Source organism: Microcebus murinus, chromosome 19 (genome assembly GCF_040939455.1).
Source record: "Microcebus murinus isolate Inina chromosome 19, M.murinus_Inina_mat1.0, whole genome shotgun sequence".
Lineage (NCBI taxonomy): Eukaryota > Metazoa > Chordata > Mammalia > Primates > Cheirogaleidae > Microcebus > Microcebus murinus.
The window spans coordinates 2,299,127-2,435,774 of record NC_134122.1 but is presented as its reverse complement, the minus strand read 5'-3'; the positions used below and the strand labels follow the sequence as shown (position 1 = coordinate 2,435,774).

The following is a 136,648-nucleotide window of genomic DNA, read 5'->3' as shown; positions in this document are numbered from 1 at the left end:
GTTCTAACTACAGGAAGGCTCTTCTTAGCTATCCCTTTACTCACTTCTCTTTGGTAAACTAGCTGGCCTATGGCTTAGCTTTTTGCTCTGATATAAGTACCAGCCTCCTCTTCATTATTCATCACCAGGACCCCGATTGATTTTCTTCCTTCCTTCCTTTTTCTTTATTTTTTGTTTTTGTTTTTTTGAGACAGGATCCTGTTCTGTTGCCCAGGATAAAGTGCTGTAGTGTCATCATAGCTGTCTGCAACATGGGCTCAAGTGATCCTCCTGCCTCAGCCTCCCACCTCCTTTGATTTTGATAGCACCTGTAGGCTCGAACTTCCCCACACTCTGTTTCAGACAAAGTCAATTATTCAAGAAGAGAGCTTCAGAGCTCTCTGTTTTACAACCTGCTTCTCTCCCTGAGCAAAATCTCTGAGCCCATGCTATGAGCTGGGAGCAGGACATTGGTGCGCTTCTCTGAGTAAACTGCCTTAGAAGCAGGTCATGGGGGGTGGGTCAGGGGCAGTAGCTTCTGGCCTTCTTGGTTTGCCTCTCCCAGTGTGGATCTTCCTTCCTACAAATGAGCTGGGGCTTGGGTGATTGGGGGTCCGTGTTCCCAGCCTGCTGGACCCCGAGGTAGAGCCTCCCCTCTGCGAGTGGGGGCAGGTGGAAGAAGGGAGCCCCTAACCTAGATGCCACATGCAGCTCAAATGTAGTCTCTGCCATGTGGAACTAGGAGGGGAGAGAAATGCTGAGAGCCTGGCCCTCCCGGGCAGATACCCTCACCCCAGACTGGGAGCTGGGGGGGAGGGGCCCATCTTCTTGGCCACACCTGCCCCCAGTGCTAGGGTGGTGGTGCTTGGGGGGGAGGGGAGGAATGTCATGGCCCAGGTGCCAACATGCTCCATGTTCTTATCAAGATTTGGCAGATTTTCTTATATACGTGTTTCTTCATTTTCTATATATTCTTAGTACCACACCCAGAGACTTTACATGCTTGATTTGGAATAATTATTGGAGGGAAGGTCCGCAGGGCTCCTCATGCTGCCATCTGGATGTGGAATCCACTAAATGAGTTTTGGTACCATAACTATGGAAAAGAAAGAAACTTGGAATTCAGAGGTTTATTTACTTTGGAATTGGAGTTAAGGAATGATTGGCCTGTGTGAATATTTCCATCGTACGGTCTTGGAAGAAGCTGCACAGCTCAGGGACAGTAGAGATGACGTGGGGACGGACATGCAGGTGGTCTGACTCCGGAACCCACCTCAGTTTTAACCTCTCTACTGGACTACCGGGAGACCCTCAAGGACCCGGCCCCGTGGATTTCATTTTATACTTCTAGAATCTCCAAAATACAAACAGCCCAGTATACAGGTATGTATATATCTGTCCTCTGTTTTTTCCTGGTAGGTGCTCATCACCCTCACGGCCTTCATGTTTAAGGCAGAACTTGTGTGTGGTGTAGACGCGGCTCTCTTCCACAGCGTCTTTGGGGTCACAGGACCAGGCGCTGTTTGAGTGGACTCAGCCTCTGTCTCTGCCCCCAAGCCTCCTGCGCTAGCCATGCCTGTGCCCACGGAGGGCACCCCGCCACCCCTGAGCGGCACTCCTGTCCCAGTCCCAGCCTACTTCCGCCATGCAGAACCTGGCTTCTCTCTCAAGAGGCCTGGAGGGCTCAGCCGGAGCCTCCCGCCCCGGCCTCCTGCCAAGGGCAGCATCCCCATCAGCCGCCTCTTCCCTCCTCGGACCCCAGGCTGGCACCAGTCCCAGCCCCGGAGGGTGTCGTTCCGGGGTGAGGCTTCAGAGACCCTGCAGAGCCCCGGGTATGACCCAAGGAGGCCAGAGTCCTTCTTCCAGCAGAATTTCCAGAGGCTCAGCCGCCTGGGCCATGGCTCCTACGGAGAGGTCTTCAAGGTGAGTGTGGGGGCTGGGGGGCAGCTTCCCAGGCCCATCAGGGGCCCCTTTGCCTCCCTACCCCTCCCTGGCCAGGACAGTGCCCTCAGCAGCCTGCGCCCCTTGTCCCCCTGACGGCCCGCACCCGCCACCAGGCTTTGCTTTGGCTGCTCTCGCAGCCCCCACGCAGGCCCCCTGAGGGTCAGTGCACACTGCGCCCTTGTCTGCAGCCTGGCACAGCCGCAGCAGCTCTGGCTGCCATCTCCTCCTGCCCTGGCGCCAGCTGTGCTGGGGTCCTTGGCGAGTTCTGCCTGCCTGGGCCTGGCAGGCTCTAAGGGTACTCCCTGCCTACCACTTTATATTTTCTTAAAATATAGTTTCCAATCATTTACATTTTCTTTAAAATGGTAGTTTTCCCTTGCATAAGTATTGTATGAAGACAATTTGTTAAAAAGTATAAACAGGCCTAGTGTGGTGGCTCATGCCTGTAATCCTAGCACTCAGGGAGGCTGAGGCAGAAGGATCGCTTGAGGCCAGGAGTTCGAGACCAGCCTGAGCAAGAGTGAGTCCCCATCTCTATAAAAAAGAAAGAAAGAAAAATTAGCTGGGTGTGATGATATGCGCCAGTAGTCCCAGCTACTCGGGAGGCTGAGGCAGCAGGATCGCGTGAGCCCGGGAGTTTGAGGTTGCTGTGAGGTATGGTGATGCCACGGCACTCTAGCCTGGCAAAAGAGCAAGACCCTGTCTCAAAATATAAATAAATAAATAAGTAAATAAAAAAGTGCCAACGACACAGGCCTCTGGATCAGCTCTTATTCCCAGAGGAAACTGCTCTCCCACAGCAGGGCAGCCTGCCCGTGGTGTTCCGGGGCAGCCTTTTCGCTTCTCAGCATGTCCGAGAGACTTTTCTGGGTCAGCGCTAGTAGGTCTGCCCCATCTCTCCCATCGCTGGGTCTCTAGCCAGCCAGGCCCCGTGGATGGAGGGGTGTCCAGTTCTGCCATTGCAGTGGGCAGAACTGGAGTCTCTGAGACACACGCAGCTGTTCTGCCTCCCTACACGTGTGACACCTTAATGGAATCTGCTGGGTTACCCCCCAACTGGTGCACTCGCTGGGAGCCTGCCCTCCACCCTGCCTGCGCCTGCCACCTCCCTTCCAGGTGCGCTCCAAGGAAGACGGCCGGCTCTATGCTGTAAAGCGCTCCATGTCACCATTCCGGGGTCCCAAGGACCGTGCCCGAAAGTTGGCAGAGGTAGGCGGCCACGAGAAGGTGGGGCAGCACCCTCGATGCGTGCGGCTGGAGCGCGCCTGGGAGGAGAGCGGCATCCTGTACCTGCAGACGGAGCTGTGCGGGCCCAGCCTGCAGCAGCACTGTGAGGCCTGGGGCGCCAGCCTGCCCGAAGCCCAGGTCTGGGGCTACCTGCGGGACGCTCTGCTCGCCCTGGCCCACCTGCACGGCCAAGGCCTGGTCCACCTTGATGTCAAGCCCGCCAACATCTTCCTGGGGCCCCGGGGCCGCTGCAAGCTGGGTGACTTCGGGCTGCTGGTGGAGCTGGGTACAACGGGGGCCAGCGACGCCCAGGAGGGAGACCCTCGCTACATGGCCCCTGAGCTGCTGCAGGGCTCCTATGGGACAGCGTCGGACGTATTCAGGTGAGGACTGGGATGCACAAGGGTCCCAGGCTGTGGAAGGCCTTCCTAGGGGCAGTTGGCAGAGAAAGGGACTCCTCAGAGGGACTCCTTCCCTCGCCTTAGACGTGCAGACTCAGGTGCAGGGGCGCTGCCCCTGCCCTTCGGTCAAGGGCTCTCCGGAGTCAGGCTGTCCATACGCAGCCAGTCCTCGCAGCTGCTTAACAGACACTGACCTGCCTCCTCCTCACAGCTCTATAGGAGGAGCCATTATTGCTCCATCCACAGGAGGACATGGCACAGGGGGCTAAGGGACTTGCCCGAGGCCCACAGTTAACAGGTGGTACCGCCGGGACCCACCCAGGCCCTGATCGTCAGGATGAGAGTAACACTGGTCAACGGTGACCAGCAGCCACGGTGCCTGTCCAGCGGGGCGCCGGAGCGTGTGGCTGCACGGGGCGCGGGGCCACCTTGGGGCTCCCTCAGCCCTGCCTCACCTCCCTGGCTAATGGCAGAAGAAACCGGCCCTTTTCCACCCTCCTCCAAGGGGCAGCCCAGGCCTGGGTCTGTGTCCCTAGGCCAACCCTGCGACCACTGCCCCCATCCTGTCCCTCCCAGTCTGGGTCTCACCATCCTGGAAGTGGCATGCAACATGGAGCTGCCCCATGGTGGGGAAGGCTGGCAGCAGCTGCGCCAGGGCTACCTGCCCCCCGAGTTCACTGCCGGTGAGTGCAGGGCAAAGGTGGGAGGGGCATGTGGCCCTGGGCTCCAAGGGACAGAGTGGCCGGTGGTGGGGGCACTCCTAGGCTCAGGGCCCAGTCAGTGTCCAGGGACCCCTGATGTAGCCCTGCTTCATGGGCAGGTCTGTCTGCTGAGCTGCGCTCTGTCCTCGTCATGATGTTGGAGCCAGACCCCAAGCTGCGGGCCACAGCCGAGGCCCTGCTGGCCCTGCCCGTGCTCAGGCAGCCGCGGCCCTGGAGCGTCCTGTGGTACATGGCTGCTGAGGCCTTGAGTCGAGGCTGGGCCCTGTGGCAGGTAAGTGCCTGGTGGTGATGGGCTGCCCGGCCTGCTTCCCAGCCCCAAGCTCCGCCCGGCCTCCTGAGGCCCCTCTCCCCACAGGCCCTGCTCACCCTGCTGTGCTGGCTCTGGCATGGGCTGGCTCACCCTGCCAGCTGGCTGCAGCCACCGGGCCCGCCAGCCACGCCGCCTGGCTCCCCGCCCGGCTCCCCGCCCTCCAGCCTCCTCCTGGACAGCAGCCTTTCCAGCAACTGGGACGACAGCAGCACAGGGTGGGTGATAACACAGGACACGTGGTGGGGTGGGGATGGACATCACGGTGGCCAAACTCCATGCCAGAGGAGGCCCAGGCCTCAGCCCCATGGAGATTAGTGGTGAATGGGAACCCCTCCCACAAACCTGGCCCCCATCACAACCCCAGGAAAAGAACGGGGGTGGGGGGCGGAGTGGCTTGGCCGCCTGTGAATACAGCTCGGGCAGACCCACGGCTGCACACAGCACAGCTCCCATGCAGGGCGCCATCTCGCCAGGGGTGGCGGGCACTTCAGCCCCCTTCCCAGTGGAGACTGCCAGTTCCCAGACACAAGGCACTGTCCCTTCTCTGGGAGGAGAAACCCTCTTGGAGCCTGGTGAGCCCCTGCCTGGGGAGGATTCCTTAGTCCCAGGTGCCTGGTGGACAGTGGCAGGCTGTAATTAAGAAACTGGAGCAAAGGAAAACCACATGCTCGGGGCCACAGCTCTCAGGAGGAACACTGCTGCCAGCCTCGTCCTCACAAAAATGTCACCCCGTCGCTCAGGGGGCACTTTCTTCATTTACTAAAAGTTCACTTCTAACCCGCTTCGGTTGAAGCCCTTAGGTTCTGAAAAGGGACAGAGGGGGGCCCTTGAGTGTGGTCAGGTGGAAGGACTTTGAAAGCTGTCAGTGCTTCTTTCAAAGTACACCAAGTTTTTGTCCCCAGCTGTGGCTCCCTGCCCCTGTTAGGAGGGGGCCTGGGACCTGTGTAGGGACAGAGCTGGTCTCATCCTGCCGCCCACCCCTGACACCCTGCCTGTCTCACCCACCCCCCTGCAGGCCCTCACTCTCCCCGGAGGCCATCCTGGCACGGGCAGGGAGCACCTCCACGCCCCGGAGCAGGTACACACCCAGGTGAGCAGGCCCAGGGGACGGGCAGGCAGGGTTGGCTTTTGGATCCAGAGTGTCATGCCTTTCCTCCCTCCTCCCAGGGTTGCCCTGGACCTCAGTGACATCGACTCAGAGCCTCCCCGGGGCTCCTTCCCCTCCTTTGAGCCTCGGAACCTCCTCAGCCTCTTTGAGGACTCCCTAGACCCAACCTGAGCCCAGGCTCGGCCTCTGCACTTTTAGCCTTTTATCCTGTTTCCCTCCCATCCCTCTGGAAGCTGGATCCCTCTGGAAGCTCCATGGCCCCTTTTGCCTGGTTGTGTCTAATAAAAGATATCTGAATTTGGGGAACACCCACGCTTTCTTGTGTGGCAACACAGCCCTTGCTGTCCCTTTATTGGTGTTGCCCAGGATCTCAGGTCCCTGGATGGGCCGTGAGGCTGAGCCCTGCTGAGAACCCAGGACCTCAGGCCTTGGGCTGTCAGACGGAGCCACACACTGTGTGGAGCACAGACTTCCTGAGCGAGCACATCCCCTGTGGGCAGGTCGAGCCATTGGCACTCAAGGTGGAGGGAAGGCCCAAAGCCCAGCGCCAGTTGCCTGGAAAAAGCAGTGGCAGAAGTCCTCATGCCTCTTGGCCAGCTGGTACAAGAAGTGTCAATGCCCACTTGGTCCTGCTGCCCCAAATGCCTTACTCCAGTCTCTGGACAGAGGGAGAAGGGTCGGGCAGCATCTGGCTGCTAGGAGGCCAGAAGTATGGGCTGGCCAGGGACCCAAGAGGGGCCCAGTGGGAAGGCCCAGTGGGAAGGGCCAGAGGGGAAGGAAGGGTGACAGCTCTGTGCTGGTGCAGACCTGCTCAGTTGCCAGGACTCCAACTGTCAGAGCAAGATGTGACCCCACAGTCCCTCACAGGTCACAGGGGACACACAGGCCCAGAGGGAAAGGCTTCCTTCCAGCTGGCACGGTAGAACAGTAGCCTGGGGGGAGAAGGCAGGAAGAGGAAGCTGGAGCTCCGAGGCATGGGTGGAAGAAGAGATTAGTCTGTAGGGGAGAACGGCTGAGCAGACGCGGGCTCCCAGCTGAGGTGTCCCGTCCACTGGAAGCATCCGGGGAGCCAGCCCCTTGCAGACCAGCAGGAGGAAGTAGGAGGCCATGGGCAAGCCGGCATGGGGACAGCCTCCAGTCAGTCCAGGGGACAGGCGTGGTGGGCGGCCCAGAGTAGGTCAGGCACGACGCCGGCGTGTAGCTGGAGGATGGAGCCCACGCTGAGCAGGTGCATGATCTGGTGGGAGTTGCCCCAGTAGTCGAAGCGGCCTGGTCCCCAGCGCTCTGGCAGGCGGGCCACGTTCACGAGGCCCCCAAGCAGCGCCAGCGCATCCATGCGCAGGTAGCAGGGCAGAGAGCCCGGGGCCCCTGAGCCCAGCCCCATTCCCCGGGCCCCAAACACCAGCAGGCGGGCACCAGCCTGCCAGCCAAAGGCCCGGAGCCGGGCGCTGGTGGAGGGGGCGGTGAGGGCCCGCCAGCCAGCCACGCCTGATAGCACGGTGTAGCCCACCAGCGCAGCCGGGCGCAGCCAGGGCCTGCAGGCCAGGGTGCAGTGGATGATGGGCAGGGCCCCTGCACGGGAGAAAGCAGGAGAGGGCACATCAGTCTGAGGGTCCACCTGCCCTTGCCTACCCAGGGCTCATATGAGTGCCCCCGACCCCGTCCCTCAGGGCCCTGACTCACCGAGCGTATTGACAAGGCAGACCCCACACATATCCAGCGCGAGGAGCCGGGCATACACAGGGCTGCCCCCTTGGTGGCACATGAAAAGGTGATACAGCACAGAGCCTGCAGGTGGTGCCAGGCAGGCCACACAGTGAGTGCCCCCCAGCCAGCCATCCTTTCCCAGCTGACCCCAAGGCATGGTCATCGGTACCAGCACCAGGAAACCCAGCAGGGCCAGCCCTAGGGGAGGGAGACAGTTATTCATCAGACAGTCCCAGCATGAGGGACAGGAGTAAGACAGAGGTCATGAGAATGCTGCTGTCCAGCGGCAGCCAGCAGGCCTTGGCCTGAGGCAGGCCCTGGGCTAAAGGCTTTTCAAAACTTCAGTTGCTTAGGGCTCATGACAGTGTTTGGAAGTGGGGAGCATCATCCCCACTTTGCAGGGAGGAAACTGAGGCTCAGACAGGCTGAGTGACCTGCCCCAGGTCAGCCCAGCAAGTAAGCAATAGATACGAGGACGGCGGCTGGACAGGCCAGCTCTCACCCTGCTCCCACCCAGGCAGGAGGCCCCTAAGTGCTGAAGAGGTCCTAGGGCAGTGAAACCAGCTCCGGGCTACCTAGCTTGCCCTTCTCAACCTGAGTCCTCCCCTCTCCATAAGTGTCCAGGCAAACAGGCCATGACCCTTTTTGTCTTCCAGAAAGGGCCAGACCAGGCAGGGGATGGCAAGTCCACAGGAGGGGAAGGGGCCCAAAAGGAGCTTGTCCCATCTCCTTGCCAACTCCATTCCAGCTCCATTCGTCCCAGTCCAGCCCTCCCCGCAGGCACTCTGGCCTGGCCCTCACACGGGCCACCGGCTGCCCACTCTCGGTGGGATCTGGCCAGGCAATAGCTTGGGAAATGTGCTGAGGTTGGGTCCGGCCAGCCCAGGGCCCCTCTCCCTGCTGGGGCAGCTCAAGGACGGGCAGGGCTGTGTCAGCAGAGCCCTGGCCGGGGAGGAGGGGCTGGGTTCCTGCGGAGGGGGGGAGGAAAGAGCAGCCACCAGGCGGAGCCCAAGACAGCTGCTGGGGCAGGGGCGTCAGGGTGGCTGCACGGGGAGTGGCTGGGGCCGGCTTCTCGTCCGGGGCAGTCAACACCCCTCTCCGGGATGGGTGCTGGCGGGGGAGGATGCCCAAGGCTCTGGGATTACAAAGGGCCGGACCTCAATCTCCCTGCCGCTGGGGCTCAGAGGAGTTAAGTTAAGCAGGTTCAGTCCCCCACGCTGCTCCCCTCTCCTGACCCCGGGCCGCGCTGGGAAGGCGGAAGCTGGTACCGCGGCCTGGACAATGGCAGCTTTGTCACCGCGGCTACTGGTCGTGCCAGGGCTGGGGCAGCCCAGGACTTGGGTTTTCCCTGGCCTTAGAGCCCCCGGCCCGGCACGGACAGGGCGGCAGTGCGTGTGGGACGCGCGCTGCGGGACGCGGCTCACCGTGCGTGTAGATGTTGCCCAGTTCGTTGTGCAGGTAGAAGAGGCTGCGCAGGCAGCCAGAGCCGCTGCTGGCCGGCCGGTAGCCGGTCAGCACGAACTTATTGAACTGCAGGTGTGGCGGCGAGCTGGCCCAGTCCAACAGCCGCGGCCCGGCCAGGAACGCCATGGCCCCGCACGGCGTGGGCGGCCCGCGCTCCTCCTGCCTGCGGGCCGCCGCCTCAGTGGGGCTGCCGCGCCCGGAGGCTCATCCCGGCCCGCGCCCGATCGGCGCACGCGCTAGCTGGGGGCTGGGGGTCCCGACCCGCGCCCCTCCGCGCTGCGCACGCGCGAGTCTGACGCCCCCGCGCCGAGGCGGAGGCTGGGCCTCGCCCGGCTCCCGAGCGCCGGGGCAGGAGCGCCGCAGGGACAGCTGGCGGCGGCAGCGGCCAGCAGTGTCGCCGCAGTCCGGAGGTCGGGCGCGGCCGGACGCGGGAGGGGACGCCAGGCTCCGCCCCAGCTCCTAGCCTCCGCCGCCCTGCCCGCGTTTCGCGCGCTGAGTTCCCGACGTCTGCGCGGCAGGGCCAATGGGCGCGGCCCCCGGGGAAGCGCCGCCCCGAGGCCGCCCAGGCTCTCGTTACGTAGGCTTAAAGTGTGGGGTCCCAGCCTCATTTGCATGGGGAGGCTATTGGCGTAGGGCTTGACGTTCTGGGTCCTGCGGGCTCTGCTGGAGTGACCCTGGCACCTCTGGTCCCTCAGCATTGCGCGCCCTGACTTTCCGCGTGACCCCCAGGTTTCTGCACCTCTGGGCACCCACCCTAGAAGACACAGCCGCGCCACTCGGTTCCACCCTGCAGACTGGGCTCTGTCCAAGGTGCTGCCGGACGGGTCGAGTCTAGAGCCGCAGTGCCCCTACTCCGGGGGTGATCTCTCCGCTGGCTGGACTCCTCCGGAGCGCAGAAAGCTGCGCCAAGGTTCCCAGGCCTCTGAGGGTGTACCTGACGCGCCCGCGGCCCTCGGGTGAGGCCCTGCCCTTCGGGTCAGGCTCCCCGGAACTTGGGCTCAGCCCAACTTGCTCCCTGTTATCACCCACAGGGTGCACCCTCGGCCCCGCACAGGACAGGCTGAAAACAGAGGAGGCAGGAGGCGAGGGGAGAAAGGCTGGCCTCCACCCAGTCCGGGCAGAGCAGGGAGCAGGAAGGCTCCCCTTTGGCATAATTCTGCCCAGTTCTCCTTCTCCCTCCTCCGCGGCCCCCCTCTTACAGGACCTCGCCCACCCATCTTTCCGTGCTCTCGGTTATTCATCCTCTGCATTCCAGGCGGCCCCACAGAACTCCTTGCACAGAACACCCTTCATTTACATGGGCACAGGCGCCGCTCCTGCACCCTCCTTAATATGCTCCTCCCACCGCGTAAGAACTTGTGAAGGCCCACACCAAAATGGACCCTTTATTCAAAGTCTTTGGTGGATCTTTCTGACCATTTTTTTAATCTCTGACCTCTCACTGAGGCAGAAGTCCAGGGCCACCCCAAAATGGGCTTAAAGAACCCTAAAACCACATCAAGGTCCATGGAGGGGGTGCCTGGATTCCTCTTGCCCTTTGCCCTCGCCCACCTGAACACCGAGGGAGGGTCAGTTCAAGTCCCCGATAATAGCACCAGATGCTTCCTGTCCAACTTCTGAGGATCAGAGGCCGAGCTGCCCTTAAGAGGCAGAAGGCCGAGGTAGGGTGTGGCGTAGCGTCTCAGGGGTCCATCTTGCTGGTAGAGGGTCCAGCGGACCCTGGAGGTCCGGATCAGAGGGCAGAGATGAGCGAGCGCAAGGAGCTCTGGCTGGAGGCGCTCAGTGTCCGGTAGCTTGAGGCAGGACTCTCAGCTTGGGAGTCCCCGGTGGGGCAGGGCAGGGCCATCCCTCGGGGCCGACGGTACCACACAGCCCAGCTTCTCCGGGATCCCCGGGAAGGACCCAACGCTGGGGGCCCTTTTCCCGGAGCCAGCAGACAGCTCCTGGAGAGGGAGCAGAGGTCAGCCGGACCCGGATACACCCCTGCCTCCAGCATCCTGCAGTCTCAGTACTATTCTCTGTGTGGACCCCAAACTCGGCCCCCTCGGGAACCCCGGAGTTCCTTCCTAGCCCTATTCCTCTCTTGGGCCCCAGCTCCCCACCAGGGGTGTCCCACGCGCCCCAGGGCACTGAGGCGTCAGGTACCGGCGCGGATCTGCCCTCAGGCCCTGCCCCAGCGCCCGCACCGTCGGCGCAGAAGACGCAGCAGCGACAGCAGCAGCAGCAGCAGCACGGAGACAGCCGTCGCCGTCGAGAAGACGCGGGCTGTGGGCACACCGGTGCAGTGAGGACAGAGCTCGGGAGGGGCCGCTCCCTGACTCCCTCCCACCGCGCACACCCGCCTCACCCCCCATTGCAGCCTGCGGAGTCCCAGGCCTGGGGCTGCAGCTCGCGTTGGCCCCGTCGGGGGACGCTGCGGTGGTCTGGGCCGAGCCCTTGGCGGGCGCCGGGTCCTCCACGGCGTCCTGCAGCCCTGCGGAGAGGGGTGTGAGGCGGGGAAGGGGGAACCGGCCGGGGACGGGGTCGGGGCGGAGCTCACCGCGGTAGGTGAGCGCGAAGCCCTGCGCGTGCCCGCGGGCGTCGCTGCGGAAGGTGAGCAGCAGCGCGGCGGCGCGCAGGCGCAGCGGCCCGGGCGGCGGCGGGCGGGCACCGTCGAAGGCGCGGAGCAGGCTGCCGGAGGCCGCGTCGCGCAGCTCCAGTCGGTCGCGCGGGTCGGCCAGCTCGAAGAGGCGGAAGGTGAGCTCCAGCGCGGCGCCCGGCGGGCCCAGTGCCCAGCTGCAGTTCCTGTCCGGCCCGTACTCGTCGGGGAAGTCCGGGGAGTAGAGGACGCCCTGCGGCGCCGTCCAGTTCCCCTGGCAGGAGCCCACGGACACTGCGGGCGGCGCTGGCGGTCAGGGCGGGGCGGCCGGGCTCTTTGCCGCGCAGAGCTCCGGGTCAAAGCGGCCCCCCGCCCTGCTGGGCCCCACCCGCAGGCCAACCCAGGTCCTCAGCCTCGCCCTCTCCTCACCTTCGTAGATGCCCAGCCTCCCGTCGCCGCCGCAAAGCTGGCCCGGGTGGCCGAAACAGATCTGGTCGCAGTCGGTGGCTGGGGCCAGGCGTCCCCGGGCCAGGTCGCTCTCGGACCCACAGAAGCAGGCGTAACCAGCCTCCACGCCCGCCAGCTGGGAGCACAGAATGGGTGACCCCGGAGGTAGGGGCGGGGGTAGGGGCGGAGTGGTGGGGGCCTAGGGTTGGGCCGGAAGTAAGAATCCGGCTGGATGTTCAGAAATTAGATTCTAGGTTTGGCATCCGAGTGTTGGGAGTTGAGCAGGGTCCTGAGATCAAGGTCAGGGGTCACTGGTCTGGGCCTGTGAGCAGTACCTGGTAGCCCTTCATGCGGCAGAAGCGAAGGCACACCTGGACCGTGAGCTTTGTGGAAGTGCCGCTGGGGCCGCTGAGGGCTGGGGGCGCCCCCGAGTCCACGAAGCAGCCCAGGTAGCCGGGCACTGAGGGGGCAGCGGAGTCAGGGTCCCACACCTCCGAAAGGGACCCTCCACCCGGGCACGGCAGCATTCCCCGTTGTCCAGCGGGACCACTCACTGTGACACGTGGGAATGTCGCAATAGCGCCAGTAGATGCCCTCCTCCGTTTCGGCCACGTAGCACCACGGCTGCACGTCGCCGTCTGGGTTACTGCGGGTGGGAGGGAGGTGGTCAAGGCCCCACCGCCCGGGAGCAGCAAACCCAGGCCGCCAAGGCTCCGCGCGTGTCAGGCGCCATGCCCTCTCCATCCTCCCAAACTCCAGTTTTCTCCACGTGCTTCCGAGCGGACGGTGGGAAGTCATTAAAGGGGCCTTGAGGGCTGTTTTAGGTCTTCAGCTGTTGGGAGGGCTTGACCTCATGTGTGGGGAGTTTGGGGCCATCTGCAGTCCTCGCCCCCACCCAGCCATACGACCCCGCTTAAAAGCAGAAGTGGTGAACACTAAGCTTTGCGGTTCGGCAAGAACCTTCTGGGTTCCTGCCACTCCAGACAGCGGTTGTAGCTCTGAGCCCTAATCCTTCATCGCCCTTCAAGGTGTATGGCGAGAGCCCATCCCCTCACTTCGGGGCCCCCTTCTGACCAGGCCTTGCTTGCACGGGCCCCTTGAGTGTCAGGTCTGGTCCTTGTCTCCCGGCCCTGACCTCTGGCTCTGCGGATGTTCTGCACCTATGGCCAACCCCTTTGGCCAAAAATTCTGCGCGGCTCGCCCCGCCCCCAGCGCAAGATAGGCCCGCCCCCAGAGTCTCCTGGCGAACTGTGTACCCGCCCACTCGGAGGCCCCGCCCCAGGCCGTCCCGGGCAGCGACGCGCCCGCCCCGCGGTAGCCCAGGCCCCGCCCCTCACCGGCAGAAGTTGTGCGCGCCCAGCCCCCAGCGGCCCTGGGGGTCGCTGGCGCTGCTGTAGCTGTGCTGCTGCGTCTGGTCCCAGAACAGGCACGGGCGGCCGGCGCCGCGCGGGCCGGTGTGGTTCTGGTGGCCGCGGTAGTCGGCGCCATTCACCTGGAAACACTCGGACAGGCCTGCACGGCCACGGCGGGGTCTGGGGAGGTCCGGACCCACGCCGGGCATCCTAACTCGCGCCTGGGTCCCCAGCCAGCGCCCCGTACCTGCCCCCGCGGGGGCCCTCGGGCTGCTCAGCTGCTCCAGCCACCTGCTCTGCCTCCTCCCCGGCCTCGAGGTGCCCGGCTCTAGACGCAGAGGCCGAGGAGGGGGTGGTGACCACCGCCGGCCGCGATGCCCAGACTCACCTGGACTGTGCAGACTCCCCGCAGAGGCCCCGCGCGGCTGCAGCAGCGGGAAGAGAAGGAGGAAGCCCTGTAGGACCCGTGTCCCCATCGCCCCCAACCAAGGAGAGGTCGCCCTCGCCCAGACACGGCCCGGGCTGTCCCCGGGGTCGCTCTGGGGTCTCCCAGGCGACCTGGGGGGTGTTGTCCTCTGGCCGTCTGTCTTCGTTCCACTCTGGGTGACGCTCTCTGTCTGGGACGGGGCACTATCTCCTGGGGGGTCTTTGCCTCCCAGGGGCTCTGCCCCTGGAGGCGTCTCTCTGCCCCCGTCCCTACCCGGGGTCTCTCCGGGGGGTGTCTGGCCAGGGGCGTTCTCAGTCTTTGCCTCTCAGTGCTCAGGGTGGTGTCTCGGCCTCCACACAGCCTCTTCACTCTCGCCTCGCTCTGAGTCTTCCTCGCCCAGGTCTCTAACGCGCTGGCTCTTGCCCCCCTCGCGTCCCTCCGCGGGTCCCTCCCCGCTGGGTCCCTCCCTCCCCACGAGGGAGGCCGGGAAGCCCCGCCTCGGACTGGAGTGAAGGCAGCAGGTCCAGACGCCTCCCACACCCGTCCCCCAGACCCCCGGCATCCCAGCGCGCGCCGCCCCGCCCCTCTCCCTCGGGGTCGGTGCGGGTTCAAGTGGGAGGGTGCGGAGGAGGACAGGCCAGGCAAGCGGAGAGAAGGACCTTAAAGGGGTGACACAGAACCCGCTCCCACGGCCTCACGTGCCCGGGACATCCCGAAGTCTCCGGGCCATAAGCACTCTCATTCAAGTGCACGCACGCGGCTCCACTCAGTCTCCGTTCGTTATCAAGCGCTCAGGCGCACTTTCTCCGGGTCCTCGCGCTCCTCCCTCCTCAGGTCCAGACGCCACTGGCCTGAAGGAGGAAGTGCCACTCCCTGGCCCAGCACCCGAGAGACGGGCGGGAATCGTGGACGCTCAGTCCGGGACAGGCAGGGGCAGCTGGTGTCTGGGGAGGAAGGCAGCTGTGCCCCTGGTCCCAGCCCACCCCCTCCTCCCTTCCCCCTTCCTTCCCCCCCTGGGACCCCCAGCCCTGGCTCTCCCAGCCTTGCCGTGCGGTGGAATTCCCCCAGTGGTGCCCCCCACCTGGCAGGGGAGGGGGAGGGGAGCAGGCCCAGGCAGGCGTGGGGGGAAATTCCCCGCCCCCTCCCCCTGGGCCTGGCTCCTCCGAGTCCTCTGATCTCCCAGCGCCACCCGCCCGCTGCCCCCGGGGCTTGGGGGTAGGCCAGCGCAGGTGCGTGGGAGGGCGGAGGCGGGGGCTGGGGCAGGAGCTGGTGGGGCTCAGAACGGGCCGCCCCGCCCAGCCCCCTTGCCCCTAGGTCCCCGCCAGCCTGTCGCGCCCGGGCGGACCTGTCCCCGCCTTCCAGCCCCCACGACCCACTCCGTCTTGGGGCTGATGGAGAAGCAAGATGGGGGCGCAGGGAGGATTCTGACAGGCCGGGCGCCACGGCAGGGATCGACCCGCGGGGATCCTGCAGTTACACCTCCCGCAGGTCGCGCGGGATGGAGGCATTTGAAGGAGAGGGACCTGCGGAGACGCTAGGCCAGCCTCTGGGTCCCCTCCCCAGGGACCCTTCTCAGTCTCCAGCGCGCGCTGGCCCCAAGCTGGAACCCGCCTACGCCCCCCTGACAAGGGACCAGCCTGCGGCCAAGTGTCCACTGGGTCTCTTTTCTCCCTTCTGGCCCATGAGGGCAGCGCGGCGGGGGTCTTGGTGGCGTGGTCCCAAGCTCTGACTCACGGAGCGTGTCAGCAGGGTGGGCCTGGGAGATGGCAGAGCTTCACCACCGAGGGCACAGCCACCTGCGGAAGGGGCAGGATCCCACCTGCAGAACGGGGATCAGGTGGAGGAGGAGTTGGCGGAGGAGCTGCCGTCCTTCCTGGGGCCCAAGAGCACTGTCCCTCGTCTCAGGGCCACTGTGACACCCGCCCAGTCCGCCCAGGCCTGTCTCCTACAAGGGGGCCCGGATGAGAGGAAGGGGGCTCTCAGTTCCAAGCTGGCAGCACCAACATGGGGGTGTCCTTGCCATAAGCTCATCTCAGGTCCCTCATGGAAATTTCGAGAACTAAGAAAGGCCTCAGCCCTCCGCCCTCCCCCGCCCACTTCCCGAGCATTTGGCACTCAGCAATCCGCAAGCAGAGGCGTGTTGGCCCTCCCGCAGCCCTGGTGGGGGGGGGGGGCCTGGGGCGGGGGAGAGGTCCCATCTCCCCATTCTGCAGATGGGCCCACCGGGGCTCAGAGGCCACTACTGACCCGTGGGCAGTCACCAGCTCTGAAGTGTCAGAGCGGGGATTCAAACTCACTCAGTCTGATCCAAGAGCTGGGCTCTGAGGCCTGCCCCCAGCCCACACTGCTGGGGTCTTCTGGGTGCAGAGGAGCCAGCTCCGTCTTGCCTGCACGCCCGTGGCCCTGCCGTGAGCCGACACCTCCAGAGTGGGATCTCAGCGTCCCACTTCACAGACGGGAGGCTGGGGGGGGGGCAGGTGGCGGGCAGCCGAGGGTCAGCAGGGCCTGACACCGGGAAGGTGGTGAACCTTAGGCGCCGGCTTGGCTTGTCGCCTGGGAGGGCGGCGGAGTCACGGCGCAGACCGGCCGCGTGGGGGCGGCAGAGAGAAAGGAGCGGAGGACTTGGGCGTGGGTGGCGGAGGAGTAACCCTGGCGTGGGTCGGCCTTGCACTTGCCCCCTTTGGGGCATGGGCCAGTGAATCGCCTTGTCCCCGTCTGCTGGTGGAGATAAGTTCCATTTGGGGCCCATCCTTCACAGCAGGGGCACGGCAGGGCCACCAAGGCAAAAGTGGCAGTGGAACTGTTCTGTGTGCATCGAGCTCCCGGGGTGTTTCTGGGCAGGCCCAGGGAGAGGTGACCAGGCCAGGCCTCCCTCCCAGCTCGGCCCCTCTCCCCCTCTGAGGCCCTGAGGGCAGCCCTGGGAGCTCTGGGGTTAGAGGAGGGGACTTTGGGGAAGTCAGAAAGAGGCCCCCTGCTGAGGGGCCCTAAGGCCCTAGGCATGACCTGCCCCAGGCCCTCTGCCCTGTCCCTCCTCTGGGAGAGCTGTGTCCCTCCTGTCTCCACCTGTTCCCAGCTGTGTTTCCTGCCGCCAGTTCCTCCAGCTCCTGCAGGGACCTCGGGACCCCACTCCCTGCCTCTCACACGGGGTGTGAGTCCAGGGCAATGGCAGGGCCACAGCCTGGTACTCAAAGTTCGGGCCTTGGTCCCAGCACCGTCATTGTCACCAGGCAGTTTATTAGAAATACAGATTCTCAGACCCCACCCAGGGCTCCTTCAGCTCCTGTATTTCACAAGATCCTGGGTGTTAAGTGTGGAAAGCCCCGGCCCGCTCTGGCCGGCAACTGCCTCAGTTTCTCTCTTCTCCATTCACCAACGAATGGCAGGGGTGGCGGGGCCTAGAGGAGGGTGGAGGGACCTAGATCCCGGGGCCACCCACCTTGTGGAGGGTGCCCGCTCACCAAGGGTCTCTGAATGAGAAATTAACATCTATGTGCTGAGCGCGGAGATGGGGGCTTGCTGGTGACCGCAGCTGGCGCCACTGCCTTAACTGCCCTCCCCGCCTTGTCCAGCCAGCTCTTTCCTTCTGTGTAGCTCTGGGAGCTGCTGAAACAAAGGGCCACCGACTAGGGGCTTGAACGGCAGAAATTCATCCTCTCTCAGTTCTGGAGGCTGGAAGCTGGGATCCAGGTGCTGAGAGAGCTGGTCACTGCACAGGCTCCGAGGGACTGTCTGTTCCAGGTCTCTCTCGGTTTCTGGGGGTTCGCTGGCAATCTTGGCATTCCTTGGCCTGTGGAAGCATCCCTCCAGCCTGCCTTATCCCCACACGTGTTCTCCCTGTGCACGTGTCTGTGTCCAACTTCCCCTTTTTATGTGACCTCATCTTAACCAATCACATCTGCAATGACCCTATTTCCAAATAAGGTCACAGTCTGAGGGTCAGGGCCTCAGTGCATGTATTTTCTCAGTGCATGTATTTAAGGAGGACGTAACACGCAGCATCTTTTTTTTTTTTTTTTTTTTTTTTGAGACAGAGTCTCACTTTGTTGCCCAGGCTAGAGTGAGTGCCGTGGCATCAGCCTCGCTCACAGCAACCTCAAACTCCTGGGCTCAAGCAATCCTCCTGCCTCAGCCTCCCAAGTAGCTGGGACTACAGGCATGCGCCACCATGCCCGGCTAATTTTTTCTAAATATTAGTTGGCCAATTAATTTCTTTCTAATTTTATAGTAGAGATGGGGTCTCGCTCTTGCGCAGGCTGGTCTCGAACTCCTGACCTCGAGTGATCCGCCCACCTCGGCCTCCCAGAGTGCTAGGATTACAGGTGTGAGCCACCGCGCCCGGCCAACACGCAGCATCTTAATCATCTCTTATCTCTTTTCCATCCTTCTGCCACCTCCATCTCTTGCCTGGACAACTGTCCCGACCGGTATCCAACTCCCCATTCACACCCGCTCCAGCAGCCAGAGTCATTTATCTGGTAATTAAACATTAAACGATCAGATACGTGGCCAGTAAAGTCATTAAACATTAAATCAGATTGGATCGCCGGTCAGATGGAGCCCTCTGACAGCACTCAGAGCCGCAAGCTGTGGCCTGCACTGGCGTGTGCCTCCCTCCCCAACCTCAGCTCCCCACCCCACCCTGGTGTCTGAGCTCCCTGCTCTCCAGGCCTGTGTCTCTTCTCCCCTCTGGGCCTCTGACCCTGCAGTCCCCCCGCATCGACACGCTTCTCTCCTACCTCCTCACTAGGCCGATTCCTGCCATGGACCTTAGAGCCGCCTCCTCCGAGAAGCCTTCTTTGACTACCATCCCTCCAGCCTGCTCTCTGCGCCCGCTGCCTCCTGGAGCTGCCTGGTTCCTCTGTGCCTCCCTCACCACCTGGGGAACTGGGTGAAGGGGACACAGCAGGTGACATGTGCTGAAACAGTGAGCCGGGAAGGCTCACTTTGGAGGGATGGGTTGACCTGTTGTCCTGGATGCTCCAGTCTCCAGCCCAGGCAGAGCCAGGGAGGGGTCCAGATTTGGAAACTCACTTCGACTCTGTCCTTGACTTACTGGGTGGATTTGGACAAGTTTCTTGAGCTCTCAAGGCCTCAGTTTACCCATGGGGCGCCACCAAGGGCCAGGGACACTGGATGGCTGGCAATCACCTCAGCAGCTTGGTCTGCAGGCCCCGGCTGCCCTTCTCAGATGGGGACACGGTGGCCAGCAGGGCCTGGGAGCACCAGGGCTCGCTGGGCTGGGCTGGGCGCCGGGCTGGGCAGACTCAGTGAGGGCTCCCGGGGGTCCTGCAGACTCTGCCTCCAGGGGCTGCAGGTGACTTGCTGGAAGGGCTGTGCCCTGGCTGGGCTGGGGGCTCTGCCTGTCGTCTGTCTATGCAGCCCCCGGCGTGTCTGTGCGGGGCCAGGGGGTTTCTTCCCGGCCTGCCTGTCAGCATGAGGCCCCTCCTGCACCCTGCCTGGGGAGGGGCTGCGGGGAGGGCCGGCTCGTCACTGGCAGGCTGGGCCTGGTCTGTGGTCTCTGGCGAGTGTGGCCTGGGGGCTGGTGCTGGGGGTGGCAGGGCCAGCGTGGGGGGCCCTGACCTGGTTCCTGACAACTGGTGCAAACAGTGGGTGAGAGCTTCTGCCCCCTCCCCTGGTGGCGAGGGGCTGCATGTGCCCCTCGGGATCCCCATCACCTTCGTGGCCTTGGCCTGTCACTGTCTCAAAGAGGGGCCTGCACCCCCACCCCTGTCCCCCGACTCTGCCCCCAGGCTCACTGCCAGCGCACAGGACCCCTCGCTGGGGAAGGCCTGCAGCTGCCACCCCACAGCCCGGCTGAGGTGCAGCCAGGAAGCCCCTTGGTGGCCCCAGTGCCTCCAGTTCCCTGCCCCACTGTCCCCTGAGGGCGCTGGGGCACTGAAGGGGCCCTCCCCACTTGGGAGGGGGCGGGGTATTTACTTAGCGCATAATAGTTGCTCAGAAACTATCTGTTAGTGTTGACTGAATGCCTGAACTGGGGGCGGGAGGTGGGGGCAGCATGGACTGGGGTGGGTGGGGGTGGGAGGTCATTTCTGTGTCCTGCAGGTGTCAGGCATGAGGGAACCCTAGGTCAGCCCTGGCCTGAGGCTGCGACCTTTTCCCTAAAGCTACCTTGAGGTAGCAGGGGCTCCGTCACCCCACCCTGGGGCTAGGGTTGGGACAGCCACTCTTGGTGGCCCCCTCTCCTGCAGGGCTGGGTGGGTGGGGTGACCCAAAGGGGCAGTGCTGATGCTCCGGCCTCGGGGGGGGGCGCAGGGGGCGCTGGAGAAGGTCAGAGTGGGCGAGGAGGGGGCGGGGCACTGCCGAGCAGGTGGAGGGTGCTGGGTCCTGGCACCCCAGGCTGTCCCCCTCAAGCCTCCCACAAGGCCCAGCTCTGTCCCTGGCCTACCCCCTCTGCCTCTCCAGCAGAGCTCTTGGGCTCTGAGGCCCAGGCGCACCTGGTCCCAGGACCCCAGCAAGGGCCCTCTGGCCCCCCACGCAGCCCCCGACCTCCTGCCTTAGGCTGGGCAGTGCAGGGAGCGGGGCCCACAGGGATTTGTCTGGGATCACGGAGCTGGCAGGTGCACAGCCTTTTGGGTCCCCTCTGGCCAGGGCAGCTCGCCCCCCCCCATCTGTTCCAGACCTGGGGACTGAGGTTCCTGGGCCCTGCCTGGGCTGCCGAGGCCTGGCCCCTCCTGGGCCAGGAAGGGCAAACTAGGCAGGGATGTGGGTTAGCAGTTGTGCCAGGCGGGATCCTGAGATGGCCCAAGAGTCTGCCCTTCCCCTGGAGTGTGGACCAGGCAGTGAGCATGGGACGTCTCTCGTGATGAGGTTGTCACATGGCAACGGTGACGGGGTTCTCGCAGGTGCAGCTGAGGCCTCTACCCGGTTGACTTTGAGTTAGTCAAAGGGCAGATTCACCTGGGCACCGGCCTGAGCAGGTGAGCCCGTTGAGAGTTGGAATCAGCAGAGACGTCCCCTCCTGCTGGCCACGCAGCAAGCAGCGTGAGGTCTGCAGGTGCAGGGAAGTGAATTCTGCCCACAGCACGTGGGAGCGCCCGGCCTTGGCCAAGACGCCGCCCTGCCTGACACCGTGGCTGGCCTTAGCGAGGGCCCAGTGCAGCCGCTCCCAGAGTCCGGACCGCGGAAATGGTGAGACGATAGGTGGGTGTTGTTTCACCGCTAATTTTGGGTGGTTTGTTTCGCAGTAATCGTGGGCGCTGGAGAGGGGCGGCTGGCAGGGCTGGAGGGTGGGGAGGGGTCCCCAGGGGCTGCAAGGACAGCCTGCTCAGCCCTTCTGGTCAGCAGGGGCCCAGCAGGCACCGTGCACAACGTGCCCCCACCCCCATGGTTACGTGGGCCAACCTGGGCCGGTTAGAGTCCCTTCCCGGGGACACCAGGATTTGGACGGGGAGTTTGGTCTCCCCTTGGCCATGCAGGCTGGGAAGCAGGGGCGGCGGCTGGAGGAAGCAGAGAGGCAGACGAGCAGGCGTTTAGTGGGCAGCCGTGGCTGGTGCCTGGCGCTGGTGGCTGCCCTGCCCTTGGTCAGGTTCCAGGGAGCCCCTCGGGCACGTCTGGCTTCTGGTCCTCGAACCAGGTCATCGTATCTTATACAGAAGCCAGGGAGAGCGCACCTGGGCAGGTGTTGGGTGCTAAGGTTTGCGTTTTAGAAAGCGCCCCCTTCTCCCCCAGCTATCGCTGCCGCCGGGACAGACTGTTGGGAAGGGACCCCGTAGGCAGATGGATTTGTAGGCGGCTGCACAAGTGGCTGGGGCCCTATGAGTCGGGGCTAAGGGGGACGGGATGTTTGTTAACATAGGGACGGATGAAAGGGCGTTCTTTGCTGTGGAGGCGCCCTGCTGGATCTTCCAAACCCTGCTGCTCGAACCCGCCGGGGGAGGGGCCGGGCGAGGACAGGGACCCCGCTGGGGATGGGCTGCTTGTTGGGCGATGATATGTCCTGGAACTAGAGAGTGGGGTGCAGCTCTGGGAGTACACTGAAAGCCACTGCATGGCGCACTGAATGGGCGAATCGTGTGGCATGCGGATTGTGTCTCAATAAAGCTGTCATTCGAATAGAAAGGAAAGAGCAGGCAGGCGGCAGACGCTGACAACAGATCAGACACAGACGGGCAAGTGGCATCGAGGGCGACTCCAGGTTTCTGCTCGTGTGGTGGTGCCAGCAGACGAGAGCGGGGACAGTCCCCTTTGCCACCTGCACGCTGGTGCCCACGGGAGGTCCCTCGGCAGGGCGCAGGAGGCAGCTGCACACCCAGGGTTTGTTTGTAGAAGGGAGGTCAGGCTGGGGCCGCAGGCTGACAAACCGTGAACCCCAAAAGTGGATGAAGGCAAAGCCCCCGTCTCCAACCGCCACTCTGAGGGTGGGCGGGACAGAGAAGTTGGGGAGCCACCTTCGGGAGGGGCGGGCAGTGCCCAGTGCCACCTGCCCATCTCGACTCAGAAGCATCTGCTGGCCTCAGTGACAGTGAATTTGTGCCACTTGCGCCAGCTGTCTTGACAGGGTAGATGGAACAGGAGGCTGGCTGGGGCCAGTGGGGTTGAGGCCCACCTTGTAACCACAAGGACAGGGGGAGGCCAGGGCTTCTACAAGCAGGCCACTGCCCGCCGTTTCAGATTTCAGTTCCTTGTTGACACCCTTGCTGCTCAGGAATTCTTGCTTATTTATTTATTTTATTTCAGCATATTATGGGGGTACAAACGTTTAGGTTACCTTTGCCCTACCTGAGTCAGAGCTTCGGAGTGTCCATCCCCCAGACAGTGCGCGCTGCACCCATTAGGTGTGATTACGCCCCTCCCCTCCGCCGCCACGGCACCTGATGGATGTTACTTCCAAGTGTGGATCAGTTAGTACCAATTTGATGGTGAGTACATGTGGTGCTTGTTTTTCCACGGTTGTGATGCTTCACTTAGTAGAATGGGCTCCAGCTCCATCCAGGATAATACAAGAGGGGACATAGCACCATTGTTTTTTGTGGCTGAGTAGAACTCCACGGTATACATATAGCACATTTTATTAATCCACTCATGTATTCATGGGCACTTGAGTTGTTTCTCCATCTTTGCAACTGTGAATTGTGCTGCTATAAACATTCAAGTGCAGGTGTCTTTTTGATATAATGTCTTTAGTTCCTTTGGGTAGATGCCCAGTAGTGGGATTGCTGGATCAAATCATAGCTCTTCTACTTGTAGCTCTTTGAGGTATCTCCATATTGCTTTCCACAGAGGTTGAACTACTTTGCAGTCCCACCAGCAGTGCAGTGTAAGAATGTTCCTATCTCTCCGCATCTACGCCAACATTTATTGTTTTAGAACATTTTGATAAAGGCCATTCTCACTGGAGTTAAGTGATATCTCATTGTGGTCTTTTCTTTTCTTTTCTTTTCTTTTCTTTTCTTTTCTTTTTTTTTTTTTTTTTTTTTTTTGAGACAGAGTCTCGCTTTCTTGCCTAGGCTAGAGTGAGTGCCGTGGCGTCAGCCTAGCTCACAGCAACCTCAAACTCCTGGGCTCAAGCTATCCTCCTGCCTCAGCCTCCCGAGTAGCTGGGACTACAGGCACAAGCCACCATGCCCGGCTGATTTTATATATATATTAGTTGGCCAATTAATTTCTTTCTATTTTTATGGTAGAGACGGGGTCTCGCTCAGGCTGGTTTTGAACTCCTGACCTTGAGCAATCCGCCCGCCTCGGCCTCCCAGAGTGCTAGGATTACAGGCGTGAGCCACAGCGCCCGGCCTCTTTTCTTTTTTTGAGACAGAATCTCACTTTGTTGCCCAGGCTAGAGTAAGTGCCGTGGCGTCAGCCTAGCTCACAGCAACCTCAAACTCCTGGGCTCAAGAGATCCTCCTGCCTCAGCCTCCCGAGTAGCTGGGACTACAGGCATGTGCCACCATGCCCGGCTAATTTTTTCTATATATATTAGTTGGCCAATTAATTTCTTTCTATTAATAGTAGAGACGGGTCTCGTTCTTGCTCAGGCTGGTTTCGAACTCCTGACCTGGAGCAATCCACCTGCCTGGGCCTCCCAAAGTGCTAGGATTACAGGTGTGAGCCACCGCGCCCAGCCTGGCCAAGGAATTCTTAATGTTAAATTTCACGAGATGATGTTCTGCACTGTCACACTAAGGGGCACAGAGACACCCCACATGGTGCAGACGTGACAAAATAGGTTCTATTGGAGAAGCTGTCAGCAGAGGGGGGAGGGCAGTAGCAGCCACTCCCCTGGGGCCACACGCTCCATGGCTAGCTTTCATGAGAGGTATTTGCTGTGTGCTTTGCTCTGTGACAAGGATGGGGGCAGGGGACACCCGGGGGACTCTGGAAGCATGGAGAAAGTGGACTTAGGAAGGAGAAGGCTCTGGAGCTCAGTGGCCAGCATCAGCCCCCTGCCCTGGCTGAGCAGGTCCTGGGGCAGAAGTGGGTGGCTGGGAAGCCACCCAAGGCAACAGCAGCATCCAAATTCACGACCATCTGGGCGTCACGGTCCTCTGAGGTCAAAGTGGGCGTGGAGGGAGGGAGGACCGGCCCTCGTCAATCGGCTTGGATGTCCAAAGAGGGAAGCGAACCTGTGTCCTTCCTGGCTCTCCCCTCGCCGCCGACTCTGGGTGCCCAGAGCCCAGCCGAGGTGACGGGCGTGGCAGAGGTCTCCCGCAGCGGCGCAGAGCTGGCAGGTCACAATGGCTGCTGTGACTTGGAGCATTCCTGGGTACCTCAGGCCTGTGTGGAGCTTCCCCTTCCGTGCTGGGCCTGGCCAGAGCTCCGGCTGGTGGCGGCAAGCGGGTCCGGTGCTCCCTAAAGCGCTGTTCCCGGTGCGCACACTCGAGCCATGCGGAGGAGCGGGCTGGGGCTGCCGGGTCTGTTCCCGTGGGGCTGCGTCTTTGTCTTTGGCCGTGGCCGATTTCACTCAGCCTTAGGGCAGGATGCGTCCTGGCTGGGAGCACTGCCTGGAAGGCAGCCACGGTGTTGGGGGTCCCCTGCTAGGGCCATCAGAAGGCAGGGTGGCCTTGCCCTGGAGGCACCGCCACCCAGCGGAGCATCTCCCGGACCTGCAGCAAGTCTGGCAGGTGGCCCCATGGGGCGGCAGTTGGGCCAAGTAATGGGCCAGACTGACAGAAGGGGACAGTGACCTGTCTGGAACGGTAGCCGGGTCTTGGGGAGCAAACTGACTCCTGGGGATACCACTTCCATTTCAAGCTTGCCCCAGCTCGTGCAAACGAGTCCCAGGGAGCCGCAGCCAGGCGGAGGCGCAGCGGCAGAGAATCAAACCTCTCCAGCAACAGGGCCTGCGGGCTGGGGACAGACCCCTCAGCTGCCCCTCTGGAGAGCCCCACTCCGGGTCCCCCCACCGGCTTGTGGTCCAGGGACATCTGGGCCAGGTGACCCCCACTGCCTGGCATTGCCCAACCAAACTCCATCACTTCCTGAGCATGTGGCACAGACAGGTGGAACGTGTGGCTTCATGGTGGCCAACTGTTGTCACAGAGGGGACGTGGACACACACCAGGTCCACGCGGTGAGCTATAAAATAGGCTTTACTGGGGGGCACACGTAAGCAGAGGAATAGCGGGTGTGCCCGAGCTGGGCTGTTACTACCCCACAGCGGATGGCGGCTGCGTGGCCGGCTCGCCAGGACAGGGGAGCCCGCCACCCCTCCACGGCCACAGGGCGAGGGCAGGGACAGCAAGCAGGAGCCCTGAGCTCCCAGCGGGTGTCAGCTTGGCCCTCCTCGACCTGCTAAGCCAGTGGTCCACTAAGCTGCCCGACAGGAGGAGGGGACGTGCCCCCGCTGCCATCTGTCTAACTCTCCTTAGGCTCCAGATGGACACAGGTGCCCTGGGACGCCACTGGCCTCAGCCCGGGCATGTCTGCCCAGCGCCCGCTTTCTTGCTGACATCTGGCTGGCTCCCCCTGCTGGAAATGACAAGAGTCTCATTCTGTTGCCCAGGCTAGAGTGAGTGCCATGGTGTCAGCCTAGCTCACAGCAACCTCAAACTCCTGGACTCAAGCGATCCTTCTGCCTCAGCCTCCCAAGTAGCTGGGACTACAGGTATGCGGCCACCATGCCCGGCTCATTTTTTCTATATATTTTTAGTTGTCTAGCTAATTTTATTTTTATTTTTTAGTAGAGATGGGGTCTCGCTCTTGCTCAGGCTGGTCTTAAACTCCTGACCTTGAGTGATCCTCCTGCCTCAGACTCCCAGAGTGCTAGGATTACAGGCATGAGCCACCGCGCCCGGCCTACAGGGTTTTTGTTTTTTTTTTTTAAAGACTAGTCAAGTGCAGTAGTGAGGAGGGGGGAAAGTAGTAGAACAAGGAGTTCAATCTGTAACTGACTGCGAACAATCAAGTGAGATAACTCACTACCTTCGGACTAGCCTACAGGGTTTAATTTAAGTTGGAAAACGGCACAGGCCGGGGAGTCCAACAGAGGGGATACCGAGGCCTCTGGCTCGGCCAGCTCTGTTAATTGTTGGGGACAGCCACTTGCCAGGAGCAGGCGGCCAAAGGCCAGGAAGGCCCACCAGGCACCTGTCCGGAAAGGACCAGGCGTGGCTCGCACCAGTCCACGGAGGGCAGCTCGGTCCAAAGACACGGGAACTCCAACAAACGTGCTCTAGCTCTAAGACGCCGTTTCACTTTTCACTTTATTGAGCTGAGCAGCGTCACCCCCAGTGGGAAAGTCCCTGGGAGAGCCGAGTGCTCTGAAAATGCACAGGTGATTGTGGCTGGAGCAGCAGGACAGGGAGGAGGTATCTTTGTCCCAAGATGCTTCTTCACATCTTTCTGAGGTCAGGAAGGCGTCAGCGGCCACTGCCCTGTCCCGCCATGGGCGTGACCGCGGGCACCAGCCCCTGGCACTATGCTTTGCCAACACGAGGACGCGGTCCGAGAATTCCTGCTGGGAGACTTAAGGAAATGTGAAGGCCATTGATGCTTTGGAAGAGTGAAAATAAATTTTTTCAAGCAAGATCTAAGTGGATGGGCAATGCCTGCGTGGACGCGAAACCTCAGGGCCGGCGGCTCGGGCGTCCTCGGCCCGCGGGAGGAGACCCGCCTCACGGGGACTCGCCGTCCGCGTTTGTGTCTTCCACGGCCCTGGTCAGGGAGAAACACATCCGTTACATAGGCTCAGACACGGTGGGAACAGGTAATAGAGAAAGTTCAGGACTGCTGGAACCCTTCCTAGAGATAACCATCGGAGAGATCATGTTTACCCGCGCATCGTATCAATTCCTTTAAAGCTTGACGTTGCTCCGTCACCAACGCTCTGGGAACTCCCTGCTTTCTGCTCTAGCATGTTCTGGGGAGACACACCCAACACTTCCGAGAAGTCCCATCTCCTGCCCCGGAAGTCGCCAGGGACTCCCACCCCGGCCTTTTCAAGGCGGTCAAGAAATGCAAAGTTCTCACTTTGGCCGCGATGGGTTTGTTCTCGGGCTTTGTGTTCCTCACTTCCCATGGGGGCGCCCAGCTCCCCTCCCCTGGTGAGTGGGCCGGGGCAGTGGCTGGCACCCAAGGGACAGACTAAGGCAGTAGCGAGGTGGACCCTGGTTACGAAAGTCACTGTGACCTCCTTCCTTTTCGTTGTTTAACAGCTTTACTGAGCTATAATCGATTCCATAAATTTCACCTCTGTAAACAATTCAGCGATTTTCCCTACAGCCAGAGCTCTGCAATCGTCACTCACTGCAGTCACTTCAGAACACCTCCCCAGTCCCCAAATAATGCCCCACACCCTTTACTATCACCCTGATACTCCCCAACCTCCCCGGCCCGAGGCAACCGCTAATCTACTTTCTGTCTCTGTATGAGGCGCCTGGTGCAGACACTTCCCACAGGTGGGACTGCAGATCCTGCTGCTCTTTGTGCCCGGCTGCCCTCCCTGCAGTCGATGTCTTCAAGGCTCATCCAATGTCGCCGTAAGTATCAGCACTTCATTCCTTTGTATGGCCGAACGCTGCTTCCCTGAATGGACAGACCACGTTTTATTTATCCAGAGATGTTTTGGGTTGGTTTCAAGGTTTGGCTATTATGAATAATGTTGATACAAACATTTGTATATATTTTAGTGAGGATATATGTTTTCAGTTTTCTTGGGTATAACCTAGGAGTGGAATTACTGGGTCACAGGCTAGCTCTGTGTGTAACCGTTTGAGGACCTGCTGGACTGTTTTCCAAGGTGGCTGCACCATCTTGCGTTCCCACCCAGAGAACACGAGGGTTCTGATTTCTCCTCATCCTTGCCAGCACTGGGTATATTGTCTGTCTTTCTTAATAGCCACCGCGGTGGAGTGAAGTGGTCTCTCACTGTCACCTGGATTTGCATTTCCCCAAAGCTAAGGATGTTGAGCACCTTTAATTCTACTTATTGGCCATTTGTGTATCTTGGACTTCATCAAAGGGATCAAATCTTCTTTGGAAAACTGCCATTCAGATCCTTTGCTCGTTTAACTAGGTTGTCCACTGTGCTCTAAGAACCCTTTATATGTTCTAGATACAAGCCCCTCATCAGACAGGATTTGCAAATAGTTCTCATTCTGCAGGTTGCCTCTTCACTTTCTTGATGGTGCTGTGTTTTTAACTTTGATAAAGTCCAACTTATCCTTTGGTTGCTTGTGCTTTTGGTGTCCTATATAAAAAGCTTTGTCTAATTCAAGGACACAAAGATTTACTCCTATCTTTTTGTATTTTTACAGCTTTAGCTCTTACGTTTAGGTCTGTAATCCAATTAGTTTTTGTATAAGGCGTGGGAGGGGTCCAACTCCATCCTTTCGTATGTGGATATCCAGGTGTCCCAGCGCCACTTATCGACAATTCGCTCCCCATTGTCCTGGCGCCCGTGTTTGAAAATCAACTGACCATGAGAGGTTTCACCTTCCAGACTCTCGATTCCTGATCTACCTGTCTATCCTTAGGTGCCCCGTCTTGATTACTGTAGCTTTGTGGCAAGTTCTTAAATTGAAAGGTGCGAGTCCTCCAACCTTGCGCTTTTTCCAAGAGTGTTTTGGCGATTCTGGGTTGAGTTTCCACGCAAATTTCAGGTCTTCCAATCCATGAATGTGGGGATGTGTTTCCACATAGTCACACGTCACCCAGTGACAGGGATTGAGAAATGTGTGATTAGGCGATTTTGTCACTGCATGAATGTCATTAGAGTGTACTTAGACAAACCAGGATGGTATAGCCTACGACATACCTAGGCAATATGGTATGGAGGCCTTGGGGCCACACGTGGCCTCCTGGATCCTTGAGTGCGGCCTTTGGCTGAATCCAGACTTTACAGAACAGTTCTGCGAAGCTCTGTTGGACTCGGTTAAGGGGTGACACACGTGGGGGTCTGGAGGCCCCCAGGTGTGGCCTGTTGCTCCTAGGCGACAAATCCGTACAGCACGTTACTGTTCTGAATACCATCAGCAACTGTAACACGATGGTGAGTGTGTATCTAAATACAGCTAAACATAGAAAAGGTATAGTAAAAATATGGTATGAAAGATAAAGGACGGTACCTGTATGGGGCACATACTGGGAACGAAGCTCGGGGGGCTGGAAGTTGCTCTGGGTGAGCGAGTGGTGAGCGAGTGTGAAGGCCTTGGGTGTTCCTGTGCGCCACTGTAGACCGTAAGCGCCGTGCACTCAGCCTACACTACGCTCAAAAAATTTTATTTCTTCAATATTAACTTCAGCTTGCTTTAACATTTTATGTAACCTCTTTTTTTTTTTTTTTGAGACAGAGTCTCGCTTTGTTGGCTAGAGTGAGTGCCATGGCGTCAGCCTAGCTCACAGCAACCTCAAACTCCTGGGCTCAAGCGATCCTCCCGCCTCAGCCTCCCGAATAGCTGGGACTACAGGCATGCGCCACCATGCCCGGCTAATTTTTTCTATATATATTAGTTGGCCAATTAATTTCTTTCTATTTATAGTAGAGACGGAGTCTCGCTCTTGCTCAGGCTGGTTTTGAACTCCTGACCTTGAGCAATCTGCCTGCCTCGGCCTCCCAGAGTGCTAGGATTACAGGCGTGAGCCACCGCGCCCGGCCTATGTAACCATTTTTATCTTATGATGTATTTTTTTCTTGGTTTGATTCTTTTTTTTTTTTCTTTTTTTTTTCTTTTTTGAGAGTATTCAGAAACAGGAATTGGTTTGATTCTTGTAATAACACTCATCTTGAAACACTGTACAGCTGCACACGAATATTTTTTCTTTATATCCTTATTCTATAAGCTGTTTTCTTTAAAATGTTTGTTTTAAAACTTTTTTGTTAAGGACTGAAGACACAAGTACACACATCAGCCTAGTCCCACACAGGGTCAAGATCATCAACATCGCTGGTTCCCACATCTTGTCCTGCCGGAAGGTCTTCAGGGGCAGCCACACACGGGAGCTGTCATCTCCTGTGACAACAGTGCCTCCTTCTGGAAGACCTGAAGGACCTGCCTCGGGCTGATTTACCGTTAACTTTTTTTTTTTTAATAAGTAAAAAGAGTACACTCTAAAACAGTGATACAAAGCATAGTTTAGCACATACACAAACTACAGTAACCCAGTTGTTTATTATCACTATCAAATATTGTGCGCGCTCTGCTTCCCCACGACTGGCAGTGCAGCAGGCTTGTTTTCGGTGGCATCTCCACTAACACGAGAGTGACGCCTTGCACCTCGGCGACGTCAGGACAGCCACGACGGGCAGTGGTCACGAGGCCATAGGAATTTTCATCTTATGGGACCTCCATAGTATATCCAGTCTGTTACTGACCAAAACGCTGTCACACATGCCGTTCAGGGGCAGTGCGGTATCGTCTGTGCAGGGAACTGTCTACCGGCTAAGGGTCACCCTTGCAAGCAGGCTGTCCTAAGGGCACCTGTCAGGCCTGCTATGTTAGGTCTGCTGCATACCGACGGTGCGTCACATTAGTTGAATTTGGGATGTTAAACCAACCTTGCATTGCTGAGATAAATCTCACTGGGTCATGGTGTATAATCCTTTTTTTAGGGTGCCAGATTCTGCTTGCTGGTATTTTGTTGAGGATTTTCCTGAGAGATACTGGTCTGTAAGTTTTCTTTTTCTACTGATGCCTTTGCTTGGTTTCGGTATCAGGATATGAGTTGGGAAGTGGTTGTGAAGGACTGGTGTTAATTCTTCTTTAAATGTTTCACGGAATTCATGGTGGAGACTTCTGGGCTTGCGCTTTTCTTTGTGGGGAAATTTAAGATTATTAATTTGATCTCTTGTTGTATGGCTATGCAGATTCTAATATTTCTTCTTGAGTCAGTTTTAGTAGCTTATGTCTTTCTAGGAATATTCTCATTTCATCTAAGTTATTTGTTGGCATACAAATATTAATATTCCCTTATAATCTTTTTTTTTTAAAAGTAAGTAGTAGTAATGTCTCATGTTTCATTCCTGATGCTAGTAACTTGAGTCTTCTAATTTTTTGGATCAGTCTAGCTAGATTTGACAGTTTTTGTTGTTTCAAAGAGTCAACATCAGGTTTTATTTTCTCTACTATTTTCCTATTCTCTATTTCATTAATTTCTGTTCTAATCTTTATTGTCTTCCTTCTGCTGGCCTTAGGCTTAGTTTGTTCTCTTTCTACTATTTTATTGATTTGAGACCTTTCTTCCTTTTTAATATAAACAAATAGTCCTCACTTTCCCTCTAAGCGGTGCTTTCGTTGCGTCCCCACTGTTTTGTCTCCATTTTCTTTCATTTCAGGAGTGTGTTGTTTGGTTTCCAAGTATTTGTCAGCTTCCCACCATTTCTTCCTGAGTTCTAACTTCATTCCAGGAACACACTTTGTAAGATTTCAATCCTTTTAAATTTCTTAAGTCTTTGTTTTAAGGATTAGACACGTTCTGTCCTGGGAACGGTCCACGTGTGCTTGAGAAGAATATGGATTCCGCTGTTGGCAGCTTCCTCCTCGCTCTGCTCTCCTCCCTGGGATCAGTCACTTCAGGGGAGACACCTGCCACGTTTGAGGACACTCAGGCAGCCCAGGATGACTTCTCTTCAACCTCACGAGAGACCGTGAGTCAGAGCCACGCAGCCCCAACCCCCTCACGATCTTGCCCCACAAAATCGGACAGAGACAGTAAATATTTGTTGTTTGAAGCCATTAAGTTTTGGGGTTAATCTGTGACAAAGCATGAGATAACTATACAATTACCCGTAAGTCTGCTGGCTTTCAGGAGAACAAGTCTTGAAGGACAGTTCAACTTTAGGCAGAAGTTTTATCTTTTCTGAGAAAAAAATTGAAAATGTGAGTTAATTATTCTTGTTGAAGCTGACAGAGGCCAGGTGCAGTGGCTCACATCTGTAATCCTAGCACTCTGGGAGGCCAAGGGGTACGGTCGCTTGAGGACAGGAGTTTAAGACCAGCCTGAGCAAGAGTGAGACCTGTCTCTACCAAAAATAGAAAGAAATTAGCCAGGCATGGTGGCGCATGGCTGTAGTCCCAGCCACTTGGGAGGCTGAGGCAGGAGGATTGCTTGAGCCCAGGAGTTGGAGGTTGCTGTGAGCGAGGCTGATGCCGGCACTCTAGCCCGGGCAACAGAGTGAGACTCTGTCTCAAAAAAAAAGCTGACAGAATCAGTGACACACACCTTGTTGATGGTGACCTCAAAACCCTGATGATAAAGACAACCAGATCGAGTCATTTCTGGTTTTTTTTAAGAGACTGGGTCAAGCAATCCTCTTGAGTTGCTGGCATTACAGGTGTGAGCCACCACACCTGGCTGGAATTCTGGTTTTCTAACACCCAGACTACCTGTACCTAGTAAAACAAGTTACTTGAGATCCTAAGAGTCAGTCTTCAGCCCATCATCAAAAGAAACTAGATATCAAAGATGAGATGCCCTTCACTGGGCCAAAGCCACTCTGTTGCTCAGGCTGGAGTGCCGTGGTGTCATTCGATCACTGTAACCTCAGACTCCTGGGCTCCAGTGAACCTCCCACCTCAGCCTCCTGGCTGGGACTACACGCGTGAGCCACCGCACCCAGCCTACAACTTCTACTTCTTGTTTAAGCCAAATAGTTGCTTTCTCACAGCAATCCTTTTCTTTTGGTGGTTTTATACAACTTGAATTCATTTCTATGTTTTAAACAATGTGGCCTTTATTTTTTTTGAGACAGAGTCTCGCTTTGTTGCCCAGGCTAGAGTGAGTGCCGTGGCGTCAGCCTAGCTCACAGCAACCTCAAACTCCTGGGCTCAAGCAATCCTCCTGCCTCAGCCTCCCGAGTAGCTGGGACTACAGGCATGCGCCACCATGCCTGGCTAATTTTTCTCTATATATTAGTTGGCCAATTAATTTCTTTCTATTTATAGTAGAGACGGGGTCTTGCTCTTGCTCAGGCTGGTTTCGAACTCCTGACCTCGAGCAATCCGCCCGCCTCGGCCTCCCAGAGTGCTAAGATTACAGGCGTGAGCCACCGCGCCCCGCCAACAATGTGGCCTTTAATATTCACATGAATTAATGTGAGACACATGTGCTAAACCTTGTGTGTTTGTGTGCATACACTTGCACCCACGAACGCTGCCTGGGGCGGTCTATGTAAGAGACTGCCAGCTGCGAAAAGATAAGACCTCTTAGAATACAAGGAGAGAGAACTGGGGCAGGTTTGGAGTGGTTTTGGGTTAAAGAGGAAGGAGCTGGTGGAGGGGAGGCTGCAGGCTCTGCAGAGGGTGTCAGTCCCCGGCTGGCAGAGACAGGACAGCGTGGCTCTTTCACACCCCCCCCCCAATACCTGGGTCTTCCTGCCGAGCTGTGCTGGGCAGCCGCTCCCGCTGCCTCAGGGCCTCCAGGCCCACCAGGTCGGGCGCGTGGCAGTGGCTGCGCATCACCATCACCCGCTGGCCCTGGGTGATGGCGCGGCTGCGGCAGCCCAGCCGACCCTGGTCCCGGCACATCCAGTACACCTTGTCCCCGGCGGCCTTCTCCTTCCTGTAGAGGAACGAGTTGTGCACCAGGAACCTGCCCCCGAGGGACGTCCTCAGGAACTCCAGGGGCCGGAGGGCTCCTGAGGGGAATGTGACGCCGTGAGTGGGGCCTGGGGCAGCGATGCCCGTTTCCCCCCGCAGGACCCTCTCGGGGCCAACGCTCAGGCCACAGCCCTGACTGCAGACTGGCTGTCCCTTTCCAAGGGCCCTGCAGCTGCCCGAACCCCGTGCTCTCCTGGAGGCCTCTCCTGACCTCCCCGGGGCAGAGGCTGGGCCGAGCACTGGGGGCACAGCCCAGCTCCTTGTCCACCCACCCGCCAATCAGACTCCCTGACTTTTAGGCTGAACCAAAAGGTCACGCAGCGTTGGGGGTGGCCTGGGGGAAGCGTGCGAGAGCAGCAGCAGCCGGGGGTCACGGGGAGGGGAGACGAGGTGAGCCCAGGGCCCATGGGGTGCCAAGCGTGTCCTGCAGCTGCTGAGGGCACCACCCCAGCCCTCCAGCTCCTCTCTCTAGTGGTCTCCCGACAGCTCAGCCTGCACGGAGCCCTCAGCGCCCAGCCCAGCGGACAGACCGACGCACATGGCACGCACGTCCCCCAGGCAGCCCGCGGGGGCTCAGGCCCCGGGGGCTGCCGGGTAGCAGGGAGACCAGCGCCCACCGCCCCCCCCCTGCACGCACCTGGGCCTTCTTCCCACCGGGCCAGGTTGGGGATCTGCTCCCGCTGCCTCAGGGCCTCCAGGCCCCCCAGGTCGGGCGGGTGGCAGTGGCCACGCATCACCATCACCCGCCGGCCCTGGGTGATGGCGCGGCTGCGGCAGCCCATGCGGGCCTGGTCGCGGCAGGTCCAGTACACCTTGTCCCCGGCGGCCTTCTCCCGCCTGTACAGGAACGACTCGTGCACCAGGAAGCTGCCCCCCAGCGGGGTCCTCAGGAACTCGGGGCCTCCTGGGGGCAGGGGAGAGGTGTCAGGGGAGGAGGCTGGAGCCCAGGCTTGGGGGCGCCGTGTTCAGGAGCAGCATGGCCACTGGAGCGAGTCCCGGCCCTGCGCCTGCACCCCCTCCCCACAGTGAGGTGGCCGAGGAGCCCAGGACACAGGCTTGCCACCCCACACCCAGCTGGCCTGCTGCTGCCAGGGGTGCTTTCCTGAGGGGCAGGGACCCTGCAGGTAGAGGCTGGCGCCACCCCAGGCCTGCAGGGTGGTGGCTGCTATGTCCGCTCAGCTGTCCTCAGCGCCCACAGGGGCCAGCGTGCAGGGCGCACCGCGCCTGCGCAGTCAGAGGGATGCGCCCACGGCCTCGGGGACAAGGCAGCTGAGGCTGTGGCAGTGAGCGCGGCTGCAGCAGGGCCACGTCTCCGTCCCCCACCCCTGCCCGTCTTGTCTTGGACGTGTTGAGGGGGGGACCCAGGGGGCTGGCTGTGCCCTTCTGCCCAGAGGTCTCCCTTTCCCCGCCCGGGCACAGGGGCCGCAGAGGAGAGTGGAGAAGAGGGGGAGTCGTGAGCACATCGGTGGCCGCAGAAGCCCTTAGCGCGAGAACGTCCCCAAGCAGGCGAGGGAAGCAGCTGCAGAGCCACCTTAGAGACAGACAGCGAGGGCTGAGCAGTGGGGGACTGGGGGCGGTCAGGGATGCAGGAGGACTCTGTGGGGTGCAGAATGTGGGGATGGGGGGTCAGAGCCAGCCAGGAGGAGTGGGGACATGTGACCACAGGAAGTGAGCCCGTGACCATGGGGCAGGGTCCACCTCCTTCCACATGCAATTAAAATGTCCATTTAGGAATAAAAAGGCAAAGACCACGAGGCCAGGGATGCAGACAGGACCCAAGGGGGAGGCAGCCGGGGACCCGAGGTCCTTCGGGAGGAGGCGTCGCGGTGAGGGTTACTGGCGTGGGGAGCCAAGGAGAGGCCACGGCAGCCGCCCGCGCCCGGCGAGGCGGAGGCCCGGTGCCGACACCAGGGAAGTGGTGGGCGTCTGCGCCCACGGTGCCAATGCTTCCCGTCCCCTGCCCGAGCCCCAGAAAGCCGGTGACCAGGCCCGTGTGCCCAGGGCAGGAGGTGCCTCCTGTGGGCACTGACCAGCCCAAACCCCCACGGGCAAGGCCCGGGGCCCCACGGTGGAAACGCCACTCGCTACTGCAGCCCCCGTGCCAAGCCCGCGGTCAGCGCCTCGCAGCCGAAGGTCGCCGGACGCCCGGGAGAAGCTGCACCCTGAGGGCAGAGGCCGAAGCAGAGACCAGGCCCCGGAGCACACCGGCTCTGAGACTGGGCGGACTGCGCAGGAGATGGTCAACCTCGAGAGCAAAACTTTGGAAAATGAAATAGAAGGACCGGAAGACCAGACCTAGGCGGCCTCAGTGCCGCGTAAACAATCCCTCATCCCGGCAGGACCAACTTCCGGCTCCCAGGAGCAACAGGGAGACACGACGACGGGGGAGGTCGTGGAAGGACACAGCGCACAGCCAGGGAGCAGGCCCGCGGCCTCGAGCCCAGCCCGGCCACACGCAGGGCGGGAACAGACCTGCCTACCGCCTGGAGCACCACAAACGGCCACGCTGTCTACCCGCGCCAGGGGAGTACGGGCACCTTCGGATGCGTGAGGTCTGAGCGTGCCTGCCGGGACACCCTGGCTCCCAGAGGGGCTTCTCCAAACCACACAACCAAGAAAGAGAAAGGCAAGCCCAGAGCAGGAGTCTGGCAGGGGGAACCCTCGGGAGACTGATGGGCGCCCCCAGGCCAGGCTGGGGCAGGCAGGGCCTTCATCAGCAAAACCCCGAGGTGTCTGCAGACCTGATCGCAGGTGAGGGAAGAAAGCAGCAATGGGCACACAGAAAACCAGGCAGATTCAGCGGCTGCTGCACCGCAGAGAATGGAGCTGCACAGGGAAGGGTGGGCAGGGAATGGCGTGGGTGCCTCCCCCGCGCCGCTGCGAACAGGTTTATGTAACAGAATAAAAACAAAAACCTGCCCTGAGCCGTAGGCCTGTGGATTGGAGCTGAATCCTTAATTTCTCTGACTGTAAGTTAACAGTTGACAAGGAGACTGAGAAAACAATTAATAGAAACACGTTTTAAGAAATAGGGTAACCAGGCGTGGTGGCTCACGCCTGTAATCCCAGCACTTTGGGAGGATCTCAGCGGATCTCAGCCAGGAGCGGTTCCACGGTGACCACAACAGTCCAGACGCCAGGCAAAAAACCAGAGGGGAAGGAGGAGGGAAGGCGTGTGGAGGTGTCCCGAGCTGCTGAGATCTGGGGGCAGGTCAGGCTGGAAAGGGGGGCTGGGCGGGTGGGATCCCCCTGAAAGCAAAACTAGGTGGGCCGAGGAATGGGAGGCGAGGACTGTAACTCCTTCTAGAATGTTCACAGAAGGACGGAAGGAAGACGTCTGCCCGTGGCACACATGAGGTGGAGAGGGAACGGCCGTGGGGTCTGAGGCCTGCTTCCCGGGACCCAGCCCCCCGTCCATCCCATCCCCAGGTACCTGGACTCCCTCTTGGCGACGGGCTGGCGCGTTTCTCCCGCTGCCTCAGGGCCTCCAGGCCCCCCAGGTCGGGCGGGTGGCAGTGGCCACGCATGACGGTCACCCGCCGGCCCTGAGTGATGGCGCGGCTGCGGCAGCCCATGCGGGCCTGGTCGCGGCAGGTCCAGTACACCTTCTGCCCCGCGGCCTTCTCCCGCCTGTACAGGAACGACTCGTGCACCAGGAAGCTGCCCCCCAGTGGGGTCCTCAGGAACTCGGGGCCTCCTGGGGGCAGGGGAGACGTGTCAGGGGAGGGGACAGAGGGGGCCGAGGAGGAGGAGGCAGGGGCCGGGCTGGGCAGGCCTGACCTCCCCCCACCTCCCTGGACCCCGGGAGGCAGGACTAGAGGGCGGCAGGGCAGGCTCGGGCCTCACCGGGCTCTGCGTCCTGGTCCTCCTCGGGGGAGCCCTCCCGGGCGTGGGGCTGGGCCGGAGGCTCGTCTTTGACCTTCGCTCGCTTTCTGGACCGGGGCCTGGTGAGGGTGAGGGTGCCCGGCCCCCTGCGGTAGCACAGACTGTCCACGCCTTGGAGCAGCCTGTCCGCTTGGCCCCCGGGCCCGCCCGGCCTGCCCTGCTGCTTCGCCATGGCCCTCTCCTGCTGCCGCCGGGCCCTCAGCCCCTCCATGTCAGGCGCGTGGCAGTGGTTGCGCATCACGGTCACCCGCTGGCCCTGGGTGATGGCGCGGCTGCGGCAGCCGTGCAGCGTGTGGTCCCGGCAGGTCCAGTACACCTTGTCGCCCACGGCCTTCTCCCGCTTGTACAGGAACGACTGGTGCACCAGGAAGTTGCCCCCGTAGCACGTCCTTAGGAACTCCACGGACCGGGGCTGTCCTGGAGGGGGACCCAGGGCAGTCACAGCCGAGAGGGGAGGGCGTGCCCACGGCACTCTGGGGACTGACATGCGTTTCTCCCGTAGGGCTGGAATTGGCTATGGCTGCGGGGACCCTTCCCACCAACACCCCCACCAGGAGAGCCAGGGAAGCGGCAGGTCCCCTCCCAGTCGTCACCGGGACGCCTCAGCGTCACAGTGGCTGTGAGACTCCGAGTCGGTGTCACCCCGGAAGGAGACTAGATGGACTCCGGCCCCTCCGTTCCCAGTCCACTTTCTCTTAGGCCTTTCACTTTCATCCACTTTGTAACACATACACATAGAACTCAACGCGCCATAAAACTCAAATAGTACCAAAAAATACACCGTGAAAAATAAGCCTCTGCCTGCCCCTCCCAGGCACCCTGGCTTCTCGAACCCACGCCCACAGCCCAGTTACGGGTAACAACGCCACCATAAAACCCTGACGTGCCGGGCGCTTCCCAGGCGCCAGAACTTGCCAGCTCCACCACAACTTGAGTTACCTGCCCGTCTCAGGATAAAGCTCCTGACACTCTAGAAATTAAGCCAATTCTCCGAGGCTACAGGGCAACCACAGGGGGGGCTGGAATTTGAACCTGGGACCCATGCCCCAAACTCTCCTTCTCGGCATCCTTCCTGAACGTAAGGACACCAGCCCTCCTTGGAGCCTGCTAGATCCTGATTTCTGGGCCCCACACCAGACCCTGCTGCATCAGAAAATGCTGGAAGGACCTGGGACCCCTGGAAGGACCTGGGACCCCCAGATCACAGCTGGTTCAGGAGCAATAGTTCTATCTCATGGGCTTCATGGTTGTATACTTTTCAAAGTCATTTTGACTTTAAGCACTTTTTTTTTTTGGAGACAGTTTCACTCTGTTGCCCAGGGTAGAGTGCCGTGGCGTCAGCCTAGCTCACAGCAACCTCAAACTCCTGGGCTCAAGCAATCCTCCTGCCTCAGCCTCCTGAGTAGCTGGGACTACAGGCACAAGCCACCATGCCCGGCTAATTTTTTCTATATATGTTTTTAGTTGGCCAATTAATTTCTATTTTTAGTAGAGACGGGGTCTCACTCTTGCTGAGGTTGGTTTTGAACTCCTGACCTTGAGCAATCCTCCCACCCCGGCCTCCCAGGGTGCTAGGATTACAGGCATGAGCCACCGCGCCTGGCCTAAGCACATTTTTAAAAACCACATTTCTAGGTGGGCTTGGGAAGGGGCCTTCGGGACCCCGCCTGCCCCAGCGTGCACTCACCAACCCTCCGAATTGAGCGTTTCTTGAGGGGCAGACTCAGCAGCGACAGGCTTCCGAGTGCCCCCTCTTCCTCCGGGGCCGGCTTGCTGACCAGCTGCGCAGGGCCCTCGGGATCCCCCAGCGCCAGGCCGGCCAGCTTCTGCTTCTGGCGCTGGGCTTCCAGGCCTTCCTCATCGGGCGGGTGGCAGTGGTCCCGCATCACTGTGGCCCTTAGGCCTCGGGTGATGGCCCGGCCCCGGCAGCTCAGCGATGAGTGCTGGCGGCACTTCCAGTACACCTTGTCCCCCACCGCCTTCTCTTGTTTGTACAGGAACGATTCCAGCACCAGGAGGCGGCCCCCGAACGGGGTCCTCAGGAACTCCAGGGGCATGGGGGCTGCTGGGGGCAAGAGGAGGGCGGGGTCAGCTGACCCAGAGTAGGGCTGGGGGCCAGAGGCGTGGGCAGAGCCGGAGAGGGTGCTGGAGTGGGGCAGCGTCCCTGCAGTGGGAGGAGCCTGCTCCTCCTCCTGGGCCAGACAGGAAGTCCAGACTCTCAAGGTGGCTTTACTGGGGGAGGGGAGTGGATGTCCCAAGCACCTAAAGGAATTCGGCACATCCTGCAGCCCCCATGAGCTCGGGGAGTGCCCAGTGCCCATGCGGTGATGACCCACAGGGCCCGTGTGATCGTTACACCAGCCTGGAGCAGGGTTGTGATCAGACACCAGAAGGCTCAGCTGGGAGCAGGGACAGCCAGCTGAGGTCACTTCGCTACAGAGGAGAGTGCCTAGGGCCCGTGGAGGTGCTGGCCCAGGGGCAGCAGGCCTTGCCCCTCACCTGTCTGCTGCTGCCTGCTGCATCTCTGCTCAGGGACCTGGGGACCTGGCTGGACTACACTCCCCGGCTCCTCGGCCGGCAGGATCTGCAGAGTGCTGGCAAGGATGTTGGGGCCAGACGTCTCCAGGGACACGATACAGCGCACTCCTCTGGTTTCGAAGTCCACCCCATGCCCGCCCTGGTCGGAGGCCGTCAGCAGGACCAGTTCGGAGAACTCCTCGGGCTTGCTGGGGGCTGCGAGGATGACATCCGTGCCCAGCTCAGGGGATGGCTCCTGGCCGGCCTTCATGCTCTCACTCTCCTGCTCGCTGGCCTCAGGCAGGGGCATTCCAGGACCGATGGCCTGTCCCCTCAGGCCACACTCAGCCCTGGCAGATGGATCTCTCCTCCTCCCTGGCAAGGAACCTGGGAGTCCAGGGGCTCCGTCCTAAGGAGGCAAAATCCCAGTCAGTGGAGGAAGCCCTGGGCCTGGGGCTCTAGCAACGGGCTGGGAAGGAGGTGGGGCAGATGGGCTGCCTGGGTGTCCCCGGGGCTGAGAGGCTGGGAGGGACCTGCTGGAGCTGGGGACCCTGGGCTGCTGCTTCTCTGCGGGGTCCCCTCCCTGTCCAAGCCTCACTTCGACAGACGCCTCTCCCGAGGGGCTGTGGGCTGACAGGTGCTGATGCGATGGGTGACGGCCCACGGGCCTCTCGTGCCGAGCACAGGGGAAGCGTTTTCACACACTTTCCCGTGACCTTCAGCCCCACGTTATGAAAGCTGGCTGTTCCTACTGACCCAGTTTACAGATGGGCCACTGAGGCACAGAAAACAGTGATATGCCTCAGGCTGAAGAGGCAGGAAGTTGAGCCTCAGTTCTGCTCAGGTGCCCGGGGACTCGCTGGACCTCTTGGACCGTGCTCTCCACCCGGCGCTGCGCACCTGTCTCAGGAGGGTGGGCCAGGTGAGCGCTGGCACTTTGAAGACAGCGCTGAAGCCTGGCCCTGGGAGGCCCCGTGCTAGGCTGGGGGCCCCAGGAGATGCCAGGGCCCCGCAAGAGGACCGACCTTGTGCCTGAGCCAGTGCTGGCTCAGCTGGGCAGGGACAGGGCTGGGGGGGGTGACGGAGAATCCCTTGAGGTCCCTGGGGGCTCCTTGGCTTCCAGCCTGGAGCAGCTGAAAGGCTGACAGCGTGGAGCCAGCAGGGGCTGGGCTGGCCTGGAGACCCGAGCCTGGGGTGCTGGGGCTTAGTCAGTAGTGGGGTCAGCCTCTGTGTCTTTCTGGGGTGACTGGGTGGTCAGCGGATGGTGGGGTCTTTCCCAGCTCTCAGTGACAGCTTAGAAACAAGACTGGTGCAGCCCCTGCCATTTTTACCTTCCTCACTGGGGACATGTCGCCCCTGCTCCAAGTTTTGCAATTCCAGTTCCACTGGCCCCCATTTTTGTTCCATAGTAACCTGATCTGGGGACCCACATTCTGCTCCCCAAAAGCCTGGTCAGCTCCAGGGTCCCTGTGGGATGACGTAGAGGGGTGCCCAGCCCAAGGCAGCCATGAAGTCCCCATCCTCCCCAAGGTGGGACTTCAAGAAATACCCCATGTAATGGGCAGATGACGGGGAGTCCAGGGCCACCCGTGTCATCCCCCCAGCCCCAGTCAAGCCCACCTCTGTTCCCCCATGTGGTCCTTCCAGTCCCTGCCCATCCTACCCCACAGGGGGTGTGCGGGACAGACCTCGCAGGTGCCTCCAGGGCGGAGCTGCTCCGGGCAGGGACGGGAAGCCCTGCCCACACGTCCCTTGAAGGCCAGGCACCTTCCCATAGGCCACCAAAGTGATTCAGCTGCTGCCCACCAGCGTGCAAATTCCTACGGGACACAGCAGAGGGACAGGAGTGGAGGCTGACATGGGCCCCCACACCAGCCACCTAGGTCTCAGACCACCCAGCACAACGGAAGCACCACATGTCCATGGAATGCGCCCCAGTCGTGGGAGGTGACAAGAGACAGTGCAATCCTCTCGATTCAAATTTCTGTTTCAGGCCGGGCACGGTGGCTCACGCCTGTAATCCTAGCACTCTGGGAGGTCCAGGCGGACGGATAGCTCGAGGTCAGGAGTTCGAACCCAGCCTCAGCAAGAGCGAGACCCCGTCTCTACTAAAAATAGAAAGAAATTAGCTGGACAACTAAAAATATATAGAAAAAATTATCTGGGCACAGTGGCGCATGCCTGTAGTCCCAGCTACTCAGGAGGCTGAGGCAGGAGGATCGCTTGAGCCCAGGAGTTTGAGGTTGCTGTGAGCTAGGCTGACGCCACGGCACTCTAGCCCAGGCAACAGAGTAAGACTCTGTCTCAAAAGAAAAGAACATGTTCTAAGATGGGCGGTGGGGGTAGTTGCACAACTCTGTGAACATGGTGAAAACACTGAATTGAACACGTTATACGGGGAGATTGTATGGTATGTGAACTGCATCTCAGCAAAGCTGTTAACAAACAGCCCCTGCAGGTCTGACTCCATAGAAAAGGGCGCTTGGATGAGAAGCAGTTTTCTGTACATAAACAGCTCTACCAAACAGAGGAAGCTTCTTGTTCCTGGGTTCGGTTTACTCATCACAGCAGAGGGGTGGCATGGATTATATATTATGTTGTGAAGTCTTCTAAATTCTAATATTCTAAAAACTATATAAAAACCATCTTCAAAGTGTTAAGAACATACTAGAAAATCACCCATAGTCCTGCCACCCAAATGCACAGCTATTTCCATCCTTGCATCAGTGCCTTCACCACACCCTTTACTTTCTGCCTTACACGCGGTGCTCAGCGCCGCTGTGTTCCTCTGCACGGCAGGAAGCCCCACCTGCACTCCAGAGGGAGCCTTTGAAAGGGCCCAAAGCACTTCCCAGGGTGAGTCCGCAGTACCACAGTGGAGGAAAACACCAATTCCAATCCTCGGCAACAATGCTCTGGATGGCCACAAGAGGGTGATGTTGCTCCTTATAATGTTCCTACCGCCTTCGTAAAATTAAAAAGGTGACCATGTTTTCAAAAACAAGAATTTGGAGGGTTTTCCCAGTCAGAAAAAAAAAAAATTCAGAAAGACTTACATATATCTAACATATCTGTTAGTTCCAATTAACAGATGCAGCAAAGACTATCTTTTCTCAACCAAACAAGGGAAATTTTTCAAAAATCCCCAACTATTACTTAGACACTGACACTACCTCTACCTAACCCTCAATCCACTTGTCTTTCCTTCTATTTCTTCTCTACTCTGGTCATATGTCATTTATTGACTCATTTTATTTTACATGTTCATAACTTAAAAACATGTAACTAGGAAGTAATACATAAAAATGTTAAAAGTAGTAAGAATAGTGATTTTATTTCCTCTTAAATCTCTTTCTTTCTTTCGTTTTGAGACAGAGTCTAATTCTGTTGCCTGGGCTCGAGTACCGTGGCATCAGCCTAGCTCACAGCAACCTCAAACTCTTGGGCTCAAGCGATCCTCCTGCCTCAGCCTCCCCAGTAGCTGGGATTACAGGTGTGTGCCATATCCGGCTAATTTTTTCTACTTTTAGTAGAGATGGGAGTCTCTTGATTAGGCTGGCCTCAAACTCCTGATCTCAAGAGACCCTCCCGCCTCGGCCTCCCAGAGTGCTAGGATTAGAGGCGTGAGCCGCCGCGCCCGGCCCACACGAACTCTTTTTCCAGTGGGAAAATATTAAACCCTGTAACGATAACCTTCATCCCCTTGTGTGGTAATTTTTTCCTCTAACTCGAAAACTCTCAGGAAAAAGCAGAGTCCCACCACTGTGCAACATAATGTCATACAAGACGATGACGAGGAATATAAAGTAAAACAAATGCAATAGGGAAATGAATAAACCAAGGATACTAAAATCCCTGTCGTGGGACTTGCAGAGCCTCAAAGTCCCCCCCCCCCAACAAATATTTATTAACGACAAAGGGAAAGGGAGGAACTGCACGGTGGAGAAATCCTCCAGACACGGCCTGAGGGACAAAGGTCAACTGCACCAGCAATAAGACACCAAACCTTGGACTCCTTGGTAAGACACACCGAGGACCCAACACCACCTCTCTCATATTCCTGCCACAAACGCCAGCACCCTCCTCCCCCAGAACCCCCAACTGAGGGACGTTCTACTAAACAACCCACCAGGACACTTTGAAAGTGTCAGAGTCACCGAAGACAAGGGAACACTGAGAGACCGTCACAGGCTGGAGGAGACACAACCACTAAGTGCAGTACGGGATTGGGTCAGGTTCTGGAACAGAAAAAAAAACACCAGGGGAAAAACTGACCAAATTTGAATAAGATCAATTTTCAGGGTAATGGTATTAATTAGTACATTGATGTTAATTTCCAGGTTTGGATCATCGTACAATGTTACGATGCTGACATTCAGGGTGATCGGTATATGGGAAATCTCTGTACTGTTTATTTTTGAGACAGAGTCTCGCTTTGTTGCCCAGGCTAGAGTGAATGCCGTGGCGTCAGCCTAGCTCACAGCAACCTCAAACTCCTGGGCTCAAGCGATCCTCCTCCCTCAGCCTCCCGAGTAGCTGGGACTACAGGCATGCGCCACCATGCCCGGCTAATTTTTTCTATATATTTTTAGTTGGCCAATTAATTTCTTTCTATTTATAGTAGAGACGGGGTCTCGCTCTTGCTCAGGCTGGTTTTAAACTTCTGACCCTGAGCAATCTGCCTACCTCGGCCTCCCAGAGTGCTAGGATTACAGGCGTGAGCCACCTTGCCCTGCCTTGTACTTATTTTTTTTTTGAGACAGAGTCTCACTTTGTTGCCCAGGCTAGAGTGAGTGCCATGGCGTCAGCCTAGCTCACAGCAACCTCAAACTCCTGGGCTCAAGCAATCCTCCTGCCTCAGCCTCCCAAATAGCTGGGACTACAGGCATGCGCCACCATGCCCGGCTCATTTTTTGTATATGTATTAGTTGGCCAATTAATTTCTTTCTATTTATAGTAGAGACGGAGTCTTGTTCTTGCTCAGGCTGGTTTTGAACTCCTGACCTCAAGCAATCTGCCTGCCTTGGCCTCCCAGAGTGCTAGGATTACAGGCGTGAGCCACCGCTCCCGGCTTCTATATATATATTTACTTGGCCAATTAATTTCTTTCTATTTTGAGTAGAGATGGGGTCTCATTCAGGCTGGTTTCGAACTCCTGATGTTGAGCAATCAGCCCACCTCAGCCTCCCAGAGTGCTAGGTTTATAGGCCTCAGCTACCACACCAGCCTTGTGTTTTTTTTAATCATTATTATTTTTTTTTTTAGCTGTGGGGTCTTGCTGTGTTGCTCAGACTGGCCTTAAACTCCTGGGCTGAAGTGATCCTCCTGCCTCAGCCTCCTAAATATTTGGGACTACAAATATGTGCCACCACGCTCAGTCTCTAATATTTTTGCAATTTTTTTAAAGTCTAAAATTAATGCAAAATAAATTTCTGTAAATCCAAGTTTCAAACTTATAGATGCAACAGGAGTTGACAGAGAAAAGGAAAAACCCAGAGATCTCCTGGGAAAAATGTGAGAGAGAAAGAGAAGGAGGGGCGAGGGGAGGGCACCTTGCCCCTCTGGTCCTCCTGCTTACAAGCCTGGTGCAGAGTGCCCTGCCCGGAGCCATGGCGTTGCTCCCTGGCCTGGAAACCTGAGTCAGGAAAAAAGAATCCCTGTGACGTCAGCCCTTACCTCCATAACCCAGTCACCTCTCTTCCTCATGTCACCATCATCTTCCCTCTGTCGCTGGGCAGACAGAGGCCTCTGGGGACTGCAGCGTGTGGCGGCGCTGCAGAGCTGGTGAAAACCAGGACTCTCAAACCAGGCCCCGCTGGTCCAGAGCCTTCCCCTGCGCCTGGGCAGCACGTGCTTACAGTCGCAGATGCCGGCTGCACGCAGAGCTGCTGCCAGCCCAGAGGCCACGCGAGAAGCAAGCGGCTGCACTGATGTGTGCGTCCCCACAACAGCTACTTCGTCACTGACTGCAGTTCTGCATCGGCAGCCTCCAGCACTGTGGCCAAGGGGAGGCACAAGAGACCGGAGGTGGCAGCCAGCAGGTTCCCACAGATGCCGGCTGGGTGGGCCCCACCAGCGCTGTCGGCCACGGGGCCCAGGCGCCACCCAGCCGGACTCCAGCCCTGCAGGGTCATCCCGCCTGCCGCCCACTGCCCTTTGGCCTGGCTGTGGTGGCAGCTGCTAGCCACCACTGAGCTCTGGGTACCTCACCATTTCCTGTCTGGCCTCTCAGCTCTTCCACCACTGGGGAGAGCAATTAACTTCTCGGCTGGACTCTTACAGAAACTTCGGTTTCCTCAGTTGGACTCTCACCAATCCATCCTTCAAGAATCTAAAGGACTAGGCCCGGCATGGTGGCTCACGCCTGTAATCTTAGCACTCTGGGAGGCCGAGGCGGGCAGATAGCTCGAGGTCAGGAGTTCGAAACCAGCCTGAGCAAGAGCGAGACCCCGTCTCTACTAAAAATAGAAAGAAATTAATTGACCAACCAAAAATATATATACAAAACATCAGCCGGGCATGGTGGCGCATGCCTATAGTCCCAGCTACTCGGGAGGCTGAGGCAGGAGGATCGCTTGAGCCCAAGAGATTGAGGTTGCTGTGAGCTAGGCTGACGCCACGGCACTCACTGTAGCCTGGGCAACAAAGCAAGACTCTGTCTCAAAAAAAAAAAAAAAAAAAAAAAAAAGAATCTAAAGGACTGATTGCAACATTTATGTCACTAAATGCCAATGAAGTGGTGGCACTGGCTGAACACTTGGCACGCATGTCCCTTTATCTTCCAAATAACCTCAGATTCCACTCTTCTTTCATATTACAGAGGAGGAAACTAAGGCTTAGTCTTAGATTTCTGGGATCTAGGGCCAGGCCAATAAAGACAGAGTCACCATTCAAACATCCTGTGCCTGCCTTGAGGGCCTAAGCTCTTAAAACCAGTTGAAACAGTTTTTTCAGCATTGAGGGTTCTGGCATCTTGTTGTCCGTGGGTTAAGACTGGTGCTTCTCAACGGGGGAGATTTTGGCTCTCAGGCAACATTCGGCAATGTCTGGAGCCGTCTTGTTCGTCACTACTGGAGGGGTGGAGCTGGAGAGCGCAGCCTCAATCCAGCAGGCGGAGACCAAGGGTGCTGCTAGACACCCCGCAGGCCACAGGACAGTCCTCCGCCCCACCACAAAGGAGGATCTGGTCTGAAATGTCAACAGCACCAAGGCTGGGAAACCCTGCTTATGACTAGCATTTGAAAAAGCGAAATCAAATACAAAGCATGCATCCACATGATGACACTTTAATTGCAATTATTTGTATGTGTGATTCGAGTCTATATAAGAATTACCCGGGGCATTTGATAAAAATGCAGATTCCTGAATTTCACATCCAAAATTCTGGCTGAGGGTCTAGAAAGAGATTCAAGAATCTAGATTTTTTTTTTTGAGACCAAAAAAAAAGCGCTTTGTTGCCTAGGCTAGAGTGAGTGCCGTGGCGTCAGCCTAGCTCACAGCAACCTCAAACTCCTGGACTCAAGCAATCCTGCTGTCTCAGCCTCCCGAGTAGCTGGGACTACAGGTATGCGCCACCATGCCCGGATAATTTTATATTTTTATATCTATGTGTGTGTGTGTATATATATATGTATATGTTGGCCAATTAATTTCTATTTATAGTAGAGACAGGGTCTCGCTCTTGCTCAGGCTGGTTTTGAACTCCTGACCTCGAGCAATCTGCCTGCCTAGGCCTCCCAGAGTGCTAGGATTACAGGCATGAGACACCGCGCCCGGCCAAGAATCTAGAATTTTAACGAGCACCCCTGAGGCTCGGACACCAAACTATGGACTGAACTTTGAGAAACACTAGAGTAGATGCTATTGAGAAAGAGGGGCCTGCAGCTATGTGACCAGCCTAAGAACAATCTGAGGTTTTCTTTGTGCCAGGCCCCACATGAGTGTTTTACGTACATCATCTCATTTCATCTGTAACGTTGTACGGGTTTCCTCATTAATATGTTAAATAGAATCATTAATATCTGTTTATTTCATAACAGTGGGAGAGTCATGATTTCACTTTTTTTGAAATTATTTTCGAACAATTTAACAAGTTTCAGGAGTCCTGGGAAGTTAGACCCAGGATGCAGACCTGGGTTAGATTCAGACCTCTAGAAGACAGAAATTTGCCTAAATTTCTAAGTACTACACCTGAAATCCAGTGGAGAAAGCAGCTTGGGCGTGGCTTGGTTTCTATGCCTCTAGATATCGAATAACAGACTTTAAAAAGCCTACTTAAGGGCCGGGCGCGGTGGCTCACGCCTGTAATCCTAGCACTCTGGGAGGCCGAGGCGGGCGGATTGCTCAAGGTCAGGAGTTCAAAACCAGCCTGAGCGAGACCCCGTCTCTACCATAAAAATAGAAAGAAATTAATTGGCCAACTAATATATATAATATAAAATCAGCCGGGCATGGTGGCTCGTGCCTGTAGTCCCAGCTACTCGGGAGGCTGAGGCAGGAGGATTGCTTGAGCCCAGGAGTCTGAGGTTGCTGTGAGCGAGGCTGACGCCACGGCACTCACTCTAGCCTGGGCAAGAAAGCGAGACTCTGTCTCAAAAAAAAAAAAAAAAAAAAAAAAAAAAAAAGCCTACTTAAAATTCCTTATGAAGACTTCAGGAAAGCAAATTCAGATAGGCCTATATAGTAAATTAATGCTATAGCTGCACCTATATAATCAGGCTAAATCTAATGAGAGCAGCCTTATTTTAGGATCAAAAATATCTTTCATAGATTATGAGACTGAATGGAAATTTGTGCTTCAATGGAAAACTATGCATTGTTTAGAACACATCCTTCTTGGTTCTCTGGTTTTAAGCCTTTCACTGTCTTTGAGCTATTTTAGATAAATGACAGATAACTGAGAAAATTATAGATAACTGAGAAAAATGCAATATAATCCTAATTTATAGACAAGTAAATAAATGCTCTCTTTTCTGTGTAAATACAGACTTGTATATAAATCCTCCCACTGTGGAAGAAGCCAGTTTTGCCTCCATTTGCACATTCATTTGAATATTCCTGATCTACAGTCTTCTAGAACCCTCCTTGTATTCTCTTGCAAACTGGTCATAACATCTTACTGCCCTAGCCATTGGTCCTAAAATCATTAGGTTCCAATCAGCAATCTAAAAAAATTACATGGAAAATATAAATTTGCATTGCATGTAATAAAAGTATTATTTTATGAAACTTTAGTTAATTTATTCTAGTTTGATTTAAATGTATTTTTTACTTTTGATGCCCACTGTTTTCGGGTAAATACTTGGCCCCTAATGTGTTTATTTCGTAATAATCAATTTTCACTCAATAAAGGTTTGATAAGTGAAAGGGGTAAAAGGGAGGCAGATGTAAGTAGAAAGTTCAAAAGTCTCAAGGTTTACGGTTCATCAGTCTCTTCTCCTATTTCCTCTCTCCCAAAACTGAGGGTACAGCCAATACCCTGAGCTGCATGCAATACTCAGGTCCCCTGCCTTGGAACTGCTGCCCTGCTGGTGGTCACCAAGGGCTCAGTGTAGACCCAAGACCTACACAATATTAAGCACTGCTGGGTGCCTCTCAGACACCACCGGGTCCAAACTCTAATCGGTAAGGCCCTGAAAGCCAGGAGCCTGTCTTGGCAGCTGACAGTGCATCAACAGAATTACCTTCACACGTGAAGGAGAGAACTACCACCATCATCTGCTAACACCTGGGTCTCTGGTGCTGGCTTGCTGGGCAGGTGGTCTGGGGAAAGTCCTGTAACTTCTCTGGGCTGGTTTCACCTGTAAAATAGGAATAGTGGCAAATGAGATAGAGTGGGTGCAATTTTTTCATAAACTAACTAAACTATTACACAAGAATAAGGAGTTCTTTATCCAGGTCCTGCTCTTTAAAAAGTTGTTCTGGGATTATCCCAATGGCTGTCCCCACCCCCTACCAAGGAGCCACGAGGTTCAGAGGTGGCTTGGCCTCGTTCACGCACCCCTCTACGATCATATGCACAGACTGTGTATCCATACAGGCATCACTCCTGGGAGAAGCTAGCGGTCCCCCAAAAGATTAAGAATTACTATGTGGGGTTTTGCAGCCTAAGCACCATTGGCATTTTGGACCAGATAGTCCTTTGCTGTGGCTTGCTGTCCTGTTCAGTGTAGGATGTTTAGCAGCCTCCATCCCTGGCCTCTACCTGCTAGATGCCAGTATCATCCCCCTCCAAAGTTGTAACAGCCAACAGTGCCCGAGGGGCAAAACTGCCCGAGAACCACTGCTCCAAAGCAACTTAGAAATGCAGAGGGTTCAGAAAGGGAGTTCCCTGCTAACGGGACCCCCAGCCCCATACCCTCCCAGCACTCTCAATCAGCCCCTTAGTCATTTGTGCTCCTCCTGTACCTAGCCCAACCTGTCCTCAAGTCTCATTCCCTTTACACCTGATCACGCCCACCTTCCACCTCCTTAGGACTTGGGTCCTTCCTCACCACCTCTCTTCAGCCCACACCAAACATTCATCACGTCCTGCCGTCTTCAGCAGGAGTCACTCCAAATCTCCCCAGAGGGTGCCCAGGGGTTTCTCTTCCTAAAGCTTAACTTGCATCACATCTGTCCTCAATGAAAATCATCTCCATCCCATCAGCTTGCCATTATAAACGCTCCATAATCTCGCCCCAACCTCACACGCTCTTCCGCAGTTCAACTAGTAGCATTTGGAAAACGAACAAGATAAACCTGATCCAATCACACGAGAAAATCTAAACAAATCAAGTCCTGAAAAATCACACTGGCCCCAGAAAGCAGAAATGCCAAAATAAAAACGTACGCTTCCTTTGGAATTGAAGTTTGCATGTGTTTATCTGATTACGGCATCTCTGCATCCTCCAAATGCAAGGCATAAAGGAAATTGAGGTTTTCAGGCCAGATCAGACCCAGTAGGTCCTGACTCAGTGGGTTAGCAACAGTCTTTGGAAAGATGTGGAACCGAATGGAATACAATTGAATTAGAATAGATCCGGCTGCGTCATGTGAGCTTAGGGTTAGCATCTGCCTTGAAACGTGCGGCTCGGCGATCTAGCCCTACAGCCCCAGGGTATACACGTAAAACATATTTTTCGGTGTGGGTCGAGTGTATAAAGTTTGAAAGCCATAGCTGGCGACCTATAGAATCAGAAGCGGAAGGAGGGGGTGTAAAACCAGCAAAAAGTGCAAGGTCACTGGGACCTCCAGGGCTGCAGAGATGGGCTGGGACTGGGGGTTGGTCCGGGGGCGCAGCACCGGGTGGGGCGGGCACGGCCGGGAAAGGCGGACGCATGTGGGGCGCCCTGATTTGGGGGTGTCCAGGGAGCGGTGGGCTTCGGGAAGGAGGAGCGAGGGGGAGGAGGGGACGGGCAAGGAGGCGGCGCGAACGCTGGGACGAGAGCCGGGGGAACCCCTCCCCAGCACCAGCAGCCCTCGGGACCTCCCGGAGAGCCGGGCCGGGGGCGCGTCCACGCCGCGGGACCCTCCCCCGCTGGGGCCCGTCCTCACCCACGGCAGCGGGGCCCTCCCTCCGGTGACAGCCGCGGCGCGTCCCTGGGCCTCGGCCGCTGCAGCCGCAGGCGTCCACCGGGCGGCCCAGGCCGCTCCAGCCACCACGACCCCAGCGCCCGCTCCCCGCCCCCACCTGCCCCCTCGGGAGCGAGCCCCGTGCCCGCGCGCGCGCGCGCGACCCCGCGGGGAGCCAGCCTTTCGGAACGCCCAGGCGGGCTCCTTGCGAGCATGCGCAGCAGGGCCGCGCGGCCCATTCCTTGGGTGAATGCCGATCCTCCGGGTCTTCCCTGCGCGGCGCCGCGCTGATGACTCGGCCAATCGGCGTGAGGGGGCGGGGCCATGACTCGCGGAAGAGGCGGGGCCGGCCCGGATTGGGCGTCGTGTCCAGGGGCGGGGCGCCCTGCGCACCCGCGGGCGGGGGCCTGGTGGGCGCGCGCGCCCGTCGGGGGTTTGGCCCCGCGCTCGCGGGCGGGATGTTTAGCTGCGTCCGTAGCCCGGTCGCCTTCCGGAGTCGGTGGGAGCACATCTCTTACGCACTTCATCCGAGCCTTCAGACCACCCTTGCCCAGAGCTGGGCCGATTTGAGATTGAGAATAAATAATGACGAGGGATCGTAACCTTGAATACAATAAGAATGCGTGAGTGGACACTGAGGCAGAGAAGAACCGGGGAGAGGGAAAGCTCTTCCTTGCAGTAGAAAGCCAACAAAAATAATGAAGAAACAATGGTGCAGAAAACCACCAAACACCTAGCAGAGGCAAAAATCCTAAATGGCTGCCCAAACTGGACATGAAAGCTTAATAAAAGGGCCGGGCGCGGTGGCTCTTGCCTACAATCGCAGCACTTTGGGAGGCTGAGGCGGGAGGATCCCATGAGGCCTGGAGTTCGAGACCAGCGTGGGCAATATAGTGAGACCCCCCCGTCTCTACAAAACATAGAAAACAAAAATTAGCTGGGCGCAGTGGTGGCGCATGCCTGTAGTCCCAGCTACTCAGGAGGCTGAGGCAGGAGGATCCCTTTAAGCCCAGGAGTTTGAAGGTGCTGTGAGCTATGATGATGCCATTGTACTCCAGCCTGGGCGACAGAGTGAAGATTCTATCTCTAAAAAAGAAAGATAAAAGGAACAAGTACTTACATAACCCGAAAGTATATCTCCTGGCAAGGCAAGGTACTTATTAATAACACAGGATAAAATATTAATTTTTCCAAAGATATGGAAACAACCCAAGGGCCCATCAATACATGAGTGGATTAATAACATATGTATATGTTATTAGGTATATGTATACCATAGAATTCTACTCAGCCACAGAAAACAATGGTGTTCTAGCACCCCTTGTGTCATCTTGGATAGAGCTGGAACCCATTCTACTAAGTGAAGTATCACAGGAATGGAAAAACAAGCACCACATGTACTCACCATCAAATTGGTATTAACTGGTCAACACTTATGTGTACATGCAGTAGTAACATTCATCAGGTGTCGGGCAGGTGGGAGGGGGGAGAAGGGGATGGGTATATTCACACCTAATGGGTGCAGTGTGCACCGTCTTCAGGATGGACATGCTTGAAGTTCTGGGCCAAAGAAAATATATGTAACCTAAACATTTGTACCCCCATAATATGCTGAGATAAAAAAAATAATATAAAAAGAAAAAAAATAAACGGCTTATCATTGTTACTTCTTTTTTTTTTTTTTTTTTTTTTGAGACAGAGTCTCGCTTTGTTGCCCAGGCTAGAGTGAGTGCCATGGCGTCAGCCTAGCTCAAAACAACCTCAAACTCCTGGGCTCAAGCGATCCTGCTGCCTCAGCCTCCCAAGTAGCTGGGACTACAGGCATGCGCCACCATGCCAGGCTAATTTTTTCTATATATATTAGTTGGCCAATTAATTTCTTTCTATTTGTAGTAGAGACAGGGCCTCGCTCTTGCTCAGGCTGGTTTCGAACTCCTGACCTCGAGCTATCTGCCCGCCTCGGCCTCCCAGAGTGCTAGGATTACAGGCGTGAGCCACTGCGCTGGCCATTGTTACTTTTTTGGTAACAGCTTTACTGAAATATAATAACATACAACTCACCCATTTGAAGTGTACAATTCAATGATTTTTTTCATAGTCACAGATTTGTTCAAACATCCTCATAATCAGTTTTAGAACCTAACATCACTCCAAAAGGAAACCTTTAGCCATCACTGTCCAATTACCGAATCACCCCAGCTCTAAGCAATCATTAATCTACTTTCTGTGGGTTGAAATGGTGTTCTTTGAACCACAAAAGTTCTTATTTGGATGATGTCCAATTTATCTGTTTTTTTTTCTTTTGTTGTTTGTGGTTTTGATGTCACATCTAAGAAATCATTCTCTAAGAAATCACTGCCTAATCCAAGTTCACAAAAATTTACCCCTATGTCTTCTTCTAAGAGCTTTCAACTTTAGCTCTTACATTTAGGATTCTGACCCATTATGAGTTTATTTTTTTTATGCGGTGTAAAGTAGGTCTCCAACTTTATTCTTTTGCATGTGGATATTTCATTTGTCCCAGTGCCACTTGTTGAAAAGACTATTCTTTCCCCCACTTAATTGTCTTGGCATCTTTGTTGAAAATCAATTGACCATAAATATGAGGACTCGTTTCTGGACTCTCAGTTCTATTGCACTGATGTGGGTCTCTGTCCTGATGCCAGCACCGCGCCGTCTTGACTACTGTGGCTTTGTAGCAAGTTTTGAAATCAGGGAGTGTGAGTCTTCCAACTTCTGTCTTCTTTTTCAAGATCATTTTGCCTATTCTGGGTCCCCTGAATTTCCAGTTGCCATCTTTCTTGTCAATCTTTTTGAAAATGAATCTCCAATTTTACATCATTGGGATTATATTTGGGTGTCCCTGGTTTTTAACCTAACTCTATATTGTAACCCCCACATGATAAGCTCATTTGACATATGATTGGCTACATAATTTAGTTTTCTTCCTATTAGACACTTCTTTTATGAACTTTGCTAGTATAAACATTGCGGGTGGCTTTATTCCTAACATTTGGGGAATCTGAATGAAGCGTATATGGGAAGCTTTGTACGATTCTTGTAACTTTTATGTAGGGGTGAAATTATGTCGGAATAATTGTCAGACCAAAAAAAAAAAATCCATTCAATCTCTTAATATTCTGGGAGGAGAAAGTGTCCTTTCCCTATTGGCCCCGCCCTCACCATTGGCCCCGCCCTCGCCATTGGCCCCGCCCTCACCATTGGCCCCGCCCTCACCATTGGCCCCGCCCTCACCCGTTAGCCCCGCCCTCTCGGTTGGTCCTTGCCTCGTCCACAGCGCAGCCACTGGACACTTGTCATCCTCCAGCGACCCTGTGCGGGGGCCCGGACGGCTCCGGGCGCGGGGAGCTGCGGGGCCCTGGGCGCTGCCTTCCCGGGACTCTCGGCGGCGGCAGCCAGGGCGGCGGCAGCGCTATCCGAGCTGACGCCCACCTTCCCCGACCGGCCCCAGGCGGGAACCCGCTCTGGGCTCCCGCACGCGCCCCGGCTCAGCCCGACTCCCCGGGCCGCGGGCCGCCTCCGCCTGCGCTCCCCTGGCCCCGCGCGCTCCCCAGCCCCGGCCGCGGGTCCTCGGCGAGGCAGGGCGGGGACGCCGCGCTCGGCCGGAGAACCCCGCGCTCCCGCTCCACGGCCTCCCCCCGCCCTCTCGCTCTCGAGCTGCGCTGGAAGCGCCCCCTGGACTCCGGGTGCAGGCCCGGGTCCCCCGGGGTCTCCTGAATTCGGCCTCCTCCTCCTCACGCTCCGTGGGATCCCTTCCTTCTCCGCGCCCTTCCTCGTGCTCTGCGTTGTCGGTGCCCCACGGCCTCCTCTCAATCCTACGCTCCCCGGAGTCCCGCCCGCACCTCCGGCTCCCCAGCGCTCCTTGCCCTGGAATCTCCCCCGCCGGGTCCTCCGCGTCCGGTTCCCACACCGGGGCGCTCCGGGACCAAACTCGGCGGAGGGGCCGTCCCTGGCGGTGCGAGCTGCGCTGTCGGGGGCGGGGCGGGACGCGGAGGCCAGGGAGCAGCGCACCTGTGCCCGTAAGGTGTGCGAGACGCGGGCACCTGCTGCGCGCAGGTAACGCGGGCGGAGCGGCTGCCACTCGGCCTGGGCTTTAAGCCGGTGGCAGAGCGGGGTGCGGGTCACTCCCCACCCCGCATCGCCGGCCGCCCGCGGGGTCGGCACCAAGGCGCCCTCCCCACCAGGTGCCCGCCCTGCGGAAGCTCCTTAGAGCCGCGCCGCGGGCTGAAAGGCCGGTGGGCGTGCGGCGGGCGCGGCGCCCCCTGGCGGCCTCAGCGTGGGAGCCGGAGGCGCCGGTGGCGGAGCCCGCGCGCGCCCCCTCGCGGCCGCCAGGAGCAGCGCCGCGGCGTCTGCCACCTCCGGGCCGCGCGCGCGGGGCCGACGCCTAGCGGGCGGTGTGGCTGCTTTCTGCTAACGCTGATGCTGGGTGTAGACGGAGCCGCCGGGGTGCGCTGACCGCAGTCTCTCTCCTGGGAGAATACGAGGCTACGGAAAGGAGAGGGTTGTTCGCAGCCCAGGAGCGACCGCGCCGCGCCTGGCAGTTGGCACATCGCGCAGTCAGCAGGGACATTGCAGAGCGCTGACTCGAGGGAAGACGTCGGTGAGACACCGAGAAAAAGCGCGTGGTACCATGCCGATTTTCTGAAAACCAGAAATACGTATCATAGACTTATGGTTAGCAATCATCAGTATTTTCTATTTTTTCAATGACCATGAATTACCTCTTTTTTTTTAGCTTAAAGGAAAGAGCAATGGGGGGGGGCATAATCACACCTGATGGGTGCGGAGCGCACCGTCTGGGGATGTGCACGCTTGAAGCTCTGACTCCGGTGGGGCAAAGGCAACATGGATAGCCTAAACATTTGTACCCCCGTACTATGCGGAAATAAAAAATAAAAAAAGGAAAGAGCAATAAAAGTTATTTTTACAGAAATGTACAGGCACCCTATTTTTAAATACTTTTTTATCCCTGTCGTAGTTAATGCCCCCCCACTCGCCCACCCACACAGACCGCAGAGACCCAGAGCTCCTCGCAGGGGTTTCGCTGGGTGCCTGCTGGCCCTGTGCTCTGCGGCCGCGAGGGATTCCTGCTCCGTGAACACTCGTGGGAACCACCCTCTTCGCAGGAATCATCCAGGCAAAGGGCAAGCTGGAAAACTGGTTGCACAACAGTGTAACCAGTCTCTACTATAAATAGAAAGAAATTAATTTGCCAACTAATATATAGAGAAAAAATTAGCTGGGCATGGTGGCGCATGCCTGTAGTCCCAGCTACTCTGGAGGCTGAGGCAAGAAGATCGCTTGAGCCCAGGAGTTTGAGGTTGCTGTGAGCTAGGCTGACGCCACGGCACTCTAGCCCGGGCAACAAAGCAAGACTGTCTCAAAAAATAAGAGAGAGAGAGAGAGAAAGACTGCCAACGCTCCACCCCAGCTCTTCCTCAGTTGCCTCATGCATCACCTGACAAGCGCTCAGGGAAGGAGAAGCCGCAGTGGGGACTGAGACTCTATTTAAATATAGAATCAGGACAAAAGAACTTTACAAATTATGGTTATAGAACATAAATGTTATAAACAATGATGCTGTAAAAATGATACAGCAAAATGGAGGCTCAGGGGAGAAAAATGTGCCGAGTAATATTTTGCCTATGAGGGAGTGGATAGATGCTGAGTAAATTAGAAAAAAAAAAAAGTTATTTAAAAAAATACCCAGCCTGGGGAACATAGCAAGACCCCATCTCTATAAAAACAAGCAAAAAAATACAGGCCCTACCTTTAAAACATGACCTTTACTTGAGCCTGGAGGCAGATTTCAAAGCACAGGACCCGGTGGGGAAGTTTTGGCCCCAGGAGCCCCGCCTTGGGAACTCACGGAAGGCAGCTTGTATTCCCTGCTCTCTTCCTCCAGGGCACGGCACCCAGCTGGGCGAGGGGCTCAGGTTTCTTCGGCCCCAAAACCACCGTGGCCCTGCACTTTTGTCAGGATCTTCTTGTACCCAGGCCCACCCCTTTCACCCCTTCCTCAGCAGATTTCCAGAGCCACCATTCTCAGCAGGGGTGTGGGGGCACTCAGTGCCTGGGAACCATCAGTCTGGGAGGCTTCCTGGAGGAGGTGGGGCATGGGCCAGGGAGGCAACGACCAGGGGCATCCTGGGAGGGCCCAGCAGGAGGGGGCCTGAGGCCTCCTGGGGACAGGCTGGGGGGGGTGTCCCACTGCTCCATTTCAGTGGAAGGGAGGCAGGACAGGGAGGCCTCAGGGGCCCCACCTAGTGTCCAGGCCAGTAGCTGGTGCCCCAGGGTGAGGGGCCCTGGTCTGAGAGATGGCCCAGGCCAGGAGAGGGCTGGGGCTGGAGTCCCAGGGATGGCGGGGTTAGAGCCAGGCCTCAAAGGACCCAGAATCTTGGAATGTTTAAAACCTGCCCACGACAGCATCTAACATACAGCTTCTTTTATTCTGTTTTGAATTTCTTTCCTGCTTACAAAAGTAATTTACACTTGATCAAAAAACAAAACAAAACAACAAATTACATGATGTTGAAAGTGGACGTCTGTCGAGGACTGGGCCCCAGAGCCCTGTGGTCAGAGCAGAGCCGGTGGCCCAGGTGGCTGACCAGCGAGGGTGATGCCCATGTTGTCAAGGTTCTGGGGGCGTGCTGGGCGCCTCAGGGAGGGTAGCGGCCTCCTCCCCTCGCTCAGAAGGAGGCCCCCCTGCTAACCTGCCGGCTTCCTTTCCATCAGCGTCTGGAAGAGAAGGGGGCGGGTCAGGCTGGCAGCGCAGGAAGGGGAGGGCCCGGTCCTGGAGCCCGGGCTGCTGGCCCCCTCACCTCAGCCTGGGCATGTTCCAGGGCCAGGAGCCTCTGCTGACTTAGACAAGCAATTGCCACTCAGGGACATTGCTCCCAAAGGCCACCTGCCCAGGGCCACAAAGGCTGTTAAAATCCTTCCCAGAAAACTTTAGGCCAAATCTGGGCTGAGCACTAGGAAGCTGCTGCTATGCCCACAGTCTGGCCTGGGGTGGGGACGTTTGTGGACGGAGGGATAGAGGGTGGCAGGTCGAGGGGGATAAACAGTCCAAGAGCCCCTGCCAGGGAAGCCCGTGGGGCTGAGACAGGGCCTTGGCCTGCATTTTGTCTGAGCTGGGTGGCTTTGTTCCAACTCTCACAGAGGCGCCATGGCCCCAGAGTCTGGACAGATTCTAGCAGTGAGCAGAAGTCTCAGGTGGGCTAGAAAGGTCACTCCCCCAAGATGGCCCTGTCCCACTGAGCTCAGGGGAAGAACAGGCCAGGGCTCCGCCGTGTGCCATGACCAGCTGGTGGCCTCAGGTCCTCTGAGCCCTGCTTCCCACAGGCCATGGGGACAGCACCCTCTACCCCTGGGCTGTTGGGGAGAGAACCGGGGGGCACTCAGGGGCACTCAGAGCAGGACTGGCCATGAGAGTGCTCACAGTGACAGCCGGCCACGCTGCAGAGGGGGTTCCAGGCTCTGGGAGCTGGAGTCCCTCTAAGTCCCCAACATGGCCCCCACCAGGCCAGGGACCCCAGCACAGGGATGGAGGCTGAGGGGTCCTGCAGGTGCCGTGAAGGTTCCAAGCCTGTGTCCAGGGACACCCCTAGCTCAGGTGGCCCTGGGCCTCAGCCCAGGGGCATGATGCAGGGCTCTGACCCCCTATGACCTCAGGCCACTCACCCCTCAATTGCCATCCTTGAGGCAGGATCCCCGCCAGCTCATTGATGGAAACCCAAGAGCCCCCCTTCCTTGTGACCGGCTGCCAGGCTGACCTGAGAGGCCACCTGCTCAGAGGTAGGTAGCAACTGCCATGGCTGTCATCCCCCTCTTCCCAGGGAATGGCAGTCCCATTTGGGGAGAAATACAGCCCATCCCCTCCCGCCCATAGGGCACCCCCCAGAATTGCCCACCCAAGGCGAGTCCCAGTTCCATGTCACTCATGCCGAGGCTGCTGGGGGTGGGAGGTCTGTGTGAGGCCTCACCTCGCCTCTGACACGGATCAGACACACGCCTCTGCTTGACATGTGAGCACACAAACTTGAGCACACACACAGACCCACACGCACACACCAGGATGCACAGAAAACGCACCTTCCCAGGCAAACACACACGTGCAAGGACCACAAACACACAGAGACCGACACCGAGACCTCGCGTAGACAGAGACCCCCACATGGTGTACGCAGAAGTGGCCACAGCACAGCGCTCTCAGGTCGGCCCAGCGCGTCTCTCCGCCCAGCTGCCCAGCTCAGGGAGGTGGCACCTCACGGGCTCCCTCCTGCCAGCCCGCCCTCCCCATAGCCTGTCCCCTGTGCCCATCCTCCTGCCCCGCTCCAGGGTCACCACAAGTCCCCGTTGCCCACTGCTCCCGAAGAGCCCCGAGGCAGGACTCAGGAATCCTGACAATCTGCTGTTGGGAGTCTCAGGGGACCTGTCCTCTGCAGGGGACAGCATGGCAGGGCCTAGGCCACCCAGGAACAGCTGGGCACAGAGAAAGGGGCAGCCCTGGCCCTCATTCTACTCTCTGTCACCCCTCCACCTGCTGCGTCCCCCCAAGTCTGGCTCAGGGGAAGGTCTAGCACAACAGCAGGGGCAGAGCCCAGGATGGCTGACTCCATCCCCCCAAATCAGAGCATAGGGCCAGGTCTGGTCACCTCCAGCCAGCCTGCGGCACTCCCTGCCACCCTCCCCCGGGGTGGCCTGAGAGCCCTGAGCTGTCAGTCCCTGGGGGCTCCATGGAGGGGGAGGCTTGGGCAGGAGAGGCAGGCAGGGCAGGGCAGTCCTGGAGAGGCCAGGTCAAGATCACGACCTTCGCACTGTGCTGGGAGAGGAGGCTTGTATGTCAGGGCTTTTGTCCTGCTCACCCACTTGCGGGACAGTGCCCGGCCTGCACAGGCTGCTGCTCACGTGGATGCAGTGACTGAGTGACTGCCTGAGTGGGGTGAAGGTGCTTTCTAGAACGTGTGGAAAGGCAACCATAGAGCCTGGCTTTTAGAGATCATCTCGCAGCTGGGGCCAAAGGCTTGGACCTCTGGCAGCAGCCACCTGGAGACGCAGTGCCCCAGCCCTCAGACACTCCTGTGGTGGAGCCAGCCAGGCTGTGGGCAGCACGCTTCAGAGGAGGGGACGGGCGCAGAGGCGAGGTCATCTGGGAGTCTCAGGACCAGGAAGCCCACGGAGAGGGGCGCCCAGGCCTGTGCCTGCAGCCCGTGCCCCCGATTCCCACACCTGGTGAAAGGACGCAGGCCAATGAGGACCAAGGACAGGCAGAAGCGGGACTGGAGCAGACCGCTCTGGGGGCACCCTGGGCGGGAGCCTCACCCGCCTCCAGCTTGCTGCGTTTCTGCTCCGGCTCCTGGGGGGCCGCCTCGATGGCCCGCTGGGCCTCAGGGTGGGTCTTGAGGAGGGCCTTGGCAAGGGTGGCGGGGCCAGGCACCCCGAGGGACATGATGCAGTGCACGCCCTTGCGCTTGGCACCTGCCACTTTGGCGCTGTCCTTGGAGGCCGTCAGCAGGACCAGCTTGGAGAACTTCCTGGGCTTCCTGGGGGCTGCGGGGACAACATCGGTGCCTGGATCAGCAGATGGCTCCTGGCCGGCCTTCACGGATGGCTCCTGGCCGGCCTTCACGCTCTCGCCCTCCTGCTCGCTGGCCTCAGGCAGGGGCATTCCAGGACCGATGGCCTGTCCCCTCAGGCCACACTCAGCCCTGGCAGATGGATCTTTCCTCCTCCCTGGCAAGGAACCTGGGAGTCCAGGGGCTCCGTCCTAAGGAGGCAAAATCCCAGTCAGTGGAGGAAGCCCTGGGCCTGGGGCTCTAGCAACGGGCTGGGAAGGAGGTGGGGCAGATGGGCTGCCTGGGTGTCCCTGGGGCTGAGAGGCTGGGAGGGACCTGCTGGAGCTGGGGACCCTGGGCTGCTGCTTCTCTGCGGGGTCCCCTCCCTGTCCAAGCCTCACTTCGATAGACGCCTCTCCCGAGGGGCTGTGGGCTGATGGGTGCTGATGCGATGGGTGACGGCCCACGGGCCTCTCGTGCCGAGCACAGGGGAAGCGTTTCCACGCACTTTCCCGTGACCTTCAGCCCCACGTCATGAAAGCTGGCTGTTCCTACTGGCCCAGTTTACAGATGGGGCACTGAGGCATGCCAGGGTGACCAACTCAGCCAGGAAGTGGCAGAGCTAGGGGTGGATCCAGAGCTAGTCCCCACACAGTATCTGGTGTTCCTCATCCGTATTCATAGAAACTGGTGCCCCTGAGTGCCAAGTGTCAGAGACAGGCACTTGGGGGACATGAACTCAGCTAGTTGGCCCTCCCAGAATGCCTGCTACCCTTTGCCCTGTGGTCACAGGGAGAGTGGCCCAGGCACCTGTCTGTACTTTGCGGACCACAGCACTGAAGCCTGGCCCAGCCCCTCCCAATCCCGAGGCTCGCAGCTACCCCACTGGCTGGTTCTCAAACCGACCTGTGTCCACGCTGGCGCTGGCACTGCCCTAGCTGGGCGGGGACCGGGATGTGGAGGTGTCAGAGAATCCCCCTTGACTTCTGACCTGGAGGAGAAGAGAGGGTGGGTTGGTTACGTGGAGTCAGCGCAGGGCCCTGGCTGGCCTGCAGAGCAGGGTCCGGGGGTTGCAGGGCATCAGGGTAGGGGTGGCCATTCTGTCTTTGGGGAGCAAGTGGTGGTGGGGGGGATGGTGAGGTCCTTCCCCGTCTATAGTATTAGCCCAGACACAGACTGCAGCCTGGGCAGGTCTCCCCAGCGTGATATGAGGTTCTCATTGTTCCCTTTGACCTTTCCCAGTGCACCTGGCTCCAGAGGTCGACGGATTCCCGGCTCTGCCCGCCCCCGCCCCGCAGGGCGACCTGGGGGTGCCCCGCGCGCTGATTGGCCCTGGCGCACGTCACTTTGCTGGCAGCCCGCCCCTGCGGCTCCCGCCTGGGGGCTGGACCCTGGGATGAACCAACGTGGCCCTGGCGGGTCCCCAGACCCTGCAGCCTCCCCGGTTCCGCCACCGCAGCGCCCTCGGCCTCCAAAGGTGATGCTTCTTGCCCGCCCAGCACGCAAACCCCTACGCGAAGCCGTGGTCCCGCAAGGCGCGGACCTGGCTGGCCTGGCGGGGCGCCCGTGGGACCGACAGCGGGCCCTTGCCTCCCGGTGCCAGCCCTGCTGCCTGGCCACACTGAGCCACTCAAAATGGCCCCAGGGTGATGATGTCATGGCTCATCTCCTGTGTTCAGATCCCAAAGTAAAGAACAGACCTGAGCTTTTTTTTTTTTTTTTTTTGAGACAGATTCTCGCTTTGTTGCCCAGGCTAGAGTGAGTGCCATGGCGTCAGCCTAGCTCACAGCAGCCTCAAACTCCTGGGCTCAAGGGATCCTCCTGCCTCAGCCTCCCAAAGTAGCTGGGTCTCCAGGCATGCACCACCATGCCCATCTAATTTTTTCTATTTTTGGTAGAGACAGGGTCATGCTCTTGCTCAGGCTGGTCTCGAACTCCTGACCTTGAGCAATCCGCCTGCCTCAGCCTCTCAGAGTGCTAGGATTACAGGCAGGCGTGAGCCACCGCGCCCGGCCCAGACCTGAGCTCTTTATTGACTAATTCTCCAAAGAGAAATGCCAAGAAACTAAAAGAAAATCTCATTAAATTTGAATAAGCAGCAAGTCCCGAAATCTGTAAACTGTGCTGTGTGATTTTGTGAAATATAGATTCGGTCTTCAACCCTGTGTCCTGGCATACAACTCCTAAAATCCTTTGAAACTCTAAAGTGATGTTCTTGTTATTTTTCTTTTTGTCTTTTTTGTAAAGACGGAATCTCACGGTGTTGCTCAGGCTGCTCTTGAACTCCTGGCCTCAAGTGACCCTTGCGATCCTCTGCCTCTGCCTGCCGGAGCGCCAGGAATACAGATGAGGCCACTGCACTCTGGTGTCCTCTCGTAAAGACACCGGTTATATTAGAGCCCACCCCAGGGCCTTGTTTTACCTTAATCACGCCTTTAAAGACCCTATCTCCAAATACAGTCATTCTGAGGTGCTGGGGGTTAGGACTACAACACAGGAATTCAGAGGGGACACAAGTCAGCCCACGGCAGGAAGTGCGTGATAAACCACGGCTGGCTATCTCTAAATCTTGATTTCAGGCTTTCACGCAGGGCCGGACACCAGGGCCCACGCAAGCACGTGCTGGGGCGTCCCTGTTCCATGAGGGCCTCACCCCTGCTGGATCTCAGCACAAACGCCAGCACGGCCTCAAGGCAGTGCGTGTCCCCCAGAGGATCTGGAATATGCTTATATGGACTTTTTCTTCTTTTAAAAAATTAAAAAATTTTAATTTTCTTTTTGTTTTCTTTAAATTCTCTGGAATCCTAGCACTCTGGGAGGCCGAGGAGGGAAGATCGCTCAAGGTCAGGAGTTCAAAACCAGCCTGAGAAAGAGCAAGACCCCGTCTCTACTAAAAACAGAAAGAAATTAATTGGCCAATTAAAAATATAGAAAAAATTAGCTGGACATGGTGGCACATGCCTGTAGTCCCAGCTACTCGGGAGGCTGAGGCAGGAGGATTGCTTAAGCCCAGCAGTTGGAGGTTGCTATGAGGTAGGCTGACGCCATGGCACTTACTCTAGCCTGGGCAACAGAGTGAGACTCTGTCTCAAAAAAAAAAAAAAAAAAATTCTCCAAAGTGCTTCAGAGGGACTTTTTCTTTAGGATCATCATTCAAAAAATAAATTTTTAGCTCAGCTATGAAAGCACTAAAAAGAAAAAAATAAATAAATAAATTTTAAGGCCGGGCGAGGTGGCTCACGCCTGTAATCCTAGCACTCTGGGAGGCCGAGGCGGGCGGATTGCTTGAGCTCAGGAGTTCAAAACCAGCCTGAGCAAGAAGAGTGAGACCCTGTCTCTACTATAAATAGAAAGAAATTAGCCAAAACAACTAAAAATACAAAAAATTAGCCAGGCATGGTGGTGCATGCCTGTAAGGGCTGGCCGGCGCAGTGGCTCACACCTGTAATCCTAGCACTCTGGGAGGCCTAGACGGGTGGATGGCTCGAGGTCAGGAGTTCCAAACTAGCCTGAGCAAGTGTGAGACCCCGTCTCTACTATAAATAGAAAGAAATTAATTGGCCATCTGATATATATAGAAAAAATTAGCCGGGCATGGTGGCACATGCCTGTAGTCCCAGCTACTGGGGAGGCTGAGGCAGGAGGATTGCTTGAGCCCAGGAGTTTGAGGTTGCTGTGAGCAAGGCTGACGCCATGGCACTCACTCTAGCCTGGGCAACAAAGTGAGACTCTGTCTCAAAAAAAAAAAAAATTTTTTTAAAAGCCCCAATTAAAAAATTCTCGTATTAGCTACTTTCATCGCTGGATTAGCAGTGTGAAACTCAGTCCTGCACAATAAATAGCTCCTGTACATGGCTAAGACAAAGTGATAAAATGGATTGTGTTCAGCTCATTTTAAATTTTGAATTATTTAATTAAAAGGAGTAATTTAGAATAAATTAAATGGAACAGTATCAAATCTGCATAATCCCAACCATTCTATCACAAACTGCTTTCATTTCTGCATTACTGTGTTTTATATACACTTTTCTCATACAAGCAAAGCTTTCAAATAATTTTATTTCCTATTTTCTTTCCCCTTTTTAAGGTAGAAACCATCAGCCTAGAGACCAGATGTAAAGATGTAAAGGCCCTTATGCTGCTCAGGTGTTTGCTACAAAACAAACAAACAAACATATAGACAAACAAACAAACAAACACTTGTAAAATTTCCAAAGCACGATAAACCCACACCAGTAGTTGAAGAAAACACAATTTAAATCTTAAGCAACAGTCTTCTAGATGGCCACGAGATGGCGATGTCGTTCTTTAAATGAACATCATTTTTCCCCCCCAAAGCAAGAAGAGTATAAGAAAAAAAGAAGGTATAAGAAAACCTTAAAATGTGCATATTTGGTTTACAAACAAGCATTTTTTAAGAAAGTCCAATGAACAAATTTAGCGAAGATGTTCTTTTCTCGATGCTAAACGATTGTGCAATTTTCCAAAGAAGACTAAACCAGGCTGGGCTTGATGGTTCATGCCTATAATCCTAGCATTCTGGGAGGCCAAGGCAGGAGGATCGCTCAAGGTCAGGAGTTCAAAATCAGCCTGAGCAAGAGTGAGACCCCGTCTCTACTAAAAACAGAAAGAAATTAATTGGCCAACTAAAAATATATAGAAAAAATTAGCCGGGCCGGGCACAGTGGCTCATGCCTGTAATCCCAGCTCTCTGGGAGGCCGAGGCGGGCAGATTGCTCAAGGTCAGGAGTTCGAAACCAGCCTCAGCGAGAGGGAGACCCGTCTTTACTATAAATAGAAACAAATTAATTGGCCAACTAAATATATAGAAAAAATTAGCCGGGCATGGTGGTGCATGCCTGTAGTCCCAGCTACTCGGGAGGCTGAGGCAGGAAGATCACTTGAGCCCAGGAGTTTGGGGTTGTTGTGAGCTAGGCTGATGCCACGGCACTCACTCTAGCCTGGGCAACAGAGTGAGACTCTGTCTCGAAAAAAAAAAAAAGAAAAAAAGACTAAACCAGAAGTCTGGCCCCGTCCTACATCTGTCACTGAGTCCGCTTGTCTTCGTCTGTTTCCTCCCCATTGCAGTCACTTGCCCTGGATTTACTGCTTAATTTGACCTCTTCTTAATTTAAAAAGCAGCTGTTTGCAAATAATTACATTAAAATGCACTAAAGTTAACTAGGAAATAACTCATCAAAATGTTAAGAGTAGTGGGAATGAGAGATTTCATTTTTTCACTAATTTTCCATTGTTTTCTCAAAATTGCACATGAACTCAGTTTTTTCTGCATGAGCTACTTTTACAGTGGAAAATATTTACCATAAAAAAATAAGATACATTTAGTCACACGGTAATTTTTTATATTGGTCCATCACTCACAGAAAAAGCATTCCTGTGCAACATGTCATACAAGAAAATAAAGATTAATATAAACTACTAGAATAAAGAAATGAAGAATAAAATTAAGCATATTAAAATCCTTGAGACTACAGTCTTATGTAATTTAGGAAAAGCAAAAAAAAAGGAAATTTAAAGGCATAAAAAAATGTTTAAAAGAAAAAAAAAGGTAAAATCTCAAGGTCCTTTAAATGGCCTAAAAAAAAGAAAGAAAAAAAAGTATATTAAAATCCTGGTTTCAGATTTATATATGCAACAGCAATTGAGAGAGAAGAAGAGTGACCCAGAGACCTCCTGGGTAGAATGGTGAGAGGGAGCACGAGCGAGTGAGCAAGAGCACACACCCTGCCCCTTTGGTCCTCCTCCCCAAATGCCTGGCACAGACGTGACCTGCCCGGAGACACGTCCTTACCTCCATCACTGTAACCCCAGAACCTCCCTTCCTAGTGTCACCATCATCCCCACCCTGTCCCTGGGCAGATGGAGGTCTTGGGAACTTGAGTGAGTGGCCCAGGACTGCACAGTTAGTGACAGCCAAGACTCTTGAACACAGGCCCGGCTGATTCAGAGCCAAAGTGCCTTCCTCTGCCCCCCAGCAGCAGATGCTTAACATCTGAAACGCCAGTTACAAAGAGAACTCCTCCACAGAGCTGCGGCCATGCCTTCGAAGTAAGCGGCTAAGATTATAACCAAAGAATAAAATAAATATCCATGAGTCGACACTGACACGAATGACTGAATCAATAAATGTTGCAGAAGGGACAGATCTTCCTTAAGAGGAATTCCAAACAGTATGTGCAGACACTTCCCCCTCCAGGAAGTGATGCTTAAGTCCCCTCCCTAGAATGTTGGCTGGGATCAGTGACTCATGAGAGTATAATGGGACAAGCAGTAACTGCAGTGGAGACACCTGGCAGACACTGCCTCCACCAGGTGATCGCGGTTAACACCACTCGTGATGCGTCATGTGGATGGCAGGTGCCCTTGACAGGACATGACGAGGACACCTCACCTCCTGGGGATTCCTTCTCCAAAACCCATCACCTCGTCTAACTATGAGATGACACTGGACACCCCTAAATTGAGGGATATTCTACAAAATACCTGGCTAGTACTCATCAAAACTGTCAAGGTCATCAAAAACAAGGAAAGACTGAGGACTTGTCACATATCAGAGGAGACTAAGGAGAAATGGTGACTAAATGCAATGTAGGATCCCAGATTAGATCCTGGAACAGAAAAAAGATATTAGTGAAAAAACTGGTGAAATCTGAATTTAGTCGGTAGTTTAGTTAATAGCATATTAATTACCAATGGTAATGTCTTTGTTTTGACAAATGTACCGTTATATGAGAGTTAACATGAGGGGAAGTTGGGAGGAGGATCTATGGGGACTTTGTACTGTCTTTGTGACTTACTTTTATTGATTCATTGAGACAGAGTCTTGCTCTGTCACCCTGGCTAATGTGCAGTGGCATCATCACAGCTCACTGCAGCCTCAAGCTCCTGGGCTCAATCAATCCCTTGAGCCTCAAACTCCTGCCTCAGCCTCCTGAGTAGTTGGGACTACAGGCACGTGCTTGCCATACTGGGCTAATATTTTCTATTTTTGGTAGAGATGGGGTCTCACTTTTTTTGTTTTTGTGGTTTTTTTTTTTTTCCATCCCACCTGTTCCTGAGAATGGGGTCTTGCTCTTGCTCAGGCTGGTCTTGAACTCTTGACCTCAAGTGATCCTCCCACCCTGGCCTCTCAGAGTGCTAGGACTACAGGCCTGAGCCACCGTGCCCTGTCAACAACTCTTACAACTCAGTAATGAGAAAACAAACAACTCAATCAAAAACTGGGCAAAGGGTCTGAATAGGTCTTTCCCCAAAGGAGATATATAAATGGCTAATATAAGATGCACAGCATCATTAGTTATTAGGGAAATGCAAATCAAAACCACAATGAGGTATCACTTCACACCACCAGGATGGACACAATAAAACAAAAAATGAACAACAAGTGTTGACAACGATGAGGAGAAACTGGAACCCTCATACACTGCTGGTGGGAGTGTAAAATGGTACAGCCATTTTGGAAAATGGTCTGGCAGTTCCTCAAAAGGTTAGTTACCCCATGACCCAGCAATTCCACTCCTAAGATTATACCCAAGAGAAATGAAAACACATGTCCACACAAAAATCTGTGCATAGATGTTCATCATAGCATTATTCATAATAGCCAAAAAGTGGAAATGGCCCAAATAGCCATCAATGGATGAATGTCCAAATGACATGTAGCATATCCATACATAGGAATGTTGTTTGGAAATAAAATATCCATGCTACATGAATGAACCCTGAAGAAATTATGCTTAGTGAAAGAAACCAGACACAAAGACCACATATTATATGACTCCTTTTATATGAAATGACTTAGAGCCTATAGCAGCCATGGAGTAGGAAAAGCCATAGAGACAGAAAGCCTATTTGTGGTTGTCTCGAGGTGGGTTTGGGGAAGCGGAGACTGAGGGGCGATTGCTAATGGCTATAGGGTTTCTGGGGTGATGACAATGCTCTAAAACTGATTATGGTGATGGTTCACAACTTTGTGACTGCACTAGAAGCCACTGAATTGCATACGTTAAGTGGGTGAATTGCATGGTACATGAATTATCTCAGTAAAGCCATTAAATAATCAGATAAAGGCAAATTAAGTCTATAACCAGTGGTACTCCAACTTCGGTATTGGAGTTGCAAGCACTCTTGGTTCTTGTTAAAAATGCAGAGTTCTGGGCCACCCCACCTGGAGATTTCTGCCTCAGAAAATCTGGAGAGGGGCCTGGGCACGATGGCTCACACTTGTAATTCTAGCACTCTGGGAGGCCGAGGCGGGCCTGGTCGTGCATGCCTGTAGTCCCAGCTACTTGGGAGGCTGAGGCAGAAGGATTGCTTAAGTCCAGGAGTTTGAGGTTGCTGTGAGCTAGGCTGACGCCATGGCACTCAGGCCCGGGCAAGAGAGTGAGACTCTGTCTCAAAAATATAAAAAAGGGAAGCAGATATGAATTAAAAAGATCAAAAGGCTTAACAGTTGTCTTACTTTACTCACTTCATACCCTCCCTCAAACCACCAGACTCCCTCTGCAGTCTGGTGGTTTCATATTGCTATGGGTCTCCAGTCACCCACTTACCCTAACCAGTTGTCATGACAGTGGACACGACAAAGGAGACCCAGAAGCGTAAAGATGGCTCAGCATAAACCCGAGACCCAAAATCACACAGTGTCAGGACCCGGCAGGAGTCTCTTACACTGTCAAGTCTGTAGGAGGCAGAATAACGGCCTCCAAAGACATGCAGGTCCTAACCGCTGGAACCTGTGAATGTGGCCCCTTATTCAGCAAAGCGGAATTAAGGTTGCAGATGAATTAAAGCTGCTCAATGGGCCGGGATCGATGGCTCATGCCTGTAATCCTAGCACTCTGGGAGGCCGAGGCAGGTGGATTGCTCGAGGTCAGGAGTTCAAAACCAGCCTGAGCAAGAGCAAGACTCCGTCTCTACTACAAATAGAAAGAAATTAATTGGCCAACTAATATATATAGAGAGAAAAAATTAGCCAGGCATGGTGGCGCATGCCTGTGATCCCAGTTACTTGGGAGGCTGAGGCAGCAGGACTGCTTGAGCCCAGGAGATGGAGATTGAGGTTGCAAGGTTGCGAGGTTGCTGTGAGCTAGGCTGATGCCAAGGCACTTACTCTAGCCTGGGCAACAAAGTGAGACTCTGTCTCAAAAAAAAAAAAAAGCTGCTCAACGGGAGATTATTCTGGTGGGTCTGATGTGATCACTGGGGTCCTTAAAAGGGGACGAGGGGCCAGCCATGGTGGTCCACACCTGTAATCCTAGTACTTTGGGAGGCCCAGGCATGAGGATCGCTTGAGGTCAGGAGTTAGAGTCCAGCCTGAGCAAGAGTGAGACTCTCTGTCAATACAAAAACATAGAAAAAACTAGCTGGGTGTAGTGGCGCCGATAGTCCCAGCTACTCAGGAGGCCAAGGCAGGAGGATCCCTTGAGCCCATAGTTTAAGGCTGCAGTGAGCTATGATGCCACTCTTGCTCTCCAGCCTGGAGGACAGAGTAAGACCCTGTCTCACAAACAAACAAACAAGAGCAAGAGGGAGGCAGGAGAGAGAGAGATGTAATAATGCTAGCAGGTCCAAGAGAAGAGATGTTGCTGGCTTTGAAGATGGAGAATGGAGACCGTAAGCCAAGGAATGCAGATGGCTTCTAGAAGCTGGAGAAGGCAAGGAAACAGATTATCATCTAGAACATTCAGGAAGAAATGAAGTCCTGCCCACACCTTGATTTTAACCTAGTGAGACTCATGTGAGACTTTTTTTTTTGAGACAGAGTCGTACTATGTTGCCCAGGCTAGAGTGCCGTGGCGTCAGCCTAGCTCACAGCAACCTCAAACTCTTGGGCTCAAGCGATCCTTCTGCCTCAGACTCCTGAGTAGCTGGGACTACAGGCATGCGCCACCATGCCCGGCTAATTTTTTTCTTTTTTTTTACTTTCTTTTTTTTATTTTTTAGTGGTCACATAAGTGACCATGCTTATCCAAATCAGGATGACATTCCTGGGACAGCATAATTTTTTCTATATATTTTTAGTTGGCCAATTAATTTCTATTTTTAGTAGAGATGGGGTCTTGCTTTTGCTCAGGCTGGTTTCGAACTCCTGACCTTGAGCGATCTGCCTGCCTCGGCCTCCCTAATCGCTACGATTACAGGCATGAACCACCGCGCCTGGCCAAGACTTTTTTTTTGAGACAGGTTCTTTCTCTGTCACACAGGCTGGAATGGAGTGGTGCTTATAGCTCACTGTAACCTTGAAATCCTGGGCTGAAACTATTCTCCTGCCTCAGCCTTCTGAGTAGCTAGGACTCACAGGTGTGCACCACCATGCCTGGCTAATGTTTTTTATTTTTTATAGAGATAGGGCCTTGCTATGTTGCCCAGGCTGGTCTCAAACTCCTGGCCTCAAGTAACCCTCTGGCCTTGACCTCTCAAAGTGCTGGGATTACAGGCATGTGCTACTGTGGCTGGCCTCTCGTGGTCAGATTCCTGACCTCTAGAGCTGTGAGATAATGTTGTTTTAAGCCACTAAATTAGTGTTAATTTGTTTTGGAAGCAATAGGAAAATAATACAAGGCCCAATCCCTTATTGATCAGGTTCTGGAAGCCAGGGGCCTTGCCTGGTGCCTTTTGGTGGATCAACAGAATTACCTCCATACACACAGGAGAGAAATATCATTAACTTCCACCAACATCTGTTGTCGGCAGCCATGAGGACAAATCCCTTAGCCTCTCTCGGCTGGTTTCCTCTGTTCAGTGGGGATAGCGACGAATTCAGCAGTGGTTGTTAACAGCAGATAGGTGAAGGGTGAAGTCATTGCAATAGTTCTCAGGTGATACTGACAGCTGCTCACTAATAATCACTGTCCCATGCAGCCCACAGAGGGCTGTGACTGGACCGCTGATGTGATGATGGGACACTTAGGTGTGCGGTATATGTCCTTACAGGCGGATTTTAAAAACCGGCAGTGACCCTCGAAAAAGGTCAAGAACTACCTGCTATGCGGGGCAGAGCTTCCCCAAAGTGGGAATTTCAGTAACTGCACCTCCTTTCCCTAATCACCATGGCTCGGAATCTTACTTTTACTCCTCCCTTACCCAATGTCGCTGCCATCAAACGCTGGCTATGCCAGCCCAGGTGGCCCCCGCTAGGAGAGGAGACCCGGTGACTCCTCTCCCATCAACACCACCACTTGCTAAGACTCCGGAGTGTCTTCCCCACCCAGATATCTCACGCCTGCCACTTGCTGCCATCCTGCTGGGGCCTTCGGAGCCACCAAGATGGGACGAGACTGGACGTGGGTCCGGGGGACGCAGCACCGGCTGGGGCGGTCACAGCCCGGAAAGGCGGACGGATGTGGGGCTCCTGATTTGGGGGTGTCAGTCCAGGGGGCCGGGTGGGTTGCAGGAAAGAGGAGCCAGGGTCGCGGGCGACCGACATGGAGGCGGCTCGAACGCTGGGACGCAGAGCCGGGGGACCCCTGCCAGCAGCGCTTGGGACCTCCGGGAGAGCCGGGCCGGGAGCGCGTCCACGCCGCGGGACCCTCCCCACCCGATGGGGCCCGTCCTCACCGGCGGCAGCGGGGCCCTCCCTCTGGCGACAGAGCCGCAGTGGGTCCCTCAGCCTCAGCAGACCCCGGCTTGGGCTCGAACCGTCACCTCAGGCCGGGGTCACGGCGCAAGCATGCGCAGTAGCCCGCGGCGCCATTCCTTGGGCGATGCACCTTCTCCGGGTCTTCCCGGAGCGGAGCCGAGCGGGCCGCCGGCCAATCGGCACGAGGGGGCGGGGCCGTGCTCTGCGGAGGGGCGGGGATTGGGTGTTGTCCCAGGCGGAGGGACGGCTGGACTTGCGGCCGGGATTCAGCTCCTGGGCGGGGCTCTGACGGCGCACGAAGCGCACGGGTATCATTGACCCTAGGTCGTCCTCCGGAGGTAGACTCCAGTTCTCTGCGGAGGAAGCTGCAAGCTGCAGCACTTGCTTAAGGGGCTTATTCGCCACGTCGCTATACTGAGAAAGCGGAGGGAAGGTCTCTTTACGTTCATTGAGTCGGCTGGCTCTCATTCAGTCCGGCATCCTTGGCGCGGCGTCCTCGCCATCGGCCCGGCCCTCGCCATTGGCCCGGCCCTTCCAGAGTCCAGCCCTCGCCCATTGGCCCAGACTTGCATTGGCTCAGCTCTCGCCCATTGTCTTAGCCCTCACCATTAGCCCAGCCCTCGCCGATGGCTAGCCCTCGCCATGGTCCTAGCCCTCACCGATTGGACCAATCCATCGGCCCAGCCCTCGCCCATCGGCCCAGCCCTCGACCATTGGTTCAGCCCTCACCATTGACCCGGCCCTCACTATTTGGCCCAGCCCTCGCCCATTGGCCCAGCTCATTGACCCAGCCCTCACCATTGGCCCAGCCCTCAACCATTGGTTCAGCCCTCACCATTGACCCAGCCCTCGCCATTGGCCCAGCCCTCGCCCATTGGCCCAGCTCATTGACCCAGCCCTCACCATTGGCCGAGCCCTCGTCCAGTAGCTCAGCCCTCGCCCATTGGCCCAGCTCATTGACCCAGCCCTCACCATTGGCCCCGCCGTCGCCATTGGCCCCGCCCTCACCCATTAGCCCCGCCCTCTCGGTTGGTCCTTGCCTCGTCCACAGCGCAGCCACTGGACCCTTGTCATCCTCCCCCGACCCTGTGCGGGGGCCCGGACGGCTCCGGGCGCGGGGAGCTGCGGGGCCCTGGGCGCTGCCTTCCCGGGACTCTCGGCGGCGGCAGCGCTATCCGAGCTGACGCCCACCTTCCCCGACCGGCCCCAGGCGGGAACCCGCTCTGGGCTCCCGCACGGCGCCCTGGCTCAGCCCGACTCCCCGGGCCGCGGGCCGCCTCCGCTTGCGCTCCCCTGGCCCCGCGCGCTCCCCAGCCCCGGCCGCGGGTCCTCGGCGAGGCAGGGCGGGGACGCCGCGCTCGGCCGGAGAACCCCGCGCTCCCGCTCCACGGCCTCCCCCCGCCCTCTCGCTCTCGAGCTGCGCTGGAAGCGCCCCCTGGACTCCGGGTGCAGGCCCGGGTCCCCTGGGACCTGGCTGCCCGCGCTTCCCGCAGCCTCCCGCATCTTTCTCCTCCTCAGGCCCAAATGTTAGCAGGGCCTGCACCCACCTCCAGAGCGCCCCCTCCTCCCTCTGCGCCGGCCCTGCTTCCCGGCCCTCGCCTGGCACACCTCTCGTCCCCACCCTGGGATTTGGCTTCTTGGGCTCCCACGGCCCTCACCACGCCCCCATCTTTCTCCGCGGGCCAGGTCATTTCCTGGGCATTCTCCAATGCCATTCAAAGGACTTCGTGAATTTATTTGGCATTATCTATTAATCCTTCACACACACCTGGTTGTTTCTGGCTTTGTTACATTATAAATACCTTTGTATATAAATCTCTGATGTCAAAGATTCCTTGAAAATTTTAAGATTTCTTGAAGTTCCCCTTGGTCCTCTGAAGGTTCACTGAAAAATCAACTCGAAAAAGGGGGATTAATTGCAGAAAAGGCATACAAATTTATTTAACGTCTCTACATGGGGTGCGATCATAGCTCACTGCAACCTTAAAGTCCTGGGCTCAAGTGACCCTCCTGCCTCAGCCTCCTGAGTAGCTGGGACTTCAGGCTTCACACCTAGCTAATTTTATCTATTTTTTATAGAGATGGGGGTCTCACTATTTTGCTCAGGCTGGTCTCGAATTCCTGGCCTCAAGTTAACATCCAGCCTTGGCCTCCCAGAGGGTTTGGGATTACAGGCGTGAGCCACTGTGCCCAGTCCCATTTACACTTAATTATTGAGGAGCACAAAGAGATTTTAGTTATGTGAGCTATATATATCAATATTTACTATATAGAAATTTAAAAATGTATTTATTAGGCTGGGTGCAGTGGCTCATGCCTGTAATCCTATCACTCCAGAGGGGCCAAGGTGGGGGGATTACTGGAGCTCAGGCGTTCCAGACTAGCCTGAGCAAGAACAAGATCCTGTCTCTATAAAAAATAGAAAACTTAGCTGGGCATGCTGGTGTGCACCGGTAGGCCCAGCTATTCAGGAGGCTGAGGCAGAAGGATCGCTTAAGCCAAGGAGTTTAAGGTTGCAGTGAGCTATGATGACACCACTGCACTGGGCAACAGAGCAAGACTCTGTCTCAAAAAAAAAAAAAGCATTAAAGGCCAGGCGAGGTGGCTCACGCCTGTAATCCTAGCACTTTGGGAGGCCGAGGCGGGCGGATTGCTCAAGGTCAGGAGTTCAAAACCAGCCTGAGCGAGACTCCGTCTCTACCAAAAATAGAAAGAAATTAATTGACCAACTAAAAATATATATACAAAAAATTATCCGGGCATGGTGGCGCATGCCTGTAGTCCCAGCTACTCGGGAGGCTGAGGCAGGAGGATCGCTTGAGCCCAGGAGTTTGAGGTTGCTGTGAGCCAGGCTGACGCCACGGCACTCACTCTAGCCTAGGCAACAAAGCGAGACTCTGTCTCAAAAAAAAAAAAAAAAAAAAAGCATTAAAAATAGCAGTAATAAATCCACTGCATTACTATATCTTCAAACCAGAAGAATCAGTGAGTGGCAGTGTTTACACTTTTAAAAGTAGAAAATATTGGATCATTAACTAATGCAGATCTTATGGATGCTGACATAATTTATTATACAACATAACATTCATTAACATCACCATCAATCATACAGGAAAATTCTTAAAATTATTTAAGAATTCATAGTAGGAATTCCTAGTGAAACTAATGGTGACAGATGCAAGTTTTGCAAAATTTTAATGTTTGTTTGAAAGTTACAATTTTATCATTGGCAGCAAATACTATCAGTTGTTTTCTAGAAACAACAGACTACATTTTTCATTTTTGAGAAAATGTTTGCCAAATACCCACATTTGAAAAACCATAGCTTTTCAGCTATCCTATTACATAGAAATAGTGTTCCATGGAAAAAGTATCTAGTTAATATTGCAATTCAAATAATTGCACACATACTTTTTCTAGAAACAGTTGTATACAACAGAGGTGCTTTAGGCGTATTTCCTATTTCCCACTCCGACTAACAAAATACCAAAGAGCTGTGAAGTTATGGTCAAGATTTAATACAATTAATAATTTTGTATTGCTTCATCAATCAAGGACTTTCTTAAGTAAAAGTGGCTTCTGCCTGCTGCCAGTGTGCGGTGGTGAAAAACACAAGGCAGGCCGGGCGCGGTGGCTCACGCCTGTAATCCTAGCACTCTGGGAGGCTGAGGTGGGCAGATTGCTTGAGGTCAGGAGTTCAAAACCAGCCTGAGCAAGAGTGAGACCCCGTCTCTACTATAAAATTAGAAAGAAATTAATTGGCCAACTAATATATATATATATATATATAGAAAAAATTAGCCGGGCATGGTGGTGCATGCCTGTAGTCCCAGCTACTCGGGAGGCTGAGGCAGGAAGATCGCTTGAGCCCAGGAGTTTGAGGTTGCTGTGAGCTAGGCTGACACCACGGCACTCACTCTAGCCTGGGCAACAAAGTGAGACTCTGTCTCAAAACAAACAAACAAACAAACAAAAAAAACCACAAGGCAACTTGGGATCATTGCCTTGATTCCTACTATGAATCATTGCTTTTTCATTATTGTACAAATGTCAACATGGTGAAAGACGAAAATAATTTCTATGAAACTAATCTCAGACCTCCTGAAAGGCTCTTGGGAACCCCCAGGTGTCACCAGACCACACTTGGAGAATTGCTGCACTATCTATTTTTCTACTGGTGGGTCATCTTTTTCTTACTAATTTAAAGAGGTCTTGGCCGGGCGTGGGGCTCACTCCTGTAATCCTAGCTTTCTGGGAGGCCTAGGCGGGTGGATTGCTTGAGGTCAGGAGTTCAAAACCAGCCTGAGCAAGAGTGAGACCCCGTCTCTACTATAAATAGAAAGAAATTAATTGGCCAACTAATATATATAGAAAAAATTAGCCAGGCATGGGGCGCATGCCTGTAGTCCCAGCTACTGGGGAGGCTGAGGCAGGAGGTTTGCTTGAGCCCAGGAGTTTGAGGTTGCTGTGAGCTAGGCTGCCGCCATGGCACTCACTCTAGCCTGGGCAACAAAGCGAGACTCTGTCTCAAAAAAAATAAAAAACTAAAAAATAATGAGGTCTTTTTTATTGAACTTGCATTACCCCTAGCATTATACATATGATAGAAATATCATCATTTACATTTGTGGGAAGGGGGGTTGGGGAAATAGGGGTACGTGTTTATAAATGGGTCTTAGTCTGTGCTGCTATAATATTTTAGGTCATTAAACATGAAATGTCTGATTTCAAATCAAAAGTATAATTTATTATATCTCAAACAAGAACCAGTATAATTAATCAAAGCAGCATGCACCTAAACTATGGACACAGTTTTGTCATCTTGACAGTAGCCATCAGCAAAAAACCCTGGGGAGAGAGTGGTGATGAAATCATGAAAGGTAGGTAACCAGGTACCTAGGTGCCGAGATGTGGTTCAAGATTCTCCCTGGACTTGCCGTCATGGGCACGTGCTTGATCATCGCTGGTGTGGCCACTGCGCGTACATCCACAGGTTCACTAACGGTGGCAAGGAAAAAAGAGTTGCCCATTTTGTATATCATTGGAGTTTGATGGAAAGAGATAGATGCATCTCCGGAGTTAATCATTACTATGTGTCAAAGGGGTTGGAGAACATTGATTAAAGCAGCATTTTCCTGATTGATGAAAAAATAACTCAGTAATGGTCATCTACTCCTGCTAGAACGTTATACAATGTATTATGTAGCATGCAGTATGTTATATCGTACTTAATAAAAATAAAATGACAAAGGGAAAAAAAATCACAAAAGGTGTTTTCCACAGCTTGTTGAGAATTGAATGTTTTTCCTTTCAAGAAGTGGTCCAAAGCCTGGAAGGAGTGGTAGTCAGTTGGTGCAAGGTCTGGTGAATATGGTGGATGACAGAGTTTCCAAGGCCAGCCTCTGTAGTTTGAGCAGCGTTATTTGTGTGACATGTGGTTGAGCGTTGTCTTGCAAGAGGATTGGCCTGTCTCTATTGACCAATCTCCACTGCTTAATTGCAAGCATCCTCATCATTTTGTCCAATTGGTTGCAGTAGACATTGCTGTAATTGATTGACCAGATTTCATGAAGCTGTATCGGATAATACCAGTGCTGGACCACTAAATAGACACTGTTAGCTTTTTTTGATGAAATTCAGTTTTGGCACTTCATCTTTATCCAATCATTGTACCAAAACGCTTGTGATTCTCAAAAATAATCCATTTTTTTTAAATCAATTTTTCTTGGTCTCAGGACACCCATGTGGCTCATTTTCAAGATTAAAATCACCAGAACTTCTCAAACCATGGATGTCCTGCATGTCCATTAACCACATCCTTCCCAAACACTTCACTGATATTTCCAGCTGTCTGTGCTGCATTGGTTTCATGACGGAACTCATATTCAACAATAACGCGATTTTTTGACTTATCCACGGTTTCACAAAAATTGCTCTAAAAGATTTGAAAGATAATCACAAGCCAAAATGCGCATTAGAAAGAATGAGGATGCACCTTCACCGTAAAAATAAAACAAAAAATGTCAAAGTGAAACAGCAGAGATATCGACTGTCAAACTTAGTACCCAAGGAAATCGGACATTTCATACTTAATAACCTGAACCGGCCTGCCACAGACTGGGTAATTTGTAAACAGCAGACATTTATATCTTACAGTTCTGGAGGCTGGAAAGTCCATGATGAAGGCGCCAGCAGGTTTGGTGTCTGGTGAGGGCGGCTCTCTCCTTCCAAGGTGGCGCTTTGTTGTAGCATTCTCTGGAGGGTGGAAGGCATGGAATGGGCAATGCCGTCCAGGAGGGCTCTGCCCCCATGACAGACTTAATCACCTCTTAAAGGCCCCACTTCTTACTACTGTTAGAGCGGGAGACCGTAGGACCACAGAACAAAGAGACAGGGTCACTGAGGCTGAAATCATCAAAAGGAGTTTTATTGACTAGCTCGAGCGAGGGTCTAAGTCCCAGAGCACCGATACAGCGGCCTCTATTGGGACAAAGACCCCGAGCACTGTGGGACAGAGCCCTTTATACCCTAGGAGCATAACCTGTCCACACGCTTGCCCTTTACATTGATTGGTTGGCCCCTTATGCGCTTGCCCTTTTGTTTCATCCCCAAAATTTACTGCCATCAGCCGCTCAACCCAACTTCCTAAAAACAAGCAATATACATAAACTAAAAGAAAGCAATTAGCCTGAGGCTTCACACTACTATCACATGGGCGATTTTCGACATATGAATCTTGGAGGACACATTCACACCGTAGTGCGGTGCATATGTTTATACAGTTGATAACGGTCTCTTGCAGTTTGGGTTGCTTCCTTTTAAAACAAAACTCTTAGCAAATTCTCCCCATATTGACTTGGGTATTTGCTGTTCGCCTTTACATTATCCCAGCGGTTTGAAAATTTTACCATTTCCATTCGATTCTCCAATCCTTTGGAATTCCTTTATTCAACAAATATGTGCCCAGTGGCTGCTATTTAGCCAGCACTGTGGACGTGGGAACATCAGTGACCAAAACAAAGACCTGCAAAGACCCTGCCTGCAAGAAGCTTGCATCTGAGAGCAGATGTGATAAGCAAGCAACTTGTAAAGTTTGTTTAAAAGCAAGTGCTAACCGAGCAAACTTTTGGGGTGATAGAAAGGTTCTAGATCTTGATTGGGGTGGTGGTTACATATGGCAAAACGCATGCGATTGCGCACTCCACAATGGCAAATTTGATTCTTCAGTTATGCGTCAAGAAAGGTGACTTTGCAAAAAATCGGTGTCATATAAAAAAAAAAAAGTGGGGACGTGGGGAAAAGGGATCGAATGGGGCCTGTCATTCACATTGGAAGTCGGGTTGGATCTCACTCCCCACCCCGCATCGCCGGCCGCCCGCGGGGTCGGCACCGAGGCGCCCTCCCCGCCAGGTGCCCGCCCTGCGGAAGCTCCTTAGAGCCGCGCCGCGGGCTGAAAGGCCGGTGGGCGTGCGGCGGGCGCGGCGCCCCCTGGCGGCCTCAGCGTGGGAGCCGGAGGCGCCGGTGGCGGAGCCCGCGCGCGCCCCCTCGCGGCCGCCAGGAGCAGCGCCGCGGCGTCCCCGCGGGGGGCCGGGTGGAGACCGCGCGGGACCGGCCCAGCTCCCCGCGGACCGTGGAGGAGCACGGGGATCGCCCGCACGGAGTGAGCGGTGTTTCGTTCGTCTGTCGCCCCCTTCCCCCGGGGGCCCCGCGCTTCCTAATAATCAGAACCCCCTGTCCAGCCTCCGCGTTGGACAGAGCGCGGCCGCCGGGCGCTCCCACGCTGCGCAGGCCGCGCGTCCCCGTCTGTCCCCCGGCTTGGCGGTTGCATCGCAGTTTCACTCCTTTGGACTGTCCCAAAGGGAAACGGACTTAGCCACGAGCCTTCTTTAAATTATTTGTAATGGTGAGGCAAATATAAAGTGGCCCGAATGTCCACCAAATGATGCATGGGCAAACGGACCGTGACCCATGCCACGAAGAAACACTCCCCGGCCGTGAGGGCTCGGAGTACAGACACGCGCGGGACAACGGGGCGAACCTGGACGCGGTCCGCTCCGGGAAAGCGGCCGGTCGCAGAGGCCTACATCCGCATGAATGTGCCATGCGCGGACGAGGCTAACCCATGCACAGAAAGACCAGTGGCTGCTCCGGGAATGATGCTGATGGGTTCTGGGTTTCTGTTTTGGGATGATGAGAACGTTTTGTGAATAGTGATGGTTGCACAGCCTTGTGAAAACACTAGAAGCCACGGAATTGTACACTGTAAGATGGTGAATTTATGACATCTGAATTAAATCTCAATTTAAAAAGAAGACATGAGCAGCTAAATGGCAGGTGTATTAAAATTACTCCCTCAAATATGGTTCAAACACCCATAATTTCATTTTTTCCGCGTAATTCTTTTTAAATACCAGAAAGTCAAACCAATGTCTTTTGCTTCTTGACTCTAGACATATATTATCATCATCTCTTTTATACTAAAATCACTAATTGTTTGAATTACTTGTCAATTGCTAAGCTAATTGTTAAGTACTTGAAAAAATCATTGACATATTAGTATTTTGTATTGACATTGGCCTCATTCTGTGGCTCCATTGTGCATAATTTTTCAATCAGATGTTTTAAGTGTTGAAAAAGTCGTGGCCTTTCTGCGGATGAGGAAGGAATGTTTACTCCAGTGGTCGTCTAGTCAGAATCAAGTTTTCAGCGAATGTGCCTTAGACCCAGGCACACGTATCCACACGAGATGGTTGTCACTCCTAAGGCATTCAGTTTCAATCCTGGGATAAATACAGCTTGAATTTTGTTTTTAATAGCTTGAAATTTCAGTCCTACTATTGTCAATGTGCAAGCTGGCAGATGTGGCCACATATCATTCAACTCTCTGGTTCATATTATTAAAATAAAGTAGGGGCCGGGTGCAGTGGCTCACACCTGTAATCTTAGCTCTCTGGGAGGCTGAGGCGGGTGGATTGCTCAAGGTCAGGAGTTCGAAACCAGCCTGAGCAAGAGCGAGACCCCGTCTCTACTATAAATAGAAAGAAATTAATTGGCCAACTAATATTTATAGAAAAAATTAGCCAGGCATGGTGGTGCATGCCTGTAGTCCCAGCTAGTCGGGAGGCTGAGGCAGGAGGATCGCTTGAGCCCAGGAGTTTGAGGTTGCTGTGAGCTAGGCTGACGCCACGGCACTCGCTGTAGCCTGGGCAACAAAGCGAGACTCTGTCTCAAAATAAATAAATAAATTAAATTAAATAAAGTAGGGATGTTGAACCGTTGGATTACACATACATTTTAAATTACTAATGGCTGTAAAAAGTTTCCAGTTTGTTGTCATGGATTGGAGGAGACCAACAAGACATGGTAAATAAACGCATTTGGGATATCCTGGATTAGAGCCTGGACCAGAGAAGGACATTAGTGGGAAAAAGTGGTGACGTTTGAGTAGGGTCAGGAGTTAGAGTTTGGCTAATGCATCACCACTGTCGCATCTGCGTTAGGCTCCTGGACTGTAAGTGTGCTTTGATGATGTAAGACGGCAACTTTAGGGGAAGCTGGGTGAAGAGTATAAGAGAAATCTCTACACTTTTTTGTGTGTGTGTAACTTTTCTGTAAATCTAAAATTATTTCAAAATTAAAAGTTAAAAAAGTATAGTTTGTTGGTTATTTAGAGAGATTCATTTTCATAATTTATCATAGAAACATATCTATAGTATGATCTGCCTTGGGTGTGAGAAGATGTACAATTGTGTACCCTAAAAAGACACATTCAAGTTCTATCCCCCAGTAGCTGTGAAGGTGAACTTATCTGGAAATAGAGGGGTTTTTTTGGATTTTTGAGTCAGAGTCTCACTCTGTTGCCTGGGCTAGAGTGAGTGCCGTGGCATCAGCTTATCTCACAGCAACCTCACACTCCTGGGCTTAAGCAATCCTCCTGCCTCAGCCTCCCGAGTAGCTGGGACTACAGGCACACGCCACCATGCCCGGCTCATTTTTTTCTATATGTTTTGTCCAGCTAATTTCTTTCTAGTTTTAGTAGAGACGGGGTCTTGCTCTTGTTCAGGCTGGTTTCGAACTCCTGACCTTGAGTGATCCTCCTGACTTGGCCTCCTAGAGAGCTAGGATTACAAGCGTGAGCCATCGTGCCTGGCCTGGAAATAAGGTCTTTGTGGATGTAAATGAGTTAAGGATCTTGAGATGAAATCATTATTGATTTAGAGTCTGCCCTAATTCCAATGACTGGTGTCTTTATAAGAGAAAGGAAAAAGAGATGGGACGCAGACACCAGCAGAGACCCAGGACAGAAGGCCAAGTGACAGCAAAGGTAGTGACTGAAGTGCCACAGCTACAAGCCCAGGATCACCAGCAGCCACCAGAAGCCTTCAGAGGGAGCACAGCTCTGTTGACACCTTAATTTTGTGCTGCAACTTGCCAGAAGCGAGGACTGTAACTATGAGTAACAGGACCTAAAGCTTGGACTTTCACTTGGTACATGTCTCTCCTGTTTGAAATGTTCACAGGATCTACTTTTTCTGGAAAAATGATGATTTCATCTGTTTGTTGAACTGCTAAGACTTCCAAATACAAAATGAAGGGAAATTCTTTTTTATTTTTCCAAGCTATAATAAAAGCCACAAAAGCTGCTGTGGCAAGTAAGGTCTCCAACGGTTTTAGAGGAGACAGCTGATAGTAGCATTGTCAAAAATGATTTATGGCAGGCAGGAGGATCACTTGAGGTCAGTAGTTCAAGACCAGCCTGAGCAAGAGTGAGACCCCGTCTCTACTAAAAATAGAAAAAATTAGCCAGGCTTGGTGGTGAGCGCCTGTAGTCCCAGCTACTCGGGAGGCTGAGGCAGGAGGATCGCTTGAGCCCAGGAGTTTGAGGTTGCTGTGAGTGAGGCTGACGCCACGGCACTCACTCTAGCCCGGGCAACAGAGCGAGACTCTGTCTCAAACAAAACAAAACAACTGACGACAGAGAGGTCCACACCGCAGAGGCCTCTGCATGCTCTGTCTACATCACGCAGGTACACCCTGCTCTGTCCTTCCTGGGCCTGGGTCTCTCCTCCCACCCTCAGCGCAGCCTCTGCCTCCATATCCTGTCCTCCCCAAAGCCTCCCTCCACCTGCAGGGACCTGTGTCCTCTTTCTTTCCTTCCTTCTTTTCTTCCTTTCTTTGTTTCTTTCTAAGGTCTTGCTCTGTTGCCCGGGCTAAAGTGCAGTGGCGCCATCATAGCTCACCTGCAGCCTCCAACTCCTGGGCTCGAGAGATCCTCTGGCCTCAACCTCCCAGAGTGCTATGCATGACTGCTCCAGGCCCACGTCCCCTTTTGGTTGCAGACTCCTCCTTGTGTCCCTGTCCTTAGCTGAGCCCCAGCTCGACCTGAGGTGGTTTTTATATTTTGCTCCATACCTGGAGTACATTCCTTCTGTTTCTCAAGCTTACAGATGATCCATCGCTGCCAGCGTCAAGTGTTCTAGAAAAGCATACAGCCTGGCTGTTGGGGCTAGATTCTGGCGATGACTTGGCAGCCCTCTTTTGGTGGAGGTGACTTAGTTTCTTGTTTACCCCACTGGTCCTTGTCAGTCCCTGCCACGTGCCTGGGCCTGTCCTGGGTACTGGGCAGACAGCAGTAGGCCCGGAAAGGGGCTCTGGTCATCAAGACACTGGTTTGGGGTCCTCTGTGATGACTGGGATAGGGAGGGAAGGAGAGGAAACAAGATGGCACCTCCTCACCCCACCCCCTGCCTGCCGCTTAGGGCTCAGCTCTCGGACACACATGGCTGCACCTGTGTCCTCAAGACACCGTGTTTCCAAATCTGAATGTGAGTCACACATTGTCTTAGTCTGTTTTCTGTTGCTTATGACAGAATACCAGAAATTGAGTAATTTATAGGAAATGAAATTTACTTCTTACAGTTCTGGGAAGTCCAAGGTCAAGGGCCCATATCCGGTGAGGCCCTCACTTTGTTGCCTGGGCTAGAGTGCGGTGACGTCAGCCTAGCTCACAGCAACCTCCAATTCCTGGGCTCAAGCGATCCTCCTGCCTCAGCCTCCCGAGTAGCTGGGACTACAGGCACGTGCCACCATGCCCAGCTAATTTTTTTCTATTTTTAGTTGTTTGGCTAATTTCTCCCTATTTATAGTAGAGTCTCGCTCTTGCTCAGGCTGGTCTCGAACTCCTGAGCTCAAAGCAATCCTCCCGCCTCGGCCTCCCAGAGTGGTAGAACTACAGGCATGAGCCACCGCACCTGGCCTCTGCCTCTTCTTATAAAGACACCAGTCCAGGCTGAGTGCAGTGGCTCACGCCTGTAATCATAGCCCTTGGGGACGCTGAGGTGGGAGCATCGCTCGATCCCAGGAGTTGAAGGATGTGGTGAGCTGAGACTGGACCACTGCACTCCAGCCTGGGCCACAGGGCACGAAGAAGAAAAAAAAGCTTCTGTCTCAGAAGAAAAAAAAAGCCACCAGTCCCACTCTCATGATAACCCATTAATCCATTAGTCCATTCTTGAGAGCAGAGCTTTTATGACCCAATCACCTCTTAACGACCCCATCTCTAAGTACTGCCATATTGGGGATTAAATTTCAACATGAGTTAGGTGGGTGCCTCAAACATTCAAACCATAGCACGTGCCAACCCTCCCTGAGAACAGAGGAATCAAGTCACATGCCAGGGGGCAAAACAGCCACTCTCAGATCCCTCCAGACCAACTCCCTCCCCTGAAGGTGGAGGGGCCCAGAGCACTGAGGGCAGGAAGCTGTCATCGGGGGTTTCCACCAGCTGAGTGGGAAGGCAGCAGCCAGCACTGGGAGGTGTGGGGAAACGCAAGGCTGCAGCACCCCCACGCTCTTGTTAGAAACATTGCAGGACAAAATACAGCCACTAGAGGGCAACTTAAACACCCAGCATGGAGAATGCAGTGCAGAGCATGGATCCGCTAGACACTTAGGCTAGATGACTTCAGAAGTTTTGGTGATAGATCATCATGTATATGCTGTAAACAATGATAATGTAGAAATAATTTTAAACTAAGAAGTCAATATAGGAAAAGTTGGAATGTCCCGATTATGCTCTGATTTGCCTAAGAGGAAGTCAACATTGATTAACACTGAAAAATGTTGCTTAAAACATAAGGCCTTGTTTTTAAAAAATCAAACTGGGAGGGATTTAAATTCCTCTGGGAACAAACCAAAGCCCAAGGTAAACAGGAAACCGAAACTGCACCAATCAGGAACCAGCAACTAACCTCTAATGAGAACTATTCACTCTAACCAATTACAACTGTTTTCTTTGTCTCGAGTCCTGCAAATACTTGATAACAGATACCTTCTTGCCCCTTCCGTGGTGTCCTGGCCACTTGTAGTCTGGTGTTCCCCTAATGCGTGAATCACTGAATGCTCAAATAAATTCCTTGAAGTCCAAATGTGCTTAAGTTTTTCTTTCTTTTTTTATTTGAAAAAAAATTTTAATTATTTTGTTTAAATATTACTTTTTAAAAAACAGGGTCATGGCTGGGCATGGTGGCTCACGCCTGTAATTCTAGCTTTCTGGGAGGCTGAGGTGGGCGGATTGCTCGAGGTCAGGAGTTCGAAACCAGCCTGAGCAAGAGCAAGACCCCGTCTCTACTATAAATAAAAAGAAATCAATTGGCCAGCTAATACATAATCAGCTGGGCATGGTGGCGCATGCCTGTAGTCCCAGCTACTTGGGAGGCTGAGGCACGAGGACTGCTTGAGCCCAGGAGTTTGAGGTTGCTGTGAGCTAGGCTGACGCCACTGCACTCACTCTAGCCTGGGCAAGAGTGAGACTCTGTCTCAAAAAAAAAAAAAAAAGAAAAGAAAAAAGAAACAGGGTCTCGCTCTGTCACCCAGGCTGGAGTGCAGTGGCCTGATCACAGTTCACTGTAACTTTGAACTTGTGTGCTCAAGAAATCCTCACCTTGAGTAGCTGGGACTACGGGTGGGTGCATGCCATCACGCCTGCCTAATTGTTTAAATTTTTTGTAGAGATGGGGTCATGCTATATTGCCCAGGCTGGTCTCCAACTCCTGGGCTCAAGCAGTTCTCCTGCCTCAGCTTCTCAAGTAGCTGCGACTATAGGTGTGCACCAGCACGCCCAGTGGACGCTTACATTTTTCTTTTATCAGGTCTATTGTCAGAAGTGGGATGGGAAGGAGACCATCCCAGGATGACCTCGGGGGGAGGTGCAGGTACTCCACTGAGCCCTTCCCTCCCTGTTTCTCACTGTGCACCTGGAGGCCATCACGACTTTTGTTGAGTTATCTGAGTTTATTTGAGCATTTTTTGATCTGGACTGGGTTTGGAAGACACGACATAAATTAGACTGGGTCCTGCAAAGAGGCACCAGGTGTCTGACTGGGTTAGACAGAAACTGAATTGAGTTTAGTAAAAGAACTTTGGTAAAAAAAAAAAAAAAAAAAGGTTCCAGGAAGATAGAAAATAATGGGTTTATTTAAATCCAGGGAGTCTGGGTCTCCATCTCGGAAACTGTGCCTTTCTAGAAAACTGGGCGAATCTTACCAAAAATAATTTAGAATCTTGATGCCCACAATGGAGATGTTTTAAGCTAAACAAAATTGCTCATCTTTGGCACACACAAAAACAGAGATCCCAAACACCTCAGAAACGAGGGGCTGCATTGTTAACTGGAGTGTAAAGCCTCCCAGTATTTCTCTCTGTCTCTTCTGCCTACTCGGAATCTGGTGACCTGTCCACTTGTCTGAACTGGAGGGGGAAAAAAAAGAACTAGATAAGTGTTTATAAAAGCCAGGCTCTCAGATCAATTAGGTCTGTTTTTTTTTTTTTTTTTTGAGACAGAGTCTCACTTTGTTGTCCAGGCTAGAGTGAGTGCCGTGGCGTCAGCCTAGCTCACAGCAACCTCAAACTCCTGGGCTCAAGCGATCCTCCTGCCTCAGCCTCCCAAGTAGCTGGGACTACAGGCATGCGCCACCATGCCCGGCTAATTTTTTATATATATATCAGTTGGCCAATTAATTTCTTTCTATTTATAGTAGAGACGGGGTCTCGCTCTTGCTCAGGCTGGTTTTGAACTCCTGACCTTGAGCAATCCGCCCGCCTCGGCCTCCCAAGAGCTAGGATTACAGGCGTGAGCCACAGCGCCCGGCCCAAGGTCTGCTTTTTAAACACCTTTTATACCTTGGTCAAATCTTGAGCTCAGAGCAATAATGAAAGGTACTTGTGTGGCATAGAAAATGCTTTGCCCTGTTTGTGAATGGGTTCTTCTGGGAACTCATAATCCAGTTAAATGCAGGTAGATAGGACCTGGCGAGGCTCAAAGAGAGATGAGAAGGCAGAATGGCATCACTCTGAGGATAACTTCCACGGCTGCAGGACCCCTTTGGTCCACTTACAGGCCAGAGGAAGCCTAAAATGGCAAAAAGCTTTCGAAAGCCATTCCAATGTGTTTCCTGCCTGTGCTGACTGGTCAGTCAACCAGATTTGCAGACAAAGGAAAAAGAAATCTGTGAGTGGTTTCAAAGCCCACCGGGAGGCTTTGTCTCTCTTACAGATTCGGGTGGATACAGTCATCCTTAGTTGCCCTCTTTGTAAGTGAATTCTCCCCAACATTGGTAGACTTACAAAAGAGAGAAGCAGCAAGGGAAGTTGCAGGATGACCCGTGTTAGCTCAACATTTCCTTTCTTTCTTTTTTTTGTTTTTTTGAGGCAGATTCTTGCTCTGTTACCCTGGGTTCACTACAACCTCATGGCTTACTGCAACCTCCAACTCCTGGGCTCAAGCCATCCTCCTGCCTTAGCCTAGCGAGTATCTGGGACTACAGGCATGTGCCACGATGCCCAGCCAATGTTTATATTTTTAGTAGACACAAGGTCTTGTTCTTGCTCAGGCTGGTCTTGAACTCCTGACTTCTAGCGATCCTCCTGCCTCACCCTCCCAGAGTGCCAGAGTCATAGGCTTGAGCCACCATAACTAACTGTAGCTGTAGCTGAACATTCTTAAAAAGAAAAGCTTCCGAATTTATGGTCTTGTAATTCGGGGCAACTAAAAACCAACAGCCTAGAATGATCTTCTGATTTCTCCTAATAACTCTTTTTTTTTTTTTTTTTGAGACAGAGTCTCACTTTGTTGCCCAGGCTAGAGTGAGTGCAGTGGCGTCAGCCTAGCTCACAGCAACCTCCAACTCCTGGGCTCAAGCAATCCTTCTGCCTCAGCCTCCCGAGTAGCTGGGGCTACAGGCATGCGCCACCATGCCCGGCTCATTTTTTCTATATGTATTAGTTAGCCAATTAATTTCTTTCTATTGATAGTAGAGACGGGTCTCACTCTTGCTCAGGCTGGTTTCCAATTCCTGACCTTGAGCTACCCGCCCATCTCAGCCTCCCAGATTGCAAGGATTACAGGCTTGAGCCACCGCGCCGGGCCCCTAGTAACTCTTAAGTCAGCAGTTTATCAGCTTCTGTTTGTATGTTTCTAAATGTCTTTATATGAATGTATGTATGTTTATAAATTAATTTGCATGATATTTTTGGGTGGCCTTAGTAAACCAATTTTTTTTTTTTTTTTTTTTTGAGACAGAGTCTCACATTGTTGCCCGGGCTAGAGTGCCATGGCGTCAGCCTCGCTCACAGCAACCTCAAACTCCTGGCCTCAAACAATCCTTCTGCCTCAGCCTCTCGAGTAGCTGGGACTACAGGCATGCGCCACCGGCTAATTTTTTCTGTATATTTTTAGCTGTCCAATTAACTTCTTTCTATTTTTGGTAGAGATGGGGGTCTCACTCTTGCTCAGACTGGTCTGAACTCTTGAGCTCAAACGATCCATCAGCCTCGGCCTCCCAGAGTGCTAGGATTACAGGGGTGAACCACCACTCCCTGCCAGTAAATCAATTAAAGGATTTTAAAATCCTTTAAGGGAGTTCTATTCAAATTGGCTTGGGATAAAAGAGCAGTCATTTTGCAAAATTATTCCAAAAACTCTCAGAAATGTAGAAACTGACCCACATTTTTTTTCCTGTTTTTTCTGTTTTTTTTCCCTAAGTCCATGTGACTCAGGGAGCTCTCTGGTAAATAAAATTGGTAAGTAAAAATAGGAATGCTTTCAGAGTTAGTTTTTCCTGGGTTGCTGGTCAGACAGGTTTGTGCAGTCTCTGCTGGATGCTGAAGACTATAAAACCGTAAATCCAGCCTAAGAGTCAAATGAGCAGTAAAATGAATTGCTTGATGTATGTGAGCTCCGGAAGTGAAAAAAAAAAAAAAGGCTGAGGCAGGAGGATCACTTGACCCCAGAGGTTTTAGGTTGCAGTGTGCTATGATGATGCCACTGCATTCTATTCTGGGTAACAGAGCCAGACTGTCTCAAAAAAAAAAAAAAAAAATGATATAATGGATCTGTTATCCTATTTAATCAAATATTTTAAACCTTTGATATTTTTTACAAACTTCCTCATGTCAAACTCTAATTGTTTTGGCCAAGCGCGGTGGCTCACGCCTCTAATCCTAGCACTGTGGGAGGCCGAGGCAGGCGGATTGCTCGAGATCAGGCGTTTGAAACCAGCCTGAGCAAGAGCGAGCCTTGTCTATACTATAAATAGAAATAAATTAATTGGTTATAATTGGTTAACTAATATATAGAAAAAATGAGCCGGGCATGGTGGCGCATGCCTGTAGTCCCAGCTACTCGGGAGGCTGAGGCAGCAGGATCGCTTGAGCCCAGGAGTTTGAGGTTGCTGTGAGCTAGGCTGATGCCACGGCACTCTAGCCTGGACAACAAAGTGAGACTCTGTCTCAAAAAAAGAAAAAGGAAAAAACAAAAAAAACACTATCTATGGGCCGGGTGGGGTGGCGCACACTTGTAATCCTAGCACTCTAGGAGGCCCAGGCAGGAGGATCTCTCAAGTTGTCCAATTAAGAAATTAATTGGACAACTAAAAATATATAGAAAAAATTAGCTGGGCATGGTGGCCCATACCGGAGGTCCCAGCTACTCAGGAGGCTGAGGCAGAAGGATCATTTGAGCCCAGGAGTTTGAGGTTGCTGTAAGCTAGGCTGACACCATGGCACTCTTGCCTGGACAACTCAAAAAAAAAAAGAAAAGAAAACTGTCTATGGACAATGACACTTGAAGTGGCCATGGTTAAATAATACAATTGACAAGGAAATTTGGTTATTTTTTGTGGCATATGAATTTTAACATAATAACTAAATTTATGACTGTTACCATTATACCAATATCTATCAAATTTCTAGGAATTCATAAAACTTCTGGAAAACATATTAATAATACATATCCATATAATTCAATCAAGGTTAAACATAATTTCTTATTTGACATACTTACCATGTAATTTAACATCAAATAAGCCTATTTTAATATCTTATAAATCCTTTATAAATTGCAAGGCCCGGTGGAATGTCCCAAAGGTAGTTAAAGGTCAAAACAATTTAATTTATTTACTTATTTTTTCCATGTTAGTGAGGTTGAAGACGGGGGTGGGGTGGGGGGGGGTGGGTCTTGCTCTTGATCAGGCTGGTTTCGAACTCTTGACCTGGAGCAATCCGCCTGCCTTGGCCTCCCGGAGTGCTAGGATTACAGGTGTGAGCCACCGTGCCCGGCCTCATAGACAGCGTTTTGATTCTTCTCTAAAAGCAGTTGCTACCAGCTACAGTCAAAAATTGTTTTTTCTTCCAAGGGATTCACAGAAAGGACTCTGACAAATACTCTGGAATAAATTCAGATCATATCATTAGAGTAGGTAAGAACTTCTAATGAAGAAACCAGTGGGTCTGTGAAGTTGCTAACCAAGATCGGGCAGAACAGGAATTAGCTAATTGAGACTGAAACACTGATGAGGTTTTTATGACTTGTTAAATTAAAAATTTTGGTGGTTCTTTATTTTAATGTTTTATTTTCCAGATTTAAGGAAACATTTTTCCCTCTCTTAGATTACAGCCCTGTTCCTTGTTTTTGAATTTTATTATCTACTTGTAGACTGGACTAGGTCCGGAGTTCTTCTAGGTTCCTCCAATTCAATTTTATTTCATTCTTTTTTTTTTTTGTTAAGACAGAGTCTCGCTTTGTTGCCCAGGCTAGAGTGAGTGCCGTGGCGTCAGCCTCATAGCAACCTCAAACTCCTGGGCTCAAGCAATCCTGCCTCAGTCTCCTGAGTAGTTAGGACTACAGGCATGCGCTACCATGTCCGGCTAATTTTTTCTATATATATTAGTTGGCCAATCGTGCTCAGGCTGGTTTTGAACTCCTGACCTAGAGCAATCTGCCTGCCTTGGCCTCCCAGAGTGTTAGGATTATAGGCGTGAGCCACCGCGCCCGGCCCAATTTTATTTCATTCTTCCAACTTGAAATCACTAATAAAACTGCTGTTTCTGCAACCCCACATATTGGAGATGGATGATGTGATGTAATTTCAGGGGACGACCCTCCAGCCTCATGCGTGGGGTCCTCAGGGAGTTCACTGAAATGCCCAAAGCCATAATCAGGGACATTCAGACCTAAAACCACGAAATTATGCTTTGATTTCTAATTTAGAAATCTTCTTGACTAATTTCCCTCTGGATTCAGAGACTGAAGTTATAGTTTGTTCTAGTCATTGACCTTTGCTTTTATTTGGTTTATATGGAAATATTAGCTAAGGAGTGGCGTATCTTGGTATTTTTCTCCTGATAGTCATTATCATCTCCTCGGTGTACTATGTGAATATAAACATAATGTAAAAGCTGTTGGAACTCCAACAACATTTTAAGCTTCGTGGAAGATATGATTGTGATCTGAGTCACATTTTGTTACAACTTCTGATTCTCAGATTATAGATCATTTCACTTTTTTAATTTTCGTGTTTTGTATAATGACTAGAGAGAATTAAACAACATTAGGGGCCGGGCGTGGTGGCTCACTCCTGTAATCCTCCTAGCACTCTAGGAGGCCGAGGCGGGTGGATCGCTCAAGGTCAGGAGTTAGAAACCAGCCTGAGCAAAAGCGAGACCCTGTCTCTACTAAAAAAAATAGAAACAAATTAATTGGCCTAAAAATACATAGAACTAAAAATACATAGAAAAAAATTAGCCAGACATGGTGGCGCATGTCTGTAGTTCCAGCTACTCAGGATGCTGAGGCAGAAGGATCGCTTGAGTCCAAGAGTTTGAGTTGCTGTGAGCTAGGCTGACGCCATGGCACTCTAGCCTGGGCAACAGAGTGAGACTCTGTCTCAAAAAAAATAAAAATAAATAACATTAGGGACAACTTCCTGCCTTAATTACTGACCCACACTATAGATTTAGTTGCCCTTTTCTGTCTCCCTTTGTTTAGACCAGATGATAGGAAACCCATAACAATTATACCCTGTGTAAAAAAAGTTAAATGGGCTGGGAGCCTGTAATCCCCACACTTTGGGAGGCTGGGGCAGGAGGATCGCTTGAGGCCAGGAGTTCAAGACCAGATTGGGCAACACAGCAAGATCTCATTGCTACAAAAAAGTTTAAAAAAAAATTCATGGGGCATGGTGGTACAAACCTGTAGTTTCAACTACTCAGGAGGCTGATGTGGGAGAATTGCTCAAGCTCAGGAATTCAAGGTTGTGGCAGTAAGCTATGATTGTGCCACTGCACTCCAGCCTGGGTGACAGAGCAAGACCCTGTCTAAAAAAAAAGAAAGAAAAGAAAAAGAAAAGAATAAGGTATGAGAATGAACCAAGTAGTGGGGAAAAGTAAAAAGAAATAAAAGATAAATTATAAGCCGGGCGCGGTGGCTCACGCCTGTAATCCTAGCACTCTGGGAGGCCAAGGCAGGCGGATTGCTCGAGGTCAGGAGTTCAAAACCAGCCTGAACAAGAGCGAAACCCGTCTCTACTATAAATAGAAAGAAATTAATTGGCCAGCTAATATATATAGAAAAAATTAGCCAGGCGTGATAGCACATGCCAGTAGTCCCAGCTACTTGGGAGGCTGAGGCAGAAGGATCGCTTGAGCCCATGAGTTTGAGGTTGCTGTGAGTGAGGCTGATGCCACGGCACTCTAGCCTGGGCAACAAAGCGAGACTCTGTCTCAAAAAAAAAAAAAAAGAAAGAAAAAGATAAATTATAATTATATAAAATGAAAAAAAAATTATAAAAGAAAAAATATATTAATATGAGCATTGGTATTAGGTATGTAAACAAAAAATGTTAAACGTACCCTTCCCAAAAAGAAACACTGCCTATAATAAGCAGTCAGACTGCTTACCTGTGCACCAACCTCGTATGAATAATGTAACATTGCTTCAAAAGTCCTCTGCCTCTGACTATATAAACCAAACCTTAACTTCCCTACTTTGGAACACTGACTCCATTTCTCTGGACTTTGCGCTTGAATAAACCTCTCTTTAAATTAGACCTTTGACTTTCTGATTATTTTGGGTTGACAGCTGTAGTCCCTCAACGGCCTTCAATGTGTGCGTGTGCCACTCACGGTAGCCAGATGGTCTCCCTGTGATTAGAGCAGCAAAAAAAAAAAAAAAAAAAAAAAAAGCCTGAGATGAACAATAAAAGGAATCTTTCTTCAATGAGCCTCATGTTGTGACTTAGGAGTTTCTCACAGAGAAGACGACAGCTCACTCATGATGGTGACAGACAATGGCACTCGTGCCCAAGTTTTGGTAAATTTCTCATAAGAAAGAGGCTGGCCAAAAGGGGGGAATTGTTTAAAAAAAAATTCTACTTGGGAGGCCATTACACTGGGGTGGCGCTGGCACTTTAAATTCCTACGTGAACAAACTAAAGCCCAGTGCAAACAATAAATTTAAACTAGAAACTGCACCAGTCAGAAACCTCCAACTCATCTCTAACTAGGAACTTTCTACTCTAACCAATCAAAATAGTTTTCTTTGTCTGGCTTCTGCAAACACTTGATAAGAGTTTCCCCTCCACCCTGCCATGAGCGCTGGCTGCCTGCAGTCTGGTGCTACAGTTTTCATGAGTCGCTAAATGCTCAAATAAACTCTACATAAGTGTGCTCACGGTTTTCTTGCATTAGCTTCCAAACTGTACATTTTAAAAACAATCTGTTTTCTTACTGGCAGTGGCAGTTTTCAAAGATTAAGGACCAGGTGTGGGAAAGTACCTGGAGGCAGAGGCCTTTGCCCCCAGCGTTTCTGGGGGGACCCCTCACCTCCTGTTCAATGAGGTAACTCTGTGTTTCCTTCAGCTCCTCTAGCAAGGATGGCAGCCAGGGGGCTTAGGACGGGCTTGAGGTTCCCAGGAATTTTCCTCAGCCGCAGAACCACCCACAAGGAACATGTGGCAAAGTCATGTCCTTCAGGCAGGATGGTGCCCCTCCCTGCCCACTGAAAACCGTGGGCCAACCTGCTCCTCTGCAGAACCCTGGAGCCACCTTTCTTGGCAGTGTCCCCTGCACCAGGGGGGGGCATCAGTCCTGAGAGGCTTCAAGGGGCCTGTATAGCTTGGGTGGTCTTGCGGGCTTCCTGGGGAGGACCAGCAGGAGGGGGCCTGAGGCCTCCTGGAGACAGGTCCTGGGAAGCAGGTCACTCAGAGCCAATCCCAAGGGAGGATTCCTGAGTGGAGGACAGCAGGGACCATCACTGTGCCACCTGCCAGGAACAGGAGTCCAAATGGTTCCTTCCACCCCCTGCATTCTGGCTGCAGTGTGCCGCACCTGAGTCCGGTGACACAGAATGCACTCACGCAGAGAAAGTCATCAGAAGAGGGTTTATTACTTACAGTCAGTCAGGGACAACAGAGCGGGTCCCCCAAGGCTCAGGAATGCTGCCTGGGGTGGACGAGCCTCCACTGCGCATGTCCTACTTGTACTGCAGCTGAGGGGCCCCGAAGGCAGCTCACCCCGGGTTATACAGCTGGAGAGCTGCAGGACCCACTGGGGAAAGCTTGAAGGACATCCTGCTTCCAGGGGAAGGAGGAACAATGCCGGGCTGTCCCGGGTAGTTCCTAGTAAGAAAGAAAAGAAACTTTCTATCTCAGGAATGGGCACCTCCTCCAGATGGCCAGGCAGCCCTGTCCCACTCCTGCCTTGGGCTGAGCAGTCATCTGAGGCTGCTCCCCATGGGCTGGGGACTGTTGCCAGAGGTAGCTATAAATTCACCAAAAAATGCCACATGCTGGACACCATAACTCATACCCTATAGTTCAACAATGTACAGCCCCTCACTAATCAATGTCATTTCTCTAAACAATGGGAATTCCTGACAAACAACTTCCCATCAGCACACTCCTTGTCTGCCTTTTTGCCTTTAAAAACCTGCTTGTATAGCAAAGGCTGAAAGGAGCTCCTATACCAGGTGACCAGGGTATGAGTCTTCCAGGCAGCTGTCCCCATCTTGGCCCAAATAAACTCTGTACTTACATGAATTTTGCTTCGGTTTCTTTCTTTTTTTTTTTTTTTTCCTGAGACAGGCTTGCTCTGTTGCCCAGGCTGGAGTGCAGAGGTGCGATCATAGCAACCTCAGACTCCCGGGCTGGAGTGATCCTCCCGCTTTGGCCTCCCAAAGAGCTGGGACTACAGGTGGGAGCCACCACGGACATCCCAGTTTTGTCCTTTAGGTGGACACTCCTTTAACTCAAGATGTTTCATTCCCTAGGAGCTACAGCAACAAGGCCTGGGCTGTTTCTGGCAGTGCCTCTCTATCTCAGGATGTTGTGTTCTCAGCATTCTATAGTTATTGTCGAGAACTACAAAGAAGACAGAGAACTGGGTAGATTCAAGTCAACCAGGAGAGCTGCCCTGCAGGTCCCTGCAGGGAGAGTCAGGGCTTCTTTGGATTCCCAGGAGCCCAGCCCGGGGATCCCACTGCCCCATTTCAGTCCAAGGGCAGCACGAAGGGGAGGCCTCAGGGGCCCCACCTAGTGTCCAGGCCAGTGGCTGGTCCCCCAGGCTGAGGGCCCAGGGTGTGAGGCCTGCAGGTCAGAAGCCCCAGTTAAGTCCCCTGGTCTGAGGGACGGCCCAGGCCAGGCAGCTCTGGGAAGGGGGCTCCAGGGATGGTGGGATTGGAGCTGGGCCTCAAAGGACCCAGAATACTGGAACCCACAGCCTGGTTCTGGCACAGAGTCAGGCATGCTGTAGGTGCTCAATCATTGTGTGTTCAATGAATTTTTATTTTTTTGCCCAAAAGTGTACTTTGCCCATACTCAAAATTTAAAATGTGTCCAGCACGTGGCGCTACAGCACTCCTGTGCAGGTGGAGCCTTCCTTCCTGTCCTCCGGGTCTGGGTGAGGCCCCTGGGAGTCCACTTGTCCCCACGAGTCTGCATTTATCTCTGCAAGGGCAGGGGCCGGCTCAGCATGGGCTGTGGCCACCGGAGGAGACGAGGGGTGCCCAGGGCAGGGACTGGGGCATGGGGGCCTCTCCCTCCCCTAGGACTTGTCCCGGGCCTCCCACCTGCCCGGTGGCCCCCCAGGTGCTCTCCCGGGAGAGGAAGCTGCTCCCTCACCCTCGTCAACAGAAAGCTGGTGATTCCGCCGAAAAGTACCACTGGAAGCACAGTGACCGAAAGGTGTGCTAACTCTCCCTTTTATAGACACTTCCGAGATGTTCGACAAACAATCTGGATGGGAAAAATTGAGCCAAGTGACCCTAGAGGACGAGGGACCTGTGGAGATCAAGGTCCCACCAGACACGGGGTAAGGCCAGAGAAAAACACTGGGACCCTCGAGATGGCTCTGTCCCACAGAGCACAGGGGAAGAACAGCCTCCCTGGACTGACGTGTGACTCCCACCCTTTGTCCCCCAGTCCAGGCCCCCAGGTGCTGTCCCAGCGAGAGGGTGCCACACCCTGACCTTCTTCATCGGGCCTCCTCATGCACCAGCGAATCACAGCAAAGAAACCACACCTACAACAAGGGCAGTCACACTCTCCTTCAGTGGTAATTTCAGGGGGCCTGGAGACACCATCTGGATGGGGAAGAATGAGCCAGGTGACCCTAGTGACACTGTGCCCACCCCTCACGCCAGGGACGTGAGGGGCCTGTGGCCCACCAGACACAGGAACGACCAGAGGAAAACACTGGGACCTTCAAGATGGCCCTGTCCCATGGAGCTCAGGGGAAGAACAGGCCAGGGCTCTGCCCTCTGCCGTGACCAGTTGGTGGCCTCAGGGCAGGGACTCACTCCTCTGAGCCCTGCCTCCCACAGGCCATGAGGACAGCATCCTCCACCCCTGAGCTGTTGAGGACAGAAGGGGGCGGTGTGCACATGGAGGCACTCAGAGCAGGACTGGCCGTGGGAGTGCTCACACTGACAGCCGGCCACGCCGCAGAGGGGGCTCCAGGCTCTGGGAGTTGGAGTCCCTCTAAGTCCCCAACATGGCCCCCACCAGGCCATGGACCCCAGCACAGGGATGGAGGCTGAGGGGTCCTGCAGGTCCCCTGAGTCTGTCCAGGGCTGTCCAGGGTGTCTGGAGACACCCCATCTCAGGTGTTCTGGGGCCTCAGCCCAGGGAGAGGCAGCCAAATCCCCACCCCTCCTCACTGGGCACTTCAGTCTTTAGTTGTTCTGGATCTCCCGCTGTCAACTGTGCAAGTGACCAATGGTCCTGCTCCTGTCCCCAGGAGCTGGTGGTTGGACGTGACCAGGCCTGGCTAACCGCAAGGCAGGATGCCGACCTTCAGCACCGGGGATCCTGAGGGTGGGTCCTTGGTGTGTCTGCATGCTGCCACAGGAACAGCGCTCACCTGCAGAGGAAAGCCCAGGTCACCTTCCTCTCCTCACACTCGCTTTCCCCAGGGAGGCCCTGGGATCCCCAAAACTATGGCAGGTTCCAGCCTCACAGGAGCGCACCTGGAAGGGTCGCTTGGGCCCTAAGACTGGGAGCCCCAGGGCTGCCTGCGGCCCGTTCTCCATGTGCCTGTGGAGCCTTCCCTTGGCCTTAGCTCCCCAAGGGTCAGGGTCGTCTCTGCAGGCCTGGGAGAAAGTGCTCAAACAAACGTCCCCTGAGGACACAGTGCATGTGGCCACGGCCTTTGGGGCTCCCCGTCCTGCCCAGGGCCACTTTCCCAGTCTCAGGGCCCCACAGTGCCCTAGGCTACACCATACCAGGGGCTGTCACTGAGACTGTTCTCCACCTGCCCCTCTGCATCCTTGATCTGTGCCTGGCCCTTTGGCTTCTGGATGGTTCTGATGGGGGAGGCAGCCACAGACAGCTGGAGCTGAGAGAAGGGAGGTCAGTCTGTCCCCTGCCCCTCCGGTTTTGCTTAGCCAGCAGCTGCTCAGCTGCTGTCCGCTAGGGCCAGCTCCTTTTTTTTTATTTTTCTAAAATAACTTTATTTGAAATGCACAGAGTTTGCTTTTTTTTTTTTGAGACAGAGTCTCACTCTGTTGCCTGGGCGAGAGTGCCGTGGCGTCAGCCTAGCTCACAGCAACCTCAAACTCCTGGGCTCGAGCGATCCTTCTGCCTCAGCCTCCCAAAGTAGCTGGGTCTCCAGGCATGCACCACCATGCCCATCTAATTTTTTCTATTTTTGGTAGAGACAGGGTCATGCTCTTGCTCAAGCTGGTCTCGAACTCTTGACCTTGAGCAACCCGCCCGCTTGGCCTCCCAGAGTGCTAGGATTATAGGTGTGAGCCACCGCGCCTGGCCTTAGGGCTGGCTTCAGACTTATTTCTTTCCAGCTCAGGCCTTGGCGGGACACCTCCCAGGACCCCTCCGGAGCTATGCAATGGTGGCCTCTTCAGCCCCTGTGGCCCCTCAGCTCTCATGGCTTCTTGTCCCCAGCCCACCTTGGAAAACAGTCTGTCCTCAAGCAGCGCCGCCTCACCCCACGCCCGTCAGGAAGGAGTTGAGCTCTGCTGGGCGCCAGCTCCCTCAGACTTGGCTTGGTCAGGGCAGGAGGGAGCTTTATAGGGGCCGTTTCCTTCTCATCCCGCCCCTTTACCAGGGCGGATTTAGAAAAGCACTTTCTCTGAAAGCACGTGACATGGGTCAACTCTGAACTTTGATCTGAGGTTATCAAGCTTCATTTTATTTATTTTTCACCTACTTTGAAATAAAAGCAGTTAAAGCACTCCTAGTTTCTGAGACGGCTGACAATGAAAACTAGCCCCTGGGTGGGCTTTCCATGAGGCCAGTGGGAAAGGAACGCAGGTAGAGCTCTCGATTGCAGGGGCAGTGCCAGGGGCAATGTTACCACCCAGAAGTTTTTTTGTCTTTTTTTGAGATGGAGTCTTGCTCTGTCACCTGGGCTAGAGTGCCGTGGTGTCAGCCTAGCTCACAGCAACCTCAAACTCTCAGGCTCAAGTGATCCTCCTGCCTCAGCCCTCCCAGTAGTTGGGACTACAGGTATGAGCCATCACACCAGGCTAATTTTTTTCTATTTTTAGTAGAAATTGGGTCTCGCTCTTGCTCAGGCTAGTCTTTAACTCCTGAGCTCAGTGATCCTCCTGCCTTGGCTTCCCAGAGTGCTAGGATTACAGGTGTGAGCCACCATGCCAGCGCTGATCCAGCAGTTTTAAGAGGACCCCTGTCAACACAGCTTCAGGCAGCCCCTGAATCCCGTCTTTGCCACAGGGTCTGCAGCCCCCTCCCCAGACTCATTATAGTCCTTGGAGCTGCCATTTTTGGCAGAAGAATTGTCCCCTGGGAGCTCAGCGTCTGGGCCACCAGTGCTGGGAGGCTTCCTGGAGGAGGTGAGACTTGGCCTGGAAGGGCAGCGACTGTGGGGCATCCTGGGGACAGGCCCTACAGGAGATGAGCAGAAGGGCCAGGGTTCCGCTTTCCAGGGCTCAGGGCTGGAAGTCCCACTAGTCCATAACAGGCCAAGGGTAGCAGGGAGGGGAAAGCTCCAGAACTCCACCTGGTATCCAGGCCAGACATTCAGGGGCCCAGGGATCAGGCTTGGCCAGACTCAGACAAGATTTGTCCCAGGAGCAGGGACCACACCATGAGAGCCAAGCACAGGGAACCGCAAGCCAGTGCCCTGGAGCTCAGATGAAGCCACCTTCCTCCTCCCTCCCTCCACCAGCTTCTACCATGTAAGTTTCCAGGTGGGGGCAACCTCCTGGTGATGCTTTTGGGAAGCAAAAGGTGACCCAACGGCCACCCCCACACCACAAATTGGACCAGAGATGCCTCAGCTGCCTGGGGACACTGGCCTCCACCTTCCTGGCCCAAGGCACGAGGGGAAGGTACAGAACCCTTAGACCAAGGAGGCAGACACCGGGGGGAATGTCCATCCCAGGGGGGCACCAGTAGGTGCCAAGTCCAGACCAGGCTCTCTAGGGCCCTGTTGTGGGCCCTGGCCAGGGGCCTGGAGGCTAGGGTTGGTGGGGGGCACCATTATCTAATTTTCGCAAAGATGCCACCGGGGTGGGGCCCATGTGGCCCCAGAGCCTGGACTGATTTGAGCAGTGAGCAGAGGTCTCAGATGGGCCGGAAGGGACCTTTGAGATGGGCTGGAAGAGACCCTTGAGATGGCCCCATCCCACTGAGAACAGACCAGGGCCACACTTCAATCCAATCTGTTCCACCCTCTCAGTGACCAGTTGGTGGCCTTAGGTGGGGACTCAGCCCCTCTGAACCCTGCCTTCCATAGGCCATGGGGATGGCACCCTCCACTCCTGGGTTTGGAGAGAGAACCTAGGAGGCAGGCAGAGGCACCCAGAGCAGGACTGGCTGTGGGAGCATTCATATTGACAGCTGGGCACACCACACAGGGGGCTCCAGGCCATTTCCCACTTAATAAAACCAGAGACTGGTCTGTAACTGAATGATGGTGGTGGGCTAGCTCTCCCTGGAGGCAGCAGATCGAGCCACTCAGGAGCTCAGGGCCCTCCTCGGCTCTGGGGCAAGCCAGGCCCTGGCATGCAGGTTGCAGGCACAGGAGGCCTCATCTGTCAGAGTCTGCACACTAGTGGGGAAGGAGCTGCAGGGGAGGGGCTGCGTCTTCACCCCCTTCTCTATCTCAGCCTCCTGTTTCGTGCCCTACCCCACTTTGCACAGTCCCCTCTCACCAGGTCAGCCTCCCATTGCTCGTATGTTCATTCCAGTTATGGAAAGGTCCCCTCTCCAGGGCCAGCAAGGAATCACTTGTGCTCCCATGGCCATGCCTCGTGCTTGGAGTGCAACACACTGTGCAGGCCCAAACTGCCCTTGGCAACTTTCCTCTCTGGCCTCGTGCACCTCGGGCACCCAGCCTTGCACAGAGCAACACACCAAGCCCAGTGGGTAAGGACTCTGCCCCAGGGCTGTGAGTGCAGGGACACCTGGGGGGCCAAGCACCACCCCCGTACCATGTTGATACGCCCATAGGTGGGGATTTGTGTATTGGGACCATTAGTGGTGACTGGAGACAAACAGAATAAGGGAAAACCTGCTCACAGAGAGTTAAGCCTACAGCTCTCTGCCCTTTATAAACAGGAGCTGTGATGTGTTAATGCTTCAGGGCAGGTGTTGTGCCAAGTGTTGTCCGTGCTAAAGGGGAGTGGATGGTATCCTGGTCCATGAACCAAACCTGGGTCACAAAAGGTTTCAACCACCTCATGGTGCAGCACTGGGGGCCGGGGGTGTCAGGCTGCTGGGAGCTAGAGCGCTGATGTAGTGAGGACACCTGGGTCCTGCCCACATCCATCTATCATCCACCCACCTCTGATGACAAGGCAGCCTGCCTGACCCGTGTGCCTCGAGAACTAGAATATAGTTCCCCTTTATTCAGTAATTCATTAAGTTGTTTCATCATTCAGGTGGGCCCAATTTCATAATCAATTAAACTCATTTTCTATAGATAGGCATTTAAGTTTTTCCATTTTTTCATATCATGAAGTTGTGCAATCGATGGCAGGTCCCTCAGCACTTCAGCCTCACTCTGCAGAAGCCTCCCCTGAAGCAGCTCCCATTGAGGCCTCAGGGACATTGCACAGTGGGGCTGAGGCGTGGGTCAGTCATGTTTTACATTTTTGTTACTCACTCTCTCTCTCTCTCTCTATATATATATATACATATATATGCATATATATATATATTTTTTTCTTTTTTCTTTTTTTAGTCAGAATCTCACTCTGTTGCCCGGACTAGAGTGCCATGGTGTTGGCCTAGCTCACAGCAACCTCAAACTCCTGGGCTCAAGCGATACTACTGCCTCAGCCTCCCAAGCAGCTGGGACTACAGGCATGTGCCACCATGCCCAGCTAATTTTTTCTATATATATATTTTTTAGTTGACCAATTAGTTTCTTTCTATTTTTAGTAGAGACAGGGTCTCACTCTTGCTAAGGCTGGTTTCGAACTCCTGACCTTGAGTGATCCTCCCACCTTGGCCTCCCAGAGTGCTAGGATTACAGGCGTGAGCCACCATGCCCAGCCTCTATATATTTTTTTAGACAGGATCTTGCTCTGTTGCCCTGGGCAGAGCGCAGTGGTGTTGTTATAGCTTACTGCAACCTCAAGCTCCAGGGCTCAAGCGATCCTCCTGCCTCAACCTCCCAAGTAGCTGGGACTACAGGTGTGCACCACCATGCCCGGCTAATTTTTCTACTTTTTTTTTTTTTGATTTTTTTTTTTTAATATATATATATATATATATATATATATATATATATATATATATTAGTTGGCCAATTAATTTCCTATTTTTATAGTAGAGACGGGGTCTCGCTCAGGCTGGTTTTGAACTCCTGACCTTGAGCAATCCACCCGCCTCGGCCTCCCAGAGTGCTAGGATTACAAGCGTGAGCCACCGCGCCCAGCCTAATTTTTCTACTTTTGTAGAGACAGGGTCTTGCTCTTACTCAGGCTGGTCTCAAAATTCCTGGCCTCAAGGGATCCTCCTGCCTAGGCCTCCCAAAGTGCTAGGATTGTAGGTGTGAGCCATAGGGCCTAGCCCAAGCAATCCACCTATCTCGGCCTCCCAGAGTGCTAGGATTACAGGCGTGAGCCACTGTGCCCTGCCAAAAGCATTTTAAAATAAAAAAGTGCCAAGCTTGGCTGAGCGTGGTGGCTAACCCCTGTAATCTTAGCACTTAGGAAGCCAAGGGGGGAGGATTGCTCAAGGTCAGGAGTTCGAAAGCAGCCTTAGCAAGGACGAGACCCTGTCTCTACTAAAAATAGAAACAAATTAACTGGCCCACTAAAAATATATACAAAAAATTAGCCAGACATGGTGGCACATGCCTGTAGTCCCAGCTACTTGGGCGGCTGAGGCAGAAGGATTGCTTGAACCCAGGAGTTTGAGGTTGCTGTGAGCTAGGCTGATGTCACGGCATGCTAGCCTGGATAACACAGTGAGACTTTGTATCAAAAAAAAAAAAAAAAGTGCCAAGGTTGGCAATCATAATTGATTTGAATTTTCATAAATATTTTTGACTGTTAATCTCTCCAAAAAGACTAAATAGTCCTAAGAAAATAAAATTAGTGCTTTAAAAGCTCTCTAAATCCCCAAATCACAGAGAATTTCCACCCCAGAGAAGAAAGGGGTGGCTGAGGACAGTCCCTTTCCTTATTGGGCTCTTTTCCAAGGTTTCACGTCTCCTTGTCTTGGGCACGGGAACAAGGGCCTCTCCCAGGGGCTCAGAGCCAGGGTTTCTTTGGGGTTGGAGTACTGCATAGAGACTGCTGAGGCAAACCTCTCCTTGCTGGGGGTCCCACCATGCTGTTGTGCTGGTGGACTGGGAGGACACACAGGGCTTCTCACAGTCCCTGCTTGCAGCCCTGCGTGGGGGAGCTGGATGGGGCTGGGGTCTTCAGACAAAAAGGAAATGTCAGAAACCCCCACAGGTGGCTGGCATGAATGGGGATTACCTACTTGTTTGCAACGTAAGGTCCAGAAATCAAGGGTGGAAATGGGAGTGGCTGCACTCACCTTTACCCCACAGGTCCCCTGGCAACATGGCTGGTCTGCCAGGCATACTTCCACCAGGAGGCCCCACTATGCTGAAAGCCAGACCTCCCCGCCAGGAACAAGCACAGGCAAGGGCGCCCCGCATGTCACTGATTCTACAGAACCCTACAGGGTGGAGGGAAAATACTTACAAAAAGGTCCAGTTCTGGAAGGCCCTGTGAAGGAGCTTTGATGTTCTCCTGAAGGTATCTGGGAGTTTAAAGCATTTTAGAAATTTGCATTTTATAAATATCACTTTGATATGACATACATTAAAATGTTAACAGTGGCTATCTCTGGGAGGCAGAATTGCCTGTGTGTGTCTTTTCTTTTCTTTTTGCTTATCCATATTTTCTCCTGTTTTTTATTTTTTTATATATATATATATATATATATATTTGGCATATTATGGGGGTACAGATTTTAAGGTTTCAACAAATGCCCATTTTCCCCCCTCCCCCCAAAAGTCTGAGTCTCCATCATGACCATCCCCCAGATGGTGCACATCTCACTCATTATGTATGTATATACCCGCCCCCCTCCCCCCTCCCACCTGCCCAATACCCTATTACTGTAGTACCTATGTGTCCACTTAGGTGCTACTCAGTTAATACCAGTTTGCTGGAGAATATATCTGGTGCTTGTTTTTCCATTCTTGGGATACTTCACTTATCTTTTTTTTTTTTTTTGAGACAGAGTCTCACTCTGTAGCCTAGGCTAGAGTGCCGTGGTGTCAGTCTAGCTTACAGCAACCTCAAACTCCTGGGCTCAAGCAATCCTCCTGCCTCAGCCTCCCAAGTAGATGGGACTACAGGCATGTGCCACCATGCCCGGCTCATTTTTCTCTATATATTATTTGACCAATTAATTTCTTTCTATTTATAGTAGAGACGGGGTCTCGCTCTTGCTCAGGCTGGTTTTGAACTCCTGACCTCGAGCAATCCGCCCGCCTTGGCCTCCCAGAGTGCTAGGATTACAGGCGTGAGCCACTGGGCCCGGCCTATAGTCATCTTCTGAGAGTCTGGTAGACATGAAGTTTTGGGGCACCACTATTCAACCCACTACACTGTATAATACAAAGAAAGTTCCAAAAAGAAATTAAAAAATCATTCTGGAGGTCACATGAAGACTGGAGGGGAAGCCCAGAGTACAAGGAGCTAGAAAGAAGGCTGTGGCTTGGGTCTAGGCATTGGTGTGGGCAGCAGCCACCTAGAGGGACAGAAGGCTCCCCAAGAGAGAGGCTGTAGGGGCTGAACTATAAGGAGTGACTGCTTCAGCTTTCTGGCTTGGACAGTGGTATGACTAATCCAGAAGAGAATAACAGGATGAACACATTTGGGAGGAAGGTGACACCTACGTTTTGGACATGTTGCTATTGATGAGACCACATAAAAAAACAGGGCTCCAATATTTATTTTTATTTATCTGCTGTATGCCATGTCCCCATGTACCTCAAATAACAAAACTGCACATTCAGAGGCTTCCAGAGGCACTTTTTTATTCCCCTCAGGGCCACACTGTGCCCAGCATTGGTGGGCATCAATACAACTGCACTGCAAGGTGCATCTGCAAGGCCGGGGCTCTGCCCCTGGGACCCAGGGCCCTGGCACCTACCTAGGGCTGTAAGGATTGTTTGGTGAAGCTGAAGAGATTAGTCATCCCCAAAGGCTCAGCCTTAGTTCCCAAGTTGCACAGACCTGTGGGGCTTGCTTCTGGAAGACAGTCTATATTCTGGTGCACTTTCGAGTCTCCCTACAGGCAAGGGGATTTTATTCTTTGTCATCTGCTGGTGAGGCACAAGCCTGACAATGACCCATAAACATGTCCTCCATGCCTTCAAGGAACCCCTTCCCAGTGTTAGAGTCCTTATCAAGACAAAGATGTGGCCCTAAGCTTGAGGAGCTTAGGGCCACAGAGGTGAGTGAAATAGGTAAATCATCCTAACTAGTGGATAGGTGGACAAAGTATCAAATGCAGTGAGACCAACCATGCTTCCCCCTCTGCATGACTGACCAGCATTCCCCAAACCTTCCTCCCATGATACATATGTACAGCTGGGCACTCACCAGGCGTGATGTTCTGCTGACAGAGTATGGGGCTGAGGGGGGCATGCTGAATGGACGGGGGCCACGCATATGATGTTGGTCTCGTGAGGTGAAGATGCTGAAATGAGAAATAACTGGAGTGGAAACACAGCAGAGGTTACCTCGCCCCTTTTGGATAGTGAACCAAGTGTGGGGTGATTCTCCTCTCCCTCAGTGAATTGTAATACAATTTTAATTATCAAGCATCCAGACTGTACTTCTGGTGTTTGAAGGATGTTATAGCTTCTGAGAGAAGTTCCAATAAGATTTAAGCTGTATTCAACCTGAGCCTGTAATCCTAGCTCTCTGGGAGGCCAAAGCGGACGGATCGTTTGAGCTCAGGAGTTCAAAACCAACCTGAGCAAGAGCGAGACCCCGTCTCTATTATAAATAAAGAAATTAATTGGCCAACTAATATATATAGAAAAAATTAGCCGGGCATGGTGGCGCATGCCACCAGCTACTCGGGAGGCTGAGGCAGGAGGATCGCCTGAGCCCAGGAGTTTGAGGTTGCTGTGAGCTAGGCTGATGCCACGGCACTCACTGTAGCCTGGGTAACAAAGCGAGACTGTGTCTCAAAAAAAAAAAAAAAAAAAAAAAAAAGATTTAAGCTGTATTCAACCTGAGAAAGCTCATATATATTTAAAAAAAAAAGCAACAAAATTAAAGCTTTAAGCTGTGAAGGGCTCATGAGGGTTTACCCACACAGTTTCCCACCCAACTTGATTCCAGTAGACTGCTCCCTCTGCTCAGATCCTATAAGGTCATAGGTCTAAATATCTTTGCCATTTAGAAGGGCTTCCAATCTCCTTGTCCCCTGAAATCTGATCCAGGCCTGCCTCACTCAGATCTAGCCTTCTCTATGAGAGTTTTCTTTAGGACCCCACCAAGTAGCAGTCTTTCTTTTTTCAATCTTTTGTAGAGACAGGGGTCTTGTTATGTTGCCCAGGCTGGCCCAGATCACTTGAACTCTTGGCCTCAACTAATCCTCCCACTTCAGCCTCCCAAAGTGCTGGGATTACAGGTGTGGGCCATTGTGCCTGACCAGATTATAAACTTCTGTAAGGGAAAAATATATTTTAAGTTTTACTTCACTGGGGATAAGAGAAATGCAAATTAAAACTACACCACACTGATATAAACTGGACTTTAAAAATTTTTGTGCATCAAAGAATATTATCAGACAAAGAAAATAAAAAAACAAAAAAAAAGAAAATAAAAAAAAACAAAAAAACTAAAAAAAAAAAAGAATATTATCAAAAAAGCAAAGATCCTTTTGTAGTTCATAAGCGTGATGACTGGGTTTTTACATCCATGTGAAATATGTCTTCCTCAAACCTTGTTATTATGTTCGATGTGAAAAAAAAGTGAAAAGACAACTCACAGATTGTGAGAAGAGTCACAAATCATATATCTGATAAGCAATTAACATCCGGAATATATAGCAAACCCTTACAACTCAACAACAAAAAGCCAAAAAGCCCAATTAAAAAACAGACAAAGGACTTGAACAGACATTTCTCCAAGGAAGATATGCAAATGGCCAATAAGCACACGAAATGATTCTCAACATCATCAATCATGAGGAAACTGCAAATCATGTTTTAACATGATTAGATTCAGGTTATGCACCAGCATTAAATGTGCTGACTCATGTATGGATTTTAGCACAAACTATTCAAAAAATGTAAGGGAGAATATCATTGGGAATTTGGTTACAGGAAAGGGTCTCACTGGAGGTTAGAGGGGGAAGTCTTTAAAGAGACCATTACTTTTCACCGCCAACCTCAGAAGTACTAGCTCAAGCCCAGAAAGGCAAAGCTGTTGCTCCTTTGCCATGTTGTTCCAGAGGTGCGTCCAGACAGGGTTAGAACTCCCTGGGCGCCGGAACCTGCAGTTAGAGCTCCTGAACAAGACGGCAGGACTCTGCGTCAGCACCTGAGAGGAGTATATCCACGCAAGTTAAGAAGAAAACATAATGTTATGAAATATAATTCCTCAAACAGTTCATGAAGTGGTACTATGTCCTGTCAAGGAGGCATGGCCCTGAGATGACCAGGGCCAGATTTAAACTTGCGGCTGCGAGGCCCAGCTCCTTACAACTCTACTCTGAGGGACAGTGCTGATTCCTCGGCCGCGAAAATGGACTGGAAAAACTAACAGGAAATGTGGTACCGAAAAGTGAAAAATTTAAGGTGCTTATAACATTTTTCTCCTGCCATGTTCCCGGCCTTCTCCATAAAGGTTTTCTCTTCACATAGAACGTGTCCCAGGTTCTGGAGGATCCCTGCCTGGTCGCCTTACCCGAAGGTAACGGCCATCGATTCCCCAGGGTCAAGTTGTTTGCCTCAGTCCGGCGACTGACATGGGTGGCTGGTTTGGCCTTTGATTTAGGCCCTTAGCCTGAAGCTGGACTCAGCGGCTCTATGGCGGCCCGCTGTCTAGGGTATGAGGCGGCTTCCCCCGAGCACGCCAGGCCCAGTGCTGTGCGGCCGCGACCGGTAAGCCCACGAAATCGGCAACTCTGAGGCCCTTGGGCCATCGCCTCCCAACATGGGGAGACAAAATGGCTGCCTCGCCCTGGGCCACGGCCACAGAGGCACCGCGACGCGCCGGAACTACAACTCCCATAATGCTCTGGTACAAGGCGGGAGGCCGAGACGGGCTCGCGGGCCGCTAAGGTGGTGCTAGGCCCTTGCCCCTCCTCCAGCGGAAGGTCTCCTGGATACGTTGCGGATTCGGACCGCTCCCCCTCCCTTCTTCGCACTGGCCGACGGGACTCTTAGTCCTTCGGGCAACGGAGCTAACCCCTCTTTGCGGCGTAAGAAACTATACTTCTCGCTGAGGCTTCCGCGCCTGCGCAAAAGGTCGCGAGGCGTACTACGGTTCCCAGCGGACCCTGCGACGGGCGCGATTACGTGCTGACGCATGAGGCGTGCTGACGTGCAACGCGGCCCAGGCTGGGTGCGAGTGGCGCAGTCGGAGCCCGCTGCGGCCCCTGAGGAAGCGAGGAGGCGTCGGCGTCGGCTGAGGCGGGTGGACCGGCAAGGCGAGGCGGCGGCTTCAGGCTCCGAGGGACTCGGGAGCTCGAGCAGCGGCAGCGGCAAGACCTCTCCCCCTCGGCAGCGGCGGGCGGAGGCGGCGGCGGCGGCGGGTGAGAGGGTGAGGGAGCGAGCGAGCTGGGTGGGGGAGGGGCGGCGGCCCCGGCGCGAGGCCAAAGCGCGCGGAGAACGGCCCAGGCCGCGCGCGCACGCGCGCTCGCCGTCCTTAGCTGGCGCGGACGCCCTCGCTTGCCTGCCTCCCCTCCCCCTTCCCGCCGTTCCTGTGGCGCGCGGGCTTCGACCCCCCCCGCCCATCCCCCATGGCAATGGCGCGCGCAGCGGCCTGCTCGCGGGTTCGCGCGCGCGCTCGGCGACGGCGGTGTGCGCGCGACTCTGTTTCTGGCCTCCCAGCGACACGTGCGGTCGAGGTGGCCGTTCCGTAGCTGTCTGTTTTGGCCTTTAAGTAGCGGGGAAGGGGCGGCAGCGAGGGGCCTGTCCCCCAGTGGTTTCCCCCGATCCCTTTTCCCCCCGAGCCTCTCCAGCATTGGGCTTCTCGTCCCTCTTGCGGGCCTGTGCACCCGGCCGTCCCAGACTGCGGGGCGCCGCGCAGCCCCTCCCCCATCCCTCAAGGCTGAAAATAAGCCTTCGTGGCCCAGCCACTGCGGAGAGCGAGGGCCTTGAGCTAGATGGCCTGGATTTAAACAGTTTGGACTCTTTACTATGAACCGTGAAGTTAGTAGAGGGGGAAAAAGCCCCGATTCTGAAGGATTAAAAAGTTAACGTGTTTAGGTTACGTATGTAAGGTAGAATACGTGTTCCTTTTTTCTTACGCTTTTTCAATATCTCCACACCATTTGTGTTAAAGCGAGGGAGACTTTGGAGCCCGTCGTTGGGGAGAAAATGCTGGACTCTGTTTAAAGTGTTCCACATTCCCATTTCAGGCATTATTTGAACAACACTTCTGAGTCTCCATTTCTGCCTAGCTTTTCTTTTACATGTGTCTTGATCAAAGATTCAGAGTTTGTTTTGTTGTCTTCCCTCCTGAGCGCATGGGCTTAAGGCTCTTCAAAAGCAGATATATTAGCTTTCTTGGTTTCATTGTGTCTGCTCAGTTACTAGAGTACCCCAGTGTTAAGCTTGCTGTGCTTACCTATATCCATTTTCCTGGATAGTTTTTTTCCTCCATCCTTTATGGTGCCTTTTTCCCCCCTAGGATAGCTTAATAAACTTTGAGAAAATGCTTCCATTCCCTTATTTGTTTGGCACTCTGATAATTTCCCAACAGGAAAAATTGTCTTCTGTCTTCTTTTGCAGCTTGCTTTTTATTTTCTGCTTTTACCTTGGGTAACTTTTGCATATCTACACTCTTTGGACCCCATTTTAAGAATCCCTGTTTATAAAGTAGTGTGGTTTTGGTGATTTATGTGTTAATGTTCCTTTTTTTAGTGTCTTTATAACTCCCATAGATGCTGTGGTGTCTTTTCTTTTTCTTGTTTTGCTCATTCTCTAAAAGTTTTCCAAAACGTTGTGATTTACTATCTTTTGCTTAGCAGCTATTGGTTTTCCTTAGATAGTGGGAGAATTTTTGTGTGAGGTGGTATGGAAGTGTGGGTGAATGGTTAAGCTGAAGAATTAATTGCAGGTCAGAAACATTCTGCAGGAGAAGCAGAAATTAGGGTATGGAGAGGCAAAGAAAGACCGAGGTTTAGTGTCAGGAAGATTGGTATTAAAACATGAAAATCAGGATTGGAAGGTAGAGAAAGTGATTTCTTGAACTATAAAAGTTGTATATTTCTTACTGTATTTCAACTTGCTTGTCCTAGATTTAGCCTCATCTGTCACCCTAGCATAGTTATTTTCTTTTGCTTTCAATTCTTTCTTGGCTCTGGTACTGGTTGGGCAGGGGCCCATCCTTAGACTGGGATGAGGGGTTTAGCGGGTGCAAAGTTCTGAAGCTGGCCTAGCTTCCTTTCATTCAACATTTTCCCATACTTTTTTCTTTTCTTCTGTTTTCTTGCCTTTTGGGGGGAGGGTGTACTTTAGGCCATTTTCCCAGACATTTGTGTTATTCTGGAATTTTCTAGATATGTCCTTCTCTTCTGTCCAATTCTGTTTCTTCCATCTGCCCTGATCTCTCCACTTTACCTGTTCCTTGGGGTTTTTCCTGAGTATTTTTCCCTGACACATTTATGCCTTGTGAAACTATCTTGGAGAGGATAGATTGAAAAAAGAAACAGTATGTGCAGCAGGAGAAAGAAAAGAATATGTGTAGTCAAGGAATCTAACTAGAAAAACTGGGGCTTGAGGGTCCTTCAGAGTCATGCTGGGGTTGGGACAAATTGAAAGGATAGAGCATGGTGGGAGATATGGGTTAACATGAGGGGAGGAGTTAGGCAGGGCTGGGAGAGAAATTAGGAAATGCTATATATAGGGGATTGGTAGGGATAGCTGACAGTTGACTGTTAATGAAGATGAGGTATTGTGAGGGTGTTCTAGATAAACTTATGGTAAGATAAGTAGAGAAGGTATGGGAACAGTTGGAACAGAGGACACTGGTTTGATGTGTTCAAATAGAGCATTGAGTTGAAAACAGAAAATGTTTAACAGGAGCTAGTAAGACGTTGAAGATCATGTTGTAAATCCTATTGGGAAGGAAATTGAAGGAATAAAATATCAGGATAGTTGGTAAAATCTTGAAATATTTAGAATCAAGGAAATGGCTCCTTACCTGGGAACTGAAGTATAAGATTATGTAGGCAAGGTTCATATGTGTTTTTGATGTGGATGCTGACCTTTGTTTAGTCTGGGTGTGAGGCTGCACAGGATACTTTTGATTTATCTTAACCAACCAGTCCACCTGTTCAGATATCAAAGGGCTGTTTAGTTCATTTTGCATTCTTACAGAGCAGTCTGAAATCGTTAGGTAAGTTCTTGGAAAAGTCTTTGGGCCTGGGCTGCAGGCCCTTGGGTGCCATGTATCTGGTGCTTGTTGTGCCCTGTTTGCAGGGCTTAGTTGATTATTAGAGGTTAGGAATTAGAGTAGTTGGTGGAGACACCACTTGTGCATTTTGGGGCCAGAGAAGAATAAAGGGACATTGTGGAGAGATTTGAGACAAACAGGATCTTTGTTTGCCTGGGGTGAAAAAAGAACAACAGCTAGGTGCAAGGAGAAATTATTTAGAATTTTGTGCAAGAACACTGATGGAAAAGGCTGTAAGAAACTGGTCTTTGATTTCAAGGAAAGGAAGCAGTGTGGGAAGGATAAAGCAGGGGTTCTATTGGGAGACCAGAAGGATGATGGAGCATTTAGTTAAAGGAGATTTAGTGTGAAGATAAATGTTGAAATAGGGATGAATGAGAGCAGGGACTTGGGTGGTGGTTAAGCGGTTAGTTTGGGGTCAGGGGCCTGACCCGTGTCTCCCCGCTCCCCCCCAGGAGCGGTGGTGCCCCCTCCCCCGGGCACGGGGCCATGTACAACGGGATCGGGCTGCCGACGCCCCGGGGCAGCGGCACCAACGGCTACGTCCAGCGCAACCTGTCCCTGGTGCGGGGCCGCCGGGGTGAGCGGCCTGACTACAAGGGAGAGGAGGAACTGCGGCGCCTGGAGGCTGCCCTGGTGAAGCGGCCTAATCCTGACATCCTGGACCACGAGCGCAAGCGGCGCGTGGAGCTGCGATGCCTCGAGCTGGAGGAGATGATGGAAGAGCAGGGGTGAGGGGAGGGCTGGGGGAGAGCCAAGCACTGACCGAGTGCAGAGCTGGGGATGTTAGGTGGGGGTGTTAGTTTAGGGCTGGTTAAAAGAGGCCTGGAGAGGAGTTGTGGTAGGGGAGGAGGTAAATGAGCTAGAGAATTGGAAAGAGTTAAGGGACAGTGCAAAGTGGGAGATGAAGAAGGAAGCTGTGTCTGGGGCATAGATGGGCGCCTAAGACACTGAATTACTTAGATGGAGGCACATAGGGAAGGGGGCCATTGAGGAATAAAAATGTGCTTTCAGGGAGAGACGAAAAAGCAGAGACCAGGTAGGAGAAGATCTATGTAAGTAGATAGGTGTTGTCATTGGTAGAAAAGAAGGTAAATGGATTTAAGGATTGAGGCCTTGGAAAGTAGCAAAGGCAGGAAGCCAGGAATTGGAAGAATACTTGAATAAGAGGGAATCATGGGCTGGGTAGGAATGTGAAATTTTAAAAGGAGCACGTTCAGGCAGAAAACCTTTTAGAGCAGTGGTTTTCAAACTTCAGCAGCAATAACCCTTTTATGCAATATACCTTACTTTGGAATCCCAGGAGGTAAAAGACCTGTTCGTGTTGCAGTTGGGGAGAAGCACTTGGAACTCCGCCTGCTTAACTTTCCTCTTTTGGCCCCTTAAGTGTAGCATGTTTAAAATCCACTGTTCTAGAGGGTATAGTAAATAGAAGGAAGAAAGATGATGGGAAAAGATCAGAAGGACTGAAGAAAAGGGACTTATGGGTGACAGTGAGTGGAAAGTTCTATGTGTGCATGGAGAGGGAAGAGACCCTGTTGGGAATGAGGGAAATGTTTACCTGGGTCTGGGGAAAGTGTCCTGTCAAGCTCTAACCCCGAAGGGATTTATTCTTCAGGTACGAAGAACAGCAAATTCAGGAAAAAGTGGCGACCTTTCGACTCATGTTGCTGGAGAAGGATGTGAACCCTGGGGGCAAGGAGGATACCCCAGGGCAGAGGCCAGCGTGAGTGTCGAACTCTCCCTTGGTTCCTTTGGACTCTGCTGCTGTCCTTTTTCCTTACCTGGAACTTCTTCCCTGCCCACATCTTCCCTTCCCCATGCCATATTTGGCTCCTGCTTATAATTGTGTTCTCAATATGGCTCTTCTCTTGGTCCTTATTTCCTTCAGATTTTTGCCCTTTTTTCCTCTAGGGTAACTGAGACTCACCAGTTGGCAGAATTGAATGAGAAGAAGAATGAGCGACTCCGTGCTGCCTTTGGCATCAGTGATTCTTATGTGGATGGCAGTTCTTTTGACCCTCAGCGTCGTGCTCGAGAAGCTAAACAGCCAGCTCCGGAGCCTCCCAAACCTTACAGGTATATAAGGCAAGAATACCACTCTCATTTTCTTTTTCTGATTCTGGTTCTAAGCACCTTGGGTGTACATGCACTCTTGCTCTCTCTCTCTTTTTTTTTTTTTTTTGGTATAGACTGTTTCTTCTCAAAGTCCTCAGTTTTGTTCTTCAGAAGTTGAAATGTCTGAGAAAATTTGTCTTAGCACTGGTCTACCTGTCTCTGCTTCTTTTTCTCCTTCCCCAGTCTTGTTCGGGAGTCCAGTAGTTCTCGCTCACCAACCCCAAAGCAAAAGAAGAAGAAAAAGAAGAAAGATAGAGGACGGTAAGTTAGTTGGAGAGTTACTCTGGTAGCCAGAGGACCAATTCTGTGGTGTACTTTCTCTTTAGGAAAGCAAGCAAATTGCTTCTGGAAAGCAATTTGTAAGGGAGGAGGGAGATACCATTTATCAGCTTAGAGGGCTCTGGGCTGCTAGGTTGTTGTGTGTTGATGGTACCTGGTTCACCGGAAGGCACATCTCCCTCCCCTTCACGTCCCAAAGCAGGGGAAGGACTTCACCTAGTCAAGGCAGTTATGTGAGTTTTAGTTGCAGCACTTCGAGATCTGAGGGAATTAAGTGAAGACGGGGAGGAGGAGGGACTTAGGTTTCATTTGGGACAAAAGATGTATGTGCTTCTCATTAGGGATGGGTTGAGTCTGCAAGTCTGCCAATTAACTGGCCAGTAGGCCGGGTGCAGTGGCTCACACCTGTAATCCTAGCACTCTGGAAGGCCGAGGTGGGAGGATCGCTCAAGGTCAGGAGTTCGAAACCAGCCTGAGCAAGAGCAAGACCCCATCTCTAGTAAAAATAGAAAGAAATTAATTGGCCAACTAAAAACATATATAGAAAAAGTTAGCTGGGCATGGTGGTGCATGCCTGTAGTCCTGGCTACTTCAGGAGGCTGAGGCAGCATGATTGCTTGAGCCCAGGAGTTTGAGGTTGCTGTGAGCTAGGCTGATGCCACCGCACTCTAGCCCAGGTAACAGAGTGAGATTCTGTTTCATAAAAAAAGAACTGGCCAGTAGCATTTTGATTTCTGGAATTTTCTTTTTTGAGGATTGTTGACTTATGAGTCACCTGCACTTCGTGAAGGGTAAAGAAATAAGTTCTGGGCATAGATCTGATGCTATTGGGATGTTCAGTTTTATAAACTTTTTTCGGGGATGGATTGTAAGTGGGAGGGCCAGGGTAGAAGCTAAGCAGAATGATCTTGCTTCTCAACTCATCTTTAGCAGGTCAGAGAGCAGCTCTCCTCGACGGGAGAGAAAAAAGAGCTCAAAGAAGAAGAAGCACAGGTATGAGGTTGGAGTGATTGGAAAAGGCTTGTTGAGTTGAAGTATAGGTATTGGTTTATGTTTTTTCTTCTCTTTTTGCCAATAGGTCAGAGTCTGAGTCCAAGAAACGTAAGCACAGGTAAGAGCTCTTTGTCTCATAGGAGATGTAGTGGCATGTGGGAGTAATGAGCCATTGCTTGATGGCTTTGCTTTTGCTGTTGTCCTCAGGGAGGTTTCTCTTTCTTGGAGCAAAGCTCAATTCCTTGATCTTTCTGCTGTCAGTAACATTCCCTAATCGTTTCCATTTCATTTTTTGTTTTATTTCCTTTTTAAAAAATTATTTCTAACAATTTTGCATTATTTCTTAGGTCTCCCACTCCAAAGAGCAAACGTAAATCCAAGGACAAGAAGCGAAAACGGTGAGTGAATTTGCAGGGAATTTGCTTAGTAAGTATAGGTAAATGCCAGCTTCGAGGGGAGAGGGGCGATTCAGTTGTTTCCCTGACTGGTAAAGGGTTGAGGGATAGCTGAGGAGAATCCGGTATAGGTGTGGCAGCACCCTTATCTGTGTTGGTGGTCATCTTTCAGGTCTCGAAGTACAACACCAGCCCCTAAGAGCCGCCGGGCCCACCGTTCAACTTCTGCCGATTCTGCTTCCTCCTCTGATACTTCCCGCAGTCGGTAAGGGGTGGTCCAGGAGGAAGGGAGGGAGAGGGAATGATGGGTTAATCAATTTAATATTTATTGAGCGCCCACGGTGTGCTAGGCGCTGCACAGACCATTCGGAAGACACGGTCCCTGCCCTCTAGGAGCTGACAGGCTAAAGCAACAGGATGGACAGACATATACATTTCCCCTTCTCTTTTTTTTTTTTTTGTTTTATTTTTTGTTTTTTTTTTTTGTTATTTTTTGTTTCGTTCTGATGTATATGGACTGCCAGAATAGGGGGGGTGGTGGTTTGTTCGTGGTGTCTGGGGGAGGAAGGAATCCTTACCCTGGCTTCCTTAATCGGGGAAGGCTTCCTGAAGGAGGTGGGCTCAGAGGTGAGTTGTGAATGAAGTGGGTAGGGAATGGGCTGGGTGGACGGTTTGGGGATGTTTGGGGGAGGTGAGTAAAGGGGTAGAGGGAGAACATTCTTTGGAATTGTGTTGGGAAGAGAAGGACCAAAGTGGACTGAATGCATTTCATTGAATGATTTGAGTCATGTGACTAAGAAGGTTTTTTGAAAGAGGGTTAAATGATTAGGAGAGGTGGATGGGAGCTAGGGAGGGGGTTTTCTGTTCTCCCTTTGAGCTTATTTTTCTCCTCCTCCCCGTCCTCACTTAACTCCCTCAGATCTCGAAGTGCTGCAGCTAAAACCCATGTAACTGCCTTGACTGGGCGAAGTCCTTCCCCTGCTTCAGGGCGTCGAGGGGAGGGAGATGCGCCTTCCGGTGAACCAGGTACCATCAACACACAACAGCCTGGCAGCCCAGAGCCCTCTACAAAGCGGCCTAGCAGCCCTTACGAAGACAAAGACAAGAAGGAGGTATGTTCCTGAGTTGTTGATGTTTATTGGATTGCAAGGGTGTGGATTTAGGACAGATGTGTGAAGTGACAGGTAGAGGTAATAGCTTATTAAGAGAAATAAATTGTATTTCCTGCATTCTTCTCCCAGTTACCAAGTTCTCTGCATCTGCAGCTCCTTTAGAATTGTGATTGAGTTGTGAATCTTTCATAATCAAACTGCATTTGATACGAATAGGTTTTTTCACTATACTGTTTACATATATGTATAGAGAGAACTGGGACAAAAATTGTTTTTAAACTACATTGAGCTTTACTACTTACAGTATGGCTTTATTTAATTAAATGCTGGTCATGGCTAAGTAAAATTTTTGAACCCACTGGATTCCTGTCAGCAGTCTGAAAACACTATGGTGTATGGTGTTATCAGTAATTCCTATTGTTTTATGTCTTTTAATTCAAGCCCTAATCATTTCTTCTTGCTTTAGCTATCACAGTATAAATTCTTAACTGATGTCATGTGTTTTTGGTGTCATCCAGAGTTACCTTTCCAAATTACAAGTTGGGTCACTTCAGAAACTTAACTATGTTATACTGCTTTTGAATTGTATCTGAAGGCTTTTATAATTTGGTTTTTTTTTCTCTTTTCCTGTATTCCACCCATCCTGTTCTATCTTTTTATTTTTTACACAAATCATATTCTCAAACCTTTGCCTTTATTTATGCTGTTTCTTTTAATTTAACACAGTTATTCCTCAAGGGTGAAGTTAATTGCCACCACTCTTAACTTTCTATTAAAAATTTTTTTTGCTGTTTTCACAGCATTTTGTAATATTTATTGTTAAACATAGTGCATTTGTTATTTGCATCTTGTGTTTTCTGTAGTTATGAGACACTTGAGGTCATAGATCATCCATATCTTCATGTTTTCCACATTGTGCTTTATATTATATGATTCCTTGCTATTGAATGAATGTGATTGCCTGTGGTGAGGAAAAGGACCAATTAGTGTAATGGAATGTGTAGAAGAAAAGTTTCGTTGGAAAGGGTGTTGGGATCTTATGGGTAATGTGAATTTTTGGTGCTTATGTATTCCTATCCCTACTCTTTCTTCTACTCTTAGAAATCTGCAGCTCGACCTAGTCCCTCTCCGGAAAGGAGCAGCACAGGCCCAGAACCACCTGCTCCCACTCCGCTCCTTGCTGAGCAACATGGCGGCTCCCCACAACCCCTTGCAACAACTCCCTTAAGTCAGGAGCCAGTGAATCCCCCATCTGAGGCCTCCCCAACCCGTGGCCGTTCACCACCTAAGTCTCCTGAGAAACCTCCCCAGTTGTCTTCCTCAGAGAGCAGCCCACCATCCCCTCAACCTACCAAAGTTTCTCGGCATGCCAGCTCTTCCCCTGAAAGTCCTAAACCAGCTCCAGCTCCTGGGGCCCGCCGAGAGAGCTCTTCTTCTCCCACATCCAAGAATCGATCACATGGCAGAGCAAAACGGGATAAATCTCATTCTCCTACCCCTTCCCGTAGGGTGGGGAGGTCCCGTAGTCCTGCAGCTACTAAGAGGGGGCGATCTCGGTCTCGAACCCCTACCAAGAGAGGTCATTCTCGGTCCCGGTCCCCTCAGTGGCGTAGGTCTAGGTCTGCACAGAGGTGGGGAAGATCTAGAAGCCCACAGCGACGTGGCCGCTCTAGATCTCCTCAGCGACCAGGCTGGTCCAGGAGCAGAAATACCCAGAGAAGAGGAAGGTCTCGATCAGCAAGGCGGGGTAGATCACACTCTAGATCCCCAGCCACTAGGGGCAGATCTCGTTCTAGAACACCAGCCCGGCGGGGGAGGTCTCGTTCTAGAACACCTGCCAGGCGGAGATCACGCTCTAGAACACCCGCCCGGCGCAGGTCTCGGTCTAGAACACCGCCCCGAAGGGTCAGGTCTCGGTCTAGAACACCTGCTAGGCGCAGATCTAGGACCCGATCACCAGTTCGACGAAGGTCTCGTAGTAGATCTCTAGCTAGGAGAAGCGCCCGGTCACGCTCCAGAACCCCAGCCAGGAGAAGTGCACGGTCACGTTCTAGAACCCCAGCCAGGAGAAGTGCCCGATCACGCTCTAGAACCCCAGCCAGACGCAGTGGTCGCTCACGTTCCAGAACACCAGCCAGGAGAGGGCGATCTCGGTCTAGGACACCAAGACGAGGAAGATCCCGCAGTAGAAGTCTAGTTAGACGAGGAAGATCTCACTCTAGAACACCACAGAGAAGAGGCAGGTCTGGCTCATCATCAGAGCGAAAAAACAAATCCAGAACATCTCAGAGGAGTAGGTCCAACTCGAGCCCAGAAATGAAAAAATCTCGTGTTTCTTCAAGGCGGAGCAGATCTGTCTCTTCACCACGATCCAAAGTAAAGTCACGCTTGTCTTTGAGGCGAAGCCTTTCAGGGTCCTCTCCGTGCCCTAAACAAAAGTCACAGACACCACCCAGGCGCAGTCGCTCTGGATCATCGCAACATAAAGCTAAATCTAGAACGCCACCTAGGCGTAGTCGCTCTGGTTCTTCACCACCACCCAAACAGAAATCTAAAACACCATCAAGACAAAGTCATTCCAGTTCATCTCCTCACTCTAAAGCGAAATCTGGAACACCTCCAAGACAAGGGTCTGTAGGTAGTCCTCAGGCCAATGAACAATCTGCAACACCACAGAGACGGAGCCATTCTGAATCATCACCTGACCCTGAGTTAAAATCTAGGACCCCTTCGAGACATAGCTGCTCTGGGTCCTCTCCTCCTCCAGTGAAATCTAGTACACCTCCAAGACAGAGCCCATCTAGGTCATCATCTCCACAACCCAAAGTGAAGGCCGTAACATCCCCAAGACGAAGGAGTCATTCTGGCTCCTCTTCTCCAAGTCCTAGTAGGGTGACATCTAGAACACCTCCAAGGCAAAGCAGATCAGTGTCTCCCTGCTCCAATGTGGAATCCAGATCATTGCTAAGGCACAGCCATTCTAGGTCCTCCTCACCAGATACCAAAGTGAAACCTGAAACACCACCAAGACAAAGTCACTCAGGGTCTACTTCGCCGTACCCCAAAGTAAAGCCCCAAACTCCACCAGGGCTAAGTCTTTTTGGATCAAAGTCTCCTCGTCACCAAGAGAAATCTAAAGACTCCCCAGCACAAAGTTCCCCTGGATCTTTCTCTCTCTGTCCAGGAGTAAAATCTAGTACACCACCAGGAGATAGTTATTTTGGCTCTTCATCTCTGCAACAGAGAGGACAATCTCAAATCTCACCAGACCTCAGATCTGATACTTCAAGTCCAGAAGTGAGACAGAGTCACTCAGAATCTCCATCTCTGCAGAGCAAATCTCAAACCCCTCCTAAGGGTGATCAATCCAGGTCCTCGTCTCCAATCACTGAGCTGGCACCCAGATCTCCTACAAGGCAAGAGAGAAGTGAATTATCAGGAAGTCCTAGGCTGAAATCTGGAATGTCTCCTGAGCAGAGCAGGTCTCAGTCTGACTCTTTATATGCTGCAGTAGACTCTGAATCTCTTCTGGGGCAGAGTAGATCAGAGCCTTCTCCTGAATCAAAAGAGAAAATGGGCTTACCCCTTCAGGAGGATGTTACTGCGTCGTCTCCTAGACCGAGAGACATATTTAGTCCTTTGGTACAGGTTAGGCCTGAGTCTTCACCAGTACTCAAAGATATACCTAGAACCCCATTGAGGGAAAGAAGTGATGCTGGGTCACCGCTAGATACAAGAGACCAAAATAGCACATTAGCCAAGTTAAGCCAAGGTGAAGAGTTAATGGAGGTGGTAGAGAAATCTGAAGAACCGTCAAGCCATGTCCTGTCCCAGTTGTCTCCAGAACTTAAAGAAATGGCTGAAAATAACCTCGAATCATCTCCTGAAATAGAAGAAAGGCCTGCTGTATCTTTGACTCTTGACCAAAGCCAGTCACAGGCTGCTTTGGAAGCAGAAGTTGCTGCAGTGGCCTCATCTTGGGGTGGGCCACGTTTTTCTCCAGAACATAAAGAACTGTCTAACTCTCCCCCCAGGGAGAATAGCTTTGGATCACCTTTAGAATTTAGAAACTCAGGCCCTATTGGTACACAAATGAATACTGGGTTTTCTTCTGAGGTTAAAGAAGATTTGAATGGACCTTTCCTTAATCAGCTGGAGACAGATCCGTCTCTAGATGTGAGAGAACAATTGACAAGATCTTCTAGACACAGCAGTTCTGAGTTATCCCCAGATGCAATGGAAAAGGCTGGAATGTCTTCAAATCAAAGTGTTGCTTCACCTGTCCTTGATGCTGTACCCAGAACACCCTCGAGAGAAAGAAGTAGTTCTGCATCTTCTCCTGAACTGAAAGATGGCTTACCTAGAACTCCAACAAGGAGAAGCAGGTCTGGGTCTTCTCCAGGACTTAGAGATGGATCTGGGACTCCCTCAAGGCACAGCCTGTCTGGGTCCTCTCCTGGAATGAAAGATATACCTAGAACACCATCTAGAGGGAGAAGTGAATGTGATTCTTCTCCAGAACCGAAAGCTTTGCCTCAGACTCCTAGGCCAAGAAGTCGTTCTCCATCATCCCCAGATCTCAACAACAAGTGTCTTACCCCGCAGAGAGAGAGAAGTGGGTCAGAATCATCAGTTGAACAGAAGACTGTGGCTAGGACTCCACTTGGGCAGAGAAGTAGGTCTGGATCTTCTCAAGAACTTGATGGCAAACCCAGTGCATCCCCTCAGGAAAGAAGTGAGTCAGACTCTTCTCCAGATTCTAAAACCAAGACACGAACTCCACTGAGGCAGAGGAGTCGCTCTGGATCATCTCCAGAGGTTGATAGCAAATCCCGACCTTCTCCTCGACGCAGTAGGTCTGGCTCCTCCCCTGAAGTGAAAGATAAGCCAAGAGTGGCACCCAGGGCACAGAGTGGCTCTGATTCCTCTCCTGAACCCAAAGATCCTACCCCAAGGGTCCTTCCCAGACGAAGCAGATCAGGTTCATCAAGCAAAGGCAGAGGCCCATCTCCTGAAGGAAGCAGCAGTACCGAGTCCTCTCCAGAACACCCACCTAAATCCAAAACTGTTCGAAGAGGCTCCAGGTCATCACCAGAGCCCAAGACCAAATCTCGCACGCCACCTCGACGTCGCAGTTCTCGATCATCTCCTGAACTAACAAGGAAGGCCAGACTTTCCCGTAGAAGCCACTCTGCCTCTTCCTCACCAGAAACCCGCTCTAGAACTCCCCCAAGACGCCGAAGAAGTCCCTCAGTGTCTTCCCCAGAGCCAGCTGAAAAGTCAAGGTCTTCACGCCGACGACGCTCAGCTTCATCTCCACGCACTAAGACAACTTCCAGGAGAGGCCGGTCTCCTTCACCAAAGCCTCGAGGACTCCAGAGGTCTCGTTCCCGCTCAAGGAGGGAGAAAACCAGAACAACCCGCCGTCGAGATAGGTCTGGATCTTCTCAGTCGACATCTCGGAGAAGACAGCGGAGCCGGTCAAGGTCTCGGGTTACTCGTCGAAGGAGGGGAGGCTCTGGTTATCACTCAAGGTCACCTGCCAGGCAGGAGACTTCCCGAACCTCCTCTCGACGCCGGAGAGGCCGTTCTCGGACACCTCCAACCAGTCGGAAGCGTTCTCGCTCACGCACATCACCAGCCCCGTGGAAACGCTCTAGATCTCGAGCCTCTCCAGCCACTCACCGGCGATCCAGGTCCAGAACACCCCTGATAAGCCGACGTAGGTCCAGGTCTCGAACCTCACCAGTCAGTAGGAGGCGGTCAAGGTCCAGAACATCAGTGACTCGGCGAAGATCTCGGTCAAGAGCATCCCCGGTGAGTCGAAGGCGATCCCGGTCTAGAACACCACCAGTAACCCGCCGTCGTTCAAGGTCCAGAACGCCAACAACACGCCGGCGCTCCCGTTCTAGAACTCCACCAGTGACTCGCAGAAGGTCCAGATCTAGGACTCCGCCTGTAACCAGGAGACGATCTCGAAGCAGAACTTCACCTATTACTCGTAGAAGATCAAGATCCAGAACATCTCCGGTGACCCGAAGGAGATCTCGATCTCGCACTTCTCCAGTAACTCGAAGGAGGTCCCGCTCTCGAACCTCTCCAGTGACACGCCGCCGCTCTAGGTCCCGAACACCTCCAGCTATTCGGCGCCGCTCTAGGTCTCGAACACCACTGTTGCCACGCAAACGTTCTCGAAGTCGCTCACCACTTGCTATCCGCCGCCGTTCTAGATCTCGTACTCCACGAATAACTCGAGGCAAACGGTCCTTAACAAGATCTCCTCCAGCCATCCGCAGGCGTTCTGCATCTGGAAGTAGTTCTGATCGTTCACGTTCTGCTACTCCTCCAGCAACAAGGAACCATTCTGGTTCTCGGACACCTCCTGTAGCACTGAATAGCTCCAGAGTAAGCTGCTTCAGTCGTCCTAGCATGTCACCAACTCCTCTTGACCGCTGCAGATCACCTGGAATGCTTGAACCCCTTGGCAGCTCTAGAACACCCATGTCTGTCCTGCAGCAGGCTAGTGGCTCCATGATGGATGGTCCAGGTCCCCGAATACCTGATCACCAGAGAACATCTGTGCCGGAAAATCATGCTCAATCTAGAATTGCTCTTGCGCTGACGGCCATCAGTCTTGGCACTGCTCGGCCTCCTCCGTCCATGTCCGCTGCTGGCCTTGCTGCAAGAATGTCCCAGGTTCCAGCTCCAGTGCCTCTCATGAGTCTCAGAACGGCCCCAGCTGCTAACCTTGCCAGCAGGATTCCTGCAGCTTCTGCAGCAGCCATGAACCTGGCCAGTGCCAGAACACCTGCCATCCCGACAGCAGTGAACTTGGCTGACTCACGAACACCAGCTGCTGCAGCAGCCATGAACTTGGCCAGCCCCAGAACAGCAGTGGCACCTTCAGCTGTGAACCTTGCTGACCCTCGTACCCCCACAGCCCCAGCTGTGAACCTGGCAGGAGCCAGAACCCCAGCTGCCTTGGCAGCTTTGAGTCTCACAGGCTCTGGCACTCCCCCAACTGCTGCAAATTATCCTTCCAGTTCCAGAACACCCCAGGCTCCAGCCTCTGCAAACCTGGTGGGTCCTCGGTCTGCACATGCCACAGCTCCTGTCAACATTGCCAGCTCCAGAACCCCCACAGCCTTGGCTCCTGCAAGCCTCACCAGTGCTAGAATGGCTCCAGCATTGTCTGGTGCAAACCTCACCAGCCCTAGGGTGCCCCTCTCTGCCTACGAGCGTGTCAGTGGCAGAACCTCACCACCGCTCCTTGACCGAGCCAGATCCAGAACGCCACCATCTGCCCCAAGCCAGTCTAGGATGACCTCCGAGCGGGCTCCGTCCCCTGTTTCAAGAATGGGCCAGGCTCCCTCACAGTCTCTTCTCCCTCCAGCACAGGAGAGGCCTAGGTCCCCTGTGCCATCTGCTTTTTCAGACCAATCTCGTTCTTTGATTGCCCAGACCACCCCCATAGCAGGGTCTCAGTCCCTTTCCTCTGGGGCAGTGGCAAAGACCACATCGTCTGCTGGTGGCCACAATGGCATGCTCTCTGTCGCTGCCCCTGGGGTGTCCCATTCCGAGGGTGGGGAACCACCTGCCTCTACTGGGGCCCAGCAGCCTTCTGCATTGGCCGCCCTGCAGCCAGCAAAGGAGCGCCGGAGTTCCTCCTCCTCCTCCTCGTCCTCTAGCTCCTCCTCTTCATCCTCATCGTCCTCATCATCCTCCTCCTCCTCTGGCTCCAGTTCTAGTGACTCGGAGGGCTCTAGCCTTCCAGCTCAACCTGAGGTGGCACTGAAGAGGTGAGGGGATTTGACTTGTAGAAATTTCCTAGGGGGAAGGGATAGAGGGGGAGTGGGGGAGTGGGGTGGGAGGAACCATGTTATAGAGGTTCTTGGCACTTTGAGAAGGTATGGGGACCTTCATGCTCAAGCTGGGGGAAGAAGAGAATGCTGGGGTGGGGGCTAAGGGGGGAGGAATGGGACAGATAAAAGTCTCCGAAGGTTAATTCTCTAGAGGATAATGATAAGTTTTCCGTCTCTACAGAGGACAGAACTAGAGGAAATGGACTTAATTTTACAGCAGGAGGGATGGCAGTTAGACCTCAAGAGGAACTCCCTGGGCTGGAAGGATCTTCAGAGGTCATCCCATCCCTCTCCCTGCCTCCAGGCAGGACGGCCCCTTCCCCAGCCAACCTGCAGTCACAGGGGCCTCCCCAAGCTGCGGCTCTCCGAGGAAGGAGACTACCCAGCTTCAGCTTCCACACCTGAGCCCAGAGGCCTTATTCCTCCATCAGGGACATTCTTGAGGTTTAACCTTGATCCCTTGTGCTACGGGCCCCAGCCTGTTGCTTGTGTTAGCAGAGGTTGGGTCAGCTCGGGCCACTGCTCTCCAGAGAATGTGCTCACTGGCTTGTGTGGCTCGGAGAGCTCCCAGGGCCTTTCTCAGGCACCCCTCCCGCACTGCCGTTCCTCCAGGCCAAGGAAGGTAGGGTTGGGGCTGGGGTAGCTTGTCTCCTTGTGACATTCCTCCTCTTCCACAGGGTCCCCAGCCCTACCCCAGCCCCAAAGGAGGCTGTGCGAGAGGGACGTCCTCCGGAGCCAACCCCAGCCAAACGGAAGAGGCGCTCTAGCAGTTCCAGTTCCAGCTCCTCCTCTTCCTCTTCTTCCTCTTCCTCCTCCTCTTCCTCTTCCTCCTCTTCCTCCTCCTCTTCCTCTTCTTCCTCCTCTTCCTCCTCCTCCTCCTCTTCCTCCCCTTCCCCTGCTAAGCCTGGTCCTCAGGCCTTGCCCAAACCTGCAAGCCCCAAGAAGCCACCCCCTGGCGAGCGGAGGTGAGTGCTTCCTTGCCTGAGATGGAAGGGGGGGGTGATATGTCCGGAGAAGGGACCCTGGGGGTGTCTCACGTGGACTTTGGTGTCTGGTTGTATGGGAGGAGTTGGGTGCTCTCCTCTCCCCCCTCCCCGTTTCATTGTGCCCTGTTGTGGCAACAGACTGCATTACCTAAGTGGGTCCTGAAGCCACAGTTGGGGAGTCTAGGTTTCTTCCTCTCCCTCCCCATGACATACAGCCTGGTCCCAGGGATTCTTCCTTTTAAGTCTCCCCATTGCTACTGCCAGGGCTCTGGTCTGGCCACCATCATCTTCTCCCAACTCTGTCCACAGCCTTCTCCCTGTCTCCTTGCCTTCACGCCATTCTCTTCCACATGTAGCCAGAGGGATCTTTCTAAAATGCACATCTGGTTACTTCCCTCCACTCCACAAATCCTTCCGGGATGCCCTGTGGCCTGCAGGATAAAGCCCCACCTCTGCGGGAATGGCGTGTGAGGCTCTTCACCAACTGGCCTTGCCTGCCCTGTGTTCTCCTCTCCTGCCCGCCCCCACACATGCCCTGTGCTCCAGCCACACCCAGCGCCTTGCAGTCTAAGGAGAGCCCATGCCTTTGGACATGCTGTTCCTTCTGCCTGGAATTTCCTTGTCCGCCTGGTGAACTCCTCGTTCTGCAAGACTCCGCTCAAACAGCACCTTCGAGAAGACTGCCCTACCCCGCCCCATGTCCCTCTCCCCCCGGGTCCCCAGACCCACGCACATCCAACCCTGCGGGGCTGCTTCCCACACATGGGGCCCTGTGTACCTTCCTTCCCCACTGAGCTCCTCCAAGGGCAGGGACTGTCTATATCTTTGCATCCCCCGCTGCACCCTGTGCCCTGCCCACTGGGGCACTCGGTGGATGGTGTGCGGGCGGATGGGTGAGTGAGCGGACACAGGTGGGTCTGAGGCTGGCCCTGTGTGGTGTGAGGTTTGGTGGTCAGGACCTGGGGCGGGTGGTCTTGAGTGCTGGCTGGTGGATTTGGAAGTGTGTGGTGCTATGGGGTCCTACTCTGCTCCCCAGGTCTCGCAGTCCCCGGAAGCCAATAGACTCCCTTCGGGACTCCCGGTCCCTTAGCTACTCACCTGTGGAGCGTCGCCGTCCCTCGCCTCAGCCTTCACCACAGGACCAGCTCAGGTAGGGCCAAATGGCAAGTGTCAGCATTCAGCCTGGTTTGGCCACCACTGATTTCTCCAAAAAAATAGTTTTGAGGCCCAGTGGTGCCTAAGGTTGGTGCTACCCTGTTTGTGGTCTGATGTCTTGTCTCGTGTTGCAGCAGCAGCAGTGAGCGAGGTTCCCGGAGAGGCCAGCGTGGGGATAGCCGCTCCCCAGGCCACAAGCGCAGAAGGGAGACACCTAGTCCTCAGCCTATGCGACACCGCTCCTCCAGGTAGGTTCCCCTGGAAGGCTGAGGCTTCTTAGAGCTGGTTCTGGTGTTGGTGGGCAGTGGCCCCATTCTGCATCTCCCAGGAAGCTGGGCTTGAAGGTTGGGGTGGAGCCTCTGCATTGATCCCCATCATCTTCTGTTACAGGTCTCCATAAATCATCTTTGGGGATACCACCACACCCCATGCTCTGGAGCCACAGGGAGTGTCCTCTTCCCCAGCAGAGCAGTGGGAGGGGTCCTTGTCTGACCCTCCCCTTGAACCTTGGCAGCCCTTGGAGGGCTCCCTTCTTTCCTCCCCCCTTTTCTTTCTTTGTTCCTGTGAAATGTTAATCTCCGTGAGTTTTTCCTGGTTCATGTGTTTTGGGGGGGGAGGGAATGCAGATGGGAGTTGGGGGAGGGGAGGATACAGTTCAGGATACCCCAGCTTGGAGTCAGAAAGGGCCTGGGAGGCATGTTCCCCTGCCATCCCCAAGATCCTGGGGGGCGATGGTCTGGGACTTGGAATTGTATGAGTATGAGGTATTCTTAGAAGGGACAGGAGTTGGATGGAGTTAGTTGGTCCCTACTGTCCTCCATGAGGTGTGGCCCCTTCCCCCCAACTTTTCACGTTTCTTAAAAGGCATTTTGGTTTTTTAAAATCTGTACAGCAAGAGCAACTTTTTCTGTCAAATAAAAATGAGAAATGCAGGAATTGGATCTATAGACTGTTTTATTAGGTATGGTGGGAGCAGGCACCCTCCACCCTGACCACAAGCCTTCAAGGTGGGCCACTTTTCTCCTGAGGGACTTGGGGAACCTGTGTGGGGCCATTCTGGGCTGTGCTTCCCTCACTGAACGTGCTCTCAAAGTAAGGCCCTGGCTGTAGCATGTACTTTAGCTTCTGGCCTTTGCTCCTCAGGACCAGAGGCCCCTAGGAGTGGACATGATGGGGTGTGGGAGGGGCTTTAAGGAATATGGCTTGGAATCTTTGTTTCCTGCTTTGACCCAGGACTCTGGGTTCCTGCCTGTCCTTTCTATCCCCCATGGCTGCCTGGTGGGAGTGGCTCAGCTTTCAGGGCAGCCCAGGTCCCTATGATGCCTTGGAGTGGTAGGTGGGGCCAAGTTCTCAGCCAGGGTCCCAGGTAAGCAAGAGCCCCAAAAGCCTGCTGAGGCAGCAGGACCCATCCAAGGTAGGGTGATGCCTGGAGTCAGGAGAAGGATGAGTAGAAAGAAGCAGCAACCAGGCAGACACCCAAATCTCTTTTATTGGGGGGGAAATGGGCCTTTTGAGGGCAGGCCAGGGGCCCTCACTGCACGGCTTGTTCATTGGCGCTGCTCCCTGAGTCTTGGGGCTTCATCACGTCTGGCAGCTCTGGCGGGCTGGAGAAGGGCTCGATGCGTAGGGCTTCAAAGGCATCATCTGTGGAACAAGGGACACAGCTGGAGGAGGAACCCCGATTCTTGTCCCAACTAAGGCTTTGGTGTTCAACTGTGATAATCTGTAGCTTAGTGGCCCTTCATGCAAACACCCATCCCCACAGAGTTGGTCTCTCCCACAGCTCTAATCTCTCTACACCTGGCTGCCAGACTCAATGACCCCACTGGAGTATCTCCCACCCTTATAAGGCCAACCTGACTGTGACCCCCCCCCCAGGCCTTTTTCCACATCTTCCATGTCCACTAGTGAGCCTGTGGGCTGACCACCTGCATCTACCTACTCTGTCTCCACAGCCCCCATCACCAGAATGTCCCAGTCTTGTTCCCGTCACAACACTTTCTGTGATTTTAAAATCAAACGACTCTATTCTTCCCCTGCTTAAAAACTTGATGGCTTCCCATCTTAGTCTGAATAAAATCTCAAGTCTTTGCCTTTATATGTCTTTCCAATCATCTATCTCCTATGCTCCTAGACTCTTGCTCCCTCTCTGTGTTCCCACCAAGCTCTTTGCTGTCTTGAGACCTCTGCACTTGCTGGTCCCAATACTTGCCACTCAGAATGGCTAGCTGCTTCTGAGCATTCAGGGTTCAACTCAAATGTCACCTCAGAGAAACCTTCCCCAGGTCCCCCCCCCCCAACTGAGTCACTGCATTCCAACACCCTGGGCAGCACCTTGGGGGCCCTTACCACTGGACAAAACTGCCCTATTTCTTTTGACTGGCTTTTCCCACTACAACAGTGGCTCCAGGAAGTTCCCACTGTTACCCCACCACACAATGGATGAACCTACTTCACAACTTTTCTCCTGTGCTCCCTTCCACCTGGCTCAGGGTTCTCAACTGATCAGACCCCCCAGGGAAAGCTAGCATGTCTGGAGACAGTTTTGGTTGTCATGACTGGGGCAGTGGGGGGCTGCAAGTGGCATCTATAGGGTAGAGATCAGGCTGCTGCTACACATACTGCAGTGTACATGACAATCCCACACAGAATTATCCAGTCAAAATGCCAATAGTGCTGAGGTTTAGAAACCTGACCCAGCTTAATCTAATGCACTTTCCCAGCCACTAACCTGTGGAGACAATTCTTGTCTTGACTACCTCTCTTTGGAGATTAGTCTTAACGATGCCCTTTAACACCGAATTTGATATTCTCATCTCCCTAAGCAGTTAGTTTGGGTGGCCTGGGAGAGGCTAGCATCTCCTCCAGCCAAAGCCCAGGAACCTATGTGCTGACTATTGAGCTGTGCCCAGAAGTGTTTTTTTCTAAGTAAAGCAGCCCATGGGGAAACAGACCTGCCGGTTCACAGTGGCAGTCACATGCCTCAGGGATGCTGGGACCTGGGGCCCACCACATTTGATACCCTAGTGGGTTTTTTCAGCAAAAACTAGTCACCTCCCTTAATGATTTTCTCATTTGCAAAATGGGTCTATCAACATCTTCCATGTCACAGCATGTACATCTTTTCACATCACAGAAAAATGCAACTCAGCCTCGGTTTAGGAAGCAGACCAGATGCACTCTTGGCCCTCACACTTGCGCCGCCCCCCCCCCCCCCCCCCCGCCCGCCAAGGCACACCAGAACAGGGCATGAACTACATCTGTGCCAGCCCTGCACCTGACTCCCAGGTCATTATGTGGGCAGAATGAACCCACATAAATGTCCCATAACTTCCCACCTGCTGAGCACTCTCAGCAGGCCAGGCCTGGGTGCACAGGGGCTCATGCTGCATTTTCCTCTTAAGGAGAGGGAACTCTAGGTCCAGAGGGGATGGGAGTGCCAAGATGCTGGCAGCAGGACACAGCTGCTGAGGCAGAGGCCTAGCCCAGTAATCCTTAGGGAACAGAAAAGTGTAGCGAGGACTGTACTCTTCCTCTTCAGCCCTTGCCATATTTTCTTACAAGGCAGAAAAACAGTACCTTCTGACTTTACCCAAGTTTCCCCAGCCATCCACACAGCCCCTGAGTCCACAGCTGTGAAAACACAGCTCTGTAACTCTGTTTAAGTTCCCAGAGACAAAGACTAAAACTAAAACCCTCCACACCCTTTGTCTTGGTGGAGGGAGATACACTGGGGAGAAGTAAAGCCTTCTCCACCCTCTGGGTTTCTAGAGCTTGGGCAGGGGTGGCATGTGCTTAATGGCAGCACAAGTTCTGGATCTGAATCCTAGATCTGTTAGTCCCAGTGAGTGACCTAATGTCCCCAGGTGGACTTTACTCATCCTTAAAACTGACACAATCCACCTGTCAGCCACACAGAGGTGCTGGGGGATTAAGTGATGTACTGCACAGAAAGAGCCTGGCATTGGCATATGGCTCCAGCCAGGGCCCAGCAGGCAGCACCCAGACTATGGCTCCCTTTGTAACTGCCAGCAAGCCTCAGCATGCTCGCCTGCAAGATGGGGATGATGCAGTGCAGACCTCCCAGGGCCATTGAGAGGATGAGATGGGACAATTGAAGTAACATGTAGAGTGTGGGGCCAGGAGCTCATTCAGTTGTCTGTAAATGTGAGCTAGTACATAACTAGAGATGTTCAAATTCTCTGGCAAGGAGGCTTCCGTTTCCACAAGCATCTTGTTTGCTTGCTTTTCTTTTTATGGAGAAACACACACATACCATTGAAGGATACTGCCTGCCCTTTGTGTACTGGGAAGATACTGCTCTGTGGGCTTGAAGGAGCAACCACAGGGTTCCCAAAGACCCTCTTCTTTGGCCTTTCTCACCCTGCCTGTCAGCCAGCCCAGGCCCCTCTTACCTGCCCTGAAGGCCAGCCCCACTGTAGCTGGGGCCTGTGGCCTTGCCGTTTGGCTGGTGAAGCCACACTCGCCCAGCGTCTTGCCATCATCCAGGAGCTGGTCATCCTGAGGAGAGAGGCAGGGTCTTAGGAGAAGCCCCAGGATGGCCAAGTTCCAGAGACCTCTCTGGCCAGCAACTACACTGAAAGTCACAGGAGGGAAGAAATACAGCCCCAAGTATGGCCCAGGACCACTCCAGTGTTATTAAACACACAAATTCCAGGATTATAGCCAAGAATTTCCAAGTCAAAACATCCCAGGGTGGGGCTGTAGAATCTGGTTTTTCCAAATTCTCCAGGCAAATCTAATTCCAAGAGCCACAGAGCAGGTGTGGAGACAGGCAGACCTAGGTTTGAATCCCAGCTGTTACCTTAGACAAGGTAAACATTTATATGCAAAGTTTTCTCATCTGTAAAATGAGAATTACTGAAATTCCCAACTCATAGGGCAGCCAGGAGGTTTCAAAGAGCTAGGGAGGCACAGAGGAATCAAACACAGTATGCACATGGGACACTCACAGACAGCAAGAAGGGTCATTATTAGGGAAGCCCGCAGTAGGTATCAAGCAGGAAAGGCCTTTAGAGACCTTGGAAACTGAGGCTCTGAGCCTGGAGCAAAAGTCAGTTTCCCAGCTTCCAGATCTAGAATCATATTAATGCCCTTAGGCGACAACCTCATGCTGCTGGGATATCTAAATCAGGGGTTGATGCCTTTGACTCCCCAATGAAGACTCCAAACCCCAAGGCACTGGTACTTAATAACAACACTTGGTTTTTAAGAAGAGGCTTCTAGAACATCAGCAGGAGGCTGGGAGGCCAATAAACAGTTACTTGGTGACGAACTGGTGAGACCTGACTTATCCCAACACCCTTCATTTCTCTGCATTAACTGGGTCCCCCACTCCCTTTCGCCAGCAGTGTCTGGCGTTAGCATTATTCTGATGGCCCTACAGAGTAAGCTGGGGATAAAGGGCCTTGCGGTTCAAATTGTGGCTCTGCCAATGACCCTCGGCGAACCTCAGTTTTCCCAACAACAGAGCAGGACTGCCCAGGGCCGGCAGGGCGCGGGCGCGACCGCTGTAGGGGTGGAATGCCGTCGCGCCCCTCGGTGCCCGGGGCCTGGCGCGGCTAACCCTGGACCTGACCTCCCCGTGTACGAGCGCCGCTCGTGCTCCGTCCGCACAACGGATCTCCCACCCCCGCGGCTCAGGCTGGGAGCAGGAGCCAGCCGCCCGGCGACTGTTTACATCGATGACACCGTTGCCGGCGCGCCCCACGCTGGGCACGGGGCGGCGGCTCCTCTCACCCCGCCACCGCACGGCCGGACCGCGGGACCGCACCTTGTACAGCCGCTGCTCGTCGGGCGGCCGCTTGAGGATGCCCTCCACGATGCGCTTTAGCTCGAACACGGTGCTCGACTCCTTGGCGTCGGTGAAGATGGTGGTCTTGTGGCGCCGGATCATGAGGAACACGTCCTGGGGGCGGCGGGCCGGCGTGAGCGCGGAGCCCGGGTCCCCCGCGCGGCCCGCCGCCCCCCGCCGCCCCCGGCCCGGCCCGGCCGCCCCTCCCCCCGCGCCCGCTCACCATCTCGGCGGCTGCCTCTCCCCTCGACGCGCCGGCGCGGACGCGCTCCGCCGCGTTCCCGGCACCCCGCGCGCTACCCAGCATGCCTCGGGCCCGGCCCCGCCCCATCTCCCTCCTCCCTGTGCGGCCCTGCCGCGGCCATTTTATGGGAGCCGGAAGTGGGGCACGCCAATTGGCGAGCGGCCGCCATCTCGGTGCGGACGCGCTGGTTGCGCCAGTGGGCGTGGTGGCCGAGCGTGGGAGGCGCAGGGGAGGGAGTGGCGCCATCTCGGAAGTGGCAAAGGCGAGGTCGCCATGTTGGTGCGGTCTGCTGAGCCTTGCGGAGATTACGAGGCATAGGATTCCATCCTAGGGAGAGTGAATGAATGATGTGCCTTGGGGGAGACACGGGATAACCCAAATGGGGGACTGAGGCAAGGAGCTCAATCAGTTGAGGTTTATTAAGGCAGCTCTAGGGAAAGACACAAGCCACAGATGCATCTTTGACTTTTTTCCAAAGAGGTTTTAGGAGTGTGAACTGAATAAAATCTTAAGCGCCCCCCAGCTAACTCCCCTCTTGGCCCAGGGTACCCCAGAAATTCTCTAAAGCTGAGTTTCTGGCCATGAGAAGGGAGGTCAGACATACCCTGTCATCCCCCCTCCACTCCCTTCTTGGAAATGGCCTTTGTAGCTCATTAAACGGCCTATGGCTATACAAGATAAAGCTTGAACTACACCTGCAGGTATATGTCGAGTGGCTTGTTTCTAACTAACAGACTTTTTTTTTTTTTCTTTGAGACAGACTCTCACTTTGTTGCCCAGGCTAGAGTGAGTGCCATGGCGTCAGCCTAGCTCACAGCAACCTCAAACTCCTGGGCTCAAGCGATCCTCCTCCCTCAGCCTCCCAAGTAGCTGGGACTACAGGCATACGCCACCATGCCTGGCTAATTTTTTCTATATATATTAGTTGGCCAATTAATTTCTTTCTATTTATAGTAGAGACGGGGTCTCGCTCTTGCTCAGGCTCTTGCTCAGGCTGGTTTTGAACTCTTGACCTTGAGCAATCCGCCCGCCTTGGCCTCCCAGAGTGTTAGGATTATAGGCGTGAGCCACTACGCCCGGCCCTAACACACTTCTTTAACTTAAAATATTCCAAGCCCTCCTGGATTGGTGCCTATTAAAAAAAAAAAAAAAAAAAAAATTCCAAGCCTTTCCAGGGGTCCTCAAACTTTTTAAACAGGAGGCCAGTTCACTGTCCCTCAGACTGTTGGGGAATGCGCACTGTGGGCCGGGGACGACTCCGCTGCTAAGCAGGACAGGCAGCTGCGCAAAAACACCAGGTGGCCCGATAAATGTCTTCAGCAGGCGACATGTGGCTGGCAGGCCATCGGCTGCTTTAGACAAAGCTTGATTTCTTTAACCAATTACAAATCAGAGAACCTTTAAACCCACATATAACCTGTAATGCTCCACTTTGAGCTATCCTGTTTTTTCAGGCCAACCGCTTTCCATGTGTTGATTTATGAATTTATGTGTAATTCCTGTCTCCCTGAAATGTCTAAAACCAAACTAACCCAACTATATCCAGACAATTTGCTCACAGCTTCTTGGGCTCAGCTCTCCCAGCCATGGTCAAACATATTTGGCTCAGAATAAACCTCTTTAAATTATTTTTATAGAGTTTGGGTTCTTTTCTGTTGACAGGAGATTTAGTATTGATAAGTTTCCTTAAAGAGGGTGGGGGATGTAGGTGATAAGACAAATATGAGACTTTGATTAGTGCCCAGGAAATCTACACTTCGTATAAGGTGAATGTTTAAGGTGAAAAAGGAAGTAAAGGAATGCAGTCTCTGGGTAGGTGGAGGAACGACTGATCTGGTCTTGTTTCTCTCTGTTCTGCCCCTTCCCTTTGCATAAGGAGTTGGGTGGGTGGTCCTGAGATTTTTAATTTCCTTTACATTCTACCCCCCACCACCCATTCCCGGGTCTTCAAAATCTAGACATGAGTTTGTGGTTGTATGTTAAAACTAATCCCATGTTACTAGGAAGGCTCTTTTTTTTTTTTTTTTGAGACAGTCTGTTGTCTGGGCTAGAGTGCCATGGCATCAGCCTAGCTCACAGCAACCTCAAACTCCTGGGCTCAAGCGATCCTCCTGCCTCAGCCTCCCGAGTATCTGGGACTACAGGCATGCACCACCATGCCCAGCTAATTTTTTCTATATATTTTCAGTTGGCCAATTAATTTCTTTGTAATTTTAGTAGAGACAGGATCTCACTCTTGCTCAGGCTGGTTTTGAACTCCTGATCTTGAGCGATCTGCCTGCTTGGCCTCCCAGAGTCCTAGGATTACAGGCATGAACCACCACGCCCGGCAGATATACGCTTTTAAAAATTGGCTTTAGGGCCAGGCATGTTGGTGGCTCACACCTGTAATCCTAGCACTGTGGGAGGCCGAGGTGGGCAGGTCATTTGAGCAGCACTCTAGCACTGGCAACAGAGTGAGACTTTGTCTCAAAAAAGAAAATAAAGGTACTTGTTATGTTAAGTTTAACCAAACTTATGACTTAACCAAGGACACAGGAGCAGTCTCCAAAGCTGTGGAAAGCGGTTTTTTCCACCCCCGGGGCCCCATGGCTGAGCTCACTGCTGATTGGATACACGTGAAGCTTATCCTACTAATGATAGGGAAAGCCCCCGCCCAAGGCAAAACCCACTACTGATTATATACATGTGAGGCTTCTAGCTGATCCTACTAATCCCACTGTTAGTTGGATATTGGTTGTGTGTAACCCCAAGAAGTGTGTTAAGACTGGAGAAATATAAGGAAGCGGTGCTCAGTTTGTTGGCGTGCCCCTCTGAGCCCACTGGCGAAATAAAAGCTGATTATCCGGCCCTCTGTGTGCTGCTCGGCTCTTTCCCTGGTCAATCGCTGGTCACTTGCCACAACATCAGGATCCAGAACTGCCCCACAGGCAGCACTAAGAAAGGAAAGTTTTGTTAGCCACAAA

At 53.3% G+C, this 136,648-nt stretch overlaps 7 protein-coding genes and 2 pseudogenes across 26 annotated transcripts in view; 4 read left to right on the top strand and 5 right to left on the bottom strand.

Moving 5' to 3' along the window:
* The window catches only part of PKMYT1 (protein kinase, membrane associated tyrosine/threonine 1), a 10,506-nt gene extending 4,502 nt beyond the window's left edge, over positions 1–6,004 (top strand). For both annotated transcript variants that reach the window (XM_012743839.3, XM_012743838.3), the window contains exons 4-10: positions 1,399–1,902; positions 3,040–3,533; positions 4,128–4,234; positions 4,372–4,544; positions 4,629–4,798; positions 5,599–5,673; positions 5,751–6,004. In XM_012743839.3, coding sequence (XP_012599293.1) covers positions 1,552–1,902; positions 3,040–3,533; positions 4,128–4,234; positions 4,372–4,544; positions 4,629–4,798; positions 5,599–5,673; positions 5,751–5,862 — 1,482 coding nt within the window. In that variant the 5' untranslated portion in view covers positions 1,399–1,551 and the 3' untranslated portion in view covers positions 5,863–6,004. The remainder of the gene's footprint in view (positions 1–1,398; positions 1,903–3,039; positions 3,534–4,127; positions 4,235–4,371; positions 4,545–4,628; positions 4,799–5,598; positions 5,674–5,750) is intronic.
* A 272-nt stretch (positions 6,005–6,276) lies between these two features.
* On the bottom strand, positions 6,277–9,365 carry PAQR4 (progestin and adipoQ receptor family member 4). Its single transcript, XM_012743845.3, has 3 exons — positions 8,823–9,365; positions 7,375–7,596; positions 6,277–7,263 (listed from the first exon to the last, which is right to left on the bottom strand). The coding sequence occupies exons 1-3, from the start codon at positions 8,986–8,988 to the stop codon at positions 6,830–6,832; spliced, it is 822 nt and encodes a 273-aa protein (XP_012599299.1). The 5' UTR covers positions 8,989–9,365; the 3' UTR covers positions 6,277–6,829.
* An 867-nt stretch (positions 9,366–10,232) lies between these two features.
* KREMEN2 (kringle containing transmembrane protein 2) lies at positions 10,233–14,060 on the bottom strand. Of its 2 annotated transcripts, XM_075995004.1 has the most exons (8): positions 13,225–14,060; positions 12,442–12,533; positions 12,223–12,347; positions 11,870–12,023; positions 11,402–11,734; positions 11,210–11,335; positions 11,049–11,127; positions 10,233–10,805 (listed from the first exon to the last, which is right to left on the bottom strand). In XM_075995004.1, the coding sequence occupies exons 1-8, from the start codon at positions 13,713–13,715 to the stop codon at positions 10,595–10,597; spliced, it is 1,611 nt and encodes a 536-aa protein (XP_075851119.1). In that variant the 5' UTR covers positions 13,716–14,060; the 3' UTR covers positions 10,233–10,594. The 2 variants fall into 2 exon arrangements, with proteins under 2 accessions (XP_075851119.1, XP_075851120.1); XM_075995005.1 differs by lacking the exon at positions 11,049–11,127 and having other exon boundaries at positions 10,256–10,805.
* A 12,248-nt stretch (positions 14,061–26,308) lies between these two features.
* On the bottom strand, positions 26,309–62,165 carry FLYWCH1 (FLYWCH-type zinc finger 1). Of its 9 annotated transcripts, XM_075994998.1 has the most exons (13): positions 51,595–51,749; positions 49,743–49,859; positions 44,189–44,297; positions 41,748–41,879; positions 40,816–40,959; positions 40,042–40,468; positions 39,230–39,607; positions 37,504–37,959; positions 37,091–37,354; positions 34,295–34,561; positions 33,423–33,695; positions 31,846–31,918; positions 26,309–26,776 (listed from the first exon to the last, which is right to left on the bottom strand). In XM_075994998.1, the coding sequence occupies exons 6-13, from the start codon at positions 40,367–40,369 to the stop codon at positions 26,737–26,739; spliced, it is 2,079 nt and encodes a 692-aa protein (XP_075851113.1). In that variant the 5' UTR covers positions 40,370–40,468; positions 40,816–40,959; positions 41,748–41,879; positions 44,189–44,297; positions 49,743–49,859; positions 51,595–51,749; the 3' UTR covers positions 26,309–26,736. The 9 variants fall into 9 exon arrangements, with proteins under 9 accessions (XP_075851113.1, XP_075851109.1, XP_012599241.2 ...); XM_075994994.1 differs by lacking the exon at positions 40,816–40,959; XM_012743787.3 differs by lacking the exons at positions 40,816–40,959; positions 44,189–44,297.
* Positions 58,064–62,175, bottom strand: FLYWCH2 (FLYWCH family member 2). 2 transcript variants are annotated; one of them, XM_075995003.1, is made up of 3 exons: positions 62,097–62,175; positions 60,865–61,402; positions 58,064–58,371 (listed from the first exon to the last, which is right to left on the bottom strand). In XM_075995003.1, the coding sequence occupies exons 2-3, from the start codon at positions 61,301–61,303 to the stop codon at positions 58,265–58,267; spliced, it is 546 nt and encodes a 181-aa protein (XP_075851118.1). In that variant the 5' UTR covers positions 61,304–61,402; positions 62,097–62,175; the 3' UTR covers positions 58,064–58,264. The 2 variants fall into 2 exon arrangements, with proteins under 2 accessions (XP_075851118.1, XP_020137095.2); XM_020281506.2 differs by having other exon boundaries at positions 60,958–61,402.
* Positions 62,176–77,700: 15,525 nt separating this feature from the next.
* Positions 77,701–77,969, top strand: LOC109729635 (NADH dehydrogenase [ubiquinone] 1 alpha subcomplex subunit 1-like; annotated as a pseudogene).
* A 30,003-nt stretch (positions 77,970–107,972) lies between these two features.
* Positions 107,973–108,064, top strand: LOC142862520 (uncharacterized; annotated as a pseudogene).
* Positions 108,065–109,557: 1,493 nt separating this feature from the next.
* SRRM2 (serine/arginine repetitive matrix 2) lies at positions 109,558–128,559 on the top strand. 9 transcript variants are annotated; one of them, XM_075994988.1, is made up of 15 exons: positions 109,563–109,856; positions 113,179–113,454; positions 114,342–114,449; positions 114,638–114,802; positions 115,025–115,102; positions 116,054–116,113; positions 116,199–116,231; positions 116,461–116,511; positions 116,681–116,773; positions 117,428–117,620; positions 118,722–125,419; positions 126,160–126,447; positions 127,505–127,618; positions 127,758–127,871; positions 128,014–128,559. In XM_075994988.1, the coding sequence occupies exons 2-15, from the start codon at positions 113,213–113,215 to the stop codon at positions 128,021–128,023; spliced, it is 8,247 nt and encodes a 2,748-aa protein (XP_075851103.1). In that variant the 5' UTR covers positions 109,563–109,856; positions 113,179–113,212; the 3' UTR covers positions 128,024–128,559. The 9 variants fall into 9 exon arrangements, 8 of the variants coding, with proteins under 8 accessions (XP_075851106.1, XP_075851105.1, XP_075851103.1 ...); XM_075994987.1 differs by having other exon boundaries at positions 116,051–116,113; positions 127,761–127,871; XM_075994985.1 differs by having other exon boundaries at positions 116,051–116,113.
* A 535-nt stretch (positions 128,560–129,094) lies between these two features.
* On the bottom strand, positions 129,095–133,943 carry ELOB (elongin B). Its single transcript, XM_012743746.3, has 4 exons — positions 133,662–133,943; positions 133,418–133,552; positions 132,039–132,144; positions 129,095–129,267 (listed from the first exon to the last, which is right to left on the bottom strand). The coding sequence occupies exons 1-4, from the start codon at positions 133,926–133,928 to the stop codon at positions 129,155–129,157; spliced, it is 621 nt and encodes a 206-aa protein (XP_012599200.3). The 5' UTR covers positions 133,929–133,943; the 3' UTR covers positions 129,095–129,154.
* Positions 133,944–136,648: the final 2,705 nt, after the last annotated feature.

Excerpts from the sequence above, each read along its gene's own strand:
- PAQR4 (XM_012743845.3), bottom strand. The coding sequence starts at position 8,988 with ATGGCGTTCCTGGCCGGGCCGCGGCTGTTGGACTGGGCCAGCTCGCCG. Across the intron at positions 7,597-8,822 it reads GGGCAACATCTACACGCACG|GGCTGGCCCTGCTGGGTTTC; the intron begins GTGAGCCGCGTC and ends TCCCTCCCCTAG. Across the intron at positions 7,264-7,374 it reads CTGCCTTGTCAATACGCTCG|GGGCCCTGCCCATCATCCAC; the intron begins GTGAGTCAGGGC and ends TCTCCCGTGCAG.
- KREMEN2 (XM_075995004.1), bottom strand. The coding sequence starts at position 13,715 with ATGGGGACACGGGTCCTACAGGGCTTCCTCCTTCTCTTCCCGCTGCTG. Across the intron at positions 12,534-13,224 it reads GGCGCGCACAACTTCTGCCG|TAACCCAGACGGCGACGTGC; the intron begins GTGAGGGGCGGG and ends TCCCACCCGCAG. Across the intron at positions 11,735-11,869 it reads GAGGCTGGGCATCTACGAAG|TGTCCGTGGGCTCCTGCCAG; the intron begins GTGAGGAGAGGG and ends CGCCGCCCGCAG.
- FLYWCH1 (XM_075994994.1), bottom strand. The coding sequence starts at position 41,834 with ATGGGAAGGTGCCTGGCCTTCAAGGGACGTGTGGGCAGGGCTTCCCGT. Across the intron at positions 40,469-41,747 it reads GCCCTGGAGGCACCTGCGAG|GACGGAGCCCCTGGACTCCC; the intron begins GTCTGTCCCGCA and ends TTGCCTCCTTAG. Across the intron at positions 34,562-37,090 it reads GTCGCCAAGAGGGAGTCCAG|GAGGCCCCGAGTTCCTGAGG; the intron begins GTACCTGGGGAT and ends CCCTGCCCCCAG.
- FLYWCH2 (XM_075995003.1), bottom strand. The coding sequence starts at position 61,303 with ATGCCCCTGCCTGAGGCCAGCGAGCAGGAGGGCGAGAGCGTGAAGGCC. Across the intron at positions 58,372-60,864 it reads GGCCTGCGTCCTTTCACCAG|ACGCTGATGGAAAGGAAGCC; the intron begins GTGTGGGAATCG and ends CTTCTCTTCCAG.
- SRRM2 (XM_075994985.1), top strand. The coding sequence starts at position 113,213 with ATGTACAACGGGATCGGGCTGCCGACGCCCCGGGGCAGCGGCACCAAC. Across the intron at positions 116,114-116,198 it reads TCAAAGAAGAAGAAGCACAG|GTCAGAGTCTGAGTCCAAGA; the intron begins GTATGAGGTTGG and ends TTTTGCCAATAG. Across the intron at positions 125,420-126,159 it reads CCTGAGGTGGCACTGAAGAG|GGTCCCCAGCCCTACCCCAG; the intron begins GTGAGGGGATTT and ends CCTCTTCCACAG.
- ELOB (XM_012743746.3), bottom strand. The coding sequence starts at position 133,928 with ATGGCGCCACTCCCTCCCCTGCGCCTCCCACGCTCGGCCACCACGCCC. Across the intron at positions 133,553-133,661 it reads GAGAGGCAGCCGCCGAGATG|GACGTGTTCCTCATGATCCG; the intron begins GTGAGCGGGCGC and ends CGCCGCCCCCAG. Across the intron at positions 132,145-133,417 it reads ACGAGCAGCGGCTGTACAAG|GATGACCAGCTCCTGGATGA; the intron begins GTGCGGTCCCGC and ends CTCTCTCCTCAG.